This window comes from Epinephelus lanceolatus, chromosome 21, assembly GCF_041903045.1.
Source record: "Epinephelus lanceolatus isolate andai-2023 chromosome 21, ASM4190304v1, whole genome shotgun sequence".
NCBI classification, from domain to species: Eukaryota; Metazoa; Chordata; class Actinopteri; order Perciformes; family Serranidae; genus Epinephelus; species Epinephelus lanceolatus.
Window position 1 is genome coordinate 27,244,151 of NC_135754.1, and position 123,591 is coordinate 27,367,741.

At 43.1% G+C, this 123,591-nt stretch overlaps 1 protein-coding gene across 19 annotated transcripts; it reads left to right on the plus strand.

The window, feature by feature from the left end:
- Positions 1-27,768: 27,768 nt before the first annotated feature.
- Positions 27,769-111,428, plus strand: nrxn1a (neurexin 1a). Of its 19 annotated transcripts, XM_033611348.2 has the most exons (25): positions 27,769-28,115; positions 29,238-30,685; positions 36,234-36,251; positions 36,987-37,016; positions 55,767-56,068; positions 59,073-59,096; positions 61,109-61,270; positions 63,878-63,949; positions 64,283-64,507; positions 66,534-66,681; positions 67,564-67,694; positions 70,452-70,704; positions 78,390-78,593; positions 81,194-81,220; positions 84,112-84,234; positions 85,816-86,197; positions 86,602-86,792; positions 88,844-89,017; positions 90,258-90,377; positions 93,021-93,202; positions 96,541-96,712; positions 97,675-97,764; positions 98,873-99,183; positions 107,034-107,112; positions 108,731-111,428. In XM_033611348.2, exons 2-25 carry the CDS (start codon positions 29,953-29,955, stop codon positions 109,030-109,032), a joined length of 4,455 nt encoding a protein of 1,484 aa, XP_033467239.1. In that variant the 5' UTR covers positions 27,769-28,115; positions 29,238-29,952; the 3' UTR covers positions 109,033-111,428. The 19 variants fall into 19 exon arrangements, with proteins under 19 accessions (XP_033467239.1, XP_033467246.1, XP_033467242.1 ...); XM_033611355.2 differs by lacking the exon at positions 97,675-97,764; XM_033611351.2 differs by lacking the exon at positions 81,194-81,220.
- The last annotated feature ends 12,163 nt before the right edge of the window (positions 111,429-123,591 follow it).

A 123,591-nucleotide genomic window follows, 5' to 3' on the forward strand; every position in this document is an offset into this window, starting at 1 on the left:
CCGGATGTTGGGGCTATAAGTCAAATTTAATGCAAATAAATCTGTTTTGCTTTGTTTGTATTTTATATTGTATAATTGCGTATATTTTTTTGTTTTGTTGTATTTATGTATTTTTTTATAATATAATTTATATAATTTTATCTTTGTTTGCTCAACCTGATAAGTTATTTGATGAACAAGGCTCAAAACGTGTCTTGTTCGTTTAAACTTATAAAGTCCTCTGTAAAGAAAAAAAAAAACAAAAAAACTGACACTCATTTCCACACACTAAAAGTTTTCTCCACCCACTACGGATATACCTTTTTATGCCTTTTTTCAAATTAGCAAATTGCCATAACCTCCTTGGGTAAAACCATAGAAGGCTGTATAAATAATTGTTTTTATGTTGCCTATACTTCATTTTAAATACACGGCAGTAAAATATAGTTGTTTATATATGGATTTTAAAATGACCTATTTAAGTTTCTGTTAAAACCAGACAATTGCCAGCAATTAAAAGTTGTTTTCCAACTAGTATTGCCTGCATTTTAGGGAGTTTTTTATCTGCTGCAAGGGTCCAAAAACAGAAGGATGTCTTATTATGTAAAGCCTTCTGACTCTGAGGCAAATTGCTATTTTTGATATCAGACTTTTTATATAAAATTTAAAATGAAATCAAAATTTTTACCTGTACAGCAGTTTGAGGCATGCTTTGTAAAACTGGGATTTAATAAACTTTGACTTGAGGTTTTAGACAGTAACACATTAAGAAAATAACAACATTAATAAATAAAAATGTGAAAGGAAAAGGGTTCATTCAAGTCTCAGAAACAATGTTGAGGACTTTATTTACTGATCTGAATGACCTATTGATTGACATGTCCTAAGCTCCTATACGTGCGACCATTAATTGGTTTTTAATGAATGTCCGCTTGTGCCTTTGCATTTGTTAAAACATGAACTGGGACAAATAACTCAGGAAATCTGGGCTTCAGTACCAACACCAGGGGGTGCTGAGTTTCTATTTCCCTCAGTGTTTCATTGTGTGTTCTCCCAAAAATAACATGCTCTTCATGTATGCCGTGTGAGCACTGATTCAGAACCAAACAAAGTGGACAGCCACAGTCTGGCCTGTAATGTCAGCTCCATGAACAGCAGCCGTGCTCATTCTTCTGCCTCTGAGAGAGGCTAGTCAGCAAACCTTTTATGTAACTCACCAGCCTCAAATTCGGAGAGGCAGATCTGTGCTTGAAATCCACAGCTCAACTGGAAAATGCAGCTGACGAAACATCTGCCGTGAAGATATCCTTGTTAAAGACACCAAAACCAAACCTGATGGTGCAGTGGAGCTGGTCACTGAGGGTCAGCTCTCAGGTGGGAAAGTGAGTAAATAGTATAAAATTAGTATAAAAATAATGTCATGGCATTTTCTGTTATTTTAAAGCAGGTAAATGAAGCAGTTTCAAATAGTTCATCTTCCCTGCTGGGAAAGATGATGAGTTATTTATTCTACACTATTCTATAAACCTCTACAGAGCTGCACAGAAGTGTACTTACAGGCTAAATCCCACTCCAAATATCTTAAACCGCATGTACACATAATTGTTATCTCATTCATTTGTGGATCATAAGGTGGCACTGAGCGCTCAATGCATTGCAAATTAAGAAAACACTTGCAGTACACACAATAATGAAGAAACATTCGCACCAGTTTGACAACACATGTGCAGCTTTAGGAAAAGTGCTGCAAAGAGAAAAAATGCACTGCAGAGATTTTACATCACAACAGATAATGTTTCCAGGGGACACTAAAATGCAACGCACATGGCTGCTTTGTGGCCACAGATGTATTGTCATGACTGGACTGGGGGGGACTGGACCCCAAGATGGCACCTATTTAACTGCTTGCATGACGCACACAACTAAAACGTTTCTAGCTACTGGGTTTACTTCCAGAGTATGCAACCCACTGAATAAGCATGGCCAATAGACTTTACATTGTGATGACATCACAGATTTTTAAACCACTTTTCTTGACTCGAGGGAAGATTTAGAGATATTAAGCCTCCATGGATCAAAAATCCACAATAGAATGAGTCATAATTGATTGTGTTTGCAGTTCAAGGTGTCCAGTTAACAGTTTTACAGACGTCTGTTTTATAATGGTGGTGGTGGAGGGGAATTTGTTTTTCCTTTGCCCACTAAGTGCGGTTTGTTTTGGCAGGTGTGAACACAGCCATTGCGCTCGGATGAGCAGCAAATTAACCAGACCGAGACCTTCTTGAAGAAGTGGTCTCGGTCCGTTTACAAATGAACTCTAGTGCGGTTCGTTTGTGGTGAGAATGTGTTCCGACCTGGATGTGAACCAACTGCAGTCACATGACACATTGTTTGTGTTAAACATGAGCATGTTACAGTCCTGGAGGATTATTAATGTGCACCTCCTCCTGTACTGCCTTAATATGCACATTCAGCACATCCAATGCATCAAAACATTGTTTTCTAGTTGGAGCCGCGCCTCGTTTTCAAACTGTATGGTTTGACTAAAATGAACAATGACAGCAATATAGTCCACGATGAGCAGCGCTAAAATCAACCTGCGTAGTTGTCCCTCCATTGTGACATTAGAAAGTGTCACATTTATCTTGCAAGTGTACTTTTCTTCAACGTTTTGTTTACTTCCTGGATTTTTCCTGCATGGAAATTCTGACCAATCAAGAGAAGCTTTCTCACACAAGGCATTTTATCTGGTCCGCTTGTAAATGCTGCCGTGAGAACATGAACCAACTCTAGGCAATTATACAGCTTTGAAACAAAACTAGTCCCTGATTCAGACCAAAGAAAGACAACTCTAGATCTGGAGGCTCCCGCAGATATCATTGTCGATATCTGCTGTTAACCTAGTGTTAGCCTTTTGCCTATTATTATGCATCACTTTTTAGTGTCCCCTGAGAACAGCTTCCCTCACTGATGTAAGCTTCTTGCAGCATGTTTTTCTTTTTGCAGCTTTTTTCTAAATGCAGCAAATGTAGAGTTAAATTTCTGTTTTACAAGTGCTGTGCATGTGCTGAGCAAATTGGCAGAGATGTTCTTTATTTGTCTATTTGCACGTGTTCTCTTCATTTGCAGGGCCTTGAGCTCTCAGGGCCACTGTGCGGTCATTCATCCATTTATTATCCATGACTACTTATCCTGGTTCAGGGTCATGAGTGTGCTGGAGCCTATCCTAGATGGACCGGGCGACAGACAGTGTACACCCTGGACAGGCTGTCAGACTATCACAGGCCTGACTCACGGAGACAGGCAACCGTTCATGCTCACATTCACACCTATGTACAATTTAGAGTTACCAATGAACCTGCATGTCTTTGGACTGTGGGAGGAAGCCGGAGAACCTGGAGAAAACCCACGCTGAGTCGAGGGGAACATGCAAACTCCACACAGAAGGGCCTCAGCCAGCTGGCAGGTTCAAAGCTGGAACCGTCTTGCTGTGAGGCGACAGCGCTAACCACTGCACTGTTGATCCCACCGTCCCCGGGCGGCACGGTGGGATCAACACCACAAAATGTTTACAGACTGTCCTGCGGGCTCACCTTTTGTGCAGCATTTGTATTTTATGGGGACACATTTGCAGGGGAAAATATTTTATTTAGTCTTTTTCTGGCATGCATTTTAACATGATGACAAACAACACAGAAATGGAATTTCAGGATGAGGAATATATTTTGTATGCTCTGTTGATGAAACAGGCAGTTGAGCCTTCACTAGGCATATCTGACAAATTTGTTAGCTCTTGTTTGGAAGATGGAAAACAAAGATGTTGCAGTAAATATGCAGACGACTCGGAATCCATGTAAATAGAATTGAAAATAGAGTAAGAGTAAGAAAAACTTTCTTTAACACTAGTCTGAAGCTTTCGATTCTTTTCAGTTCTAATATTGACGACACACAATTTCTTTCTTAGAATGTATATAAATAAAGACAGACAACATGTCTCCATTTCCATTAAGATTTAACAGACGTCTTTGGTGCTTGGGAGATATTTTGTGATCGAGGGGCATCTGAGCAGCATAAATCCCCCCATGGAGTCCAGACACTGGTGGTGTTGGTGGTGGCTGATGACTCTGAGGCTGCTGACTGCTGAGGCGTATGCGGCTGATGAATCCATAAAGACTATGTAGTGATGGGGAGGTGGAGGGCGCGCAAGATGGCTGTGTTAATTTTTCCGATAAGCTTGGTTTTCATTAGTTACTTGATGCTATAAAAAAGGGAGGGTGATGTCATGATTGGCAGCTGTGTGTCAATCAGTGTGCCGGCGATCAACGGCGTTGCTCAGGATTGGGTCAGATAGGTGTATGAGCTCGATACTGCAACCTTACTTCCTGTATATTTTGGCTCCATTTTTACAAATCATCTGATAATCTGTACACTCATATTCTGTATTAAACATTATCTGTACTTTCTGCACAAATTGGTGCATGAACATTCACCAGAATGCAGGAAATTAAATGTCTGACACTTCAAAATTTCTGCCAGAAGACCCCCAAACCCCACGTTTCAAATGTGTTTCATATGTCTCCCAAAGTGTTGCCACAAAACCTCCACCCTTGAGACCAAACAGTCACAATTCAAATCTGTTTTGACCACTTTTATCATCTGTTTTTTGCAAGTCACCCAGCCTTATGGAAGTTCAGCACTAAGTTGCAGCAGTGTCCCTTTAATAAAGGTTATACGCTCCCCATTGTCTGTTTTCTTGTGGTGTCTGTGCTCTGAGTAGGTTTTCTTGTTGTAATTCATGCCATGGCCTTATCCTCTTTAACCCACTTCCATTGTGCATTGCCGAATGGAGCTGTCAACATCCAGAACATCTTTTGAGTTTGTTTGTTCCCACCAAGGCTGAAGGCTACGTGAGAGGCTCTGTTCAATGCCGGCCAGCTTAATCAATTCATTCCTTGTTACTGAACATAGTGAGTAAACATGTGCCACCCATGTTGCTCACTGTAAGCCCGTCCTTGTAGAAAGTCCACATGGTCTCTGTCTCTTTAACCTGCTCTTTCCTCTCTGCTTTGAAAAGAGACTTTCTTCGGTTCGAAGAACTCTTTTTTTCCGCCATCCACCTGCAGGATCGTCTAACTAACCTCCAATATTTAGTTGTTCTCCTGCAGCGATTGAGGTCTACAAAACCCATCCAAAGGTCTCCTCCATACTGACTCACTCCAGCAGCAGTGGTTGCACACACAAAAAACAGCTCTTGAACCTCTGACTCCATCTCAGCAGCCATAGTGAGGAATTGGCCAGTGGAGCCATAAAAGTCCACTATATGTAGAGAGTAGAGTTGAGTGGGCCATTTTGGGCTCTGAGGGCCTCAGACTGTTTGATCCTGAACTGCTCATATGACTCCTGAGAGTTCCCTCACAGGCTCAAATACAGGCTTGCTGAATGCAGCCACATCTGTCAGCACTGTTGTACTTGCCCGAGAGTATGATTCTATTCTGGGTATAACAACTAATAATGATGATGTGGAGGACTGTAAGATAAGAAAGTCATTATTAGCAAGTCAATATTATCTATTTTGACTCAGTTTTTACACTGAGACGGCGAAAACCTCATTTGTAAAAATCTCGGACCAGCACGAGCATCAGCTAATTAGAATAATAGAATTAGAATCATGTTCACATTGGCATGACTGATATTGTCCCTGTCTTCAAACAAGATGTAATAATAGAAACAGTGATAAAATAGTAGGTTTCATAGATAAACGCTGTGTTCTGGTTCATCTTAGCAGCAACAAAAGCCAAACATTTGAAGTCCATGTGATGAGAGAGGCTTCTGTTTAATCATATATTCAGAATTTAATTTGATTTGAGCCATCACTTGTCTTGGGAAAGGTATTTTGACTGAGATGGTGACAATAAAGTAAAGCAAAGGCGATGGGACTCTTCTATATTTGGTTTCCTGCACCACCACGAAGTGAGCAATATCCATGTTATTCATTTTCTTTAAAAAGGCAGGCTTTTTTTTTTACACGTAAATTAGATTACTGCTGATCTTAATTTGTTTTATAATAATGAACCACGGGCTACTTTTCCTCATTGACTGATATTAAATAGCAAAACCTCTGCCAGCAATGCAGTTAAACATTGCTCTCTTTTCCTCATTTAATTTTTTAAAGTTAGATAAATTAAATTGGGGTCATTGTAACCTTTGAAAATTTTTGTTCAATCATCCAACTCATATTTTTATTCTTCCTGCATTTGGTGAGCAGCTACAAAGATATATTCCCCACTTGGAAGTGACATCCCTGAAGGGATGTGAGATATTTTCCCCCAAAATTGGTATAAATAAGGCTTAAGTCCAGACGCTGCAATGGAAACTAATGCTCTAAAGCTTCCTCAAGCTTAACCAAAGTCTATAACTTTATCAGTATGTTTGAGTGAGAACCATGAAGTGTTATAGGAGACTGATCAGAGGGGACTTCCTTTGGTTTTTTTGGCTGCAGGATTGTCCAGTTTAAAATGACTGTCGGCAACAGTTGAATATGTGGCACAATTTGTGACTGACAGGATGTGTGGGATGTAAAAATGTAAATCTTAAAGGAGCAGTGTGTAGGATGTAGTGGCATCTAGTGGCAATCTCTCTGAAACAAACAGATGCGCAAACACACAGAATAAAGCATTTTCACTTTGCAGTGATGTTTGACTCGTCGCAGATGGGCTGCGGGTCCAAGACCTGCTACTGTGTGCTCACCTTTTTTCCTCTTATAACGTAAGATTCAGACGTTCAGGGGCTTTAACCAGAAGCTGAATTATCCACAGAGGTTTCTTTCTTTCCAAAACCAACTGACATGATGATTCAAAACACTGATTAAAGCAGTTTCACATTAAAAATCAGTGCATTGAGAGACGCAAAGACACAAAAACATGAATGTTCCTCTAGAGCCAGTGTTTGGTTTGTCTGCTCTGGGCTACTGTAGAAACATGACAGTAAAACATGTCAATCTCCATGGATGAGTACTCATTGCCTCATTCCAAGGATGCTTTCACACCTGCCCAGTTTGGTTCGATTCAATCAAACCCGAGTTTGTTTGCCCCCTAAGTGCGGTTCATTTGGGCAGGTGTGAACACAGCAATCGGGTGTGCAACCCGGAGTGAGACCTTCTTGAAGAGGTGTTCTCGGTACAGTTACAAACGAACTCTGGTGCAGTGAGAACGTGTTCGGACCTGGATCTGAAATAACTGCAGTCACATGACACACTGTTTGGGTTAAACATCAGCATGTTACAGTCCTGGAGGATTATTAATGTGCGCCTCCTCCTGTACTGCCTTAATATGCACATTCAGCACATCCACATCGTTTTCTAGTTGGAGCCGCGCCTCGTTTTCAAACTGTATGGTTTGACTAAAATGAACAATGACAGCAATATAGTCCACGATGAGCAGCGCTAAAATCAACCTGTGTAGTTGTCCCTCCATTGAGACATTAGAAAGTGTCACATTTATCTTGCAAGTGTACTCTTCTTCAACGTTTGGTTTATTTCCTGGATTTTTCCCACATGGAAATTCTGACCAATCAAGAGCAGCTTTCTCGCACAAGGCATTTTATCTGGTCTGCTTGTAAATGCTGCCGTGAGAACACGGACCAACTCTTTGCAATTATACAACTTTGTAACAAAATTAGTCCCTGATTCAGACCAAAGCAAGACAACTCTAGGTCTGAGAGCACCCTAAGGTAAAGAAAACACAGCAATTGTTATTTCTAGGTGATTACACTACTAATGAAAACATAGTCCACTTATTACATCTCATTCCTACCAATATATGCCCCTAAATCCTGCATAATGGACTTTTAAATGCAAGAAAAATTAAGAAAAAACTGCAAAAAAGAAGCACAAGTTATGACACAGATCTGCGTTCGTACAACTTTGCCATTAGTAAAACCACTGAGAAAAAAAACTCAAATACTTTGTGGAAATGTGTCAAGAATGTCTTTTCGCCCATTCAAAAGCATGAATGGTTAAGATGTTGTGTTTTTGACACAAGAGAATAAACCAGTTTTTGCTTTGCTCAGAACGTACGAAACTATGTACCTGTGCCGACTTGTTAGTCGGTGTACTTGACATTCAGTTTGCCTTACGTCAACTGAAGTTGGTGCTACAATGTAATTTAAGTGATTGCAATCCTCAAGCAGCAATGAAAAGTATTTCCTGTCTCAATGCTAACATGCTAATGTTACGCACATATAACGATGGCCGTGTTCCAAAGTCATGAAGATACGTCAGCTAGAACTCATGAATATCTGTACAAAGTTTCTTGGGAATCCTTTATATGGTTGTTAAGATGTTTCAGTGGTTGTTTACCGATTGACTGACACGCTCACATTGCCATACATAGAGCTATGCTGCTAGGGTGGCTAAAAATTGACCCTGCTTGGAATAGGCTGCATCAGTGTTGACTATTCAGGCAGAACTTTGAGTAGAAAATAAAGTCTTACCACTGTGCTGGCATAGTTTTTAGATTGGAAATAGAACAGGCTTGGGTCTAAGGTTTAAGAGCAGAGATGAGTCAAAGCCAGAGCTGGTGGACAGCTGGCTCAGAGTCAAAATGGAGTCAGGGCCAAAGTGGAGTCATAGCTGTATCAGAGCAGAGCCGGTGTTGGCGCCAATCTGGCCGAAGAGCCACGGAGGAGATGGAGCCGAGATTGAGCGAGTGCCAGAGAAAAAAATTTTGAGCAGAGCTGGAGCTGATTCCCATCCTGGAGATGAGTAGGAGTTGATGTCAGCGAGGGAGTCTCGCTTTTACCGAGGAAGCAGGAGCTGATGACGAAGAAGACGATGAGTGGAGTCTGAGTTGCGTCAGAGTGGAACCAACCAGATAATTGCTGGAGAAGAGCCAGCATAAAGCTGCTGGAGTCTGTACTGAAGTCGAGAGAGAACTGGAGTGGGGGGAGGAGAACTGAGATGAAGAGGTGTAACAGACTGGGGGATTCATGAAAGTTTTCTTTCTTTCTTACTCCATTTTATTCCTTTTCTGATCTTAACGATGTGTTGAATTTAGAAGCAGAGAACAGTATGAAGCTGACGAAGAAAAATTGTGCTGTCAGTGAATATGTTGAGCTTGGCAGGTGAAGAGGACTGATTTGATATGATGAAAGGGAGTCTGTCACTCTGGCGAGAGACAGAACATTTTGCTCTGGACACTTGACAGACTCGCTGCTGGTAGCCACAGAAAAGAACATTTTCTTTCTCCTCTCTGTAAATATTGTCATCTGCCGTTCTTATTCTGACCTTAAACCACGCTAGTATTTGAGAGCTCAAAATCAAATCTGTCATTAATATAATTTTCAAATGGAGTAATTTACTGTAGTAGATGGCCTGCAGAAGCCTCTTGAATGACAATTGTGTCCTTTTGTCCTGCTACAACAAAGTCTATCCTCTTGTTTTCCCCCTCAATGTTCAATTTAAGTCATTTATTTCCTTATTTCCATCCATTGCTCTCTCTGTAGGTGCATTTCCATCCACCTGTTTTCTGCACATTTTCAGTTTGTGAATTAAAAACCTGAGTGGAGACGCCAAAAATGTAAAAGAAATCTCAAATCATCCTTTCGGAGAGGTAAAAAAGTTAGTGTTAGTTTATTTGACAGTAATCGGTATGTAGTTCCTGACATGTTGAGGCAGAGGGTACTTGCTGTAGCTCTGGTTGAGAGTGAGAGGCTGTCAGTAAATAGTTTGTTGGGCACAGGGAAACAGAGATCTGTGTGGGTACATGAGACCCTAAAAAAGAGGGTGGATCATGGGGAATACCACCAGTTGGTCCAGGAGCTTCTCCTCCATGATGGATGTTTCCAGGCATATTTTAAGATGACTCAGGGGCAGTTTGACAACCTGCTGTCTATCGTCAGGCCGTATAGCTCTGGGTATCCAGCAACCGCTACCACCAGTTTCTCCTCCATTGTTTACCAACTGTAAACTTGTTGTCGTGACCACCACAGAAGACCTCTCAAATCATCCAATTGGACAATGGGAAACAAGAAGAAAGAGATGACGTGGGGCGTTTTTCCGCTTTTAGGCTAGTTGAAGTTTTTCAACTCGAGGAGTTCAGAGCACTCCTGCCAAAACGTCACATGATCAGAACGCAGAAACATGCAAATACCGCAAGGAAAAAGCTTCATTCTCATTAAAAACAATTACAAAAAGGCACCTTCAGCCGGCCTACAGCATTGTAAGCATTTTATTCTTGTGTATGTCTGTCTAATGTGTCTGCATTGCTCTGCGATCAAACCTCCAAAGCGATAGTTGGTGGTGGGATTTCTTTGCTAATGTGCTGAGTTTCTTTGATTCAAAACACACCCAAAAAACCCATAAAACATGGCTTAATGGCAACAATATTAAACAAAAGTAGGAAATTCAGCTCCATTATAACTCACAAGGTTCACAGACAAAACAACTTTCTTTAGCTAGACACATTTTCCCCACAAATACAACATGCTAACGTTATTAGCATAAGCATATGACATTTCACATTGTATAAATTAGCCTAGTGGCTAGCAGACTTTTCCTCTATTCATATGCAACCTGGAACAACAGCAACGTTTAACAAAGGTAATGCAACAAAATTTAGGTCCATTATAACTTGCAAGGTTTACTGACAAAAAAAAAAAAAGTATTTCGCTAAACACATTTCCTCACAAATACAGCATGCTAACATCATTATCATAAGCCTATAACATTTTACCTTGCATAAAGTAGCCTAGGGACTAGAAGTGTTTTTCTATACTCATGAAGCTATGAACAACAGCAACATTTAACAAAGGTAATGTAAAAGAAATTCAGCTCCATTATAAATCACAAGGTTCACCGACAAAACATTTGTCTGTTACTAGACACGTTCCCCCCACAAATATAACATGCTAACGTTATTAGCATCAGCCTAAGGCATTTTACATTAATTCAGCCTTTGTGAGTGAAATTTATTCTACTTAGGACCTAAAAAAGCTATTCTGAAGGCCCTTTGTTGTCTCATTGTTTCTTATCTGTGAGTCAAAAGTAAAAAAAAAGTCGTTTCCTCTGAGGAAAATGGTTTTTCAGCTTACAAAAATAAAAAGGAGGTCTGTGTCGCTGCAATGTAGTTTTCTAGGGAGGTGGACATCAAGTTCTATGCTGTAGACACCACTGATACAGACATTCATGGTCCCCAGAGGATCGATTCTTATGATTTTGGTATTCCTCTGAGTTTCCTTTTATGCCACCAGGAGTTCAAAACTTTGACTTATCCTGTAAAACATCTCAATGTATACTGACAGGGTCGGTACAAACTTTGGCACAGATATTCATGTCCCCCTGAGGATGAACTATAATCACTTTGATGCCCCCACTGTTCATACAAAGCACCAACATGTGATCAAAATATGAATTTGTCCATGCAGACTTTTTCATTCTTACCTCCTGCTTTAAGTCTTTTTACTGATGCACCTCCAAGGTCTTTATCTCAATGACCCGTTCCTCTCTCTCTGCCTCAGCCTTGTGGAGAGTCTGATTTTATTCTCCACTTTTTCTCAACTACAGGTCTGAGAGTAAATGTCTGACATAGTAGATCAAAAAATGGTGCATCTAGTCAGCGTACAACTGATGACTCTATATCTTCGAGCGTATTGTAATGAACACATGACACAACATTGATAGAGCACTGAAAGGAAAGAAAGGATGCAGCTCAGAGTTCATGGTAGGTCACTCAGACATGTGTCATCTCCATACATTTGATAGAGACTAAATCAGAGCCCATTCAACATGGGGTATGGCAGGCTGAGCACAGGAAGTCTTGTTGATTTATGAAGGCTTTTGATTTATGTTCTTTTAAAATTAGTAATCAGTGACTATAATGATGAGAAACGGATCCATGTCCCCTTTTCGCTGATCTAACTAGTGAATGTCTTCCCAGTGGTTTGAAGTGTTGACCATGTGATCTACGCTCAGCTGATTATACCAGAATTTTGTAACACTTACACAGGGCTGCTGATTGAATGTCCTGAGAATCTGAGAGACAACAGAAAAAGTTTGACATTTTATGAAATACACTAATTCACTTTTCTTGCTGAGAGGTAGATGAGAAGATCAACACCACTCTTGTATCTGTATGTTAAATTTGAAGTGAGTGCCAACAGCTGATTAGCTTAGCATAAAGACAAGAATTGAGTCAAAACCGCTAACCTGTCTCAGTCCAAAGGTAAAAAAGTCAATCTTTCAGCACATCAAAAGCCCAAACGCTGATACAGTACACTTACATGCACATACAGCCAGACCATCAACCACAGCATCGGACAAAGAAGCATGGGGTGTTTATAAATTCAGTCTGAATTCATACACCATTAAGTTAATCACAAATTCACAAACCTCCCTCCAATTCAATTCGCTTGGTGCTCTGAGAGTGTGGTGTTCTGAATAACTGAACAGTACTTTCTAACAGCACTCCAAATTTACAAACGGCCCAGTTTGTGCCAGAGTGTTCGGCACTTGAAACAAACGAGTATAGAAGCATATCAAGAAAGACATACACCTCTCTCCACCTGAAAGGCAGACAACACTCAAACAGTAAAACTAAGCACTGCCGATCAAAAATGAACCATGATTCTGTTACTGCTTTGCCTATTTCTGGCCTAATGTTTCAGAAATATATTTTGGCTTACTTCTTAACTGTAAGTCAAGATCATAGCTTACCAGTTGGCTGCGATATTGTTTCCTGTAGAAAAACGCCAAAGCTCACATTACAGGTGCATCCGTAATTCCAGTCTGACGCTTTATGCTTAAATGAGGGCACTTTTTTTCAAAGAAACAGAGCATTGTATTATTACAGGAATTGACCCTTTGCTAACTCCAGCCCCCGGACGCAGACTGGCCGGCTCAGACCAGGGTCCAGCAACAACACAGCTGTGCTCCATTCGTTTCAGATTTTCTTCATTTTCAGGTTGGTTTTGTGGATTTGGAGCTAAATGTTGTGCCTGGGGCACGTCGTGTATTAATGATACTCGTTACCTAGAGAGGTTGGAAAAAGATATACATTTCTTTCCTGTTCCAAAACCAAAATCAAACTCTGAAAAGTGTAGGGTTAGCTAGCTAGCTACTGAAGATATAGCCTACTGAATGTATACACACACTGCTTTTGCTTTTTTTACCCTGCTGTACAGGAACCAGTGAAGGGAAGCAGGGAAACTTTGCTCATATTCAACCAGCTGTGTGGCATCGCATGAACGTTGTTTGACTCCCCCGGAGATCCCTGCCCGTCCGGTGGCAGAGGTCCAGGTGCTGGGGTGAAGCCAAACACCATTCATCTGCACACGCTGTGATGCCACACAGCTGGTTCAATATCAGCAAAGTTTCCCTTTATATTCATTGTCTTCTGTGGCGATCAGCAGTGATGTGGTGGTTCACTTTTACACTGTGAACTGTAGCCTATAGTTCGGCTTTAGCTTCTAACTATCTTTGTCTTTTTAACCTGTTGTTGCTGCTGAGTCAGTTTGACATCCTGGATATATCCTTCAAACACAGACTGTAGACCCCTCTGTCTGCTTCTCTCTGGAATCACTCTTTCATTGTTCCCAAAAATATGATAATATTTCTTCAGAGAGTGCAGTTAGATACAGTGTGGGCTCCATGCTTACTCCGACAGCTTGTTGGGCCATCACAAAGGGGGCGGGGCTTAGCGAAAGGTCAATTAACAAACCAAAAAGTTAATCACACATTCACTCCACTTGGCATCAACGCTGCGATTATATGAATGGTCCAGTTTGTGCACTTAGAGTGAGTATTGCTGAACTGACCCTAGGTGACTGACCAGCAGGGTTTTCTATCTCTTGAACAAAAGCAAATGCCACAGCCCTCTTCCTCTGTTTTCTTTGGTCACGTAGCACCAATTTCAAAAGTATTTGGGTCTTTCTTCTGCATAGACAGCCAAGTGTAATGAAAAGACGTTCTTTCCAGCAGTGAAATACTTCTTTAACAACAGGGTCTGAAAAGTAAAAGCATATCAGTACAAACAAGCTTTGATGGAGGCAGCAGGAAAGACAGCAAAAATTCCTTTGCAGTGTTATCCCAGTGTCTTGTATACATTTGTGGGCTTGTGAAAATCCAAACAGTCAAAGTATTGCTAAACAAAGCAGTTACGTCCTCCTGTGAAGGAATTTGTTGTGCAACTGACGGCCCGCCTACGGTACAATTTCCTGGAAAGGGCCTTATCCAAACTGCTCCCACAAAGTTGGACGCACTCAGCTGTCATCATCATAGCATCAGGATTTACCTTAATGAAATACAACCCCAGACCAGAAGCACACAAAACATCGTTTGCATTGATTTTACACATGCAGAGCCCCATTTGTGTGTCTGCACGTGCAGGAGCTTCAAGGTGCAAGTATGTGCACTCAGGCCACGATGGCAGAGAGGGGTAGCATGAATTAGGAAGTGCGAGCAGGGAGAGGAGGGTTACTATGACAACGGGGGAGAATGTTCCAGGTGACAGTGAGATCGTTGAGATGCTAATTGTCCATTTTCAATCCTCCATAAAGTTTAACAGCCACTCTGCCTCCACATGTTATTCTAACTCAGTCACAGAGTATACCTCTGGGATGTACAGCTATTCCTCTGTCTCTCCATCCCTCCCTCCTTTTTTTTCTCCCTCGTTTATAATGACACCCCATCCTCCCTTCACACCCCTCCATCTCCTCCTCCTTCCTCCTGGCAGAGAGAGGGAGACTGTGTAAATATCATAGGCGATCTGGAGCATATGTGCGCATCTCTCACGAGGCCAACCAACACCTGATCATCAGACTCTCTTTCCATCCATCTCTCTTTCGCTCTCGTTTCATCCCCCTTCGTCCTTGCTCTCCACCCCTCTCCTTCTTTACCCCCGTCTCCTCATTTCCTCCTGTCCAAATTCATCTCCCTCCGAGTTCCCTCTCCATTTTTACCCCCCCTCCTCCTCCTCCTCCTCCCGCTCATTCCCCGCTGTTTATCTCTACCGCCGCTCCCTCCCAATGCAGTGCGTTTAACCACTTTGTTCCCCTTTAAGATAAAGATAATTAAATCAGCAGCTAAATGAGAGAGAGAGTGTGCTGCTGGCATCACCATGGCAGCGCTTTGATGTTCTATTTCAGCGCGATAGTATCAACATCAACTCATCAGTCCCAAAACTACTGTTGCACACACATATGCACAATCCATGCATTCACGCGCCCCACGTCCCACCTACCACCTCCCTCCTCCTCACCCTCCTCTTACAGTACACACACAAAGACGGATTCGACACGCTAAGCTCCACTGTCTTATTTCCTGTCATCCAACCACAGCATTCTTTACTGTTGATCTCACCCACTTCTCTCCCTTCTTCCCTTCCCTCTCCAGACCTCTCTTTTCTAATCTTATGCCGCTCTCCCTCTCTCTCCCCCGCCTCCTTCCTCCCGATCAGCAGGTTGCTAGGCAACTGCGCTCCATTGATCTAGAGGAGCACGATGACAAGCTCCCATAACTGTCATGAAAACATACACACACACGCGCGGGCACACACATGAACACACACGTCGTTACTGGAGATGTCTAGTAGCACCTTTAGAAAGAAGGCATCCTCGCTTATCTGATAAGGACAAGGAACGGGAGGAGAGAAGGAGGAGGGACAGAGTGATACAAATGACAGGAGAAGAGGAGGAGGAGGAGAGAATGGCTCTTTATGTTGCTTACCCTCCCTCTCCAGTCTCCATTCCCTCTTTCTTCCTGTAGATTTTCCCATGTAACCCTTGCCATCCCTGGAAAACAATTACCTTCCCTGGTGGCCTGGCCAAATTTCCAATCTGACCCATCACACAGTCACGGCCACCTCATCACCGCAAGCCGCAAACCGGTTTCCTCCCATTTGTGCCTCCACTTCAACGCTTATAACGCACGCTGTCACAATAAAGTGAAACAAAAGAGGAGATTCATGGTGGGTGAGAGAGAAGGAGTCTGTAAGTGGTAATGGTGTTGTAAAATGGATGCATTTTCCTTTACAAATGATGAAAATGTCAATAGTGTCTAAATACTTTAGAGTGAAAAATTACATGGCAGGTTTACTAATGTGTATATGAATCATTAAAAGGTCCAGTGTGAAGGATTTAGGGGCATCTATTGGCAGAAATGGTGTATAATATTTATAACTGTGTTTTCATTAGTATATAATCACCTGAAAATGAGAATCGTCTTGTTTTCGTTACCTTAGTATGAACCAAAAGCTTATGTATCTACATACGGAGCAGGTTCTCTTAAGTGCTGCAGGCAAAGGCACCATTAATTCAAGATGCTCAGTGGCGCATGAAACTAAAAAAAAAAGCTTAATTTCCACATTTTAAATAAACAACACATTCTCACTCCGACCTCGTCACATACAGACATTTGCTCATGGACTTTCCACGTCCAGATACAACGTGAAACGTACCCTGGGTGTGTTGATGTTCTGGGAAGTTCTGCCTGTTACATGCATTGTCTTCTTTCAAGATACTCTTCCGTTTTCACAGGAAGTTTACTGTTTACATACAGTCTCTTTAAAAATAAAATGCACTATATCAGAACAACACAGAATTGATTTTTTTTCCCTTACCACAAACACATGTGATTGGGTTTAAAATTGATGGACCCATCCACCACAGCTCCCACCTAGCCAACTCGGACTTTCACCACCTTAACTTTTGTCCTTGTCCAGCCACGTTTCCTCAGACAGTGCCAAGTGCCGTTAAATTATGACAGCGACCAGCCACGTATCATGCCAACGTCAAAAGACAGCCTTTTTCATCAGTGGCTGATGCTGCAAGTCACTGCCCAAGCACCAGATTTCAATGACTTCGGAATGAGACCAGTTGACATAAAATCACTCAGATCTACCACCCATAGGCCCATAGAGGAAGTGCACTAGCGACTTATGGCAGCAGAGCGCAGCTGAGTGGCTACCTTCCAGTTTAACAGTTTAACTTGAATGGGGATAAAAGCAATTCAATCATGCAGCTGTTCTAGACTTTCTAAATGTTGGCGGACTGAATGGATTAAACTTTAGGAGGGTTGTGGCGCTCAAAAGAATGTATCTCTTCTACAATATAGCCTAAGGCTACGGGGAAAAAAGTTTACTTGTGTCTCATGGCTTCATAATTCCACATTAGGCCACTATGTAAAATTAACAAAGTGGAAGTCGTTTTTAATTCTGCCATTCACTTCACAGTAGTAGGAGTAGTCAACATTTCAACTAGCTAGCTATACTAGTGCTAGCTAGCATCTGCGCATCAACTCCCTGACCATAATGGAGTATAAACTTCAACCACTGCTCATTTTAGAAGGACCACCGTGAGAAAATGTGTTCTTTGTTTAAATTATAGCGCAATTAACGACCAATGAATCATAGTTGTTTGTTTCTGGCTGCCAGCATTAGCTAAGGCAGCTAGCTTGCTAGCTAAGTTAGCTGAGTTGTCTATTTCCACTTCAAAATGATAATCTGAACAAAGAAGACGTTTCCTTGGAGTGGTCCCCCTAAAATTAACTGTGGGGAAAGTTGCTATATTCTCTACTGATCCATGATTGAGGAGCTGCTAAGCAGACAGCGTTAGCTAGCGCGCTAGGTAGTAGAAAGGTTTTCTATTTCTTCTTTCAACAGGCATTTATGAAGCCAAGGCCAAAGTTATTTTTACAACAACAATCTAAAATATGTATTTAGCAAATTCCGTCCATACAACATACAACTGAGAGTCTGGTACTTGCGCATGCGCACATCTAAAATGGTGGCTCTGAAATTCACACATGCGCAGGTCTAAAATGGTGGTGGCTCTCCGGCTCTGCAGGGGGATGTTTCTCGTGCCCTCAGGCAGATTCATGAGTCTCTGGTGATTGGTTAAGGAAAATCAAATCCTGCTCCCTCACGGAAATCAATTAGAGTGGACGCAATGTCAGATTGAAGATGGAAACAGAGTGTAACGAGTTGACACTTCTGTCTGATATCAGGCAAACTATGCTCGGTTGAAGTATGAAGTACCATGACATTTCCACCATAAAATGTTGCCAAAACGGCACAAACTGGTGCATAAACATTCACCCACCCTCACTGATTTAACTTATACTGGGTAGATGATTTTGGTGCTCTCTAAACTCAGCTCAAAATGTGACATTTTTATTATGTTTTGTACATTGACTGTATTTAAAGACACAAATACAGTCAGTGGTATTGTAAATAAAGAGACAAAGATATTAAAACTGTATGTTTTATATTTGTTTATTAATCATGGGTCATATCGTCATCACAACATTTAACAACATTATCACATATCACTGTTTCCCTGATATCATGCAGCCCTATTGTGTGTTTACTACAGAGTATGTGTGGTCAGGAATGCAGGTGTATCCACTTTATTTGATCCCCTCCTTTGCTCTGTGAGGTCCGTGTAGCTCCAGGCATTAGGGTGCTGCAGTGTTCTCCGCGTGTGCTGCGCAGTTATTGTGACATTTTTGAGGCCACGAGGTCAGAGGTGAAAGGTGACAGGCGACGATGTGTTCCTTGTTACTGGTTTCTCTGTTCATTATCCGCTCTTAAAGTCTGTCCCGCTGCACAAACTGCTCTGACCCTCAACCCCTTACTGTAGGGCATGCGGTGCCGCGGGCTGAGTGCGGCTGCATCGCCATGACAACCAGTAGGTCAAGATTTATGGTCATTCTGATGCGCGCACAAAGCTCTGCACACATGCACACACATAAACGTAAATCAGTGGTGCAAGGGCTAATGAACTATGGATCTTGAGGGTTTTTTTTTTTTTTCGCCCGTTTGGACACACATTTAAGCAACCCTTCACACACACCTTCTATCTTTCATTCAACCTCTTCACCCACCCACACACACACACAAACACACACACACACACACACACACATACACACAGTCTGATGGGCTTTGTTTGGCTCTTGTCGGTCACTCTCCATCTGCTGTTCAGATGATCAATGCTAATGCCTGTTGAGAGTCCTAATGACACACAGATCCATACGCAGATGGACTGCGTGTTTGCACTTGTGCTTGCTTGCGTGCTTGTGCACCTGTGCACGTGTGTGGGCGTCCATGTGTGCATGTTTGTGCACACGAGCTAATGTTATTTGTGTTTAGAAATTGCAATCCTTTGATGAGGACAGGTCAGCGCTATTGTTATAAATGAGAGTAAGATTGCAGGGAGGTGACCTCTCCTACCTCGCACACACACACACACACGCACGCAAACACACCAACACACACGTACACACATGCGCACGTGACTGTTTGCACTATTGGCAAGTGGAATTAGTAAATGTATGAGCTACACAGAAACTCATTACAACACGATTAGAGACAAACCTCCCATTTAATCTCATTTAGAAAAGGGTGGTTGCCTGTCAAACACACTCACACACACATATACACACACTTATGCACAGATACACACATTTGTACTTACACAAAGCCCACCCTCTCTGTATGAATGACATCAGGGGTTTCTGACTGACTCATAAAATGATTCCCTCATAATCATACGCTCACACTACTGTGTAAGCACGGTGTTTTAAATGACACGGTGAGTCTTCTACATGCATATAATCCCACTGTTTATACATTTCACCATTAAAATATAGAGATTTCTCTAAATGTGGCACTTCGACTCCTCCCTTCCTCACCTCCCTCTGTGCCGTTTGTCACTATTCACAGCGCAAACTAGGTAAACCTCACTGTCTCAAGCTCAGCTCCAAACACTGTAGCACAAACTGATATAAATGCAAGCACAAAACACGGGCACACAAACACACACATACCCGCTAGATGCTGACAGATGAGTTTTTATTTTTGGCTGTATATTCTCTCTGCTGGCAGTTCAGACACACACGCACTCATATATAAAGAAAATATGTATACACACTCCAGACACACACACATATACAGTGACCTTCTCTCTGCTGAGTAGGCAAAGAGTCAGGGGTCACTGCTTGCTGTCAGCCTGTCAGGGAGAGAGGAAGGGAGAAGGGGAAGTGAGAAGAGGCAGAGGAAGAGCAAACGTGGTTGGAGGAATGTACAGAATGGAGCTCCTCCGCCTCATCATTCAATAAGGACTAATGCAATCAGAGGCGGCCCATATCTGTCACAGTTAATGTTGGCTGATAGAGTCGCAGCAATTTAAAATGCTCATGCTATAATGCATTTCCCTGTGCCTCTTACAGACTGATGATGCATCACATCACGCCCTGATGGCTCTTGTAGAAACAGATAACCTGCTCTGCAGCATGCTGAATGAGGCCTCCATTATGCCTGACCATTTCCGCACGTTTTTATCTTAATCGGCTACAAAGAAGTTTCATCCCGAAATCCATTAAAAATACAAAAGTTACCTGAAGTTCACTGCCCAATCTCTCAGAATTATTGCAGATAATTATATCCTCTGTTAAGATTCCTTCAAGCAAAAGAAATGCTCCTACAAAGGCTACAAAGGATATCTGTCACTTTAGCAATCATTCTCTCAGAATGGATTTTTTTTTTCAAATGTGAATGTATTTTTGAGAAAATGCTGCAAAAATCTCCACATGAAGCCTTATTGAGCCTGTTTACACATGGTGTTAACGTGTTTTGGCAGCACTGTCTCCTAGAAATTACGTAAAAGTACGTTTTCGAGGAAAACATAATGCCAAACGAATAATTTCTAACACAATGAGGAAATGTTGCTAATTAATGTACCTGGGAAATCGCAAAAACATATCAGCAAAATGTTCACTGACAAAGTATTTCAGTTGTTTTCCACCCAGATTCTTACGATACAGCATCCACTCGCAGTCCAACACTCTGACTTCTTCACATATTGACATTTTGGTCATGGACTTTCCACATCCACATATGACGTGCAAGGTACCCTGGGTGCATTGGTTGTTGATGTTCTGGGATGCTGTGTCAAGTTTCCTTCTTTCTAGATAAATTTACACAGGAAATTTAGCATTTACATACAGTCTCTTTCAAAATAAACGTCGGTACAACACTGTGAATTGACCTTTTTTTTCCCTCCAACAGCTAATGCACATGGTTGGCTTTAGGCGACAAAAACATGTAGTTGGGTTTAGGAAAAAGAACAAGGGTTTGGCTTTAAAGTCTTACAGGATGGGAATACCGCTCTCTTGGGTGAAAGTCTGTGTTTTTTGAACCCATCCACCACCTCCTTTGCTTTCGTCCTTGTCCCAGCGTGTTTCCCCCTGACACCACTGGGCACCATTAAACTGTAACAGCAACCAGCCGCGTATCATGCCGACATTAAAGGACGCCTTTTATCATTGGTTTCTGACGCCGCAAGTCACTTCCCAAGCGCCAGATTTCGACGACTTCAGAGTGAGACCGGGTTCCTCACAGTGACCACAACATTATTTGTTTTATTATTAGCTTTTGTATTAACACTAAACTGAAAGCCAATCTTTCCCTAATGTTGCGAGGACAAGGAGGGCGCGTAATTCCTTGTCTCCCCAGTTGCTCATCTTTACAGTGTCTGTCAGGTTTGTGTTTCCTTCTTGCTACTAGCTGTTCGCTAATTCCTGCTATCAACTGTTTCCTATTTATCCACTGCCAATGGCTTGCACGTGTGGAGTCATCAACAGCTCCTCCCACAAGTCATCAACAGCCCCTCCCATTGCGGAAGGCCACCTCGGTCTTTTTAAACTAAAAGGGTTCCGCCAATATGACTACCCTACGAGGCGGAAAATTGGGCACCTCGGATCAACTCGCCAATCCGGCTCTGTGTGTCTAAACGCTCGCAGCTTGCCGGCAAAACGGCCCAACATTCACGGAAAATCTGGCAGTGTAAAAGGGGCTACAGTCTCTTTTGTTGTCCTCCCCATCCACCTCCTTGCCAAATCGACGGGGTACATTACCTGAGGAAAACATTTCTGAACATAATCCAGGCAGCGATGAATAACGTAACTAAGAAAACAGTTTAGCAACATACAAGCGCAATTTCTAGGAGACAGGGTTGGTCGCAGTGATCCAAACACAAGTAAAAGGCCGAGATACATCGCCATTCTATGTGTTCGACCCAATCACCAGTGAAAAGGCTGGCATTGTACATTTCTGCACACCAGGACCAGGTTACATTTGCACGTTATTATGAAGCGGATATGTTAAAATTATGTTTAACAGCTGCTTGAAGAAACAGAGCGTTATATATCTATAAGAATTAATAAACGGTTAAGTTAATCACACATTCACACCGCTCAGTGCTCTGCTGCTTCGTCTCCTCAGACAGAATGCCTGGAGTGTGCTCTGCCACATTACCATGGTCTGGATAACCGAACAGTACATTAAGGGCGCATTCACACCAGGATAGTCTGGGGGACCCGGTTCGATTGGGCGGGGAATGCCAAAAAATTTCACTCCTTCATTTGGTTCGGTTCACTTTCACACTGCACTTTTTAAAGCGGACCAAACCGCCTGGACAACATCACGCAGTTACAACAGCTGCTTGTCTGGAGGCAGTATTGCCCGAAACAAGCAAGAAACAAGACAACAGCTAGCTAGCTAGCTAGCTAATGTCTGTGGAGAACTGTTTTGCCTCCAGCTAAGCCCCGCCCACCAAAAAATGTCATACTGTTTACTAACAGTAAAAGGGTCTATACCACTTGATTTTTATTTACACTTGTATTTAGCACTGCCCAGTTGTGATCAGATCACCAAAGGCGAATGTTAATACAAGGTGTAAACAGGCTAATTATTGAGTCATGAAAACCAAAATAAGTCCATTTCTGTCAAGAATTTTCCAGAACCAGAATTTCATTTTTTATGGCTCTAGCGCAGTGGTGTCCTTAATTCTGTCTTTCTTAAGATACTGACATGCATTACTTGAAAATCCTTGAAACAAGTGTGTTTGTATTGGACAGAGGTTGAAATAATCCGACTGCACTGCCACATTTTTCATCTATTTTAAGCAAACACGTTTATGGTTCAATTGACAAAAGTTACTTAATAAGATTTAAGGTTTTTTATAATATCTTTATTAGATGTGAATTATTTGATCAATACTTTGTGTTAAAGCCTTACTTAAAATTTTCCCTTTGCATGTTTCTCTACACTGAAAACCTTACTACCAGTGTTAGCCATGTTTTTTTCCTTGCACAGGGAAGAGATGGAAGAATGTTATTATTTGATAATGCCATTTGGTCCAAAAGGTCAGCCTGGCCCAGGGATGGGGGAGAGGGGAGCAAAGGGGGAGGAGGGAGTGCCGGAGTAAGCGGGTTTGAGGAGCGATGGTGGTGGTGGTCAGTCCAATTGGAAACCAGGTGCTGATGTTGAGATAGTTTCCATAGTAACTCCTCCTCCTCCTCCTCCTCCTCCTCCTTCTCCCAGTCTCATTCCCCCCACTTCCCTCTCTAACACCCCCCTCGCACATAATAGCACACACGACAACATGTGCACAACTGCATGCTTATCCCAGCGCTGCTCTCTGTGGTCAGCCCTTTTCGCTGTAATATCTGTTGCTCAAATCAATTTCAGCCCTCACGTTCCAGTTGTGTGGTCACATGTTCCAGCTGTGTGGTCATACAATATATACCGTGGTAAAACCATTAAAGCTGCCTATCTGAAAGTCGCCTGCCTTCGCCTGAGCAAATATCTTATAGCACCAAACAGCTGGTACAGACTGCACAATCCACTGCAAGCAGATAGAGATGACAACTACTGTATAAAAACAGGAGTGATGTATGTGTGTTGAGCCGCGCGGCGTTATGTGCTGAATGCTGCTCCATTCATCGTTTCTGTGGAGTGCATCTTGAATCAGCATCTGCGATCAGGTCAGGGCTGTTCTTTTTACAGGAGGCCCCAGCCTTCGGTTGTCAATTTCATAGCTTTACTACTCCTCCTTCTTCAGCTCCAGCACTCGATGAAGGTGAGAGTTAAAGCAGAGTAAAAGGCGTACAGCAGATGTGGCGCCTCGTCAGATAAACATGTACAGATCGAGGGAGAGGGAGAGAAAAAAGAGCAGCAGCAGCAGCTGGCTGACTGAGCCCAGGGAGAGCACCTCTGAGCTGGGCTCGACACAGCTGGAGTCCCTCCCTGGGACTGGCTGGAAAAAATCCCTGTGTGTCTGTGTGTCTGTGTGTGTGTGTGTGTGTGTGCTTGCTGATGATCTTGCACAGCATTGTGTGTATTTTTAAGAATATTTGTACATGTAGCATGAATGTAAATAAACTATATGCCCTCAATGTGTGACAATGTAACATTACATTGTCCTGCTGCCTGAAGGGACATAAACCTCACATGAATCAAAAACACACACTGCACAGTAAACACATGAATCACGTGTTAACTTCAGAGGGATCTTATACATTATATGGCCAAAAGTATGTGGACACTTGACCTTCCACCCAGATTGTTAGATATCTTGTTCTAACACCATGGGTATTAATATGCTGCTCTAACAGCCTCTACCAGTGGTAGATTTTATACATGAGGGCATAGTCGTGCTGAGGCAGACAGAAACTTCCTCAAAATGTTGGAACAAAGGGGTCTTACCCAGTGGTGTAGTTGAGGGTATACGCAAGTATACAGGCTACACTCATCTCTTTTTCTGGTACAGCATACCCACTTACCAGCAAAAAAGCCACTGGAATATACACTCACTGGCTCCTTGATAGGTACATCTGTTCAACTGCTCATTAACGCAAATAGCTAATCAGCCAATCACGTGGCAGCAACTCAACGCATTTAGGCATGTAGACATGGTCAAGATGATCTGCTGACTTTCAAACTGAGCATCAGAATGAGGAAGAAAGGTGATTTAAGTGTCTTTGAACGTGGCATGGTTGTTGGTGCTGGACGGGCTGGTCTGAGTATTTACTGGGATTTTCACACACAACCATCTCTAGGGTTTACAGAGGATGACCTGAAAAAGAGGAAATATCCAGTAAGCAGCAGTTCTCTGGGTGAAAATGCCTTGTTGATGCCAGAGGTCAGAGGAGAATGGCCAGACTGGTTCAAGATAATAGAAAGGCAACAGCAACTCAAATAACCACTGGTTACAACCAAGGTCTGCAGAAGACCATCTCTGAACCAACAACACGTCCAACCTTGAAGCGAATGGGCTACAGCAGCAGAAGACCACACCAGGTGCCACTCCTGTCAGCTAACAACAGGAAACTGAGGCTACAGTTCACACAGGCTCACCAAAACTGGACAATAGAAGATTGGAAAAACGTTGCCTGGTCTGATGAGTCTGGATTTCTGCTGCCACATTCAGATGGTAGGGTCAGAATTGGTGTAAACAGCATGAAAGCATGGATCCATCCTGCCTTGTATCAACGGTTCAGGCTGGTGGTGGTGTAACGGTGTGGGGGATATTTTCTTGGCACACTTTGGGCCCCTTAGTACCAACTGAGCATGGTTTAAACACCACAGCCTACCTGAGTATTGTTGCTGACCGTGTCCATCCCTTTATGACCACAGTGTACCCATCTTCTGATGGCTACTTCCAGCAGGATAACGCACCATGTCACAAAGCTCAAATCATCTCAAACTGGTTTCTTGAACATGACAATGACTTCACTGTACTCCAATGGCCTCCACAGTCACCAGATCTCAGTCCAATAGAGCACCTTTGGGATGTGGTGGAACGGGAGATTCTCATCAAGGATGTGCAGCCGACAAATCTGCAGCAACTGTGTGATGTCATCATGTCAATATGGAGCAAGATCTCTGAGGAATGTTTCAGCACCTTGTTGAATCTATGACACCAAGACTTAAGGCGGTTCTTAAGGCAAAAGGGGTCCAACCTGGTACTAGCAAGGTGTACCTAATAAAGTGGCCAGTGAGTGTGTGAAAGAGTATACACACTTCCTCTTTGGTAATCAACCCATCTGACTATATGTAACCGGTGGACTCTAGTGATGTCTGCTTTGTGTCTATATAAAGAGGCCCAGACCAAGGCGATCTCTATTTCTGACAGCAAGTAGCAAAAACAAAATCCTCCGTCAAACACAACCATACAAACTCGAGCCCCTACACAAATTAAGTGACACAAGATAATGTTAGCATAAAATGAACTTATAAACCTAGCTTAACAGTGCTAAAACACAGAAATTACTATGACAGCAACATCGCTTACTGCTGCCATGGAACACAACAGCAAGGGGGAGACACCTCTTTATATGTGGGGTGAATGTAGGGGTACAGAAACTGAGTATCAAACGTTCCACATATTGAATACGGAGGCCAAAGGCGGCATGTATACTTCTGCGTAGAATTGATGCCCACCTACAGCGTAGGCTCTGCGTCGATGTAGATCCTACACCATAGCCTGACGTGCACCTCCCAAGAAATGTAACTACACATCGCGGCGACACAGACCTCCTGTCTGTTTCTGTAAGCTGAAACCATTTCCCTCAGTGGAAACAAAGCTTTTATTTACTTTAATTTCACAGATAAGAAACAATAAATTGTGAAGACAATAAAGCCTCCACAAAAACAGCATTTTAAGTCTTGTGTGTGATTTATCCTGGCTTCATATGAGCAGAGGAAATCTCCGCTCACTGCTAGGCTAATTTATACAATGTAAAATGCCATAGGCTTGTGCTAATAACGTTAGCATGTTGTATTTGTTTGGAAAATGTGTTTAGTACAAAGCACTATTTGGACAGGATTAGTGTTACATGGGCACGTGGGGTAATGTCACTTTACCACAGGACATCGGTAATATTAATGGCCAATTCGCACAGGATAAGAAATATCAGTAAAACTACCACAAGTGGGAGGGGTAAATCCATTCACGCACCGCCGTCCGCTAGCAATCTAGGCTAATTTATACAATGTAAAATGTCATAGGCTTGTGCTAATAACATTAGCATGTTGTATTTGTGGGGAAAATGTGTCCAGATAAAGACAAGTGTTTGTCTGTGAATGCTGCGAGTTATAGTGAAGCTGATTTGTGTACTTGTGTTTGACATTGTCTCTATTAAGCCATGTTTAATGTGTGTTTTTAACTGATTAAACTTCACAGCACATCAAAGAAAGACATGCTGCTGACTAGTGTTGTGGAGGTGTAACTGCAGAGTGACACAGACACACGACCACACAGGTATGAATGCTCACAATGGCGTCAACCATCTGCCGCACAAGTATAAATCCCCCTTTAGTGTGTCAGGTAACAACAACTGAAACAGATTTTGTGTAATTATAATACTTAACACTACAACTGTACATCTGACCTTGCTACACACATCACTGCTGCACACCTGACCCTGTCACATATTGCAAACCCTCCTCATCAGCTACCACTGTACCCCTGAACAAGCCATGAGAAGTAGCACAGTGTCCAAATACATTTGGCCATGAAGTGCATTCTTCCATCCAGACCCGTGTGTGTGTCCAGGTGAATTAAGTGTGTGTTCTGTATGTGTGTGTGTCAGAGAGAAACAGATTGAGACAGATTTGTAAATTGAGACGGCCTTTCTCTGTTTCCTTTTCATTTCGTCCTCTCTCTCTCTCCCCCTTTAAAAAACACTTCACTGAATCGCTGACTTCCTCACACTCGCGCCTGTGAGCACGAGAGAGGTAAAGGCCGTCGTCACTGTCACTCGCGGATTTAATCACTCGGATCTACCCCGGTTCTCGCCTTATTTTCTGCCTCCGGTAATTGCGTTTCTATTTCGTGCGGGCGGTGAGTGCGCGCTGTCCAAGGTGCTGCAGCAGCGCGCGGCCCCGCCCATCCCCTCTACCTCACACATATACACACACACACACACACACTTTCGCTCTCGCGCGACCACGTGACTTTCCCTCTGCCGAGTCTCGCGGAGAGCATCAGACTGCACCTTTTCCTCCTCAAGAGGACGGAGAGAGAGAAGAGAGAGAGAGACATTGAGTCAGACAGAGAGAAGGAAGGAGCGCGAGAGAGGGAGAGCGCGCGCGCAAAAAAGGGGGAGAGCAATAGCACCTTGTCGCCTGGAGGCGAGCCTGTGATAATTCTGTCCCTGTCCGGTAGACCGGCTCTTTCTACCGCCAGGCGCGCGGGTGCTCTCCCCTCTCTCCCGGCTTTGAGGTTCTCCTCAAATGGGGAAGGGAAATCGATGAGTCGCGCGCCGCACTGTTGCCACGGAACCACAGGATGCGCGTGAGGTAGGTCTGTTTCTACTCTGTGTGTGTGCCTGCATTGAGGGGGAACCGCTGCTGGGTTGTTTTTTATTTACCGGGGCGAGGCTGGCACGGCACCGCTGCAGCTTTTGGTGCCAATTAACATAGTAAAAAAAAAAAAAAAGAAGAAAGTAATTACAGTGTTACCGGTAAGCGTTAGGTAAGTGCCAGGGCGCAGGTGATGGTGAGGCTGAACCCCCGGTGTAGCTGTGTAGTCAAGTAGCGGAATAGCAGGGGGGAAAATGGAGAGGAGGTATGGCCGCAAATCGAGAATCGATAATTCAACCGCATTCATTCACCCCGTCTATCAATAACTGTGATGTCGCCTTTCAAAGATGCGCTCAGAAGAAACTATGTGACGCTTACTGTGTATGTGTGTGCGCGTGTTTGGTTGTGTGTATGTGTGCGTTTTCAGTAGTGTGTGAATGTTAGAAATGGAGCTCCGGAGCCGTTAATTCGATAAAGCGAGGCGGTTTGAGTCATCCGCCGCAGCGCGCGCGGTGCTGCTCCCGCTCTTTGTGATGTAGCTAACAGAATCCTTGACGGTGGCGCGAGGTGGCCACCACCAACCGTTATTAATCCATAGCCTATACAATAATAAACTAAAATAATCTAGTTTTTCGTTTATTGACGTCATATTACTGTTAATAAGTCTCAGAAGTGGTTACAAAAAAAAATATGCTTTGTGACGTTAAGGCAGTCGCAGGTATGCCACCTTATAAAAATCTCCTGCGGCATGATGGGAGCTCTACTAAGGAGGTGCTGTTTAAGTGTGTGTACGTACGTGTGCGCGTGCCCACAGTGTCATTAGTGTTGTGGGCTATGTGGAAATAAAAATCTAGATATTACTGTGTATGTTCAGTGTCTTCATAAACAGATTTGGGCCTGTTAAATGTGTAATGTGACAATGTGTGTGTGTGTGTGTGTGTGTGTGTGTGTGTGTGCTGAAAATGCATGAGAGGGAGTAATTTGAGAATAATAGCAGGCTCGGCTTGTGTATGCTGTGTGTGTGTGTGTGTGTGTGTGTGAGAGAGAGAGAGAAAGAGAGTTTGTGTGTTTATGTGTGTGTGACCCTGGTTGATTGTGCCGTCTCTGTTCTCTCTGTAGGTCGCTGGAGAGAGTGATGACGTGGCAGTGAAAGACACACATACCTCACTCACACACACTCACACACACATATAGGCTACACACACACACAAACACACACACTAACACACACATATTTGCCCACACACATTTTAAGTCTTGCCCTACTAAGACAGGGAGGAGGGAGAGAGAAAATTCTGCTATGACGGTGTCATTTCTCTCCATTACCAATGTGTGAGCCACACACCCACACACACACTCATACTCCGTGGGGAGTTGCCTTCATGGGGGATAAGGCCCTATCTAGGGCACAAAGATGGAGTTCACATCCTATTCGTCACTTATCTAACACTCACACAGATGTACACACAAATACACACACCTGGAATCTCATATGTCAGGAGTGAAGAATGAAAGACTGAATGGCGAGAGGACATTGAGCATATCAAGAGAAGACACAAACACCAGGCCAAGGCGAGAGAAGATTCCCCAAGCGTGCTGAGAGGACGGAGGGAGCTGCTGTTTGACCCCCTCCCCTACTGGAGCTGTGTCGTGTAGGGGCCTTGACGTATAAAGAGCACTGCCAAGAGAGCAGGGCGCACCTGAGACACATAGAAAGTGTACTTTGAAGGGCCCTACAGTTGTCACCATGAGCGGTAGGCTAGAGGGAACACCCCAGCTCTAGCCTCTATCTCCTCCCGTGTGTGTGTGTGTGAGTGTGAGCGCGAGTGTGTGTATGAGTGTGATGGCGGTGTGTGTTTGGGCAGCAGCCCCCCTGCTCTTCCTGGGGCTGTGCCTTTGCAGCGTGGGGGGCCAGGCCCAAGGGGAGGTCCTGGAGTTTGGAGGTGTGTCCAGCCAGTGGGGGCGGTTCCCAGTGTGGAACGCCTGCTGCGAAAGTGTGCTGAGCTTCAGCCTGCGGACTCACAGCCAGGAGGGCCTGCTGCTCTACCTGGACGACGAGGGCTTCTGCGACTTCCTCGAGCTGCTGCTTCTCCACGGCCACCTCCGCCTGCGCTTCTCCATCTTCTGCGCTGAGCCAGCAGAGCTGCAATCAGGTGTGGCGGTGAGTGACGGGCGCTGGCACGCAGTGCGTGTCAAGCGGGACTGGAGGAACACCTCATTGGAGGTGGACGGGCGACTGGAAGGATGGGCGGAAGTTAAGAGCAAGAGAAGAGACATGACAGTATTCAGCCACACCTACATGGGCGGGGTGACGGCAGAGCTCCACTCCTCGCCCCTACGCCTCACGTCTCCTTCGGTACGGGAACACCCCGCCTTCCGTGGCTGGATCACGGCGGTGAGCATCAACGGCTCACTGGCGACGTTGGACAGCTCAGAGGGCGTCACAGTAACAGCCGGCTGTGGGCCGGATCACCAGTGCCAGAACGGAGGGGTGTGCAGCGTGGTCAACGACCAGGCCGTCTGCGACTGCTCCGACACCGGTTACCAAGGCAACGACTGCAGCGAAGGTAAGGCCCAGAACCATGCTGACCCATCATATACATCTCATCCTTTACATACACACACACACCTGAATACACACATGCACACACAGTTACTGTTGTGGATCCAGTTCTCCAAATTACCTCCGACTGCAAACTCCAGGTCCTCCAGTGTAGACATCTATTTTTCATTCACACCTTCACAGCTGCCTTCAGTTGGGAGGCAGCTGTATGGACCAGCAGCCTTCACAAACAGTGCAAGACGTGCATACTGATTATGTTTGATATTGATTTTTTTTATGGCTGCCAATGACTCCTAATTTAGTATGTACCTCCCAAGAAGTGCAGTCAGTTTAGTGAAGCCGGAGCTGAGAGCTGAGAACAGCTGTTCTGAGCTGCAGTCAGACCGAGAAGACTTGAGACGAATTCCTGAAAGCGTTACCTGGCTGGAAGCGTTACAGCCTTGATGGGCTCTGTTGGTGTGTTTGGCAAAACACAATCACCATATAGATCCAGTATGGATGTGGCTGTTGGCTCGTGTTGAGAGAGTTTAATTGGAACTAGGCTAAGAGGCTGGAAATCAGTGGTTGTTACATGGCTGACACCTGGCTGCCTGTGTTAATGGATTTGCATTGATTCTAGATGGCCTTCACTGGTACAATACATCGGTTGTTGAAATGAAGTGTGTACAATCTCTCGCCTGCCATTAATTTGAGCAGCTTGCTGCCTGTTAAGATGCTCTGTTTGTGTGTGTGTTTGTGTGTCGTATGTGTTCGTATGCATTATAAAGGAGGAAATAGTGTCCTGTCAGTGGTACTTTATAAACATAAAGAACTGTGACAATAAACAGCCCGATATAAAAATAAAAATTTTATGTGCAAGAGGCAAAAGAAAAATGCTGTTTCTCAAATGATTTAATATCTGGACTCCACGAGAGCACCCTCCCTTAATACTGTCAAACAAGCCTTTGGTCAATAAGTGCCAGTATACAGGGCACTGTAATGATGGCCATTACAAAAACGAAACAGCTGCTTAATGAACTCGGCTACCTTGTTATGGCCAGTACTGCAAATGCTTTCATTTCCCTCTGCTCAGTTGTGTGTGTCGCCAGATTTGCTTCAGTTCATTCAAGAGCAAATCTGCATTCTTAATCAATAGCGCTCTCAACTCCTGTGCGGGCTTTTTTGTGTGTGTGTGTCTTTATGATGCCACGGATACCTCTCAGCCTTGCCTCAGCGATTGATATTTTAATGACACAAATGCATCTGCCAAAAACGGCAAAGTGGCCTCGCCATGCCTCCGTTTGTCACCGACCTGACCTCACACCCCACCCAGCACCACTGTCAGCATCACACCTCCCTTTAGCCACCCACCATATCACACCCTAGCATTTAGTGGGCAGTGGGATGGCCTAGGTTACCATGGAGACAGGACTAATAGGGAGACCTCATGCCAGGAGTGTTCCTCCGTCCTTGCTCTTCCGCCCTTCTTCCCCAACCCCCCATTCCTCCAGACTCCTCGCAGCTGCCTCAGCTCGTAGTGACTTCGGGCGTCACGTCTGACACACAGATCTACTGTATTTACATGTTTGTGGTGGTTGAGTGTGTGTGTGTATGTTTATGTAAAGCAGGCATCCTTAAGGCGATAATGACCAGTGGTCTTAATTTTCCGAGCAGGTGGGGAGGGTAGCTGGTGCTCACTAGGTCCGTCAGTTGGCAGAGAAATTAATGATTTAAGTGGAGCTGCAACGAGTAATCGATAAGTTGCTCAAGAGAAAAATATAATTGATTACCTGCTAGTACCAGCTTCTCAAATGTGTGAATCTGATGCTTTTCTTCATCATATATGAAAGTTAATTGTTTTTGTTTTATTAAATTTGGACTGCTAAACAACACAGATGATCTGAATAAAGGCTGCAGGATATGCCAAACAAATCATAATGCTATTATTTTGACAGATTATATGACATGAATCAGGATTTTAGTGAAAAAAAAATTTAAAAAATGATGATGATGTGATTTTCAAGCATGTTCCCCTACATCTGGACTATGATTTTTAGGCTGGGGCATCTCCGTAGCACCACTATACTTTAATTATAATGGTATTTGTGACACATTTACCTTCATCAAAAACATGCAGCTCCTGCGATTTTGATAATGCACTTGGTCACATTGCAATTTCGACAACAGATTAAACGATTAATCAAGTAAGTCTGCAGATTATGAAAATAACAGTTAGTTGCAGCTTCACATTTAAGTTTCTCAAAAAGCAAAAATGCCAAACATTCTCGTTTCAGCTTCTAAAATATGAGGAGTTGTGGCTTTTCTCTTTTTTTTTGTATTATTGTAAATTAAATCACTTTGGTTTTTGGACAGTTGGTCAGACAAAACAGCGATTTGACTACCTCACCTTGTGCACAGAAATGGCTGGGCCCCTGAAAAGGTCCAGTGAACAGGCCCTCCCCAAACCTGCTTTACTTTGCTTATATCAAAGGTGAACATGATTATCGCTGGGCCCTCCTGGCAGCTGGGCCCCTGAAAGCTTTCCCCCTTTTTCCCCCTTTATGGGCGGCCCTGCTGGGAAATAGTACCAGGCATTTGTCACACTTTATCTTGGCATTTTACAGACTGCATAAGTAATTGATAAATCACAATTATTGACAGATTAATTGATTATGAAAACAATTGTTATTCGCAGCCCTCTGCCTGTGGGGTGTCCATACATTCAGGAAGTGACAGGTGACACTGCAATCAGCTCTCTGCAGAAACTCGGTGCTGCATTAAGTATTACGTGTGATCCGAGCCAGCCTAATCCAGTCTGCTGTTTTTCACTGCTGGTTAGGGCACACTGGGAGACACAGACAGACATAAACCTGCACAAACACGTGTGGCATACAGACACATGGGGAAACACATTCTCGCAGTGCTTCAGCACCACCATTAGTCACATCACCACCTAACAGCAGTGTAGCTCTACAGGCTGAATGGGAGGTGCAGACATTTTACATAAAGGCTCTCACTAGATACAATACCTGCTTTGGACCGGCACTTTGTCGCTCAACAAGAGGCTACTTAAACCTTTTAAGGGGCTGTTTTATATTCCTAGAGATGGACTCACATTTCAGTTGTGAGTGATGCCAAGTGTTGCTGTGTGGAACGAGCGCTAAAATCCCTTTTCTCTTGGCAGTAGTGGCCGGTGTTAGTAATAGTAGTCTCATAAGATGGTTCCAGTTAGGAGGTCTGCTGGAGCAGTAGTGGGTTTGGTTGTAGTTATTCGCTATTATGTGAAATCATGTAGCATTTCCAGAATACATTCTGCTTTAATTCTGCATTGGTGCCTCAGATTCACATTTCAGACTTAAGGTAGAAATCGCTGCAGGGTTTATGATGGTTAGATGATGGTGGAAATTGAGAGCAGCTTAATGGCTGGTTATAAAGGGTTACTTTTATGTCTTTTCTTCAGTTACTCACTGGTGGTGATATTACGCTAATTCATGGACATTAGCTCGGGAAAGTGGTTCAAGCTATTCCGGTGAACCAGCAGCTTTTCAGACAGAAATAAACAGCAGCAAATGGGGCCAGTTAACAAAAACATAAACCACGGACAACAGAGTGCAACAACATCTTAGGAGTATTTTCCGATGCCTGGTTCTTATCTCAGACCTCTCTGAATCACGGAGCTCGCTCTCTGGAAATAGTTCAGAGATACAGAGAGGTCTGAGAGGGGAATTGAGCAGATGATGTATTCTTTGTGGATGTTTTTTTTAAATCTGGCCCCATGTACTGCTGTTCATTTCTGTCCGACAATATGCCGGCACAGTGACCACAGGATCTGCAGGATGAGCTAATATCCATGCATCAATATCACTACCAGCGAGTAACTCATACCAGCTTATAGTATGTCAAAAGAAATCTCAGTTCAGGTGCCCTCTGGAGAAGAGAATTCAAAGGTTGTGTCTGAGAGAAATTAAGTGGATGGCGAAGGGAGCAGGGAATAAAAGCTCAGGTCGAAATCCCTCCTTGAATGAAGAAAAAAATATTATGTTAACAGCATCTCAGGTTTTGTAAAATGTTGATTGTATACAGTGGAAGCATGGCTGTCTCTGTGGAAATGGGGATCATCTATCCATGAGTCCAGGCTGTGTAGTTGTTTCGCAAGAGTCAGGCAGAGTTGGTGTAAAGGTTTATCTCTTATATATGGTACCTTGAAATTATTGTGCTATTTTGAACCCAGCGACCTCACCGAGGCTGCACAATAAAGCTTTGAGATGAAATTATAACCCTCCGAAAATTAGGGAGAAAAAAGAGTCTGTTATGAATCTTTAATACAGAATGAGTATGCTCTGCTAGAGGAAAAAAAGGATCCTTAGGACTGTGTTTGAAGCCAGAAATAAGTAATTTGAATGTGGCACTGCTGGTTTCCGTACACGTTCACAATTACACGAAATCTTCAAGGCTCTTTAATGATCCTCTTTTATTCACACGCATATTTTTGCAGATTTGTGACCAGCTTAGAAACATTTGCAATATAGTAATATAGTATTATTATATACTGTGAGCATTTTTTTACATCTTCCATAGCAGTGAGAGGAAAGGGTTTTGTTCCAAATCACAACAATGTGTCAGGTCTGGAGAAAATAAATAAGCATTTGAGATATCGTGAGGAGAGTTTGAGCAGGGCCATGCATAAATGTAATTACTGTCGAAGCCATTCTGCCCTCCAGTGAAGGCAGAGTGAACCTGGCTTGTTAGGCCTGGCCTGGCTTGCATTGTCCTTGAGGGCAAATTGCTGTTAGCATGCTAATGGCTCCACCTGTTTCTGCCATGCTACTAGCACAAGGGCAGAGGAAACACTCAGATGAGCACACATCTCACAACACACACACAAAACACACACACACACAAACACACACACTCTGTCCCAGTATTGAACCATGCATGCCCCTCGTCTTCCTGCACTGCTAATCCATCCCTACATATTTTATATTCTCCTGCTATTTCACGTCATTATTACCGCCACATTCAATGTTAGCGTGTCCGTATGTATGGAAAGACGGAGAGTGAGGGAGAGGTTGCGAGAGTGTGTGTGTGTGTGTTGCATGCTATCTGTCGGGGGGCTCTGGGGAGAGGAAGCGGCTGCAAGGTAAGTTCTGGGGTAAACGGCTCTTGAATCCAAATCATACAGGTAGGAAAGTATATGTTCGCCCACACCCTCCCCCCCCCCTCCACCCTCTGTATCTACAAGTGTGGGTGGGTATGTGTGTGTGCCCTTATGTAAGTGTATTTGTACACATGTGGAGTCATACAGAGAGATTGTGCTTTTTTTCCCCCTTCTTTAATTTATTTAAATGCGGCTGTGAGCGTATATTTATATATGTAGACAAACCTCAGTTTTGGCTACCAGTGCAGCATGGTATCCATTGTGACGTTTGCGTGGACTTTGCATGTGTGTTACCACGGTAACCCTGGACGGGTGTGCATGTACAGTAAGTAGCCATGGTAACCCAAGGGCTTAGCATGCATGTTAATGAATGTCTGTCTCTCTCTTTCCTCGCCCGGCCGCGACACCTTTCCAGAGCACAGCTACACCCCAGGTAGGTCGCACTTCTATCTATCTATCTATCTATCTATCTATCTATCTATCTATCAGTCTATCCCTCAGTTCCCTCTATGTCTGTCTGTATTTAAGTTTACCTTCCTGCTCTTTACTCAAACATCTTCTCTATCTGATTCCCTCTTTTCCATGATCTTAAATTTACTCTTAAACCCACTCTGTCTTCTTATGTTTGCCATTCTCCGCCACTCTCTCCCAGTTATATATATATTACGTTAGCTGTGTCGTTCACATTTTTCTTTTTGGGTCGTCTTCTATTGTGGAAATACAGTTTGAGGTAGCCAGCGTTAATGTGTGTTGGTCTGTATGGGTATGTAGGGGTTGGTTGCTGACATCTGGTAAGTTCCACATCCCATGTGCAATCATCTGAAGTGGCTCTTGCCTCAAGGTTACAGAGACATACCATAGGCACACACAAGTACTGCACTGTATACGACCCAGCTCATGGCGGGTGTGCAGACGTCTGTGTTGTGTACCTGTTTGTGCGTAGGATCGCAGCCTAGGATGAGTAAGTGTCTTCAAAGCGAGTTTTTCTTTTAGACATTTTGAATAATTTAGAGGACTCGTACACACGCACACTTTTACACAGGGAACGCTAGCCTTCAGCAGCATGTCACTGACAAACTCCTGTATCACAAAGACACATATATGCACACACACACTTCACGCCCCATGATCCTTTGCTGTGCTGACTGTGCTCTTGTCTTCCTTTAAGGTCTGGCACACCTGATGATTGGCGACCAAGGTATGGCCTCCTCTTTCCTCACTTCCTGTTGTCCTCTGCTATACCATCACCCCCCCCCCCCACCTCCTCACCCCCACACTCACAACTCCCTGTATCCCTCCCTCACTTCACCGCCACGTGGCGCGGGAGGAAGTTGTCTCTCTAGGCACTGAACTAAGGTCAGTTTTTTTTATTTTATCTCCCCTGTAATTGAGATTTCTACATTTTAAAACGGTCCCATTTGGTCTCATCAAGAATTTCACTTTTAATTTAAACTGAAATGGGCATTTGCAGTGGAGCAATTACGTAATAATAAATGAAATATGGCCGTAAAGATAATTTTTTGGGTTTGATTCTTGAAAGATGAGCCTGAGAGCAACTTCTGCTGGGATATAAAGTATAATCATGGCTGCTGATGTGGGAGTGGGTAATGGGAGGGTTAAGACGGCTGCGGCTTGACGGCGCTTGGCTGGGTTAGACTTGGCAGGGCTCCAGGTCACGGAAATGGAGCCGACTGACCGACTGCCTCTGTGGATGGTTTGAATTGGTCTTTACTCTTCCACCTCATTTCATTTTCTCTCATCTGTGTGTAAGAGTGTGATTGAGAGGGGATAGGAGCGTCGAGTGAGTGCGCGTGCATGATCTATACATATGTATGCATGCGTGCTTTTACATCACGGTTTGCATCGACTACTGTGGCAGTTTTCACAGGAACACTCCACATTTATCCATGGCTTTTTTATCCGCTTCTAGCATGTCCCGCTCTGCCGTCACTGCTCCTCACATGGGCTGCTGCTCATACGTTGGCGAGCACATGTGATTCTGAACAGATGTTCAAGTTTATCAAAGCAATGCTGTTACCTTAACCCCCCCGAGTTGTCCAGTGTTTTTGATCAAAGCCCCAAAAACAAGTGCCACTGTTCTGCCTTTTGAAACTCACTCACAATCTCACCACCTCTCTCTTCTTGCCCTCTTTCTCCTTTTATTTTTTCCTCTTTGTTTCTGCCCTCTCTCTCACTGTTTGGGACAACACCCTCTGTGAATTTAGGAAAACTCAGAGGTACCCCCCCGCCCCCCTGATTATTTTTATGTGTTTGGCTAATGGGCTGGTGGTTTTGGAGTTGAATGTATTGACAGGCTCTTGTATGTATGGTAACGTACTGTAGACCTTTAGAGCCATCCGACTTCAAGTTCTCATTTTGCCATTAAATTGGAATGTTTCATTTTTGGTCAGGTAAGCTGTTTGATGCATGTGTGTGCGAGCGTGCTCCTAAAAGGTGTGCGTGCATGCGTGCGAATGAATCGGAGCTCCAGCCTACGGTGCCTTTTGAGAAATCTGAAGGTAGGTGCTGCTGGATCGGCCGGCTCTGCATGACGCTGATGAATACACTGATTGACCCACATAAAGACAGGCCTAACCGTGACAGGCTGATCCGCGTCTATTGTGCTCTTTGATTGGATGAGAGAGGACATGATGGCGGCTGTCTCCCATTGTGACGGGGCCGCCGTGTATTCGGTGCTATTTAATGAAATGTTCATCCAAGCTGGTGGATAGAAATATCTTGAATAGAGCACAAATGATGTCTTCAACCATCTATCACAGCGAGACATCTCTATTCTGACACGTATATTTCTATCTGAGCGTTTCTGCTATGTTTTGATTGCTCCTAGTGCTGGAGTTTCTGCCTTAAAATGTCTGGCATGAATCATCCAGGTGGCAGTGAAAATTTAATTGCTTCATCTGGCTTATGCTCAGCATTTTAAATCACCTACTTAAGGACTGACTTGTATTAACATATGTTTCCAGCATTATTACACAATGTATTCAGTGTATTTGTGTATAGTGGATGCCCTCACTATTACGGATGTTTGGATTGTGATCGGCTGAATGTGGAACTGTGGCTGATTCTTTTATTTCTTAAAAAACCTTTGAAGTCTCTTTCAGAAACTGTACACATGAAAAAGCTGTGTGTGTGTGTGTGTGTGTGTGTGTGTGTGTGTGTGTGTGTGTGTGTGTGTTTTTGCTCTGCATACTGAGGAGTAAAGGCTGTCAAATGGTGCAGACGAAGCCTAGCTTAGGTTAGCTCAGCGTAAAGAGGCTTTTTGAGGAGCCCGCAAAGCTGAAATGAGTTTCTTTGAGGGGGCGGATTGGGTGCGGGGAAGGGGGGGTGCCTTAGAAAGATATATAGCATGTGTGTCTGCTTGTGTGTGTGTGTGTGTGCGTGCCGGAGAAATGGAGAAAAAGCGACTGTGCCTGTGAGAGAGGAGCTAAAGGAATGAATGATAGAGGGAGAAGAGAGGGAAAGAGGAAGCGAGGGAGAGATAAAGTGAGTCGTCTTCTCTCCTGTGATGAAGAGCAACTGCCTGTATCTGCAAAGGGACAGCGGTGCTCCTGTCTGCCCTCCCAGCCCAGTCATTCTGCAAAGGGACATCAGCCCTGATGGGGAGCCCTGGACCTTTCCCCTCCTCCATAAAACACAGCTATCATTCTCCCTGGAAACGATACCCACAGATCACTAATCACTTTGAGTGGGTGAAAATGCACGAATTGTGGAGGGAAGAAAGAAAAGAGGGAGCCAAATTGGATTTTCATAAGTATCGAGCAGCCAAAGGAAGAGGGGGAAATGGATTTTTTTTTTCTTTTTTTGAAAAGTATTGAGCAGCAATAATCTGGATGGAAAATGTGCTTAAAGCCAAGTAGCAGATTTTGCCCTTTCTCTTCTCTCTGTCTGGCCAAGAAAAGACCGTGAAGGGTCCTGGGTGAATGAGTGATCGTAGGTTCTGAATAGGATTGAGGAGTGGCTCTTGGACGTAATTGGCAGCAATGCTCATTTATGATATTTATTTATTTTCAGCCTTGAAGCAGGTTATGCACTTAATGACGGTTTGTCCAAGTGTTGTCGATATCTATCCAACAATCTGTGCACGGCGTAGACAAGTGGTCGGCCTCGCTTGGAGTGACCTTTACACGCGCGCTTATGTGAACGGACGGACAAACAGACGCACATACTCACACACAGTAACCTTTAGAGAGTGCCCGCTGAGTAGGTGAGTGAGTGTGTGTTCAGTGTAAATATGCATGAGTAAGGCTGCCTGCACATATTCTTCACGGTCAGTGGATGAAGGCAGGACAGAGAGCGAGGTGTGTGTGTGTGTGTGTGTGTGTGTGTGTGTGTGTGTGTGCGTCCGTATGTTTGTGTGTGCGCATGTCTTGTGTGAGTGCATGAGTGCGTGTTCAGGGGAGGTGGATTGTGAGTCATCACTTGTGACTCATAAAGCGTCGGCAATCAAAGCGGCTCATTTTAACACATTGTCTTATGGCAAAAACACACAGATGGACGCACACTCCCCTACACAAACACACACATGTTCTGTGTCATACTCTTTGCGTTTCTCTCTTTAAATCGCTCCCTTTTGTTTTTTGTCCCCTCCACCTCGCTCTCGTTTTTCTCCCGGATATACACATGTGCCTGCTTTTCTCACAAAAGCACACACGCATGCACGCACGCAGAGGACGGGCTCCGTGCTGACTCCACCATATGTGGGGTTGGGAGTGGTAGCAGACGCCAAGACAAGAGGAACCAGTCAGTACCAGCAAAGTACAGCATGTCTCCTACCTCTTACTCATCATCATCATCTAACGGTCCTAATAATAAATCACACAAGGACTGATTATGCTTTAATAAAATACAGGGAAAGGAGCTGAAATGAAAGACAGATTATTATTTGAAAAAAAATATTATTTTTTATTAATTATATTAATATTTATTATAATATAATATCTCACCTTCTCTCTCTCTCTGATAAGCTTTTTTAGATAGTACATTTTAAATATTTTAAACTAGGTGATCATTTAAAAATGAACAAAATAAATATATGATAAATTATTTGAGTTACTACTATTAAAGGGTGACATTGCTATTTTTCAACCTGAACTCCATTTTCCCTTTTTTGTGTGTGTCTAAGTGACTTATGGGAACAGCAATCCTTTAAACTGGTTCAGAAGTGAAAGAGACACTGCAGCCAGCAGAAGTGAAACATGCGGCAATGTAATCAGTAGGGGCAATTGAGCATCGTCAATTTACATCCACTGTAAGTGCTTATTTTGCCACTGACAGGCTCAGATTGTTATTACAAGTGTCTGACAACATTATGGAAAGGATCCCCACAGAGATAGACCTCTTTGTTAAAGAGTAAGATCCTTTATGTTTCACCAGAAACAGAAATTGCAATTGTCACTCCCACCAGACTCCTTTTATATAAACAGTAATGTTATCATCGTAAAGCACACTTCATTTAAAGTCGACAGAAAGAAAATAAAACACACAATACTGTTTTGGTTCTTCTCTGCATTGTTTCAACAATTACCAGCTCTGATTTGGTCAAAATAAACCCTTAATTCACCCAGTTAGATGTGAAAATATGCTGGCTCTATACATGCTTAAATTACTGTTTATTTAAATGACACAAAAAACATATTAGAAAATACTGAAGTTACGCTTTGAACAAAAATGCCAAACACTCTCTAATTCCATCCTCTCAAATGTGAGGATTTCCTGCTTTGTTTATTTCATATGATTCAGGGCTGCGGTTAATGTTTATTTCCACTGTCAGTTTATCTGCTAATTATTTTCTTGATCAATCATTTTATTTATTAAATGTCAAAAGAAATGGTGAAAAATGCCTGTTATAACTTTCCACAGTCCAATTTGATGTCTTCAAATGTCTTGTTTGTGCAACCACCAGTTAAAAACACCAAAATATTCCATTTGCAATCCATTTTATTTGACAAAGAAAAGCATCAAAACCCTCATGTTTGAGAAATGGAAAACAGCAAGTGGCTTTTTTTTAATGACTAAAATGGCTGCACAGTAAACAAAATAGTTGCTGATTTATGTTCTGTCTACTGATTAAATGATTCATAGACTAATCGTGTTAGTTAGTTGTAAATAACATGTTTTTAAGGCGTAGTTCTCAGCCCATTTAAAGTCCTATAGATAAACTAAGGGTATAGGAACTCTCACTTAAAATGTATCATGGTTCTTTCTTGTGACATCTGTTTAGGCTGTTGCTTCAGTTTCACATTTTTAGGGCTGTTTTAGGAGGTTGCTCTGCTATTGACATGAATAGAGCCTGCTTGTGGTGGGTATTTTTCACCATATTTGACATTTTATAGACTAAACAGTTAATCAGTTAATTGAAAAATCTATCTCAACAGTGGAGATAGTCATTACTTGCAGCCCCAGAAGACAGCAATAAAGAGAGTTACCTTGTGTTTGTACCTGTAGGTATGGTGAATCAACTCTCTATGTGCACAGCGTTATGACATAATTTAGTTTGATTTATTCAATGGGATCTTTCAGGTGTATTGCAGAAATGTTACCCCAAATAGTTAGCTTGCATTTGCCAAATTTCTGCACCTGCTAGTCAAATCTGCAAAATCATCTAAGCCTTGAAGTAAACACTATTAAACCCTTTCTTTAAAAAAAACAAATTAGTTGTGTATGCAGGTTTTTTAACCACAGGAAAACATGTCAAAAATAGGCAACAGTCCAGAGTCGTGTACACACTTTTGCAGTCGATGATTTTTGTTAGTTTTTTTTCTGCTATGTCATGTTCGACATCATGGACGAGCCAAAAACAGGTTAGCAAACAGTAGAAAGCAGCAGGAAGGCCAGTGAAAACGTTACCATGGTTGCGTCTTTTTTATATCTGTCACTTATTTAGTCTCTCAACTTGGTGCTGACTAAATTCTGAATGATATTCGATAGCTGCTAGGACGGAGACGGACGATATTCTGTGGCAAAGGGGCTAAAATTAGCTCCATCACTCCAATCGGAGCTGAAGCCAATAAATACTCGTGACTACTGCAGAGTCATTCGTCCCTAGAGTGAATGCCGATTGTAACCTTGTAACCTAAGCCGAATGTTGGTGGGTGTTAGTGGGGCTTTTTCTTCGTATACTGTATATTTGTCAATTGAGGATATTTGCTACTGTAGTTGTAATGTTTACATAATTTAGCAAGACGGGCAAGTGAGCAGCACTCAGCTTGAGGTGAGAGAGAGCCGCTTGGTGTTAAGAGGCAAGTGTCTGGTGATTGGCTGCCTGCCCGACTGACTGGCATGAATTTGGCTCCTGATGGCCACATCTTGAGTTGCAAATAAAAAGAAAAACTGTTAAAACTAAGTTGTGCCCCCTCTGGCCATCAGCAGTGATAAAGCAATTGCAACAAAGTTCTTGCTGCAAAATGCACAATTTTTCTAGATATACCCTTTCCACTAATGGGACTAATTCTGCCTCTACTCTCTGCTACTAACAACCATTACAGTTCTGTACTACAACACTCATTAATGCTTAACACCCATGCAGCTCTTGTAATGAAAGTCACAGCACCACATACAGAGCTCTACCCCCACATTATGAGGAAGATGCACAGTTACAGAATTCACCATGGGAAATGTGAAGCAATCCCACTAGTAAATGTATACATTTACTGGTAATTGTATGCAATTACCATCCTGTTAGCAAGCACACATTAACATATTCGCACATCCACCGCGACGCTAATAGGAAACACACAAAGCCGATGCACCCTGTAATCGCCTAAAAATAAAGACATCAAACGGACTCCCCATTTACAGAGGATGAAGGGAAAAGATAGAGCGGAGGCTGGCTGTGAGCGTGTAAGGGAGGGCGGGAGGAGGGGTGGGCAGGAGAGGGTGAAGGAGTGTAGAAAAGTGATGGTGAGGAAAGATAGGAGCGCATTCAGAAAGTGGGAAAAGAGAGGTGGAAAGAGAAGGTCGGAGACGCAGAGGGAGACAGGAAGGGAGATAAGACTGCAGCGTTTCTCAGCAGGGGCGCTGCATCTCTCCTTGGGCTCCCAACTTGACACAGTCTCGCGTCAGCCAGGATGGTATTCATCAGTGATGCAGATACACACACACACACACACACACACACACACTCCCTTTTTTTTAGAGAGAAACAGAAAGAAACAGGCAAGTCGGTGCTCCAATTGTCTCCTACCTGTTCTAGCAATTTCCATTGTGTCTGCGTGGGAGCTGAGGGTAGTGGCCCAATTGGCGATTCACTCCAGTACCCCATCTGGCATTTGAAGTTCATTTCTTTGCTGTTTGCCAAAACAAGAACAAACACATGAACAAGCCCACACACTCACACACTTGCACTCGCAGGCGTCGCACACACACACAAACACTCATTTATTTGTGGCGCTTTTCTGTGACAACTGAAATAGCCACAGTATTCATTAAAAAGCCATTACATTACCTTTATGAAAAGAGGTCTTTATGCACTTATGTGTTAACAACCTGCTGTAAGGGGTTTCATAAGGGGTGTTAGTGTAACTGTGTGGTACGTGTGTGGATCTACATGCATGCAAATCACAACGTCTGTGTGGGTATATTTAACTGCCTGTATGCACAATTTTGCAGATTTATTCCTACTGTGTGTGTTTTTCAGCGCTCTGTTGCCTTCTCTGTGCATATGTGCCATGATGTATGCGCTAGTGTGCACACCCGTGTGTGTGTGTGTGTGTGTGTGTGTGTGTGTGTGTGTGTGTGTCTACCACGAAACATGAAACTGACTCTGATCTTATCCAGCTTAAGACAAATACACTGTTCTGCCTGCAGACATTGTCATGGAAACAAGCCGGTTTCCCTGGGTACCAGAGAGAAGGCCAAATTCAAGCTACAGACAGAGAGAGGGAGATGAGCACAGATAAAAGAGACAAAAAGGGACAAGACATAAAAGATTGAACATAATGGCAGGAAGTGTGCTGTTCATTGTCTTTCTGTAAAATGAAATTCAAAGGGATTACCACTAAAATATATTATTAAGTTATTATCTATTTGTGTCTCAGTAAAATTCACTCTGGAATTCACCATTGTCTGCTCAAAAACTATTTTAATATACATTACTATTTATCAAGTAAAGATGCTCGTCCTGACTGTTTTTTATCACTGTGAACTGAAGAGATTTGGGTTTTGATGACATCACATTGAGCTCTTGGAAAATGTGACACCTATTTTCCAATATTTAATATTGCTTTATAGATTAAACGATTTTTTCAAAAGGGCTGCAACTAATGATTCTTTTCAGTACTGATTAATGTAGTAAAATACCCTAAAACTTCAATTAAATGCCCAGTCCCTTTACTACCTCAGTGTGGCTACACATTTTGACAAATAAAGGCCTGTCTCAATTAGACTCCTGGTTTGGTTGCCAGGCAGTTGATTTTTTCTAGGGAGTTCTTCAGATGTGTCAGGCGGGTTGTTGGCTACCTTAAATTATATGTCCATTCCTTGACTACCCTGTAAGTCCAAATTTATGCTGTACCCTACGCTGTAGCCTGACGTGCACCTCCCCAGAAATGTAACTACACGTCACAGTGACGCAGACCTCCTGTCTATTTCTGTAAGCTGAAACCATTTCCCTCAGTGGAAACAAATCTTTTATTTACTTTAATTTCACAGATAAGAAACTATTAATTGTGAAGACAATAAAGCCTCCACAAAAATAGCATTTTAAGTCTTGTGTGTGATTTATCCTGGCTTCATATGAGCAGAGGAAATCTTCGCTCCTCGCTAGGCTAATTTATACAATGTAAAATGCCATAGGCTTGTGCTAATAACATTAGCATGTTATATTTGCTTGGAGAACGTGTTTAGTATGAGACAGTTGTTTTGTCAGTGAACCTTGTGAGCTGTAATGGAGCCGAACTTTGTAATGTTACCTTTGTTAAATGTTGCTGTTGTCCCTGACTTCATATCAGTAGAGGAAAAGATCGCTACCTGCTAGGCTAATTTATACAATGTAAAATGCCATAGGCTTGTGCTAAAAACATTAGCATGTTATATTTGTGGGGAAAATGTGTCCAGATAAAGACAAGTGTTTGTCTGTGAATGCTGCGAGTTATAGTGAAGCTGATTTGTGGATTTGTGTTTGAAATTGTCTCTATTAAGCCATGTTTAATGTGTGTTTAATGTGTTTTTTGAATCAACTAAACTTTACAGCACTTCATAGAAACCCTGCTGCCGACTAGTGTTTTGGAGGTGTAACTGCAGAGTGACACAGACACACCACCAAGTACAAATGCTGACAACGTGCGTAGGATACGGCGTAGGGTCTGTCGCACAAATATAAATCCTGCTTAAGGAAATTATATTTCTTTAGTCTTTAAGGGTCTCAGATCAAAAAAGTCAAAAGGGTTTCATAAAAATTAATCTAAGTTATGAGTATTGTTTTAACAGGACTAAGTAGTGTCTGCATGTCGGAGCTAGATCAAATGAATGATTAATAATTATATATACTCTAAAGCCTAACTTTTAAACAAGTTATGTTCATACTTGTTTAAATAAATAATTTGACTGTAGCAACTGACTGTGAGCAACAGTTTTGTGTGAAAGGATTAAAAGGCCTCCCAGATATAAGCCTGTTGATTTCAGTGATTTAAGCAAATAATAGCCTGGGCTATTAATTAAGGTTTGATTTAAACTGCAACAATTAATCAATCGATTATCAACATAGAATGATCTATCTTGATAATCAATTAACTATTTGTCATTTTTAAGTAGAAATGCCCCAAAATTTGATGATCCCAGCTTCTTAATTGTTTTAATTGTACAGTAAGTTGCATATCTTTTGGGTCTGGACTATTTGTGAGCCAAAGAAGACATTTGATGACATCACCTTGGGCTCTGAGAAACTGTCATGTGCCTTTTGACACTGTCAACTGTTCTAAACATTTAATCAATTACCCAAGACAAAAATCTACAGATGACAGGGGAACGCCTCCTAAATTAAGAGTTCCGATATGTTGTTTCCATGGCCTAGGAAAGTTCAATCAATATTTGTGAACATGAGCTACTCTCTCTCTCTAAGCCAGAAACCAGAGAAGTAAGTCTCCAACTTGTGATGTCATGGAGTATAAGTCTGGAGCTGCTCTATAGACGATGAATGGGAGCCTGATTTTGTGGACCCACAGTTTCTTTGTTTCCGCTTTTTTCTTTAACCCAAGTGAACTTTATTCTATTGTATTGTTGTCAGTTCTTAAAACAGTAATTGTACCCATATACTCTGAACACTCCCCTGGGTGCTCTCAGTGTCATCTATAACATCTTTACCTATTCGTTGTCTATGGAGCAGCTTCAGACTTTACACCTTGTGACATCACAATTAGTGCTCTAGCTTTTGGATTTGGGAGTGAGAGTTGTTTGTGTTTACTAATATTTGTGGACTGGAATCTTTACTAGGTTATAAAAATAATTACCAAAGCTGTGTTGTTAGCCAACTTGTGCCCAAAGACTATACTTAGTAGGATGAGGAAAAATGCAGCACTTGTTCTACTTGATGGACACACTTTAGATAGGTATCTAACACATTAAGTATCACGTGAAAGTCACACCTTGATCAATAGTTAAACTCAGGATTTTGAGAAATTTGGATAAACACTAGATTTGTGTGTATTAAAGGTATACTATGCAGGATTGTCAGTTACTGTTTGTGAACACTGTTGCCAGTGACAGTGAAAGCCAACCCCAGATTCACTCTCATTTGGTGTTTCGCCTCGCTATATTGTATTTTTGCATAGCTTTGTCTCTTGGATGCCTGCTGCTTACGTTCTGGCAGCTCATCGCTACCTTTTTCTAAAGTCCCGATCTCGCCTGAGCACCGTAAAGGTACATACCCAAAAACATCCCGAACACAGAAAATTAGAAGACAATAGAGAATACAGGTATCGCAGAAAAATACACTGCCACCATGATTTGTGGACTCCTGTTTTGAACCCTAAAGTTCTGCATTTCAGTTGTCGCCATCTTGGTTTTCTGGAGCCAGAAGTGACCATATTTAGACAAGAGGGTGAAGCTGTGGAAGAATGAGGGGTGGATCCGAGTCATTAGCCCTTTTTATACAGAGTTCGTGCTATAGGCTCCCTAAGAAGTCTCATCTTTATGTCGCCTTTGCATTTTTACACAGAGATCAACGGCAGCATCATGCCACTCCAATGTGTCATCTTAGACAGCATGCCGGCAACGTGGAAGCAAAAGAGGCATGACAGGCGTAAGCTGTAACACAACAGTGTCCACCTGTAGTGTCACACATAAAATATGCCTCAGCATTGCTCTATAAATGGTAACAACAGCATAACGTAGCAATAACAGTAATTTGCCGTTACATGGCGGCTGATCTGGTCCTCTGCTTGGAGGGTAATCAGCCCCAGTTTGTGGAATCTGTCAGTTGCCATTCTTCTTTAAATTAGCAGCTAACTGCTAACAGCTACTTTTTAAACCTTGGGTTACACATACATAACACGGTGTTAAACTGTCACACCGGTGCCACCCATGGTCCCTGTTTTAATACCTCCGAAGGTGACTGAAAGGCGAGGCAACTCTGTCCGCCCATTCTGCAATTGTACCTTTTATACAGAAAGGTGAGGCAGTGTAAAAAAGGCTATAGACTGTAGCAACGCCTCACAGACAGCCTCTCACTGAAGCGGCCCTGCCCTTAAATACCTTTAAAACCTTAACCCCGTACAGTCGTCACGAAACTGTTTTTTGTACCAGGCTGTAAACATGTTTATTTCTACTGTTAAGTAGGGCATTTCAACACGGGGTGTCATTTAAGGTTGACTCGCTTCTGGAGCCGGCCTCAAGTGGCCATTCAAGGAACTGCGGTTTTCTGCTCTTCCATGTTGGCTTCATTTTGAGCAACCGATCCTGTTAGGTTTAAGCTGGTGTTTTAAGCCAAAGCATGATGTTTTCCTAATCACAACCAAGTGGTTTTTGTGCCTACACATCACCACTCCTTCAGCAACCAACAGTGTTGTTAAGAAATGTTAATTATAACTGCTACAAAAATAATTTACAAATGTGGTCGCTCAATACACTGCAGTTTTTGGCACTTAAAAGCTGGCTTCATTTTGCAGCCCCAGAGGTTTTCACTCTATCACCACTCACTTCTAGTGGGTCTTAAGTGATGACTGAGGGGGAATACTTTTGTATTAGTCTATATATTGTTTTGTTTTTTTTAGAAAAAAATCTGTGTGGTGTATCTTTAAATGTACATGAGATTTTGTTTTTTTACATATGTGTTTGAATATCAAATACACGATTGTGCTTCTTGTAGTTTCTGAAATACAGCCATTTTTTGTCATGCCACATTTAGTCTTTTGGAACATGACTATTGTATTCTCCTGAAATATAATGGAATATCTTCGAAAAAACATTTGTCTCATGTGCCCAGACGCTAAACATATCATGATAACTCACTTTTCAGGCAAACAATTTGACCGATTTTGAAAATTTCCTCAGACTTGTGCAAGGCAAGCCCTGCAAACACTTCCACCGAAGGAAATTTCAGTTGCGAGCATGAATGGGACTGTATATCTCACGTTGGAAATGAATGCTTTCAATTTAACAACAGCAACAACAAAACAAGGAATAAGAGCTCAACGTCGCAGACAGCCAATCTGTCACTTGTGTCCTGACAGTAATATCCTCCTCTACAGTATTGCTCCCTTGGCTGTGATGTGATAGCCCAATCGCTTTCAAAGCCAGATGCTGTATATCACTGAATAGAGATGGAAGCGGCAGTCGTAGCCTTTAGTGAACTTGGCTTGTATGGATTTTCACACTTTAACTTAATATAGAGACTATGCATATGTTAGCATACATCTGCATATATTTCCTACAGTGGTCATCTATCTGTATACTGTACGAGTGCATAGTTAATCCACCTGTCTGTTATTAAGGAGGGATGCCTTCATGCAGGATGTTTGAGTTTATGCTGTGTGTGTGTGTGTGTGTGTGTGTGTGCATTTGCGTGTGTGGACAGTCTGAGAGGAGCTGATAGCAGAACTGCATGGTGGGCTAAAAACGAGGTGCAGGGGAATTGCAGTGTGCTATCTCCAGAATGACAGGGCTGCCATGATTGAGGCTTGCTACACTAGGATTTAGATACACCAGCATTTTTCTCTCTTTCGTTCTCTCTAGCCATCCATCCCTCGCTCCCTGCCACTCCCTTTCCTTGTCTCTCTTTCTACCCCTCTAACTCTTTCTCTTCCATTTTGTGTTACCCATCTCAATGAGTCTCTCCATCTCCCCCCTTCTTTTTTTATTCCTTCGTCTTTCAACCCCCCCCCATGCATCTTTCCCATTTTCTCTACCCTGCATCTTTTCCACCCTGCTCCCTCTATCAGGTGCTGTATAATGTAGGCTCCCCTGATGTGCTCCCAGCCCCCATCCGCCATTTTGATTCAGTACAGCTGTCCATGATAATGTACTGTTCACTCAATCACTCTTTCTCTCCCTCGCCCTCCTTCTCCATCCCTCTTCCTCTCTCCCTGAAACGCACATGCACGGACACATTTGCCGTAGCCCCTGTAACACAGGGTTGCCATGGAAATGACAAATTAGTGTGTGAGATGTTGAGGAGGAAACCCATGAGGAGACACAAAGCCATATGAGACGCACTCACACTCGCCATACGCACACAAACGCACAGAGAAATCCAAGTGATGTGTGTGTTTGATCGTCCGAGGGGCGGTGCAGTTGCAGCTGGTCCCAGTAGCAGCAACCATCAGATCAGTTATTCACTCTCTCTCTCCGTCTCCCTCCTGCCTCCCCACAGGCTGCTTTATTCATTAGAGTACTAGTTTAATGATAGCCTTCAAAATCGAATGCCAGTCATCCTCCATCCTCATTCCTGCTTGTTCCCCCTCCTTTGAGTTAATTTCTCTGTTTTCCCATAGTTCCTTGCACATGTGATTATTTCTTACACAACTGCCTACCTCCCTCCTTTCCTTCCATCCTTCATGCTCTCCTCTACTTCATTCCTTTCCTTCCTTTCCTTTAGTAACTTAATTTAATCATATTGTATCAGTGAGGTCAAGATCTGTGAGCCTGGTCTCACTTGGAAGTCGTTGACATCTGGCTTGTGGCGTCAGAAACCAACAAAAAAAGGCGTCCTTTCACATTGGCATGATATGCAGCAGGTTGACGTTATAGTTTAATGGTGCCCGGCAGCGGTGGGGGGAAATGCGGCAGGAAAAGGACACAAGTTAAGGTGGTGAAAGTCTGTTTGGGGCGGATGGGAGGGGTGGTGGACAGGTCCAACAAACACAGAGCGGTGTTCATGCCAAACCCTGTTCTTTTTTCCTAAACCTAACCACGAATTTCTGTTGTTGAAGGGAAAAAAAAACTGTATTGCGTTTATTTTGAAAGGTAAACGTTAAACTTCCTGTGAAAACTGAAGTGTATTTTGAAAGAAGACAATGCATGTAACAGGGAGAACTTGACATGGCATCACACAACATCAACAACCAACACCCAGGGTACTTTGCACGTCGCATGTGAGAAAAAGAAAAACATTCTCAGCCAGGTAAAGGGATTCACCTTTTTTTTTCCCCTTCATGCCTGGTCGGGCAAGTGGGTCAGAAATCTACTTGCCCTTGTCAGCTATTACTTGCCCCCGTACAAATTGTGTTATTAATTAGCGGCTATCCAAAAACAACAAAGACTAAAACTAATTTTTAAGAAAAATGACCCCTTGTTATCTGTCTGGCTCGCAGCAAACTGCCACATCCTCTCATGCAGGGATTCTCAACTTGCCACTTTTGCAAAACAATAGGAGACCAGGTTCCAGTCATGAATCCTCCCCTGGCACTAAACAAGTTCTATTTCGACACCTTTTTTCGCATTCTGTCACCTTATGTATGTTAAATGTACAAAAACAATTCCCAGTGTGAATCAATTCACACAATTTAAAAGAAAATGGCTGGGGGTCCATCCAGCACCTTATTGGGGACCAGATTCAGCCCCCAAGCTGCAAGCTGAGTATCACTGATCTAATGTCACTCAACTAAACTCCTGTTCCACTATAATTCAAAGGCTCACTTGAGCTTCAGCTTATAAATTTTGTCTAGTCTGGCATAACATTTTATTCGCCCCCGGCAATCAGGCAATCTTTATTGCTGAGCCCTGCATAAGGCTCCAATTAAAGTTTATCCTCAGTGTCGCGACTGGCCAGTAAATTGCTTAGTCTATGAAATGGCAAAAAATTATGAAAAAATGTATCTCAGAATATCCAAGAACCCCAAATTACCTCTTCAGGTTGATGTCCCGATGCGATCTCAAAGACAGGTATCAGGGGCCAATCAAGACATTTGTAACTGATCAGGATTGGCTACATTTAGCTGTAGAGCCCAATCCGATCCTTTGTTTTACCTCCGCTGTCACGCAAGCGTTTTAACTCACGAAGCAGCCAGCGTTAACTCTCCGTCTCTCCTCCATTCCGCAAACACACGCCACAAACAACAGCAAAATACAGTTTGAGACTGTTATGCATGTTATTGACCGAAGTTAGGAGCACTCGTTTCATTTCAGCTCAGTGTGACAGTGTTTTGCTGTCGTCTCTGACGCATGGTGCAACTTAGCAATGTAATCCGTGCAAAAGATGAACAGACGAAAAAGGAAACACGCAACAGAATACAGTTCATTCAGGTCTGGAGAATATTCTCTTAAAGGGACAGAGATATTTCCTCGAGACATCAACAAAGCCAAAAAGACTTTAAAAAAGGGGCTTAGTATCAGCAGATACTCAATACTAAATGACTCAGACTGGGATCAGGAATAAAAAAAGAAACAACCTGATGAGGACATCCCTTCTTCAGACTTCTTGTTTTGTCCAGCTAGTGGTCCAAAATCTTAAGATATTCCATTTACAAGACGCCATGTTTACCAGTTTGCTTGAGAAATGACTTGGAACCATCAATTGATTCTTAAGGTTGTCAATTTATCTTCTGTCAGATTACCGATCAATGAAATGACTAATCACTCCAGTACTGAAGTCAGACCTTAGATACAGCCACACGACCAGCGGTCACAATATAAAGTCAAACCACCATCAATCAGGTGATGTACAGTGAGGATCTTTTTCACTAAAGAAAACATTAACAGTCTGGCCTTGCATTAACCCACGTATTAAAGTAAGGGTTAGAGTTAAAGAAATATAGTCAGACAAAAAAAGGATAACGATAATAAACAAGATAGTAAATATCTTGAGAGATTCCTTATTCCTTTCCTTAGCTTTCTAACTGTTTTTAATCACATAGCATCGTTAAGATCAAGGTCTCTTCTGCAACGGAGTCCTGTGAGCAATCAAAAACATTTACAGTGCGACTTTACATTCCAGCACACGGCACAAGAACCCATTAGTTAAACAGCTAATTGAAAAAAAAAGACCAGAGACATATAAAACATAAGCTAATAGTGCTTGAAAATCTCCAAAGGAAATTAAATTTGAGCTCCTCTCCTCTCCTTCCCTGCTCCCTTTCTCTGTATTCCTTCGTCCTCCTGCTCGCCTGCTTTGATCGACAGTGCTCTCCACAGGATGAAGTGTGACATGTGGTGTGTATGTCAGTGTCTGTCTCACTGTTTACTCTGAGCTAATACTGACTCACTCCATTAATCTGAGCTACAACAGATCCACTCCAACCTGCCCGATTCGAGAGCGTGCATGTTTCTGCGTCTGTGCGTCCCAGGCACGTCTGTACACCGAACACATGCGTGCGCGACACATGTCCCTCGTCGCGTTTGTGTCATCCAATATGCATTTTTCCTGCCTGATTTGTGTGTGTGTGCCCGTTGTTGTTGGCGGGGCCAGGGCTTGCAGATCGATGCAGAGATGCTTTATGTGCTCCTGTCTGGTCTAATGACATGTCTGTAAATTAGCAGCAGAATGGTGGAGCACCACACTGAAACCTAATGGCACCTCTGTAAATTACCGCTAGAATGCTGCTGGACGGCTGCGTGTGTTCTCATTGTGAACAACTTGGCTCCCCCTCCTCACTCCGCCGCCTCATCTACATTTGTCTACGTGTCTGCTTGTGTGTGTCAGCGTGATTGTGCTAGCATTTGTGGCTGTTCCTTCTGTGTGTGTGTGTGTGTGTGTGTGTGTGTGTGTGTCTCCCTCCTCCCTGCTTTCGCTCCTCTCAGTAAAGACTAGCCCGAGGCCCTGAGTTGGTAATAGCTTTTCTGACAGCAATACACCAATATTTACAGAGACCAGCACCCACCCACACCCCCGCACATTTCATGCACACATAAAAAGCCTATACTCGTCCGCACACATTCACGTGCGCGGACACAAGTCGCGCGCGCTGTTTTTTTTTTTCTGTTTCGAAGCATGCACACACACACACTCTTAATTAACATGCTGGGAGGGAAGGAATCACACACTAGGGGGAACTCACACGCATGCTGGCATACAACTTGTTGTTTCTCACTCATATATTGGCATTCGCACTTTGGCTTTTTTTCCCCTCATGCAACAGAAGCAAAGAAAGACAATTTGCCAGAATTGCTCTGTGAATTGTGATATATTCTCACTTTTTCCTTCTCATTATTCTCCCCGTGTTATATTCACTCAAGTGCGGCCGATTCCATTTCAACACTCTTCTCTCTGCCTCTCACTACCTTAATAACCTATTACACTTCAGTCTATTCATTACGTGGCAATCCCCCCACCTCCCCTCCCTCCCCTCTCTCCTCTCCAGCGGTTCCTCACCAAGTGTCTGTCTTGCTCCAGCCTGACCTAGTGTGTGTGCTAAATTCCCCTCTGTTCTCCTCATTATCGTGAACTACAAGTTGGTGGTTATGCCAGAGGCTGCACAGAGCAGAGAAAAAGAGGCCAGCGAGATGTGCGGAGAGGAATGGTGGCGTGAAGCTTAAAGGGAGGTGTGAGAGATATAGGGACGCTGGTGAGGAGAGCGGATGCGGAGGAAGGGTGATGCTTTGGGGGGGGGGTGGGTGTGAAGGAGACAGATAATGTCGCCCCTGCTTGTGTATGCCAGCACAATAGTATGATCATTTTCTCACAGATGTGTGTGTAGGTGTGCATATTTGTTCCTCTGCTCGCTCGGGTATATGGCTGTGCACTTGCTGTGTGAGTAGGCGTGAGAGAGTAGATAAGAGAGTGTGAGCTTAAGGATGATGGATTGCAAAACCTCGTGTCTCGTGTCCTTGGGGGTCACTGAGGGTGTGCAAGGTAAGTTGCCATTGGCTGTCTGCTTGTTATTCTGAATTCTAATTGGCCAATCCTGCCTGCTTTGGCTGCCACGACGCTCAGAGGCTGCCGATCTCCATCTTCATCCTTTTTCAAAACCTCCCGAACCTGCACATACATACGCAGGCACATGCATTCTGGTTTTTGACGAACATCCCGAAATGAGCCATGTTGTCAAACAAGACCACATCGCTTCAGACTGCCAGCACAGCTGTTCTCTCAAAAGAGAGGATGGCAGGTTTCATAACGAGTTTGGAATGCTACAGACTCACGACTGTCTCTCTCACATCCACACTGTTTAATCTCCAACCCACATGAGTGATCAAAGCTTGTTTACCCACCACTCCATGTACGATTAGAGGTATGGAAGGAAGTGTTTCTTCCAAGTGCTGGCATCAGTGAGGCTTTGCTTGACAATAACAACATTTTCAGCATCTTGAACAATATGTTTTGTACTGCACATCCGAATCAAATTTAACCAGGCCCAGCAGAGCTTTGTTTTACTCGGCTGGCTCTGATGAACACCCACCATTTTATCATCTTTGAGCATATTGTGAAGAGCAGTGTGGGAAGAAGCAATGTAGCTTGGATATTGTAGTAATCATTATGATAATGTTCAACAAGAGTGTAATGGCTTCGCTCTTCTTTGTTCTTCCTCCTTCCTCTTCCACCTCTCCCTTTCTGTCTCAGCTCGCGAGGAGTATGTCGCCACCTTCAAGGGCTCTGAGTTCTTCTGCTACGACTTGTCGCCCAACCCCATCCAGTCTAGCAGCGATGAAATTACGCTCTCCTTCAAGACTCTGCAGCGCAACGGCCTGATGCTGCACACCGGCAAGTCAGCCGACTACGTCAACCTAGCGCTGAAGAACGGAGCTGTGTCGCTTGTCATCAACCTCGGCTCCGGGGCCTTCGAGGCCTTGGTGGAGCCCGTCAACGGCAAGTTCAACGACAACGCCTGGCACGACGTCAAGGTCACCCGCAACCTGAGACAGGTAACCAGACAACAGGAGGTGGAGGAGTGAGCGACCGAGCAAACAGGAGAAAAGAGGAGATATAAAATTAGTTGCACTATTGATAAGCCTTAAAGAAGGAAGATTTGAACAGTCATAGCGAGGGACCAAAAGATGGTGAGTGGTAGATTAAAAATGGACAGATATATGCTTGGATTTCAGATGATTTCAGTTAGTGATTGAATGTTTAGCTATCAACAGAAAATTAACTGACATCAGTTTTGATCACCACATTCAAAAATACATATTTTTCCTCTTAAGCCTGGTTCACACTTCATTCCAATGGTCACTGTGTCAGATTAGGCAATTGTGGAGTCATAAAATCGTGCCGTGACGTGGCCGACGGACATGACGGACTACATGTTTGTCCACGACCAATCATCCCTGGTCTTCTTTCACGACGTGTGTGATGTCATTGGGTTATTCTTGCTCTATTTTTATAATTATTACTATTATTTCAGTCACTGTGTCTGTCCACGTCCCAGCCGAACTTTTATTGTAGTAACGTAAAACCACCAGATGTCAGGAGCTTCATTTAAAGTACCGTACGCAAACTATGCAAGTCACTGAATCCTCCACAACAAGTTCCTGCAAATGTTTCACAATAAAAGCCTGTTTAGAAAATGAAGGAATTCTCTCAATCGAAGTTATAATGGGCTTTTAATTTTATGCAGATACAGGAAGTGTTTAGTTTGCATGCATTAACTTTAATAAGGCAAATGGATAAAAGTAAAAATATAAAAATACAGTAGTAATAATAATAATGTAGTCCGTTTCAAATGAAGCTGGTAGCCAGTTGTGGTGAGTAAAAGCCCCGCCACTATTTTTCTATTACTTTATGTCCTCATTATGAAGAGCTAGCTTGATGCTAATGGCAGTACTCACCGGGTTGATAAAGTGCCTCTGCTGTTTCACGCCATCAATTTTCTGTATAACATCCCCAGAGGAAATATCTAAAACCCTGGGGTGTTGTTGACATACAGTCGTCCACAGCAGCAGATCATTCTGTGTTCCTATTGGAAGTCATTCAAAAGACAAAAAGACAATCAAACATGCTAGACTTCTGTCGGGACGTCGTGAGGCGTCCCAGACGTGGCGTCAGTTGTCGTCTACTTTGACACACTACACGAGTTAAATAGATGGATTATCACGTACAACACTCATTGTCATTCACAGTCCGAGCCGACAACATACAACGCTGCGTCGGGCTATAATCAGGCTGACAGTGTAGTGTGAACCTGGCATTACCTGTAGTGCTGTTTATCAGTCTTGATTCTTTCGGTGCGAGGTGCTGGGCGTTGGGAATATCGGCCGTAGAGATGCCTGCCTTCGCTTCAATATATAACAAAACTATGTGGTGCTCAAAGCCTGACCTGGCTACTCAGATTGTGAGCAGTTTCATGTAGGAACAATTTTCTTTCAATTGTATCAACATGTACAAGGAAAGGTACATCTACACAAGGACGAGAGGCTTGTGCTCATGACAACACAAGATGTAATCATTAATGGTGTCGTCCTCCCGTGAACTGTAACGTTAGCTAGCTCGGTTGGCAGGTGTAGTTCAGTAGAGTTGCTCGTTCTGCTGTTGAGTTTTCAACTGTATTTTTTGGCACTTTGAGCACCACAGGGCGAATGCCATTTAGTTTTATTATATTCAAGAGAAGGCAGACATCTCCAACACTCGGCAACTCACACCAAAACAATCTAGACTGATAAACAGCACTACAGGTAAGAGGAAAAATATGTTTTTGACTTTTGGGTGAACTGTGCCTTTTGAAGTAATTAATCAAGCGAAAGTGTTTCACCTCATCAAATGTGAGGAATTCAGGCTTTCCTTGTTTTATGTAGTTAGTGTGAATGGTGAAAGGCCGACTACTCCTCCTGCATGCTTTGAGCTACATTTAAATTTAAAACATTAAGCTTTTTTCAACAGATTTTTACAATGTAAATCAGTGACTTCGTTGTGGAACCGATGGTCACTGGTTCGATACCCATCTTCTACTACTACTGCTGCTGCTACTACTGCTGATACCTTCCCTACTGCTACTACTATGCTGCTACAGCTGCTACTAGTACTACAACTACTACTACTACTTCTGCTACAGCTACTACTACTACTGTTGCTACTAGCACTACTACTTCTACTTCTGCTACGGCTACTGCAGCCTCCACTACTACAACTATTACTACTACAGCCTTTACTACTGCTTGTCACCATACTGTGCAGTGGATGCAGCACATGGCACATGACCATAGGGTTGGCGGTTCAAAAAAACAACAACCCTCAGCTAACTTTGATTGACGATGATTATACCTGCAGCAGTTTCTAATTGGTGCATTACCATAAAGATCTGTTAGGAACTCAGTCCTTTTTCAATTTGATTTCAAGCCTGCTGTGCTGCGCTGTGGCGGAGCGGGCAGAGCACAGAGCACATGCAGATGTTTCAGGCGGCAGTGGGCAGCAGAAAGCACCCTAGTCCGCAGCAAGAGCCTAATCAATGTAGACGCTACGGTCAGTGGTCTGTTGTCCATCTGCAGTGATGCTGTGGTAGGAAGAAAATACCTGAGGTTTTGGTCTTAGTTTACAGTGGGTTAACCACCAGACCAGCACTGCTCTCAGCTCTAGGTGAGTGCTTTTTCAATTGTGCGTATGACTGTGCGAGTGGGTGAATGAGGGAGAGAGAGTGAGCTAGAGAACACTGAGGGTCACTTGCACTCAGGTGCTTGTAACCCACCTGTGCCCTGCCTCTACCGTTTGCCTGTCTGTACTACTAACTTGACTACTAACTTTACTAACCTGCTAGTGAAACTAACCACCATCCATGGAATGATTCATACTACTAACCTAACCTGTGCCCTTCTCCTAGCGAAACCACTCCAACCAACCTACTAACCTCACCAGAGGCCTTCTAGCTTTCCTTTTTTTGTTCCCGAAGTTGTTCTGTTCACAGTTTTTTGCTTTCCTTTCTCCCCCTCTCCTACAAAGCACTCAGGCATTGGACACGCTATGGTAAACAAACTCCATTGTTCGGTAGATATCATTCTAATTGTTTCTTAGTTTGGGTTTGCCCCGTGTCTATTTCCTTTTGAACCATAGACTTCAAAACTAAACCAATAAAAGGATAAATGCGGTTGGTAATCTTTTACGCTTAAAAAGCCCCCGTCCCCCTCCTTGCCAACCACTTTTTTTCTTTAAATCCTTTACCAACCCTTTCTCTACCGTTTTTTTCACCCCATCACTCTGTGACTGACATGTAGGCGTGTACTGATTGGCTCATCCCTCACCTGCACGCAAATGGCGAGCCCCCCCTTCCTGCATGGCGTGACTCAGAAACCCTTCCCCTCTCTGATTGGTCCGTAAAATGGATAGAGAGGTCCCTCCTTACCCTCTTTTTTTTTTCTTTTTACTTCCTTGGATTTTTCGTCCTCCACTCTGCCACTGCATGTCCTCCATGGTGCCCCTGATTCATCCTGATTCATTTTCTTTTTAATCTGCTGTGTCCTCTTTGCCAGTGGTTGCATGCAGAGAGAGGAGCAGGCTGCATGTTTATATATTAATGTGCGTGTGTACGTGTGGAATGAGCTGTAACCCATCTAACACCTGTGCGTGTGTGTACATCAGTAAGTGTGTGTTCGTCCATGTGTCATATCATTCTGACTCGCTGATCTAACAAACCCCCCCACACCACAAACTAACTTACTAACTAACACCATCATCACAACTCACCCTAACAACACAGCAACATAACATCATCACAACTACTAACAGCATTGAAATCATTAACCCTAACCTCAGTAACCCAACACAGCTTGGCCTGACACAAGTAGCACTACTGTGGCTGCCAGCAGTGCAACAACTAACAACTACTAACAAGTAAATAGTACTAACACCTACTGTAATGCACGAAGAAGCCTGTGGAGACTTTACTAACACCTGCCTGGCTGGGCAAGTTTGCCTGGCGATGATAAGCACCATCAGTGAGAGGGAACTTACTGTAGTGGGGACGTAAAGAGCTCATGACCTTAATGGGCAGTCGAACATGGTCAGTAATGTACGGTAGAATATCTGGGGGGATTAAAATACCACTAACTTTGACTTATGTGGGACAGGGTTGGGAACCAGTGCAAGATAAAAGCCCCATACAGGCTATTATACAGCAGAATAGGCTGGTTAAATTATAGGAACACCACTGTCAGGTTCACTGCAGGTGGAGCATTAAGGAAAGTTGTTGTTGGTATATTAGGAAGTTATTCAGCATCTTGTACTTCTTGTTAAGCAGCTGTAGCAGAGACGTAAGGAGGATATTTAAAGTTTGAACTTGCACATAGAGGAAGAGGCTAGCCTGCACATGTTGGTTTAGTCAGTGCAATGCAGGGACAGATTAACAGACTGGTTTTGAAGGCTAGGGGTACAAAGTTAGCACTGTCCACATGCCAAATGCTGGTAAAATATGCTAGTACCTGGTAGACTGTCTTCACTCACCAGCCAAAAAATGGTAATCTGTTAACTGGCTGGTAAATTTGAACAATCACAAGCCATTTGGCCGGTAGACGAAAAGTTGAATTTGCACCCTGAGTCCACCAATAGTGGCCCTGAAGCTTTGGGTGAATCTTTAGGAATCACAAACAGGATCTAGTTGTCATTCTGTACCACAGACGTACAGCTGAGAACAGGCAGACTGAATCCAGTGAGAGTGCACAAGTGGTAGATGGGGCTGCAGAGTGTATTTCTAACTGTAGGCAGAGCGAGCAACATATTTATAATGTCAGTTTAACCAGCGAAGGCGAGAGGCAGCACTCCTCAGCTACACCACACGGTTAGCACAGACACACCAAAACAAAGTCCCAGTAGCACAACTAGCCAACTCCCCAAACCAATCAGGCCTTCTCCCCACCACAATGCATACACATTGGTTACCAGAGTAACGGGGGCTAATTTGGCTGGTCAGCGCCTAGCTAGCGCTTAGCGCTGCCTTTGGTGTGAGTATATAGCGTGTCCTTTCCCTGTGCTTTGTTGTGTAGGTGACCATCTCTGTGGACGGCATCCTGACCACTACGGGCTACACCCAGGAGGACTACACCATGCTGGGCTCTGACGACTTCTTCTACGTGGGAGGAAGCCCCAGCACCGCTGACCTGCCCGGTTCTCCAGTTAGCAATAACTTCATGGGCTGTCTCAAAGAGGTGGGATGTGTGCATGATATGTGTGTTACATTTTGGATGTACAAGTGCTGGGCAGTGTGGTTGGAAGAAATAGGTTGATATTAATACGATTATTTCTCAAGTATCCAGTGTGAGTGCAAAAACTTCTTTAAAGGTCCAGTGTGTACGATTTAGTGGGATATACTGGCAGAAGTGAAATAAAAATATAATAAGCATGTTTTCTTTCGTGTATAATCACCTGAAAATAAGAATCATTGTGTTTTCGTTACCTTAGAGGGAGCGGGATGTCATCCATGAAAACTGCCATGTTGCACTCCATGTTTCTAGAGTGGCCTAGAGGGGACAAACCAAACACTGAGTTTAGATAGGGTCAGTAGCATTTTCACATGAACCATAGTAGTTAGCTGCTCCTTAGCGACAAGTGTCAGAAAAATGCAGATTTTTTTTAATGTTCAAGTGCTTTATTCAGCATTTTTACCGGTTTAAATCACCTAGATTGTTTGTTTTGGAGAGAGAGAGAGACCTCTGCAGGTAATTTGGCTCCCAGAAAAAAACCTCCTGAACAATCAACAATGAAAGGAATTGCAACCAGGAGTTTCAGCTGCTTGCAGTCTGCAATGCTCACCACTAAACGCCACTAAATCCCCCTAAATCTTGCACACTGTTCCTTTAAATTACATACAACATGTCATTTTAAAAAGGCTTTTTTTAACCACTTTTATCCTGCACTTTGCACTGTGATGTTTTTAAATAATGACAAAAAATAAACTTGAACTTGATTGGGCAAAACATGTCAAACAAAGTGTTAAATAACTAATTTTGTTGGTTTTTAGCTGCAATTTGCTCAGAATTATTAATTTAGGCTGAATGAGCCACTGATTTAATCTCCACATGATTATTTCTTCACAATATGATTCCACTGAATAAAAATAAATAATAATTTCTGCCAAGTTCACACAGTCATGCTGCACAGATTTCTCTATACTCTCACGCTTTAAGAAACACCAGTCTTTTTTTTCTCACTTTCTTACTTTCTCTCTTCCTCGCTTCACTTTCTGTCACGCATCACGCAAACATTTTACACACATTATGTTATAAAGTGCACACACACACACACACATAGAAATGCTTCCATTTGGCAGGCTCACACAAGCAGTCCCAGACACACACACACACCCTCCCCAGCATCAGAGAGAATCAGTGATGAGTGTCGTTGAGGGAGTAGATACAGCGCTAAGCACTAACATGCTAATTAGCTACGCCACAGAGACGCTCCATCCATCCGCTGTGCTTGAAATGGGCCACAACACTGCAACAACAGAAACTCACATGACACGCTGATGAGAACACACCAATGCACTCACACGTGCACGCAAACGCAGCCTTAGCATGCATACACAGATGTGTGCACATGTGAAAATGCGCAAATACACCCACTGAAACACACGCGGCCAAAAATAGACGAGCGCAAATAAACACACATATGCATTCACAGCACCTGACACACAGCAAAGCTCCCAAATACATCCTCACACCCATTATAAACACACCCTGTCTGAGTCTCCCTTTCATTCACACAGACTCACACAGAGGCATAAACAAACAACCAAACAAGCCGACAGATGATGTGCCAAACAGAGAGCTATCTGTATCAGTGGTGAATGCGCTCTGTGTTGCTTCATTAAGACTGATGGCGTTTAAACGAGGCTGCCGCTGTCAAAGTGAACCCTCCACTGGCACATTTACATATTTAATACGATGATATGATAATCCGCGTGAGCAAATTAAGATGTATGCAGTGAATCACGCGCATGAACGATCACGGCTGTAACAATTTCTGCATTCAACACACACACACACACGCCAAACGCTAACACCATTTTGCACACTTGCAGCACTTATATTCAAGAATCGCCCTCATTGACCCACGCGCAGACACAAAAGCTCACAGGGTGCGAAAAATTCAAAACAGAGGTGAAAAGCCAACACAGAGAAGGAATTTTGTGATGTTGCCGAGTTGCTCACAGGTCATAGAAGGAGGTCTGGATTAATAAAGCGGAGCCTGTGTGTGCCCGTCTCTCTCGACATCAAAATGCTCAGCACAAACACACTCTTTACACTCATGCTGCTCAGTCAGAGAGCGTACTGTGTCAGGGAAAGAGAGAAACAGAAAAGGGAAGGAGAGAGAGAGAGAGAGAGAGAGAGTAAAAGCGATCATGCAAGTGGCAGGGACAAATAGGAGTTATCAAAAGATGAGGCTGGAGTGGCTCGCTGCTCTTAAGGTTGTCACTTTCATAAAAAAAAATACCAAAACACTTGAATAGAAAAAATATGTTTCCTGAGTTGAAAGATTAATGGATGTGTGGTCATATTTAAAGCGTCTTGTTCCCTCTTAATCTCTTCTTCTTTTCGTGTCCTCTGAGAAGGTTAATCAAAGCTTGTCGTATTCTTTTTGATTGCCTATTGTCGTGAAACACAAAGGTGAAATTGTAGTAAATTATAATTCTGTGCCACAATATTTATATAGGGAACATCTGTTGACCAAAAATGAAGAAAATGGCTCCTTTTTTTTAATCCAAAGGGGAATTAATGTGTCATTTTTCCCCCCTTCAATCCCGTCCTTTCAAGGTGGTGTACAAGAACAATGACGTGCGGTTGGAGCTGTCTAGACTGGCTAAACAGGGAGACCCAAAGATGAAGGTGTGTACTTTCAACATCATGTACAAGTTGAACTAGAAACATTATCCTCTTATACGCAGAACACAGACATCATTCTGTATCACAACCTCTGTCAGGCCCTGTGAGATTTATACTGTAGGAATTTTAAGTAAATGGGATTATATTCTTGAGAGGTAGCCACACGCTTTTGTCTGTTCGTCAGCTCACAGCTGGAAGCAGCTGGCTTTATTTCAATCCCACTACAAAGGAACCATTTTGGTCTTGATGTTCACTGGACATCAGTTAAACAACCCATTTTTTTTTTAAGATGCTTGAACCCCTAAGTGTTTCCTTTTCTTCCTCTGCCCGCCCTAGGTAAGTGGGGTGGTGTCCTTTAAGTGCGAGAGTGTTGCCACGCTGGACCCCGTGACCTTTGACACCCCAGAGTCTTTCGTGGCGCTGAGCAAGTGGTCAGCGAAGAAGGCGGGATCAATTTCGTTCGACTTCAGGACCACGGAGCCGAACGGGTTGATGCTTTTCAGCCATGGCAAACCCAGGCAGCTGCAACGCAAGGACCCACGCACGCCTCCCACAGTCAAGGTGAAAATATTGTACATTTATTTTTAAAAAGCACACAGGGAAACTTAATTTGAAACAATAAGAATAAGCTTAAACTCAGTTACACTCGGGCCTCCGTAGATGGCACACAAGCTATGAGGCGTGTATGCTCAATGTGATGTTCACTGCAAAATGCCAGGAGCGTGCAAACAAAATCCAAATTATTTTATTTGCTTTGTTCCCCTGAATTGTCACTCCTTCCATTAGACCGTTTTTTTGCTTTATTATCGAGCTCTGTGGCAAAACGCCTTGTCTTTCCTTAGTGTGTTGGGCTATTTCTGCTCAAGAATTTAAGGGCATTGGACTCTGCTTGTGGTCTCCTTATGACGAGTCATTATCAGAGATCATTAGAGATGTCCGTACAGGTGCACCTGCCTGGCCAAACTTCCCTCAGAGAAGTCCATGTTGAACTGAAAAGTGCAGTAGGCACCTGCCATAATGTCTTTGCGTCGAGCAAATGCTCCGAAAGTTGGTCATTCAGGGATGCATGACCAACTTTCGGAGCATTTGCTCAACACAAAGACATTATGGCGGCATTTTTTGACGTGCAAACCATGCACTGGGGACACTACAGCAACCTGAACCTAGCTTTAGACACAGCGATAAATCCTAAGGCTGATGGGAGTTTCATTAGTTTTGCTTAGTCTAGTTTTGGGGAAATTAAAACTTTGATTCTTGTGGTGATGGATGAGAAGTTCTGGGATCATAAAAGTCATTATGATAGTTGGTATGAAAACCATGGTATGATTGTTGTTGTTTTTCAACAGAAGTGAGTTCACCTACATCCTAGATGGCTGTCTTAAAGGGATAGTGCACCCAAACGTAGTGATCCAAGTGTCCTGAAGCCCAGACGTAAAAAGTTGTTTGGAAAAACATCATTTGAAATTTGTTTTTAGCCTCATTGTAGCCTGCAGCTCTAACTGCCTCTCTGTACACCGCGCTCAACTTTTTATGTTGGGGCTTCAGGACACTTGGATCACTACGGACGAGCAGTATGGAGATATTTTGTGGTTTCAATTATGTGTTTTTGGACGTTTGAATCTGGGGCACCGTAAGCCTCCATTAGGTGGAGCTGTGTTGCTACCTCCTCTCCTCTGGGATCTCCGCAAGGGATGTGAGGACTCTAAAACTTCACCTGAGCCTCCCTCGGCATATGGGTGAGTAGATAATGGCTGAATTTTCATGTTTGGGTGCACTATTTCTTTAAATGATGCCGATAATCCTCCTCTCCTATAAACCACAAAATTCCTATTTGTCACTTTAAAGTTGGGTGGGATTTCTAAAATCATGACTCTAAACGATCTACAAATCTCCATGTAGTAATCCACAATGTAGTTTTAGAAAATTTACAGGTTTTAGGGCTGAGATATTAATCAAATTTATCAATAATTGGAAGATCAGCGGTTCAATTCCCAGCTCCCCCAGTCTTTCACGCATGTCAAAGTATCCTTGAGCAAGATACTGAACCCCAAATTGCTCCCGATGGCTGTTCCAGTGGTGTGTGAGCGTGTTAAAAACCGAGTAGCAGGTGGCACCTTGTATGGTAGCCTTGGCCACCAGTGTGTGAATGTGTGTGTGTGACTGGGTGACTGTGACTCGAAGTCTAAAAAGCGCTTTGAGGTCCATTTACTTATCAAGATAAAACGATTGTGCTACATTTCCCTTTGCTCTTGTTTTGTCTCTCTAAAACCCGAACTCACTCTCAGCCAGGCTGTGGCATGTTTAGTACACCTCGAGCCAAGATGACGGAAAATGTTAAATAATCGTGAAATCAATAATGACCAAAATAATCCTGATGATGATTTTTGCCATAATCGAGCAGCCCTAATAGGTTTACCAGTCTCCACTAAAACTGAATGAGACTGCACAAAGAGCCTGATTATATATGGTTAGACCGGAGCCCAATCACCTTATTGTAACTTGCAGCTATAATTTGCATTTTTATTGCTAGCCATCAACGTCCCTGCTTTTTACAGAATACTAACGCTGTCCCTGTCTGACTCCCCAGGTGGACTTTTTTGCCATCGAGATGCTGGATGGACACCTGTACCTGCTGCTGGACATGGGCTCAGGAACCACCAAGACCAAGGCTATCGACAGAAAGGTCAATGACGGAGAGTGGTATCATGTGGACTTCCAGAGGGACGGGCGCTCAGGTACTCTCACAGTACGCTCTTTAAACTCTGACGCTAACCCTGACCACAGAGGGTGATGAGGAGGAGGTGGAGGATAATGAGCAGACGTGACCGTACTTCAACATTTTATAGTAAGCGCCAGCCGAGCAAGGCCGTTTGGCTGCTGCCATCCGTCTCCTGTCTGTGTTTAATTCAAACTGGGTTGCGAGGGTGCTGCGTAGACCAGTTTTAACACAATCAATATCCAGTAGCACTGTCAAATTTACTGTAATGTGTTGTAATTACCACAATACTGAAACTGTAATTAAAGCAATTGGTAGCCTCTTTGTGCAAGTGCAAGTTTTTTAAAGTTACAGCCACATTTACAGTATGTATTCCTTTTGCCGTCTTTTCTCAATATGTGTTTTATCCCTGCTCTTTGAACACATGAGCTCTATTACTGAAACTATATATTCAGTACAGTAGCAGGATTTTAAATGTTTTCAGCCTAATACCAATATAATTATAGTTTTCATGCCAGTATTAATTAGAGTGTGGAAACCCACAGTAGTGGCTGACAATCTTCTCAATGGGGATCTTGTTTCTTTACTGTAACTGTAGCACTGTCTAAAAATAAATGTTTTAATGATTTATCGGAGGTAGAACGTTGGACATAGCACTTTAAAACCAGCACGGACTCAAAAGAGCGAACCGATGACTATGGCCTGTGTAGTTTTGTATTCCTATTGCTTCTGATTATAGAAGTAATGAGTGGTGATAAAGGAGGAGAACAAAGACTGAGGGAAAGGATGATGATGATAAAGATGATGATGATAGTCATCATAGTGGTGGTGTGATGAGGGTGTTCACATTGAAGGTCGTAACGATTACTGAAGTTGTTTCGATGTCTCGTGGTGAATCCAGGAACCATCTCGGTGAACAGTGTGAGAACAGCGTACACGGCTCCGGGAGACAGTGAGATCTTGGACCTGGATGAGACTTTGTACCTCGGAGGACTGCCTGAGGACCGTGCCGGACTCATCTTCCCGACAGAGGTGTGTGTGCCGACGATGTGTGTCTATAGTACGACATACTCAGGTTGATATTAGAGCTGCAACAGTCTGTTTAATCGATCGGCAGAAAATGAATTGTCAACGGTTTTGATTATCAGTTATTTGTTCCAGCACATGCCAAACACTTAATGCTCCAAGCTTCTCAGAAGAAAGAATTCACTGTTTTTTTTTATCATAAAAATAATAATAATTAGATTAAATTAATATAAAAAAAAGCAGTTGCAGCCCTATTCGAAACAATATATTTAAAGATTTTTTTCAATAGTTAAAATAATAATAATTAGCTTAAAGTTATATTGAAAATAATAATAATAATAATAATTAGTTGCAGCTCTACTCGAAACAATATATTTTAAGATTTTTTTTCAATAGTAAAAATAATAATAATTAGATTAAAATAATATTTTAAAAAATTATAATAATAATTAGTTGCAGCCCTATTCAAAACAATATATTTTACATTTTTTTAATAGTAAAAATAATAATAATAAGATTAAAGTTATATTGAAAGAAATAAAAAAATAATAATAATTAGTTGCAGCTCTACTCGAAACAATATATTTTAAGATTTTTTTTCAATAGTAAAAATAATAATTAGATTAAAGTAATAAAAGAATAAAAAGAAATTTGTTGCAGCCCTATTCGAAACAATATATTTAAAGATTTTTTTTCAATAGTTAAAATAATAATAATTAGCTTAAAGTTATATTGAAAAAAAAAAAATAATAATAATTAGTTGCAGCTCTACTCGAAACAATATATTTTAAGATTTTTTTTCAATAGTAAAATAATAATTAGATTAAAGTAATAAAAAAAAATAAAAAGAAATTTGTTGCAGCCCTATTCAAAACAATATATATTTTACATTTTTTTAATAGTAAAATTATAATAATTCAAGTAATATTAAAAATAATAATAATAATGATAATAATTAGTTGCAGCCCTATTCGAAACAATATATTTTAAGATTTTTTTCAATAGTGAAATTAATAATAATTAGATTAAAGTAATATTTAAAAAGAATTAATAAATAAATAATAATTAGTTGCAGCCCTACTCGAAACAATATATTTTAAGATTTTTTTATCATAAAAATAATAATAATTAGTTTTAAATTAATATTAAAAAAAAATAATAATAATTAGTTGCAACCATATTCAAAACAATGTATTTTAAGATTTTTTTTCAATAGGAAAAATAATAATAATTAAAGTAATATTAAAAGACAATATTATAAGCACAATCTGGCTCCATATGCATTTCATTTATTTTGATGATGTGGTGGCCTTTGGTCCTTCTTCAAGATCAACAAGGATACTGAGACACAGGTACACTGATCTGTTATATGGGCCACGCCTTTGTCACACACCTGATGATGATTAGGTGATCATGCTACACAGTTAGGTCGAGCAAATCACAGTCACAGATCAGTGCACCTGTGTGACACTTGTTTCCTACAATCAAGAATTTTGTTTGTTTGTTTTTGAACTTCATGCATTCAGCACTAGCTTTCTTTCTCAGCATTTTACTGTTTGAGGAAGACCGTGATATGCAAACAAAGCTTTGAAAAGCCAGTAAGCGATTTAAGAGTCATTCTAGACTGAAGTCTGGACCCAAATTCGAATGAAACAACCAAACAACTAAAGGTTAAACACATTTTTACATGTTAGCAAATAAAAATGAATTCCTTTACCAGGCTGAAAAAGGGACAGTTCACCCCTAATTCACAAACACATATTTTTCCTCTTACCTGTAGTGCTGTTAATCAGTCTAGATAGGTTTGGTGTGAGTTGCTGAGTGTTGGAGATATCAGCCGTAGAGATGTCTGCTACCCTTGAATATAATGGAACTAGATGGCACTCGGCCTGTGGTGCTCAAAGCGCCAAAAAATACATTTGAAAAAACTCAACAGCAATGTCAAAAATCATGACCCAGTTACTCAAGATAATCCACAGACCTTGTTGTGAGCAGTTTCATGTAGGAACTACTTTCTTTCTACCAACGTACACCGGCCAGCCATATCACTGCGTAGAAGAAGGAAGTGTGCATCTACTCATGGACGAGAAGCTTGTAGTCGTGACAGCACGAGATAGAAACATTGATGGCGTCCTCCACTGCTTTGCTTTAATGTTAGAAAATAGTTGCTGCTGTATTTTTTGGCTCTTTGAGCACCAGAAGAGAAGGCAAACCTTTCTACGGCTGATATCTCCAACTCTTGGCAGCAATTCATTTATTTAACCTTTATTCAACCAGGAAGTCCCATTGAGACTGAAAATCTATTTTACAAGAGAGACCTGGCCGAGGTAGCAGCCAATCAGAGCACATTTAAAATGCAGCGAATACAATATATAATACAAAAACCCACAATAAAACAACACCTGTTCAAACATAGTGGCTGATGGATCGATTGTTATAAGTGTTTGTAATTTTAGATCTTTTTAAAGATCGTTCCATGTCCAAAATTTAGATTTATCAATAGCACTACAGGTAAGGGATAAGGGTTGAACTGTCCCTTTAACCATCTTTTGTATGGAATAAATACACAAAAATATATCCTAGTGAAGGAAAACAAAAATGTCTTTGCTTTCAAAGCCAAAAAATAGCCGTCAGCTCCAGCTTTTATCTGTGCCTTGAACAAGCAACCTAAAACACAGTGTAGTTTGACTTGTAGTTTGTCACCAAATGCTGCAATGTGTGGTTAAATTCCCTTACACTCAACACTGGTGACCTTCTCCTCAGGTGTGGACGGCTCTGTTGAACTACGGTTACGTGGGCTGCATCAGAGACCTGTTTGTGGACGGGCAGAGCAAAGACATCCGGCGCCTGGCCGAGGCCCAGAGGGCGGTGGGGGTGAAGCCTTCCTGCTCAAGAGAGCCGCCCAAACAGTGCCTGTCCAACCCCTGCCAGCACAGCGGCATCTGCAGGGAGGGCTGGAACCGCTACGTCTGCGACTGCTCGGGAACTGGATTCCTGGGACGCTCCTGCGAGAGAGGTGAGAATGACGTGGTGGGAGGGTGTAGAGGGAGAGGACCAGAATAACACTTTGGCAGCCTGTATAGTAATTTGGCATAAATGCTTAAGTCACATTTTCACAATAGAGATGAGTAAGCCGGCTAATTACAGTTACCAAACAGCAACATTTTGTGAAAAATTAATAATATGTCATGATGCGAAATACAGTCATACTGACAGCTTTGTCATTTGCTTTTTGGCTCGAGAACACTGAGTCATGCCAAAAGGATGAGCGACAGAAGACAGATGGTGTGGTATGGAAAGTTTTAATGTCAGAAATAACTCCATCGACTACTGAAAATATATTAAGATAATCAGCTATATTAGACGATAAAACTTTTATTCATTATACCTTTAAGTTATGCTTTTTTTTTTCCTCCTTTAAAAGGTCCATCCTAACAGATTACATCACCTCAGTAGTACTTAATCTGATGTGTGCTAAAAAGGTACCCTCATAAAGATTTATGGCAGATAAAAATGTGGCCAAACTATTCAAATAAAAAGGCTGGAGAATTAAGTTTAGGTGAGTTTACCTTCCACTTCGCCCCTGGTGGTGCTGGAGAATGGGAAGGTTGTAATACAACCCAATATTGAGTCCAAAATTAGCCCGATGCGATCAGTGGAAAAGGTGAATTCTCACTCATTAATTAAAAAATAGAACTGTTTCCCATGTCTGCACGTGGTTGTTTCCCATTCCCGGAAAATCTGGCAGTGTAAAAGGGGCTATAGAGACAGACAACCATTCACACTCACATTCACACCTGCGGACAATTTAGAGTCACCAATTAACCTGCATGTCTTTGGACTGTGGGAGGAAGCTGGAGTACTTGGAGAAAACCCTCTGTAAATCCCCCCCCACCCTGGGTTTGAACCAGAAGCCCTCTTGCTGTTAGGCAACAATGCTAACCACTGCACAGGTTTATTTGTTGAAGATTGTAAATGTGTGTAAGACTTGTTCGTGGGCAAACTATCAGTGAAGGTTTAATTTGTCATGCTTGCCTATCTTTGGTGCTAGCCGGGGTAAAGTTAACGGAGACAAGGGAGGGTCGAAAGTAACGTGGTGTTGCCGGTCGACAGGAACATGCATGGTTTGGAGATTTCAGTGAGCATCCCCCTCCCGATCAGATCTGCCTCCACCATTGACTCATTTAAGTCCAGGCTCAAAACCTACTTTTATTCATGAGTGTTTGAGTCCCCTTGATGTGGCTTTCCCTGACATGTGCCTGTGTGTGTTGTGTCTCTAAATGTGTGAGCTGTGCACCTGACATTTATGTCGCCTCTTATGTATGCGTTTTAGCATTTTGTTCCTTTTGTGCTTTATAAATAAATTTGAGTTGTGACGTTTTTAACTGGTTAGTTACTGGTTAATGGGTGTCAGGTGATTAAAAGCAAAATTAACGGAAACTGGCATCCCGTTTCACAATAAAAGATGGCTACTCTAAAAAAATACATCTCTGTGCAAAGTGGAAAATGATAAGAAGTTATACTTTCGCTCCCACCCTCCGCTACTGTAGAGGTAGGTGGAGATCAAAAATAAGGGCAAGGAGAAAATGAGGCTGCTTGCTCAACAATGAAATATAATGATAGTCCCGTCACTGGCTGCATCCTTTTCTTATTCAAATACACACGTTTTCTGAGAATGAGAGTAGTAAGATGGAGGAAGGGAAAAGGAGAGGATCAAAAAGGGGTGGGAGGAAGGCGAGCTGCAGACAGGACTATTGGACTGCTATGGATGTGGAGACTGGGAATCAATGGGAGAGGAAATGTGCAGAAAGCAGGGAGCAGGAGCTGTGACAGAGGAGGGTGGAGAACCACCGGGCCGGAACCACCATATGACAGCAGGTGAGGAGATGAGGAGGAATGGGAGATGGGAGTAGAAAATCTGACAGAGAGGGAGAGAGTTATGAGAAAAGGTATGAATTCAGGCCGGGAGAGAGAAATGGAAAGTAGGAGAGATTGGCAGAGGGACTGATACAGGCCTGTTGAAAGAGCCGAGATGGAGTCAGACAAGGAGAAGAGAAGAAATGTTGTTTGTGCCACAACTGCTGACGCGTCTCAAGTGATGATTGTACTATCATCTAACAGGAGATATGGACGCACACGTATGCACACACTCTCTGAAAGGTGTTGATATGAAAATGTTTTATTTCGGAGGACAAACATCCGCAGTGTATGTTTATCACAGCAATGCACCCTCTCCCTCCCTCCCTCCCTCCTTCCCTCCTTCTCTCCTTCTCTTAGCTCTGTCTTCCTTTCCTCTATGTCTTTCTTCATCCTCTCTGTGTGCATTGAGGGGTCACTAACTGGTGGTTCAGTGGATTAAAGGAAGCACAGATGGAGAAGCAGATGGAGAGAGTGATTGGCCATGTTTACGCCTTCTACCTGCGGTTTCTCCCTCCCTTTTTTCTCCTCCCTCATTCTCTCGCTCTCTCCTTTGTTCCCCCTCTCTTCTTCTTTAATGAACAAAGATGGTCGCCACGCTCTGGCTCCAAGATGAATTTCTTTCTTTCTTTTTTTTTTTTTTTAAAGAGTGGCCACACACACATATTTACAGCCACACATTTGCACATCTCTTAACACATTTTCGGCTCTTTCCTCCTGCTCACTTGCTGTTCACACTGGTGGGCTACATTTTTTTGTCTTGCTGTCCTGCTTTCTCTATGGAAGCCCACTCCTGCCAAGAAAAGAAAACAATGGATGAAATGTTCTATAACAATTCTTGAGTCTTTTAACCTAATTTTCACAACATATCCACCTTAATCCTGAGGGCACTACTGTAGAAATGATTATGGGTGCAACTTCCTGTGAGATAGCAGAAGTAGCAGTAAGCTAGTTAGTCCCATAGACTGTCTGTGGTTAGTCCCAGTGGCTGCTCTTGGTGGCTAACCGCCAACGCTGGTTCATTTCCAAAGTAATTTGCCTTCAGTTTAGCAAATACGGATTTATTTTTTTGAGAAATACTTAACTAATGTTCACTTAGCATTTTCTAAAATGTCTTTGCGGAGCTCTGGTACCTGTTGCACTGTCCATGTCTCTAACGACTAACAACCAGTCCAAGCTACATTTCTGTCTTCAGCAACTGTATGTTGAACATGTAACCAGAACAAAAAGGGATTGTTCCTGTTGCCAATGGTACCATTGATATGAGAAATAAAACCACAGGTGTTTTCACGAGACATCTTACTTCATTCTCAACCTACGTTAGAAAATAAACTCAGCAATAAACCTTGAAATATGTGTTTAGTCATTAGGGCTGAGAATGTGTTACTGATTTACCGTACTTCCTTTATATCATATAAAAAATGAACGCCAAAAGTTATTTCTTTTACTCCTACTTTATATGACTATTACTGAAGTCTGCTGCTAAATTCAGCTCCATGTTTCTCTCAGAACAGTTTTTAATAAATCAGAATTTAAAGAAATTACGCAGACGAGCGGAGGATTAGCGGGGAAACATCACATTTATTCACTTTACATGGAGCTAGAGTTAACACTGAATTATGTTAAATGTTTGCCGAATATGTTAGTATCTCTTAATAAGTCATCATAAGTCATCTTTAGAAGGAGCAGATGTTGACCTTAAGCTAGCTCGGGCTGTGTTAAAGTCGGAGCGAGGCAAGCTAATTGCTAGCATGCTCGGTTGAAAACGAAAAACAAACAATGCTTTGAGATGGCTGTCAGAGAAGACAGAGGTATGATCACATAATCCCATTTGAGCTATAACAGGTGTTGTGTTCCACGTATTATTTCCCAGTTGCTCTTGGAAAGAAGAATATAGAGTACTGTAAACAGCCGGAAGTTGCACCCATAATTCACGCAAGGGATCAAGGAGTCTAGGAATAAGGTGGATATATTCAAATCTCCATCTCCAAATACTTATAGATAACCCTAACTTATTTCCACCACAGTAAATAAAACTACAACTGACCCTAACACATTCCTATTTAAACTAAAGTTTATTTTACTCTCTATTAAGTCACATTTTTAAAGCTCAACATGGTTTAGTGCCGAGTTATATAGCTGAGCTTCTGACCACCTATGCTCCAAGTTGTGACCTGAGATCCTCAAGTGTACCATCACTAGTCATCCCTAGATCGAGGCGGGTAACTAGAGCTGACCGGGCTTTTGTCATCAAGGCCCCGAAGCTCTGGAATCATCTGCCTGAGGAGATGAGGCTGGCTAGCACATGAATCGTTTTTAAAATCATTGCTTGCTTTATTTTATTATTTATTAAGGGTCAACAAAAATAAAATTACTGACCATGAGTTAAAATAATGAAACAGAAAGTGAAAATTCCAAGATGCTAATAGGAAGTCAGTCAAGATTTGGAAGAAAAGAAAAGAATCGGAAAGTTACAAAGTAAAAAGTTGTCGCTTTCAGTCTTCTCACAGGATCATTAACAACAAAAATATAGATTAAATCTTATCCTTTAACCACGTCTCTGTTTGCATGGCGCATCTGGTGTGTGCTACAGGGGCCGACTGCACCGATGGGGCTTATGCCTGGTATTACAGTGGCTTTTCCTACCTTGTTTACTCAAGTTGCCAAACCAGAGTGGAGACGGAGGGGGAGTTCAGATGCAAATTTCTTGTTAAAGCAAATAAACTAATTCATTCATCATTTATAACAACAGAAATCTAGGCTAGGAACTACTGCCCAAAACAACAGCAATGAGCTTCGTAGCAGATGTGTGTAAGAACCAGTATAGATGTGTTTAAATCAATTACAGCCAAACAACTGTTTGCTGCCGTCCTCACTCTGGCTTCCACATCCTCTTTCACGTAGGCCTCACTTCCTTTTAATAAGGGCTCAGTACCCTGTGGGCGTGTAATGAGCAGCCTGACCACAATGCATGAATCAAAGTCTGCAAAAACACTAAATTGGCTCCAACACCTGATCTAAAAGCAAATTGTTTGTAACTTGGTGTTCTAAGTCTGACCTAAAAGCTAGTGCCGGTTGCACCATCTAAGCTTAAACAGGCGTAAATCGCACATCTTGACATCTTGTTTTTATCTATCTAACTTACAAACATGAACAGACGTCTTGACCTTCACCTCAGCTTGTTGAACAAAAGACTGAACAAACTCTAACTGGTGAAAGGTATCAGGCTAGATAGCTAGCTAATTAGCTGGTTAGTGACAGCACATTAAGCAGCAGCATCTAAACTTAATTGGCAAACGTAACTTGCGTCTGTTCACATCCAGACACATCCACAGCCAGGTTTATTAACTTTTTCTTGCCAGCTGCTGCCAGTTACACACAGGTGAAAAATACTTAAAAGCAGTTTGCACACTAGACTGTGCACCCATTCATTTTTAATTACCACCAGGGTGATGTTTGGAGCTTCACACTCTTCATCAGTCAAACAAAAAGTCAAAAGTCAAATGGACTAAACGAAAATTTTGATTAAGACTAGTCGACTAATCTAAAAAAGGGAAAACACTCAGAAAAAATTTTGCACAATTTATTGTTATAGTATTTGTGCATTAAGAGCCCTTTGAAGCCTTTAATCACAATCTTCAACTACCATGTCGGATTTTAAATGCCGCTGAAGTACGAGACACTTTGCGCCATGCGTAATGAAAGTGAACATGACGGCAACTCAAAAGTTAACCACTACAATAACATCTAAAATAAATAAACTGCCCCTGAAATGTGGAGCACATTGAACCTTGCAGATTATCCGACAAAAATGATAGTAATTCACTTTAAAGTTAATAAAACATCTAAATTATAATTAAATTCCAGCTGAAATGAGATGCATTTTGCTCTGTGCAGTATGAATATAAACCTGCACATTATCTGACAACAACTCACTTAAAGTTAACAAATAACTTCTGCCAAACCGTGCTGTTTTAAAACTCCAGTCTGCTCGAGCATTACCGCGGGGAGGGGGACTGCTGTCTGATGGCTCTGTAGCACCCACTGGTGGCAGGCGGCTGCATGACAGTTAAGCGGTCTTGTACATGAATAAAACACTGATTGTTTTAACCGACTAATATTTCTGGTGCCGACTAGCGAGGGAGCAGATGTTTAATCGTTTAGACGTCTAATCACGCATCCCTAGTTAGCCCTCCATCACGAGCCAAACAGCTTTTTGAAAACACAGATTTTTAGCATGAGATTATTACCGGTTCTAATCACCTTTTTTTGGAGAGTAATTCAGCTCCTGGTAAAAACCTCCTGAACAATGAACACTGAAGGAATCCTAACTGGGAGTTCACGCTTGGCACATGGAGGAAGTTTCAGCTGGTTGCAGTCTGTAATCCTCACAGAATCCTACAAAGGGCTCCTTGAAACTAGACGTTACTTTGGCCGGTGCAACCAGTGTGAAGTCCATTCTTTAAGACTGGACTTTGCTCGGTGTGACTGGCTCCAGGTGTTAAACTCTGCGATGGCATACAGCATCGCCTGTGTGCATTGCACTTTGTCAGTGTCTTTTTGGGTGTAAATGTGCTTCCATACTTCCTTCTCACCAGCCCTCCCTGCTCTGTTTGCCTGCTAGTGAGTCAGGTGCCGTGGGGAGGAAAATTTAGTCAGCTGTCTCCCTTATCAGAAATGTGTGCACGTGTGTGTGTGTGTGTGTGTGTGTGTGTGTGTGTGTGTTCGAGTGCGCTTGGGCGGGTGTATGTGTGGCTGTTAGTTATGTTATCTGTGATATAACAGGCCAACCACCTCCTTTTTTCCTCAAGTTAATGAGGGTTCATTTGCATTTTAGCCAAGAGCTTTTCTCCCTTGCCCCCCTCCTCCTCTCCCTCTGTCTTGCTCTGTCCCTATTTTCTCTCCCCCTGCTCTCACTTTACTAAACCCTCCTCTGTTCACACTTAAATTCACTCACTTATTCTGACATGCACGCACACACACACACACATACGCACACTATCTCTCTCTTTCCCTCCTTCTCAGCTCATCAGTATTCATGAGGCCTCCCTCTCTTCCTGTTCTCTTGTTTTTGCCTTGGCTCCGACCGTCTCCCACGGAAACAGGGAGAACGAAAGGGAGGGAAGGCGAAGGAGGAATGGAATAGAGAGATAGAAGAAGAAGGGGAGAAGGAAGAGAGATGAAGACAGAGACATGGAGAGTGTGTTTAGCTGTGTATGTAATTGGCCAATAAAAAACAGGGTTCTCGGAGGTAAACAGTTTAGCGGTTGGGGATTGGCCCCAGCAGGTAGCAGCAAGAGAAGATTATGAATATGTAAATGAGTATGCAAAAGACATTAAAGCGGGATCACCTGAGCTTGTTACATTATGACTCCAGGGTCTGGGATGTCAGCGACGGTGGCTAACACACTCACCGCCATGCATTCTGATTTAACCGGATAATAGGGCCAGCCAACCAGCTGCGGCTATTTTTACATGCTCTTTTGTGAGGGAGTGATGATGAATTAAGCGTGGAAAGTGATGGGGTAATTTCGTAGGAAGCAGGGTTTTGAGTTTCAACATGACGTGGCCGGGGGGAACGAGGAAGTGTAGCCAGGCTGCAACATACTTGTTCATGTTTAAATCTGAATCACACAAAGTCGAATTGTCTCTTCCCACCTCGTGTGTTTTTCTCCTTGTCAATCTTTTCTGTCTCCTTTTTTTTTCTATGTTTCCACCCACCTCAATCTCCTCCACCGTCATCTTCCACTTCTCCATCTCTCTCTCTCTGTGCGTCTTGTACAGATGCGACTATCCTGTCGTACGACGGCAGTAAGTTTATGAAGGTGCAGTTGCCTGTGGCGATGCACACCGAAGCGGAGGACGTCTCGCTGCGCTTTCGCTCCCAGCGGGCCTATGGCGTTCTCATGGCAACCACATCCCGTAACTCAGCAGACACCCTTCGTCTGGAGCTGGATGGGGGCCGCGTCCGACTCACTGTCAACCTAGGTACACACATGCACACAAACATATAGATTCTCCAGCGCTGTTTTAATTACCTGCCATGGGAATGCAGCTGATTCTGGCCTCTTGCCTATTTCTTGTAAAGGAATGTCATTAAATGTTGATTAATAATATATTATCCCTTTAATTCTACTGCATTGTTTATACTTATATATATATATTTAAGGTGTTTCACAGGTTTTGGCAGATACCTTTTAGCATTTTGATCCACTTCATGGTGCATATACAGCTCGTCTTTGACTAGGGACTGTTCGTTGTTTATCAGAGGACGGGGGTGGCTGGGGTGCGACTTCATTTCCCCAGAGCTACAAATATGTTTCCTTGAGCCTCCCTGAGGGACCAGAGGAAAATGGACGACCCTCCCTCCGACATATATAACAATGTTTTACATATTTCCACCAAATATGAAGTGAATGCAGTGAATTATCACCGAAACAAACAGCTAATTTCTGCAGCAAAATGCAAATCCTCCTTACAAATCGCATAATCACAAGCTGTGTGTGCACTTCAGCAGAGTATGGGTGCGTGACAGCCACACACAAAACCAACCAAATTTAATAAGCCTACACATCACCAACACACACACAAACATTACAGCGCACACACAGTCTGCATTAGCAGCACAAATAAAGCCTAACATACACAACAGTGGCAGCAGCAACTGGAATAATATCAGTAACTTGTCACGATAGCTGTTAAAAACGTACCCTTTGATGATCGAAAGCTAGTAGTAGTGCAGAATTATCTTTTACAGGATTTTATGTGGTTTATTCTTTGTGACATTTTAAATGAGACATGTGGAATAAAGTGAATGGGTGATGGCATTCATGGCACATGTGTTCAATTTGAACATCCAACAGTATCCAATAGTTTCTATTTTCACACTTTCTGGCGGTGATATATGCTGCACTTTTTGCTTTTATTTTGAAGAACATGTGCCTTTTATAGCCATCGGGGGGTTTGGGGTTCAAAGGGTATTTAAAATATGTAATAGATATTCAAAATAAATACAAAATACAACCATTTAAAGCTGTATGTCCCTCCCATAGATGCATAATAATACCTAGATGGCACTGATTGGGGCCTCCCTAGTGTAGTGGGGAGAGCACTCGGAAGGTCCAGGGTTTGAATCCTGCTGGGGTTGACGTCAGCAAAGGAGTGCGGTCGCAAGAGGTTCCCACCGCCGAATCAAACGGGATCAGATTCCTTGAGGAGGCTTCAAGTCCTCAACAAGGGTGCGTCTCAAGCCTGTTGTGGACGGGAGGTTCCAGACGTAAAAGCGGATTCATCTAGGTGGCACTGATTTGTTCCAATGAGAACTGCTCGCCTGGCGCATACGCCACAAAAAAAGTGTCTAGTTTCGGGATTTATTTCTGCTGTATGTGGCCCACTGAAATGTCGCAGCGGTGTTTCTCCCGCTGGCCCCGCCCACGAGATCCCACTTAGCTCATAGCTAGTTGTGATGACATCACAGATTTTAAAATCCCTTTTTTGGCTCTAATATAAAACCTTCATGGATCAAACGTTGTATAATGGTGGTCTATAGGGAAAGTGCTTTTTGGGCCGCAGGGGATTTGTTTTGGCTGCAATACCGTCAGTGACCACTGGGAAATACTGGCAGCAGCTTTCCTGCCTAGGGGCCTGGTCCCCTTCCCCTAAGCCAAAATAAAAAAAGTCCCTCCCTAGTGCTTCAAAAAATAATTTGACGTGCCTCCCCTGTTTTGCACCACCCCCTCCCCTCGTGTAAATAACGAACAGTCCTGTACACACACACAAACACACACAATTGAAGGTTAGAGGCATTGTTTTTGCGTTGAACAGAGGGTCAAGCCTCAAGCTGCATTCTCTGCTCACTCCCAGTGGACCTGTGCATCCCCACACCTCCAACGATCAATACAAAGACTCACATCATGGACAAACACTCCACACATAACTGCAACTCATTAAACACATATCCAGCCTCACAACTTCACATGCTAACACACACACATAGTCCAACAGAGGGGTGCATGTGTTGGTCTCTGGTTGTCTGCAGCCACGTCTCATCTGTGGTTGACGCCACACGACACACCAAGGCATCATGGGTATAAAAAAAAACAAACAAACAGTGTCTAATAATGGGACTAAATCTTCCGACCATTTGCGGAGATTTGTGCTCTGGATGGGCGACAAGAATTATGGGATGTGTTCGATGTCACCAGACAAACTGACACACATGACCCATCTCAGTCTCCTGGCGCTTTTGATTGGTGACTGAAACTGTCGCTCAGGCCAGAGCAGCCAGTGAGCGCACACTGCTCATGCCGGGACACACCGCTCTCCTTCACACTGTCGGCGTAAAGATCATGATCCAGATTTCAAACTTTAGTGGCAAGAATTTAAAGTCACAGAAGATGCTAATCACTGATGTAAGGAAATATGATCCAGGTTGAGGTCCTGCAGCAAAGGAGAGTGTGTGTTTTCTCAGCATGTGTGTGAGCGTGCTTGTGAAAATGCGTGCAGGGTGTGTCGATGTGTGCGTCCCCAGGGCGTGGAGAGTATGTGTATGTGTGCAGCATTAACCCTCTGCTCTGCTCTCCCTCCAGACTGTATCAGGATAAACTGTACAGCCAGTAAGTGATCCTCCATCTCACCTAACCCCTCCCCCCTTCCTCTTCCTCCTCAGTATGTGTGTGCGCTTGTGTGTGTGTGTGTTTTTGTTAATGTGTCTGACTATTTTTCACTCTCTCCGTCTCGTCAATCCATCTGATCCCATACTCCACATATCTTTGTACCATGTGTCTGTGTGCATATATGTGTGTTGGACAGGGGAGGTGCACATATGCGCGTTTGTGTCTGCATGTTCAGCGACACCACAGGAGCGGTGCGATTTTTTGCTGAGGGCCAGGGTTTTCCAGGTCGGCCATTTTAGCAAAGAAGGATAGACGGAAGAGAGGACGGTGGGGGTTGAAGGGAGTAGGAGGGGGAAAAAAAGGAAAAGAGAAGAAGAAGAAGGAGAGTGTGAGGTGTTGAGGTAAAATTAGGTGTGCTGGGAAGTGTAGCTGGTGGATGAATGCAACTTAGAGCTGCAGGGTAATTACTTCTCCTTCATGCTGGAGACAAAAGACGTGTTATCCCTCTGTTTCTCTCTGTCGCACCTTCATCCCAGCGTCTGTCTGGCTGCTTTCTTTGTTTGCTTGTTGTTTCTCTCTAAACTTACATGAGGGATTTTTTGGGTACTGTTTCATTTAGCCCATTTAATGTGTGCCTGTGCATTCTGTATTTCATTGCCCATCTATGTGTGTGTGTGTGTGTGTGTGTGTGTGTGTGTTTTCTGGGTGTGTTATCTCGTGTGTGTGTGTGTTTCTCTTCATGCTGCTGTGAGTGGAGCTGAATCCCTGATGAAGTTTAATTCCCTCACGTGGAGTTTCTCTCTGTCACGACCACAGAGGAAGCGAGAGTGAGCGAGGGAGACGAATGCTCTGTGACGGCAAAGAGGTGGTGAAATGGACGACTGCAGTTGCCATAGAAACCCTACTAGCCACACAGCGCTGTTGCTATCCCGCATGTCTGTCGGCCAATTTTAGACCGGTTGTCTCAATGAACATTTCAGTAGGCAGCCACTTTTCTGGCACACTGTGTGCATACGATAAATTATACATCTGATATTCGAGGGGGGAAGAAAAAAAATTTATTTAACAGCCAGGCGCCACTGAAATAGTCCACTCAGCAGTCAAATAAAAGCCTCAGCATGGGAGAGATTTGAGGCTTATCCGGCAGAAAAGCCATTTGTTATTTGGAGCTAATGAAATATGAAACGCTTTTTGTCATTTTGTTTTCATTATCCTGCTCTTATAATCTCCAGTAGCTTGTGTCATTTGATTTGAATTGTATTTCCAGCGCAACAAACAGTCCCTTTTGTCTCTCCGTTTGATTTGTCTCGCCTTGTTGTCTTTTGGTTTGGCAGCACAGAGCGCAGACTGTCTGCTGACCGCCACAGTAGCTCAACTTTAAACCAAGCTCACCATGCTGCTGAACACACTGCTAGCACTGACCCAAAATAGGTGGCTCATGTGTGTGTGTGTGTGTATGTGTGTGTGTGTGTGTGTGTCTCTTGTCTGTGTTTATTGGCGTGTATTTGTTCCCAGGTTGACACAGATCACTGCCTCACCCTCACCGCGCTCTGCTTGCTCTTTGAATATTTGGTTACATATGCAAAAACACACACTCGCAAACTCACACATACATGCACATATTCTCTCCTTCACTCAGCGTTAGGCAGTGATCCATGGTAACAGGATGAGATGCTCATGCCCAGAGCACAGCTGAGTCTCCTCAGGGGAACCCTGTGTCCTCTCTCAACGCACAACACACTCTTTTAGCCGAGCAAACACACAGACACACACACACACACGCATTTCACGCTGCCATATCCATTTTGATTGACTTCTCTTATTATGTTTGTGTGCCTCCCTCTATTTCTCTACCTGTGTGTGTGTGTGTGTGTGTGTGTGTGTGAGTGTGTGTGTGCGCCCGCCTGCGTGCCTCCATGAGTGATGTAGGCATGCTTGACATTTTCTGCAGTAGAATCCGTTCGGGTCAGTTTACTTCTCACCTCCCCCATCATTACCTCCTATAGGTCACTGTAAGCAGACTCACTCAAACCAACAGGGCTTGGAGGAGGAAGGGGAGTTGTGTGTGTGTCTGTGTGTCTGTCTGTCTGCGTGTGTGTGTGTGTGTTGGAGGATGGTGGGTGTTGTGTTCAAGGTTGGTGGGGTGCTTGTCGAGAGCGGGAGCAAGGGGACACTGAGGTTTTTGGGAACAGTCAGTCTGTCAAATGTGTGCAGTCAACTATGTGAAGATATGAGCTGGTAGATGGGCAGAGAGAGACATCATGAGAGGACAGCTCAGCTTCTTTCATTCTGCTGCACATCAGCACCTTGGAGAGCTCTTGGACACTCCGCTGTGTGTCTAGTGCCACCATGAGGCTTGTTGCAGTATTGCGCTCTCATGGAGGATAAGGAATCCTGCATGTGGACACAGGGTAATATATGTTATGTGTGCGGGGGCGGTTTAGGAGTCAAGGGGGTGCGAATGTGCTGTCTGTGCATGTGTGGGTAGTGGGTGGTCATCGCGGCAGTGTGATCTGTCCACAGATGGATTGTCTCACTGCGGGCCTGTTGTGACTCACAGTCTCCATCTTAGACGCCTGTGGCATCCATTTATGTTAATCTTTCTGTCTGTCTGTGTCACATCATCCGTCCCGCTGGCGTATCTGCAAAGTGACCTGTCTGTCTATCTGTGGAGAGAGTGTGTTGACACGGAGGTGTTTGTCTCCCCAGGATATGTATGGTCCCCCAGTCCTCTGCTATTTCCCTCCATTCCCTCACTTTCTGTCCTTATATTTTAATTCAACCTGCCTGGCTTCTTCTTCTTCTCTTTTTCTGTCTCTGTCTCTGGATCTCTATCTGTCTCTGTCCACCTCTCTGTGCATTGTGTTAATGGTGCTCTGGGCTATGTGTAGGTAAAGGCCCAGAGACCATCTTTGCGGGGTCGGGCCTCAATGATAATGAGTGGCACACGGTGAGGGTAGTCCGGCGTGGCAAGGGCCTCAAACTCACCGTGGACGACCTGCAGCCTGTTGAAGGTAACCACAGCACCTTTACCCTTTTTGTCTTTTCACCATAAAATGACTCTCTGATCTCGACCCAGGTCTTGTGTGATGATATCTGCTTGTATTCTGTGTGAAAGTGTTTTGGATGATAAATTGTGGGTTGACTCTTTTAGAACAACATTAAGGGGTTTTATTTCTTTTTTTAGAGAACATCTGTACCTGTGTAAGTCAAAATAATCACTCTGAATAATGACTGTGATCATAACTGTACACCACGACGCTACTATCAGTTATACAGCCCCTCCAGGATGTTGTGATCGCAACAGTTAACGCAAATCAAACCAATCCCCGTGGATTCTGCGCTGCCTTGAAGTTTTGTCCAATCACTTCAACTTTTCTACAAATGTGACCAATCATTGCAGCTTCCTGTGAGTTTCACCAATCATAGCAGTCCCCCGCATAGTGTGACTTGTTCCTGGCTGTGAAGATGCAGACATGTACGACACGAACGTCTCACATTCACTAGATGAAGCGTCACTTTCACGCCCCGGCTGTAATCAGCTGACAGCCTGCTGATTGAATCATCATTTCTGATCAGTCGTACACCAAACACGCTCTCACGAGGCGGTCCATTTAAATACGGCTTTCTACTTACTGATCCCTGCTACACCAATGCTGCCACGCACCGCTGCTGCTGGCAAAGCTTTGCCTCCACCTTCCTAATTCAGTCCTAACATGGCACAAAGGTCAAAATGGTATTTAATTTCTTGCTGTGGGCCCACTCTTGTGTACCCGAGTGGGTTTCTGCATTGTGCTCCTGAGCCTGTTTTGGCTTAGCATGCTGCCCGTCTGATCCAGGGAGCACCTTAAGAGCGCCAAGCATAACTGTATTTCCTTTTGTTGCAATAAATGATGAAATCTATAATGACAGTGTTCCTCACTGAACAAAAATTACTGCTAAAGACCGTTCAAGACAATTCTCTGGTGTTCAGCACAAAAGCCGGGGTGAGGTGTTTCTCTGTTAACTGTGTAAAGTGCATCACATGCAGCGCTGTGGTGGAACAAAAATACTTTTCTGCCACAAAACCAACCCACAGAATGGCTGAAACATGGGACAACAGACAAGACAAATCACCATGACAGAGACTGATGCATTCAGATCTATTGCAAATGCTAAAAGAATCAAGGTGAGTTAGACTTAATAGGTATGGTTAGTGGTAAGGTTAGCGCAGTATAAATCACATACTCAAAAACAGTGCAGTTTTATCCCCACCGGAAGAAGCTGTCTATGATTTTTAATGAATTATACAAAAATAATTGCAACTACTTTTTGCAATATTCACTTGCTCCCACAATTTAATTGCCGCATGCATCGCAATGTAGAAAAGCTGCTTTGAAGTGAGGCATTTCAGGCCGCAACAATCCCCAAAAAAGCCCGCAAAATCCTGGAGGGACTGGCTGTAGCATCAGTGTCTGTTACATCTGTCACTAACAGTCTGTCACTGTTAGTTCAAGTGTTGAAATAAGTATTAGGATTAGTTTTAGTATTGAACAGCTCCACTTGAAACCCGACTTCCCGTAGCCCTCACCTCTGAAGTTTACCCCCGCCACCAGGTCAGATGGCGGGCGACCACACCCAGTTGGAGTTCCACAATGTGGAGACGGGCATTGTGACGGAGAAGCGCTTCATGCCTGCCGTGCCCTCCAATTTCATCGGTCACCTTCAGGGCCTGACGCTGAACGGCATGCCCTACATCGACCTGTGCAAGAACGGTGACATCGACTACTGCGAACTCAACGCTGTTATTGGCTATAAGAGCATCGTGGCAGACCCCGTCACCTTCCGCTCGCGCTCCAGCTTCGTCACACTGCCCACGCTGCAGGCCTATTACTCCATGCATCTCTTCATGCAGTTCAAGACGACGTCCCCCGATGGCCTTATTCTCTTCAACAGGGGAGACGGCAATGACTTCATAGTGATAGAGCTGGTGAAAGGGTGAGCTGGACAAAGCGCAGTGTGTGGTATTTACATTACATGAGTTAGTGCAATGTCTTGCACCGGGAAATAAATTAATACGCAGATTAAATGTGTGTTTATGGTAATATCTGTCTTGCAGAAATGCATGTGCATGTTCAATTTTGCCTAGGATTTACAGTTAACATTGTCCTTGATGAATAAAAGAAGAAAATTCTTGGGGCTGAAATATCAAATATGAAAAATGCACAAGTCAAGCAGCTCTTTTTCTGCTCTTGTAATTACGTTTCTACAAGACAGATTAGAATGCCCTGAGGTGTATGACCCTGTGTTGTTTTTCATCATGAATACGATTCATTTGCCTTTTCTCTTCGTAACGTTTTAAACCCCTCCTCTCTCCTTTCCTTTCCTTGTTCCCTTTCTAGCTACCTACACTACATCTCTGACCTGGGCAATGGAGCACACCTGATCAAGGGAAACTCTAACAGTCCCCTAAATGACAACCACTGGCACAACGTGCACATTTCCAGAGACACTAACAATCTCCACACGGTCAAGATTGACACCAAAGTCACCACGCAGACCACCATGGGTGCCAAGAACCTCGACCTAAAGGGTATGCACAAAAATACACTCAGTGACACCTCAGTTACAGGAGCTTATATCATGGAAGGATGCACACACCTAGATAGTACATGAAATATTTGTTTTCCCAAAACGTAATTATGAACTGTCTCATGGGACGGTGATTTTGACAAAGTATGAACAGATATTGATCGATCCGATAAAGGTACAATTAGATGCAAGTGTGTTGTGATACCAGAATTTTGTAGCCGATACCAATATCAGCAAAATTACGCTATTCTAAACGCCCAATTCAATACCATGTGATCCTATGTACTTAAATATACACTACTTTATTAAAAACATTTACATTTATTTAACTTTGATTTTTTTTTTAACCCTGATGATCCTCCTCAAATGCAAAGTACTAGTCGATGTGGGTTCAAGGGATTATGTGGGCAAGGAAACCATTTCCCTCAGTGGTTACAAAGCTTTTATTTACTTCATTTCACAGATAAGAAACAATAAATTGTGAAGACAATAAAGCCTCCACAAAAATAGCATTTTAAGTCTTGTGTGTGATTTATCCTGGCTTCATATGAGCAGAGGAAATCTCTGCTCGTCGCTAGGCTAATTTATACAATGTAAAATGCCATAGGCTTGTGCTAGTAACGTTAGCATGTTGTATTTGTTTGGAAGGTGCCATGTCATAATTCCGACATCCCATTATTTCGAAAATTACCCACTGTTCCGAAATCTCAATTCTTCGACATCCCATTGGTCCGACCATATTAAATCCATTGTTCCGAAGTCCTGTTGTTCCGAAATCTCAATGTTGCAATGCAAAAAGTTGGAAAAAGCAAGCAGCAAGGGAAAGCAGCAAGAGACCGTGTTGTCGTGTTGTTTACCGTTGCCATGACAACAACGGTCGCCCTGTTTTGAGGAAGTAGAAATGATGTTGAAAGTTATAATTTTAACCTAAACCATGATCTTTTCCTAACCTTAACCAAGTAGTTCTTGTGCCTAAACCTAACCAGACCTTAACCATGAAACAGTTATTTTGTAACAGTGAAAAATTAGATTTTGGAACACTTCGTAAAAATAGGTTTAATATGGTCGGAACAATGGGATGTCGAAACATTGAGATGTCGGAATTATGAGCGGACCCCGTTTGGAAAACGTGTTTAGTATAAGACAGTTGTTTTGTCAGTGAACCTTGTGAGTTGTAATGGAGCCAAATTTTGTAACGTTACCTTTGCTAAATGTTGCTGTTGTCCCTGGTTTTATATGAGAAGAGGAAAAGGTCGCTAGCTGCTAGGCTAATTTATACAATGTAAAACGCCATAGGCTTGTGCTAATGACATTAGCATGTTATATTTGTGGGGAAAATGTGTCCAGATAAAGACAAGTGTTTGTCTGTGAATGCTGCGAGTTATAGTGAAGCTGATTTGTCTACTTGTGTTTGAAATTGTCTCTATTAAGCCATGTTTAATGTGTGTTTAACGTGTGTTTTGAATCAACTAAAGTTTACAGCACTTCACACAAACCTCCGCCGCCAACTAGTGTTTTAGAGGTGTAACTGCAGAGTGACACAGACACACCACCGCACAAGTATAAATGCTCACGACAGCGTAGGCTCTGCCGCACAACTATAAATCCCTCTTAAGCTAACCATCTCTTGACAGTACAGACGTGAGTGATATCAGTTTTCTAATCCAGCTCTCAGTAACAAAGCGAATAGGTGGATTTCCCTAAAGGTCCAACTGTTTCCTAGGCAACAATTTACATAGTACACATTAAAATAATAAAAAAAAAGAAAAGTCAATCAAATAGTGCAAACATGCAACAATTAGAAGAGCAGCTTGCATACCTGACACAAACAGTAAGTGGTGAATGAGTATATGAGGTAGTTTTGGTCCACTGTTTAAAGTGGCTGGTGAGTCTACGGGGGTGGGTAGGTGGGGGGTCAGGGCTGTGTTGTGTGTGTGTGTTTTGTGTGCTGCAATGCCTAACATTAATAAATTAATCGAACACTGGTACTGATGCAGTCAGTCTTTGTGATTGGTTCATGAAGCTGCCAATCATTGTGTTGCTCCCTGTCAGGTGACCTGTACATCGGGGGCGTCTCCAAAGAGATGTACCGAGACCTGCCTAAGCTGGTCCACTCCCGAGAGGGATTCCAGGGTTGCCTGGCAACAGTTGATCTAAATGGCCGTCTCCCTGACCTTTTGGCTGACGCGCTGGCAACCATGGGACAAGTGGAGAGAGGCTGTGAAGGTGAGGTGCAAACACGCAGACGGCACAGCAGCAGATGTGTCCCGGTCCCGTGTCCCTACTGCTTTTTCTTTGGGTTTTCATTTAACTCATGCTCTCTGTTATTAGGATAACCCACTAACCCAGCTTTTGGTCTATTAGATGTGAAATTTTACTCTCTTTTTCTTCATCTCTTCCTCAATCTCTCTGCACATTGTGTTCTCTCTCTCTGTTCCACTCTTTCAGCAGTTCACAGGCATCTGTGTGCATTGACTAACCATCTAACTTAATTTGCTTGTTTGCTTTTTTGTTTGGCTGACAAAAGTTACATTGATGAAAGCTGACTTGCAAGGTATATCGCTTTGTGTGAGCATGTGAGACACGTGTATGAGGGTGGGAACGTGTGTGTGTGAGTGTGAGTGTGTGCGTATGGGTGTGTGTGTGTATGCGTGTGTTGAAACTACCCAGTGGTGTCCAGTGTTGTGTGGATCCCAGTGATCCAGAGTCAAAGGTCAGAGGTGACCTGTCCTCTCCTAGCCACCATAGTGACTTCATCACAGTAGTGACATCACCACTGCTTGACTTGAGTTGACCACCAGCTCCACCACCCGGGTTGCCTAGCAGCATGCTCTCTAACCCCTCCTACTGACTCCCAACCTAAACTTCAATACTCCATTTGTGAATCATTTCACACCCTTTCCTCCACGCCTCGTGTTAGAAGTGCAGCGAAGGAGAGTTCAGAGCTTTGACATTCTCCTCCTGTGCGCTCTCAGCGGCACGAGGCAGGGAGTGAACGGCGACAGACTGCTGAAGAGAGAGTATTGAGATGAAGGCCTTTAAACATAACTCTGCCCTATTATGTTTAACCCCTCCTCCTGTCCTTCCCCCATTCATCTAGCCTCACCACCTGCATGCTCTCCACATTTGGCTCTTTTCACCGAGTAACACAGATTCCAGTTTAGCCTCAGCTCAGTTTATAATCATAATCTAGCCTCTTCTGTGTAAAGAATGGGAGCCTACCCACATTATCCTAGTCTCACAACGATTCTCTACTAATACGACTAATCATAACGTCATTGCAGCACAACAGTCTACCCGGCCATTTTCAAAATGTTTCAAGGAAATGCGGTCTAAAAATAACCACACTGTACCGGCATACTGTTGTGAAAACACTGGGCTCCAGACAAAATCAAACAACGTGTGTCTTCTGCTTATCTTCTCCTAACTTTTGCACCCTCCTACCCCGTCACCTCTCTCACTGCAGGTCCCAGCACGACATGTCAAGAAGACTCCTGCTCAAATCAGGGAGTTTGTTTGCAGCAGTGGGAGGGCTTCACCTGCGACTGCAGCATGACGTCATACGCCGGGCCGCTATGCAATGATGGTGAGCCTCTGCTGTTCATTCTCTCTCTCTCAGACTCAGACCTAAGCGTTGACAGCTACTGTAGGTGTAGACTAGAGTTGTTCCGATATCCACACGACTATCGGAAATGGCTCCAATATGACCTCAAATGCTGGATCAAGAGTACGCTAGTTTAAGCACTGATCAAAACCGGACAAAACAGCAGTTTTCCCAGAAATCAGTTCGATTTCGCTGCTTTAAAACAGCAGATTACACAGCAAGTTGCGCTGTACAGCCACTTGCTACTGTTTTATCAAGTCGAAAAAGAATTGACTTGCAGGGCTTCAGTTTCAGGGTTAGGAGTAAACAGCTGTGACATAATATTGGCTGATACACAAATTCAGGTATTGGAATCAGTATCTGGAAGGTAAAAATGGTGTCGGAACATTTCTAGTGTAGAGAGATATTGTGAGGGTGTAAAATGAGCTTATGTCGATATTCAAAGTAAATTCTATAGTAGTAGTATGTGTGACCCCTAAATCGTCGGTAGATACTTGTTTGGGTGTGTAGCTTTAAAGTGGAAACAGGCGTCTTTTCCCTTTCTGAGTGATATTATTATTGGCGCCGCTGTCACAAAGATAACTGGCTCGCCTTCTGTTTTCCTCTTTTTCTTTTGCCGAGTACGGTTTCCAAAATTACTTCAGTTGTTCCACCGTGCGCCGTACCTGCTACTGAAGATAGCGGCTGCATGGAACTTACACTCTTTTGTAATCGGGGATAGGTACCAGGGAAAACAAAAGTGCTATTCTCTTCCTGTTTTGGTTGCACAATGCTCGATGCACTTTCTTTGTGCCATAAATGGAACCTTAATTTTCCCTGGAGTTCGCACCCAGAGGCAGGGTCCTGCACGGGTCTGAGTTTTTTCCTGAACCAGAACCGCAACATGCAATACCACACCCACCCCACCACCTGCACATATGACCATTTCATTCCGTAATCCCACCTGACCCTTTTACACAAGATCCACAGCCTGACCTGAAACCACAAGTGTAAGCTGTTCAAATAAATTGGTTAGGCAGCACATTAAAATGATAATCTTGGACATATGATACATGTGAAACTAATATATTACATTTTAAAGCAAAGGTAACCCAGGAAATATGATTCAGATTAATATTTTTTGCTTACTGACATAATATTGAGCAGCACATCTCCACAGTTAGCGTGCCTGTTAGTAACGCACCTGATTGAAGCAGCTCTCATATTCCAGCTGGCGCAGGACACAGAGTCGACACGACGTCAGCAGTCAGAGGATTAAAATGAATAATGAATAAATAATTATTTTTGTAACATATATTATTCATCCAACACCCGTGATCCAACCTGCATGTCCTTTTTTTCACCCATAACTGAACCTGGAAGTAAAATGAAGACAAAATACTATCCACAAATTACCTTTGTTTGCAAGTCACCCACTGAGCACCCACCCTGATGCAGGACACTGCACTCTGTCAAACCTTAAATGTCTCTAAAACAGGGGTGTCAAACGTACAATCAGGGGCCAGAACCATCCCGCCAAAGAGTCCAATCCGGCCCTCTAGACGACTTAGCACACCTAATGTTGATGCACATGTGAAGGCTGTTTGGCTTTTCCACCCTGACCACAATACAGCTCTCTGAAATAACAATGAATACTTTCTGTGGTCATATTTGAAAATACTGGACATTGTGCAAAATATTGTCAACCAGCAGCTTCAGCACAAAAGAATCTGCGTCAGATTTATATCTTAAAACAGTATGGGTGTAGCCCTGCTGCTGAGGCACTGACACAACTTCAGATTGTAAATGGTTTGTGAGGAAGGAGATGACACAACCTGCTTCTTCAACAGCTTCCACTTTAGTGGGAAATTATGAAAACAAAGTCACATGTAATGACAGTGAGTAGCCGGCTGACTGAATGTGGAAAAACTGAGACACACTGTTGAATTTCCACATAATTTTTCTTTCTTCCTTGTTTGGTAAATGGATGAAAGTTTTAAGAATGAAAGAAAAATCTGAAGTGGTTGTGGTTTCACTGGTCCGGCCCACTTGAATTGGGCTGTATGTGGCCCCTAAATTAAATGCACCCCTACTCTAAAACTGTAGAAAACACACCCTGGTGTATGACTGCAGGTCTAAAACTGACACACATGGATGGTTATGTCTCAAACACTGACTCAAAGCATTCATGTGCATTTATCTGAGCCACCAGGTGAGGGCACTGTCAACATTCTGAAGTGGCACAAAAATACCACCTGCTCAATGTCTACTTTGGTTATTTGATATTCTCTTTAATAATGTCCTCTTTGCATCTTCAACAAATTCTCCTCAGCAGCCAAACACGTAAGATACTCTGTGATTACTCAGTCGTCCTGCAGCCGTTCCAACAGTTTGACGCTGTTATCTGTATGAGTCAGTTTTCAGTCAGCCTCCTGCAGTAATGTTTGGAAGAAGTTTGGGAAATACTTTTTTTTTCAGTGTGTAGGAGGAACAAGCAAAATGTGGAGGGCCAGTCAACTGTGACATTTAGAGTTTTTTAGATTGTTTTTCAATATGCCCCTGTACTAAGGAGCCTGTGATGATACATAGCACTGTTCACGGCACATAGACATGCTTGCAATCATTTTTTCTATCTGTGCGGGCCAGCTGGGACCACTTATATCTTTGGCCGTGATGGAGGCATGGTGGTTTACACGTGGCCCCCTAATGAACGTCCCAGCACCAGGGCAGACAGGCTTGCCCTCGGGTTCAGTACCCAACAGAAACACGCCATTCTGCTCCGGGTGGACAGCGCATCTGGCCTGGGAGACTACCTTCAGCTGCAGATAGTAAGTACACTTATTTCACATATTGCTCTTCCTTGAGGAGTCAGTTTCTTCAACGCAGATACTCATTATAGACGTGTCATTTTTTTACACTTAACCAGAATTTCATGAGATACATCAGGTCTGTATCAGGTAGTAGACAAGCGTGTCTCATGTCTGAAAAATGACAACATCCAACGCACTGAATCGACACTCACTAATACAGTGAACCAACAGTTCGCCGCAGTCTGTCCGGTGATTGGCAGTAATGCATGCAAACACGAGGAAGTTTATGACATGTTGAATTCATGACATGTTTGAACTGTTGAATATTCGTCACGTCCAGATATTACACAATCATGGCAGAACCTGCACAGACTGCAAGTGTGGGTGTTTGGACAGAGCCATTATCTTCTTTACAAGAGAGACCTGGCCAAAATGGCAGAAAAGAGATGTTAAAAGAGTTCTCCAGTGATTTAGTGTTGCATTCTTTTGCCACAATCAGACTCACCATGGACAGTTAAAAAAAAAAGGGAGATCAGAATCAATGCAGCAAAAGAGATATTTTCTTTTTAATTCCATGCATTCGTCTTTCTTATTAAAACCAGGCGTCTACATTACCCACACTGCAACTCAACCGCAGACAGCTCAGTTGAAGATTCCAGTGTGTTATGCGAGAGGAAGCATATGTAGCCTTGAGTCGGTAGTGATGAGCAAGGGGTTACAATCGCAGGATAATCTCACTTCTCTCACCCCATACCACGATTTCTTTGAAAAAAAGTTTGACTACTGTAACGCACTTTTTACTGGCCCCCCAAAAAACACCACTAAGAGACTTGAGCTCGTTCTAAACTCTGCAGCTCAGCTATGAACCAGAACCAAGAGGAAAGAGCACATCAGGCCAGTCTGAGCTGCTCTGCACTGACTTCCTGTTACATTTATAGTTGATTTTAAGCTCCTCCTCCTTGTATACAAAGCCCTAAATGGGCTGGAACCGAGCTACATTGCTAACTCCCTTATTAACTGTTTGCCTCCAAGAACACTGCGATCATCTGCTGCTGGTTTATTGGAGGTTCCCAGCAACAGTCAGAAGAAGATCAGGGATGCAGCCTTTGTCAGTTACGCCCCAAAGCTATGGAACACACTACCTACAAACATCAGGGAAGCTAGCTCGCTAAATATTTTTATAAGAAATCTAAAAGCACATCTGTTCACATTAGCGTTTAACGAGCTCTGACTTCCTCATACAGGTCTGAAACTCTTTCTATTTGCGCGTCACGCTGCTGCAACTCTTTTAAAATCTTTACAACTCTATGATTTTATGAATCAGTTCTGTTTTATGTTCGTTCTGTTTTCATGTGAAGCACTCAGTGCTCACACTGCCCTTATTGTAAAGCACTTTGCACTGAATTTCTTGCATGAAAGGTGCTATACGAATAAAGTTTCTTATTAAACGTGTAGTCTTCAGCCCCACCCAACGCTGACTCATCTTTTTTTTTTTTTAAAGATATTTTTTTGGGCATTTTTTGCCTTTAACTGACAGGACAGTGAAGTGCGAAATGGGTAGAGAGAGAGAGAGGGAGAGACATGCAGCAAAGGGCCACAGGCTGGAGTCGAACCCGGGCCGCTGCGGCAACAGCCTTGTACATGGGGTGCCTGCTCTACCACTAAGCCACTGACGCCCCGGCGCTGACTCATCTGATATCACTTGAGGCAGTTTATCCGATTTCACACAGCTCCCTATGAAGCAGGGCTCCCGACATTTGTTGCACTGGTGCACCTTACTTCTTCATTTAGGAGCAGCCGCACATAATTTAGCTGCACCAAAAATGTGTCATTACACCTTCCGGTACCACCGTAATACATTTTAAGTTTTACCATTTTTGTCAGTTCCCATAATCATTGATGATTTCTCAACTAGGGATGTAAGGGGACACAGAAGTCACAGTTTGGTTCATAAACCAGTTTAGGATTCACGGTTTGGTGTGACTTCAGTACAGTGAACAACGCCAACACAACATCCATGTCTCGTACACTGCTCTTTCTCTGTTGCTATTGTAGCTGACCAGGACCCGCAGGTGGGTCCTCCAGCTCTGGTGTTTCATTTGCACTCGCTATAGTGTGACTGGCTCGCACGCTGATCTTTTTGTTGTGCTAGCCTCAGCACATGTTGCTAACGGCATTGGGCTTTGGTAAACTTTGGTTTCGCATTATGTGCTTCAATGTCATAAATGTCAGGCACAATAGAGTGCTCCAGAGATGATGTTTATCTGTAGGGTAACACCATCAAGTTAGCATCACCCTGGTTCCCGCGTCAAAAAGCCTATGGGATTTTTCCACTGGATTTTGTATTATTGCTGAAAGTAAGCTCTGTGGTACACGTTAGGTTTAGCAAGATTATCTTTATAAATGTACGTCACTTTTATGATTTTTGAAGTCTAAGCGTAGAAGTAAAAAGCTAACATTAGGCTATAAAATAACTACACTATGGACACATATTAACGTTAGCCCCCGTAACGAGGCTGTAAAGCTGTGGTCGGTGTCATGGCGCTCTGTTCTGTAGTCTCAATTAGCCACTTGTTAGCAACTGCCTTTTTAAGACACATAGAAGCTTCAAAATTCACAAATGGGATATTTACTGACACGTTTTATGTTGTAGGACAAAACGTGAAAATCTCTGAAGCTTGTGTTTTCCACAGACCTTATTTCAGGCATCTAACCCATTAAAAAACCCACTGACTTTGAGACCAAGGAACCATGAGTGGTAAAATGCTAACTCATGTCCAGGTTTTAGGGCTTATTCTCGGGGCACTCTAGTGAGACCAATGAAAGTGTTTAGTCACACTTGACAGATTCTCGGTCTCATGTGCGACTGAAATGGTCACACACTGGAGCCACTTTTTTCACATATGCAGTATTGCTCCCCAACACTTGTGAGCTGAGTTTGATGTGGAAAATCGACGTAGGCAGTCACATGGGAATGTGAATTGTTAGATATACTTTGCAGGATTTTCCTAAAAAACAGACTCAGTACTCCTTCTCAATCATCACTTATGACCCACTAGAAGTGTGTGGCTGTGTATTTTTTTCTGCAGTTGGGGTCGTTTATGGGTGTGTACCCCCACAGCGTTCAGGTGAGGTCGGGGCTTTATAAACAGGTATCGACCAGGTGCCAGACTGTAAGCAGCTTACGTTGGCTTTTCTTTTTGCTATGGCTGGGGAGAAGGTTTATAAAGTGAACGGCTAATCCTACATTGAATACCTTTAAGGACCTGAAAAACAAAGACAGAAAAGATATCCTTGCCTTTTAAAAACAATTCAAATCCCTCATGAAGCATTTTCGTGTCTCTCCTCCTCCTCAGGACAAAGGCAACATTAGAGTAGTGTTTAATGTTGGCACTGATGACATCAACATCGAGGAGAGCTCCAAGTTTGTCAACGATGGAAAGTACCACATAATTCGGTTCACTCGCAGCGGAGGCAATGCAACCCTCCAACTGGACGACCTGCCGGTCATAGAGCGCTATCCCTCAGGTAGGCCCTGCCCCGCCCACATAAGCCCAACCCTCCGACCCACCACAGCACTGCCTGTCCTGGGACAGAGCTAATTCCACCTTAGTCCAAATCAACCCACCTCCTGATGGATGAATCACATCAGTGTTCCTATCAATGTTTATATTCAAACTCTGAGGTTGAGAAATATAATTGCAGCTTTGTTTTATGTTATTGTGTTTGAAATGAAACATGTGTGGTCTGATATGAAACATGACTTTTTAAACCATAAAAAGAGAGAGTTACTACAATAGCTTGTATATTAGCCAGCTATGTCATGTTAGGCCTGTTAAATAGTGTTAAAGGTAATTAATATATGAATATTCAATTCAGGTTGTTTTTCTCACCATAAAAGAAAATAATAACAGTTGGTGCATTTTTGGACAAACAATAATTTAAAAACATGTCATATTTTGAGTTAAATGTTTAACAAGAGTTAAAAGAAAAAATAAGAAAAAGAAAAAAGTGTATTTTGTTGAACATAGTTTTTGTTTTTATATTTGTTGGTTTTTATATTTAAAGTGGTAATCCTAGGTAGTAGTCTTTAACACAATGAGGCTTTAGGTAGCTGCTAGTTAAAATGCTAAATGCTAGTTGTTGTGAGGTGTGTGTGAGGGTTCTTCCTGTATGTAACTCTAAACTCAGTCAGTCATATAGACAGTATGTGGCAGCTGTAACATTATTTCCCTGTGCTCTTGCAGATGTTAACCCCTGAAATGTCTCTTTAAATTAAACCCAATGAACAGAGAGTAAGAGTCCGCTCACTGGAAACATAGTGAATTCAGCTCCTCTTCTCTTAGCACATCAAGCTTACCTTAACGCAGTGACATGCTAACAATGAGCAGACCATTACTTTCTTTTCATTGCTGTTCTTTTTGTATCCAGCTCCTGTACCACGTTTGGATGTGCGTAATTACTACTGTGTTTTCATCTCTAAATTAAAGGCAACATTGATAACGAGCGCCTGGCCATCGCCAGACAGCGAATCCCCTATCGGCTCGGTCGAGTAGTTGACGATTGGCTACTCGACAAAGGTAAAAACCCTGATTAAAATTCCTTAAAACTTTCAGCTTAAAAAATACAACTTGAAGGCAGTTGAATATACTATATTGTGCACCATCAACTAACATCTAAAAATAAATCCATAACTAAGTATTTAAAAGTTGGGCAGCTGTAGTGTGTAATACTGTGTAAACTGTAGTGCCTGTGAACGTATCTTGTTAGTGTGTATCTGATAATATCAGGTTAAAGGGACGATGGAGAGATTTAAATGTGAATAAATGAGAAAATAGAAAACAAGTACTGATAAAAGATGCTTTATTAAGACTGGTAAATAATTCTGTTTATCATCAAATTGTAAACAATAAAGCATTCATTAAATTATATGTTGAAAATACAATTTTGTAATCAAATTAAAGTACATGCAAAGTATTGTGCCATGTAAGAATTATGTAAATTTGAGATGACTAATAGAGCAATGCTTTTTGAAAAAATGTAAAAGTTTTCCTCCTAAACTTCAGCAGAGCTCCTTAAATTAGCCTCTAGTCCCTTTAACAGTGAGCAGTGCTAGAGCTTATAACCTGTGCATGCTTCATAGGGCTGTTACAACAGTACTCTAGATCTCTGTCTCTCTGTCTGCCTGTCTGTTGCTCCTTCAAATACAATGTCGTGCCGCACAGCCATCACCATAGCAACCATCTGTCAGCCCCGTCTTCTCAGGACCCTCTGACTCTTCTCATCTGCTGCCTCTTCCTCCTCCTTCTGTTCTTTGCCTCTTCATCCTCCTCCTCGACTTCTCAGTCTCTTCACCCCCCTCCCCTTCTCCCTCTTCTTCTTCTCTGTTTTCTGTTCCCACTCTTATCTCTCACAGTCTCAGCCCTCTCCACGGTTCTCCACGGCTTCGATTTGCTCTGCCATGCTTAATCTATCCCATCCTCTCACCATGGCTTGGGGGTGGTGGATTGTGTAACACTCAAACACTCTTGTGTGTGTATGTATGCACGTATGTGACCACTGGTATGTATGTGTGTGTGGCTGTATTCGCGTGTGTCTGTCCATCTTCCTTCCTGGTGTGCCTCTGTGTGTGTGTGTGTGTGTGTGTGTGTGTGTGGTGCGTGTTTGTGTGCATGTGTGTCCGTGTAGGTCGCCAGCTGACCATCTTCAACAGCCAGACGACAGTGCGTGTTGGTGGAGGTGAGCGAAGTGCGGGCATGTTCCAGGGCCAGCTGTCGGGACTCTACTACAACGGCCTCCGCATCCTCAACATGGCCGCCGAGGGGCACCCGCACATCAGGGTGGACGGCAGCGCACGACTGGTCGGCGACATGCCGTCATCCTCCATCACCCCACAGTCAAGTGCTGCAGCGGGAGGCAACCGCTCTGACTCCGCCCCCTCCATAAGTGACATCACAACCACCACGGCCACCAACAGAAAACAGGGCGCCACACAGCAGGTCAGAGCACGATCACATTTTTCCCATCTTGCGTATGACCAATTCCGTCTGTGTGTGGTCATACAAAGACGTATTCTGCACACAGACATGCTATCGCCCTGCTGCCATCATCCTGCGGTGTGACAATTGGTAATTAAAAGTGTTAATTTGCTTTGATAAGTTTCTTTGCGGACTCTGTAAGAGGATTAGCGAGCACACAGCCCACTAATCAAGGACTGGAGGATAGCAAGATATGTCAGGAGGAGTGGGATTGTTTTAAACTGCACCCAAGGCAAGGCCGGTTTATTTATATAGCACACTTCGTACACACAAAGGCAATTCAAAGTGTTTTACATAAGGCATTAAAGTTAAGAAGACATTAAAAACACAAAGGGGAATTATGGAAAAACATTTTAGATTGAAAACAGAGACATCTTTTGCCTTGACTCATCATTATCAAGTAATTGTTGATTGCAATAATGGGATGGCTATAGAATAATAACACAATCGTTGTTTAGATTGGTTTCCAACAAGCCTCGCTTCATGCAACTCTGTCTGCCGACGGGTGCGATCTCGAGGGGAACTGACGACTCATTTAACGGAACAAAGGTGTTAACCTTTGCACAACCAAAACAGGAAGACGATAGAGCTTTTTTACCCCATAGCCATCGGTAGCTATCCCAAAGTACCAAAAAGTACTAATGCCTATGTACAGGTCGTGTTAACAGCATATTCCATAGTATTTTCTGATGAAGACACGTGGGATATGCTGGTGTTATTTAGGTATTAGGGACATTCTTTGGACACCTATACAGCACATTAAAAATATATGTCTCACTGGGGGTTTTGGGACACACGGCTGCCAACAGTTTGCAAGGCTGTGTGGTAGAGATGCCTGCTTTCAAACACTATGAAAGACTTGGATATCGACAGGTTTTCAAGAGGGTGATTGAAGGGATGAAAGAGGGAGGCAACAGTTTTGATGCAAAGAATCAAAACGACAAGTGACTTCAGATGTCCCACCTCTCCATATTTCGACGTGACAGCATTCATTTTTCAATAGCCATGTGAAGAGTTTAGTGCGAATATTGTCTTTTTCCGAATAACTCTTGTGCATGTAAACGTAATCGATGCAAGATCTTTACAGTTACTGTTTTGTTAGCGAAGTGATGGCAGTGTAGAGCTTTTATTTTGAAAGAATGTGCGTAAGAATGAAAGGAGTGAAGCTGTTTTTGACGTTGACATTGTGGGAAGCTGAGTCTTGGTTCAGGCTTACAGAGCCTCCACATTATTATTTATTAGCAGAAATGGCAGCCGGTAGAACAACCGAAGTAACTTTGGAAAATAAAATGCAGTGTGTCCTGTGTTGTTGGTAGTTGCTCTGAACAAGAAGCGATCTGGTTTTCTTTGCGACAGCAGCGCCAATAGTGGAGAAAAAGTTGTCTGTTGCCACTTTAAAGAAATCATAAAGATGAATACAAGGTGCCTCGGGGTCTAAGCATGAGGTAGATAATGATAAATGCTCGAGATTCAGTCAAAGACAGAGGAGACCATAAAGGTTTCTTTGGGGTGTTTTAGCCTTTATTAGACAGTGCACGGTGCAAAGCTGACAGCAGATATGAAGAGATAGATAGGAGGCAGTGAAAAGAGGTGATGTCATGCATTAAAGCCAAACTCGAACTGTGGACAATGAGATTACATGGTCAGTGTCTCAGACCCCTGGGCCACCAGGGTGCTCAAACAAAGTTTCAAACCTTGATTTAAAAGTCGGACCGAGTTTTATATCATCTGTGAGTTTGTTCCAAGTCTTCGGAGCAGAGTAAAAACAGGGTTCCTACAGTTATGAAATTCCTGTTATGAAATTAGCAAAGTTGTTTTCCTGGCAGTTGAACTGGCAGATTGTTTTGGAAAAGTTGTGAATATACATTGTTTTGACTTGTTCCTTGTATTTCTAATTTAAAATCTAGTGCTGCGCTGTGTAACTGTTGAAGCATGACTTGTATGTTGTGATACATATTGGCGTATGCAGCTTGTTAGCAGTTTGCTTATTTACCAAATGCCCAGGAAGTGCATGTTTAATAATGTATGGCTTACAAAAGACAAGTATAACACATGTCTGGATTGAAGTTCTGCACCAGAACACTTGATTTTGGCAACACCGGAAAGCCGCTCTGGTCAGGCATGCTAAAGGTCAAAAGCAAAGAGACAACCAGAGTGCCAGAGTCACGCCTTCCACCACCACGGCAGGCATCGGTGTAGCTGCAAGACAACTACAGCTGATGATTAATGAATCCACTGCTGCATCTAAAGATCTACTATCAACTGAAGTAATGTGGGCACTGAAGACAATGGACTCACATGATTCACACAGCTCTCGTACAGAGCTGTGTTTCCTGGCCAGCAGTAGTTGTAGGGCAAAGAACGTGTGCGTACTTCTCCACATTTAGAATTGTGCAGTGCTTCAAATTGCTTGTTGCGAGAGAGATTTCCAGGCAGACTATTTTAAACCACCTACAGGAACAGTGTGTGAGATTTAGGGAGATTTAGTGGCATCTGTGCAACCAGTTGAAACTTCTCCTGATTAGAATTTCTTAAGTGTTCAGGAGTCGAATTATCCGCAGAGGTGTTTTCCTCTCCAAAACAAACAGACCAGGTGATTTAAACCGGTTAAGACGCTGAATGAAGCAGTTTATGTTAGAAATCAGTGTTTCTCTGATGCTGTTTGGCACGTTAGAGACAACACCTGCTAATGTGTGCTCACTTTTTTTCTCTGATAACTTGAGATCCTGACGTCCAGGTTTTTAGCAGGAGCCGAATTATCCGCAGAGGTCTCTTCCTCTCCTAAACAAACAGACACCATGTTTTAAACAGGTGAAAACACTGAGTGAAGCAGTTTCATGTTAGTGTTTTCTGACGCTGCTCATCGCCAACGCAAATGGCCCTATCTAGAGCCAGTGTTTGGTTTGTCCGTTCTGGGCTACTGTAGAAACATGGAGGTGTAATGTGTCAATCTTTACCTGCTCAATATGTAGATATAAATACCTCATTCTAAGGTAACGAAAACACGACAACTCTTGTTTTCAGGTGATTAAACAAATCAAAACATACTTATTATATTCCATTTCTGCCAGTATATCCCCCCAAATCCTACACACTGGACCTTTAAATACAGTCATGGAAATGGAGTCAAATATTATGGGTAAAAATGCGTGGGAACCCTGTGAATAATGCTTTAATCACTGATCTGCAAATCCATGAAATGTAACACCACATATCTATCTGGAAAGTTGACTTATCACTGTAATGAGATGCAAGGATGTCTCATCTCTCACAATCAAACATGAATAAAAAAACAAATATGCTGCTGTAAAAATGACTTTAACCTTCCTCTGTCGCAGGAACTGCAACATGTTTTCTTGTTTCTGATAAATGATTAATACAATTTTATTTGCTCGGTTACATCATCTGTAACAAAAGCCGCATGCAAATCAGTGTCCTTAAAAAAGATCAGAGCCCAAAATATTTTATCAATAAAAGGCTTACATACGCATTTAATTTTCCTGCTACAGCTCATTCATACGAGTAGATTTGATGGCAAGTCTCAGCTAAGTGGTCCCTACCCACTAAATTACAGGAGGAGAAATGTTTTGTGTTAATGTTGGCTGTAATAGCTTTTCCATAATACGCATCTAGTAAACTGATGCAAAAGGGACTCTACAATAGGAACACACGACTGTTGTGTGTGTGAGGTGTATTTATAGTGGATGCAACTGCGGAGTCGATGCTAATGTCAGAGGATACATTATCAGCAGGTACACCACAGACTCTTTTGTTCAGATCACTGGTGAGATGTTGTCGGGCTCTTTGTGGGCGTCTGTGTGTACTGCAGTTCTTCTTCTGTGTTATAAAACTGTGCCTGCCGCACTGAAAAAGATTTTTTTTTCCCTCTCCAATGATACAAGTTGCCATGGAGATAGTGAGCCCCACTACCCGCTGCTTGCTTTCTCTCTCCCATCCAGACTCCCATAGAGAATAGCTCCTCTGTGTATAAACCGCCAGCTGTTTCAGACATAAATAATAGAACGCAGAGGGCTGTGAGCTAAGCCTCAGGCATCAATAATGGATATGAGCGCTGGATGGATAGCGCTGCAGAGTGACAGCGTTGTCACAGGGGCTTGTCTTCACACTTTACCTCTCAATCTCTCCCCTGTTTATGTGTTTTAAACGAACTATTCCCGCTCTTGTGATATGCTGATGTTGGTGCTAAATCGGGGAGCTGTGCACCGGAGTCGATACCACTGTATGAGAACTAGGTCAGACCCGCTATATGCTCAATAGGATGCGGTGTGTGTGTGTGTGTGTGTTCATCTGTGCAAGTCAAACCTCTCCTGCTGGCCCTCAAACTCTGCGTTTGTGTGTTGGTCTTGTTTAAGAAGAATCTACAGCCTCTCCATTGAGGCTGCCTAGTGTTGCCTGGCAACCAACCTGGCCTTAACCAGCACACACTCGCGACGTGAACACAGAATGCACGCACACACACAAACACTCAGGTGGATTGAGAACAATAGGCTTGAATTGCAGCACATTGCATCAGAGGAGGGGCAGTGAGAGATGTCTTCCAAAGGTGCTTCGGGTCCTAGCAATTTATCGATTTCACACACACGTGCACGTGGCCCATATTTTGGAGTGTTTTGAAGTGCTTAAGTCGCCCCATGGGTTCAGTCTTACCATCAGTACTTTGTGCAGCAGGAGTGTGTTACGTGCCTCCTCCTGAAGCCTATGGTTTATTGAGTTTTTTTTTTTTTTGTTTTTGCATGTTGAAAAGTAGAAGGGATTAATAATGCATGACAGCTGAGCACCAGCAAGGAGAAGAGAGTGTGAGTGTGTGTGAGTGTTGATGCTGGAGGCTGCTCTGAGTCACAGAGCTCGAGTTTGGTTTTGATGTTTGGTGTCTGTCTGTGGACGTGTGTGTGTGTGTGTGTGTGTGTGTGTGTGTGTGTATGTGTGTGTGTACCTGTGTTTGATGGAAAGACTGATAGAAGAAAACCTGAGGCTCAGAGCGGCGCCCGATTGGCTATCAGGAATCAGCTGACCCAGACACTTCCATAAGCCCTCTGAACATCAATCTCCCATCCACCCTCCCTGTCTTTTTTCCTTGCTATTTCCTTCGCTCTGTCTTTCACATCTTTTTCTCCATCCTGCCTTTCTTTCACTCGCTATCCATCTTCTGGAGATACTTTCTCCCTCCTCCCTTGCTCACTTTCCTCTTTTCCTGTCTTCTAACTCTCCTTTGCTCTCTCTTCTTCCATAGCTTTCCATATTTACCCATCACCTCCTCCCCCCCCTTCCTCTCCTCTCCTCCCTCCCTCCCTCCCTCCCTCTCTCTCTGTGGTTGAGCTCCAGTGATAGGCTGTTAATGCAGGCGGTGTATGAGTCTATCTCACCATCTGCAGTAGTGGAGCTAGTTTCTCTCCTCTCTCGCCAGGATCTCTTCATCAGCCTGCCAACTTCAGCCTGATTTGGTGTGCCTGTGTAAATGTGTCTAAATAGCAGTAGGGAGATGGAGCGGTTATAGAGCTTGTGTACGTACATGTGTGCTTGATTTCCAGTTGTGAGAGCAGCAGACAAGCTGTTGAATCTTCTGCAAAAGAGTGTGTGTGTGTGAGGACAAAGTGCAGCTACTATGTGTGAACTAGGCAGTCAGGGAGGCATGGACGGTCGTTGGCACTGTTCGGCTGCTCAGGTAGAGATTTTGCTCTTTAAGCATGCATTGCTCTCTCACTTCCTGTCTCTTCTCTCCTGTGTCTCCTTTCCCCCCCCTCTTATCGTTGTGCATCTGTGTCCGTCATTATGTCAGCATGCTCTGTTGATAGACTATGAAAAGATGGGGACAAAGAGGGAGGGACAGAAGGAGGGGCGGAGGACATATCGCTTTCTTCTGCAAACTTCTGTGGTGTATTGATGTGATTTAAGTCTTGTTTGGCATGTCTCTAGTTCTCCTCTTGTTCATTGTCTCCCATGTGATAGGTAGATCAATAGTGCAATCGACACCTTGCCGCTTGAATGGGGCGGTCAGCTGATGGGGGTTGTTGGGGTGGGGTGTCACAGATCAGAGGGAGGGGTCTTTCTTACATTTACCTGTCTGCTTTTGTTTTAGCTGAAATTCAAAACCTGTCCCCGCAGAGGGCACATAGGTTTCTCGGGATCGATAATCAAGCATGGCGGCGCGACATTGATCAGTGACAGACAGGGGTGATGTGTTTCCGACTGGCTGATTGGTTCTTGTGCTATTTGGATCCTGGCAAAGGCACAGAGGTTTATTGACTGGCTGAATTCCAGAGGCTAAGCTCACCCGGGCAGCATTTGACAGCCCAGTGGGCAGAACTGATTGGAAAGGCAGCGGAGGAAAGAGACAGAGTCAAGCATCAATAACTTAATATATGTTTCAGGCCAAACTAAACCACAGTAGACTTGTCAGGACCAAGACCACACTGTGCAAGGCCAGTGCAGGCTTTTTTTTTTCTTTCAGATGAATAGTGGCTGCTTCTCTAACCTTATGTAATATATGTTCTTGCAAAGACAAAGAGGCGAGGGAATAGACAAAGCAAGGACAGAGAAAAAGCTTAATGAATTTCTGTTTGAAATAAAGCCTGTAGGTTTAAGCTCAGACATCATCGACCACTTAGTGCTTTGATTTGGTTCAGATTCTGTTCTGGTCTGGTTGTAATCTGCCTCTAGAGCTCTTCTCTTTTATAGCTCTGCCGCTGTCTCCTTTATTCTGTGGGTTACTAACATCTACTGCAATGCATCACAATCCAATTTTAATTTAGTGCTGGCACTGAGCGCCCAGTGTGGTAAAACACACACACACGCACACATTCACATCTCTCATGCCAAAGCGTCAAGGCGGGCGATGTTTAACAGTAGTTCATGAATATGCGGAGCACATTAGCACGGTGTTAAGTAAAGACCGCAGCACTTTGAAGTCCTCCTCCTCCTATCCCGTCTTCCTTTCTCTCTCGTTCTCCCCGATTCCCCCTAAAATTCCTTTTATCCATCCATCTGTCTCTCCCTCCTCCTCCCCCTTCTCGCTCCTCATACTCTGGCTGGAATGGCAAATCAATGCACAGGTCCCCACTGAGGGTGCTTTTTTTTCATTCTTTCTTTCGTTTTTATTCCCCATCATTTTTAACAGCCTGAACTTAGAGTTGCCATGGCAACAGGAGGAGCAAGGATGGAGAGGAAAAAGGGTGCCTTTTCCACAGAGATGGGAGCGAGGCACGGCGAGCGAGCAGTGGTTGAGATATTGCTCGGTTGATGTAGGTTAGAGGTTGAATGTAAGTGGGTTATTGACATGGCGCTTATGGAGAGGTGTTGAGTAAAGGAGATTTTAATGAACCATCAAGGGCTTAGCTGGAATATTTGAAATAAAAACTGGTTTTAGTCCTCTCTTTGGCTTCACACTGCGCATTCTCCAACACACATGAACACCAGCCAGTATCAGATGGAGAGAGCAGAACAGAGGGAAGGTGAGGAGGAGAAAAAGAAGAGGGGGAGGGTCAAGAGAGTAGGAGACGATAACTGACTGTCCCCTTGTGGTTTTAAACAGGATTCAATATTTCTCTTCTCCCTCCTCCTTTCTTCTTCACTCCTCAGCACTCCCATTCTGGCCACCTGCCATCGCCAGGGGCCAGAACAGGCAAAAGTGTTTGTGGCAAACTGGAAAACGGGTGGGCGATGGATTGATGCTGTGTGCTCACACATGTAGAAAATAAACAGAAGGGGTGTGGAGCGCAGGCTGTCTGTGGATACAGTGTCTATATACGTGTGTTTATGTTCCTCCTTTTTTTTCTCTCTCTCTCTCTCCATAGTCGGCAGACGACCTGCTGGTGGCGTCAGCTGAGTGTCCCAGCGATGATGAAGACATTGACCCCTGTGACCCCAGTTCAGGTGAGACTACCCTTCAACCTCAGGGTTTCATCTTAACTTTTTTTTATTTACTTGGGCAAGTGAGTCAGAAATCTAGTTGCCAGAAGTGAATTTTTACATGCCTCTATATATATTATTTTATTTGCAATTATCACACAAGACAGACTGAAGTTAATTGTCGTGAAGAACGACCCTAGATTACCCGCAGTGGCTCTCAAATTTGCGGCAAACTGCACAACACATAGTTTGAGTTTTGCCCTCATCCTCTAAAGGCCTGGCCACACCAACCCGACAGCAAGGAAGTAGTGGCGATGAGGGCCGACGTCGCTTTACATTGCCTGTGTCTTAGCCATAAAGTTACAGTAAGTACACTGCAAAGATGACAGCCAGCAGCCAACTAGCACGGAGAAGCAATACCTCTCTATACAAGCAGGCAGTGGTAGTTTAGACTTTAGCCTTTTTTACTTCCCTTACTTTGATTTCTCTTCTCATGCACTGCTCTGAACTGCCAATCAGAGCAATTTCATTCACCGGCTGGCTCCGAAATCACCAAATCAAGCCAACAAGGGTCGACTGTGCCGAGGGTGTGGGACATACTGCAAAAACTAGGACGACAGACTCTCCCCGACAGCCCATCATCGCCTCACAGCCGACTGTCAGCTTGGTTTCTCAGAGCCCTAACGCTACAAATCTAAACTCCTGTTTCAGCTCATAAACTTTGTCTTACCTGCCGCTAATTCTTCATGATGCTGAGATGAGAAGGAAGCAAGATGTCTCACTCCTACTTCCATCATCAGCTCCAGAAAAAAACAATCTGTTTAATTCTTTTTTTTACCTCTCGCCTGATCAGGCAAGTGAGTTGCTAGATTTAATAGCCTGACGTGGCGTTTTGCAGTCGGGCAATCATTACTGTTGAGCCCTGCTCCCACAAACACACACATCACACTGTCTCTTTGAGGTTTTCTTGTTCTCCGCGCTCACTATTGCTCAGTTTTTTCCTGCCGCTTGGTCGCTCGCCATGATGAATTTTTCATTTCCACTTAGGTTTTTGCCTCCAGGCATTACCTAACACTCTCCATCCACTCCCCAATCTTCATCTCCATCCCTTACTCTGCTTGTACTCCGTCCCCCCTCCTTCCCTTATCCCTTGTTATTCATACTTTCTTTTTATAGCAGTTTCTTCTGTTTCCCTTCCTTTAACTTTCCTTCTTGTCCTCCTCCCTCGCCTCCATCCAGTCGAAAGAATTCACATGCAACCAGCGATCATTTAATATGGTGTCATACTGTATATCACCACACTGCAGCCCTCGCTGCCTGTATACACCATAAAGTGTCAAATGTATGTAATAAAACTGATATAGTGTGCACCTGTGCGCTGGCCCTCCTCTCGACACGGTGTAATGTAATCTGTTTACACATTATGTGATAATATGCAAACAGCTTTGGCTCGAAGCTGCACCCTTCTCTTGCCAGCATGTAGCATTATGCAAAATGCACGTCGATTCATAATTCATCATGATGATGCATTATATCTTCGTGCTCCAGCCCTCCACCCATCGCCTTGACATGTAAAACAAATTAATAATGTTCGCCGTAAACTGTAATGTAACATCACGTGGCTCCCCCTCTCTCCTTACAGCCCGCCCTCCCCTCCCGGAGGTGAAAGTGTTCCCAGGTCCGTCTGAGGTGGTCCGAGAGAGCAGCAGCACCACAGGTATGGTGGTGGGCATTGTGGCAGCCGCAGCCCTCTGCATCCTCATCCTCCTCTACGCCATGTACAAGTACCGCAACCGCGACGAGGGCTCCTACCACGTGGACGAGAGCCGCAACTACATCAGTAACTCAGCCACACAGCCCAACGGTAGCGCCAAGGACAAGCCGCTGGGGATCGCCAAGATCTCCAAGAACAAGAAGAACAAAGACAAGGAGTACTACGTCTGAGGCGGAAGACGTCCGACACACAGACATATACGCATACACCTTTATATATAACGGTATATGTACATAAATAGATATATTCTCAAAAAAAAAAGATACACACGTACAATACACACCGACATAGACATGCTGATGTTAATGTTTACTCTCCAATAATCACATCTGCACACATGCTGGCAAGCACAAACATATACACACTCAAGCACACATACATTTAAGCACAAACATACACACACACATACAAACTGGCCCAAGGGCATGGACCCTTATTGTACAGTATTTACCAATGAGCAGAGCCTCTGAGAGAGGCTTGTTTTATGAACATAAACACCATTCCAAATGATTTAAAAAAGCACCAGTTCAACTCCCAGTTAAGAACCATTTTGGGGCCAGCCAGATAAAAAAAAAGACCCCTGCCACAGCGGGACCTCTCCTGTTGGACTCACAGAGGTCAAGGAAGGCTTTTAAGTGAAGCACGTGGCAGACTGAGTGTGTTGAGCGAGGGGGTAGAGCACCAGAACAAAGATGATGTAAAAGCACCAAGACAAGCACTAAGTGTCTCTTCCAAGCTTCTTTGGCCTTCCTCCCTGTTAGCAGACGGGACACGATGACGCACTGAGGATGCTGAAGAAACAAGCACACCCAACAGTCCAAGTGTGACGCCGAGCAACAGGACAGGAAATCAGGGTGTAGCCATAGAGACGGTGAATTACGAGTGAACAGGCAGAGGCAGGGCTGGTGCCGTTGATTTAACGGACGGGCTGCGGTGCTGACGTTTTACAGCACCCTGTAAATCACAAAGTTGGAATCAGCGGAGAGATATTTTCCTGGACAGGATACTTGAGACTTCAGATGCTACCTACAGACACCAGTCGCGCATAACTGTGGTGTCACACACACACACACACACACACACACACACACACAGCACACATGCACACACACAAAAATATAAACACATGCAGATATACACGTACCTGCAATGCTAAAGACCCACCATATCTTCATAACTGACACTGAAGACTATACAAGAAGACAATGGTGAAAACGACCATTATGATAATTGTTATGGCAATGATAATGATGAATATGAAGAACATTCGGGCAGTATAGACTCTTTGGGGAAGGGAGGGGGGGTCTTATTGCACGTGAATTATCTTACTCCGTGTGATTTATACCGCGTTGAAACTCCAGAGGTTACACCGTGACGCACCACCATCATAAACCTTGGCTTGAAGTATTCCCTAAGTACAAATGGTTTTTCAGTCTGTGGGATTCAACCATGATTTAATCTCTGAATCGACTCTCAGTTCAAATCCTCATTGACAAAAGTGTGACCATCTCGAGTGTGTGCTGCATGCCTGAGTCTCTGAGCTGTGCCGTGAAGTGGTGGCGTGTCCCACTAAGTCCAGAGGTGGTAGGGTTTGTTTGTGGGAGGAGGAAGAGGAGGAAGAGGAGGAGGAGGAGGAAGGGGGGTTGTTGCGGGTTGTAACTCCAGAGCAACGCCTGGATGTGTGCGCCCACCACAGGCCGCATCCTGTTTTCTAGCCTCATGTCTTATAGGCCACGCCCACTATACCTGCTCTAATCAACCACCTTTTTATAGCAAAAACCAGCCGAGGAAAAGAATCAAAAACAGAACAAAGTAAATGTTACCATGTGTTGCTAATAGATAGAAAAGTCCAGTTCATGATGCCATTGACTATATGACAACCTGAGTTGCTTTGATTTCATTGGCTCTCCTTTTTCTCTCTTTGCGTCCTTTTGTCTTCATGCTATTGGTTGACTGATTTATCAATGCTCATGACGTGACCAATACGCGACAGACAGATGGGTTTCCGATGGGTTACAGTATCTGTTTATGGACTTTCGCAGCCCTCTGCAGCTCAAGAATTGTAGCTCCATGATATATCAATACAAACAGTGCCATGACATGAACAAGCCCCTCCCAGTTCTTCCAACCAGTCAGATGCATGCAAAACGACCAGGGCAAGAAAGGACATGAAAAGGACTGTGTGAGATCTCAAAGTATAAAATTAACTTAACATTTTCCCTTATTCTCTCCATCCTTAACTGGCCTTGACCTCCTTTTCCTCCCTTCTCTTGTTTTCCCCTTGTTTAGTATGTTTCCCTCTCCGCCCTCCTCTGTGTCTATCGCTTTCTTTCCCCTCTCTCTCTCTCTCTCTGTTGTGTTGCCATCTGAAACAAAGGAGGTGTCTCAACCAATGGGATTCTACATCTAGGTGTTCATTAACCATGTTTATTTTCTATATGTACAATTTTTCTACAGTATTTACTTTTATTTTTATTGTTACGGTTCTTTGATGAACATAAAGTGGAAATTTATTATGAAAAATAGTTTTGAAGATTAATGAGTAAATAAAATATTACCCAAGTGAGCCTGGAGTGCGTTTGTTTGTTGGTTTTTGCGCCACATCGGCCACGAGAGCAGACCAGTGGCCAATTAGGACAAATTAAAAGTATCTCATAGTGTGTTAGGGGTCAAATGTTAAAGGGGCAGTTCATCCTAAAATCAAAAATACATATTTTCCCTCTTACCTGTAGTGTTAATTATCAGTTTGGATTGTTTTGGTGTGAGTTGCCGAGTGTTGGAGACATCAGCAATAGACATGTCCTGCTTTCTCTCCAACATAATGGAACTAGATGGCACTTGATTTGTGGTGCTCAAAGCGCAGAAAAAATACATTTGAAAAACTCAACAGCAATGTCTCTTTCCAGAAATCACGTTACTCAAGATAATCCACAGACCTTGTTCTGAGCAGTTTCATGTAGGGACTATTTTCTTTCTGATGAACTGCACCCGCTAACTGCATCGCCGCATCTACTCATGGATGAGAGACTCGTGCCTGTGATATCGTGAGATGTAAACATTAATGCGTCCTCCTCGGCTGAGCTGTAAGTGTTGCTAGGTGATGCACGCTTCCTTCTGCACAGTGATACAGTTTCACGAATACAGATTCCAGCTGGGGAGTTAAACGAGGAGATCGACAATGTTCTCGTGCCTGTTAACTCCAGTTCAGACCAAAGATTCGCTACGAGACAAGTTGAAACAGGCAACTACTTGCGATGTGCCATTTTAAACATTCTTAAAACCTGCTGGTTCACACCAATGCAACTAGATGAGACTGTGTATCATCTCTATGCAACAACTCTCTGTACCTCCGCTCTGTTTGAAGCTTTTCAAGCTTATTTTGTGGCTGAATATAATTTGTAGCTTCTTAAAATATGAATGAGGATAGTGATAGTGAAATACTGGCTACAGCTGCATTTGTAGTTGCGATGCAACAACAAAAAACAGAAATAAAGCGAGTATCAGATGGACTGTATTCATAATAAATACACCACAATCATATAAATAACCAGCGCCAATTAATCAGTCAGTGAGAACGTGTGTGTGTGTGAGGGGGCATAAGCACATGCAGCGAGCAGCAGCAGCAACCCAGCGTCCGACAATTGGACACCGTGAGGATGGAAACAGAGGGCATTACCGGCGGATTTCACTACAAGCCAGTTGGCTGCTGAAACAGGTGACGTGTTTTATGTTCTAAAACCAGCCGCCAGCGATTTGACCAGCGGAGTTGGAGGTGACACCATCAGCCGACTTGAGTCAAGCTCAGAGCGACTAGGTCACACCGCTGCAACTTTTCTTTGCGAGGTTCTAAAATGGTTTTGTGTCGTCACGAATCTTTGGTCTGAACTGGGCTTTAGATAGAGCGGCCAGTTAGCTTAGCTTAGCATAAAGACTGTAAATGAGGGAATGTAGCTTGGCTTTGTCGAAAGATTACAAACAAGTTTTACAGGAGTTCATATACCAGACTTTTTCTTTGGTGGTTGCCTGGAAACTCCTCAGAGCCAAGAAATGGTGAAAATGTAAAGTGCCAAGAACATGTGAAGTGTCGAATTACCATTTTTACCCTTATTTTGCACTCAAATTGACAAACATAATATGACATGAGATTTAAAGGTGCTGTTAGGTGAGTTCTGAACTTGACTAGAGCTGCGATGATGTTTAACCGATTAGTTGATCAAAATCATCAGCAACATCATTTAAGTAATTTTTCAACATGATTTTTTTGTCTGTGATTGTAAACTGAGTAGCCTCTGTCCTATTATTATGACTGAATGCAATCTGTTCCTCAGCATTTCCTTCCATTGGTCTAAAAAAACCACCCACTTTGAATGTTGTCACTCAATTAAATGGCCGTTATCGGTGGTTACCAGTCTCAACCTCTAGTTGCCGTAACAATTATGATGGGAGAGACAGCGGAAGTGAGTGTAATGTTAGTATAAGGAGTGTATAAATAAAGCGGCAGCCTGCAGGCCAGAAAATGAAACCAACGTGAAAGCGTCAGAAACTCCAGTTCCTCTAATGGCCACTTGAGGCTGGCTCCAGAAGTACATCAATCCTCATAGACCCCCATGATAAGATGGCCAACTTTACAGTGGAAATAAACAGCATGGTACAAATAAGAGTTTTGGTCTCCAAAGCTAATTTGACTGTACAGGGGGTGTATTTTTATATTAGTCATCTGTTTACATTTTATTAAGGCTTAAGTTATGCATGATTACTGGTGGGGCTGCTTCAGTGACAGCCTGTCTGTGAGTCAGATCCACCCTTCACTCCTCCACAGCTCCAACCTCTCATCCAAATATGGTCACCTCTGGCTCAAAAAAAAAACAAGATGGCGACAGACTAAATGCGAAACTCAAAAGAAGAAATGCCAAACTCTAGTTTTGTCCATTATTTTATACAATCTGTGAGGACAATCTGCGGGGGGAGGAGATGCTGATGTGGTGTATTTACTGTTACTGTTAGTAAACAGTATGACATTTTTTGGTGGATGGGGCTTAGCCGAGGCAAAACAGTTCTCCACAGACATAAGCTAGCGCTAGTTAGGAAGTTCTGTTGGCTTGTTTTGGAAGGAAGATGATGTGAGTGGTCCATTCAGAAATACTCATTCTGAGAGTCGGAGGACACTGTGGCACAAACTGGACCATTGGTAAATTCGGAGCACTATCAGAATTTACCGTTCAGTTATTCAGAGCACCACACTCTCGGAGTGGCAGAGCACACTCTGGGCACGCTGTCTGAGGAGACGGAGCAGCAGAGCACCGAGTGGAGTGAATGTGTGATAAACTTAAGGGTTTGTTAATTCATATAGAATATAAAGCTCAGTTTCTCTGACCAACAGGGCTCTCATTTTAGTGTAGAGAGTCAGACTGAATTTACAAACGCACCATGTCAGGTCACTAACTCTCCGGGACCACGAGTGTTACTTGAATAAGTAAACAATGACCAATGGGACCAGACTGGCTGACCCGTCTGCTCTCACTCAGTGGCTGGATGATGTCACAGGAAGCTTTGTGGTTGATTACCGTGCCAATCTTACAACAGAGGACGACACTTGAACGGTTTCCTCCAGTTTGTTTTGCTATCGAAGCTAACGTTTGCACGTCTTATCACTTTTAACCATGGTCGTCTTTGTTTTTGTTGACAGTCAGTGGCGGATGGTATGCTATAAAATTTAAGTTTTGAGCCATGACTCCTTCTATTCTGGCTCCCAATAACACAACAAGATGACATTTTAAGACTCCTATGTAGCCTACAGCCCTGTGGGGGCAATGGTATTTTGCCTCCAGCTAATGAAATGACATCATTGTGACGCTGGCCCTAAAAGGGTCTATTGGTCAAACAAACACAGGACTTTCACCCAGGAGATGAGGGTTCATGTCCAGTTTGAAACCAAAAGTCAACGTTGACTTGTTTTAACTGAGGTAAGTAAACTTGTCACGTCACAAATGTACATCTTTTAACCCAAACTATAATCTTTTTTATGACAAAATTGCTCCTGATGTCAAGTGATAGCGGCCATTTACTGGGCTGATAATGACCTTCTAAAGCTACTTGTAGGCATAGCAGGCCCCTTCTAACCCACACAAGGCTGATTACCATTGATAAGGCCATTTAACCGAGTGATAACATTTGAAATGGGTGCACCAAACTGCAACTTGTTCCTGAGGTTTACTTTCCATATTCTAAGACAAGCTGACATCCACTGCAGCAGTTGCTATTAGACATTGATACCTTTGTGACTTAAGTTTTTTTAATGATGATGACCTTCTCAGCACAGAAAAAACACAGGTCCCGTGAAAATTTACATCATCATAACACCCAAATCCATAAAATTCTGAATTTTTACAGTGATCACTCTTGTCTGTCCTGCCGTTATTACGGACATGTCTGAACTATCAGTGACCCCTTGAGTTGGTCATGGACTCACTAAGGAGCTGAGGGAAACAAAAATCCAATACGGTGCAGGTTTTCTATGATGCACATAATTGCACAATAAAATGCGAATAAAAAAGTATCACAAATATAATTCAATATTTGAATGCTCTCTTGGGTTCCATTAGAGGTTTAAATCATATGTAGCTTAATCGATAAAAAAAAAATAAAATAAAATAAAAGGTTTGCTGCAGAGCCAGGCTAACCGTTTTCCCTGTTAAGCTACGCTAACCATTTGCTGGCTGTAGCTTCACACTAACAGCCACATGAAAGCCGTATTGATCTTTACATCTGCCCCAGACAGCGAATCAGCGTATTTCCCAAAATGTGTCAATATGCCTTTAACTATCTGCTTCAAACAAACTATCTACACCTTGCAGGTTCCCACACATTTCCTCCTAATCCCTTCACCTCTTGCTTCATCAAAGAAAGGAAAGTAGCACCTTTTCTTCCAAGTCCCGCTGTGTCTAACTGGGACAGTAGACACACATAAATACCCCCTCGCACACACCACACAGGGCTTTGAAGTATGACTCAGTGCAGTGAGCGGTATAAGTCTCTGTAGAGTTGCTGTTTGCCGGATGAAAGATCCCCGAGACTGCAGGGTTGAGCTCGCATCCTCAGGTGAGAGAAGCTACGAGGACCTGCTATTTCAATAAACACCTCCCAAGTCTCGCTGTCGTGTTCTCTCACTGTTTGTCTTTCTTTTTTTTTCTTACTTTCTTTTTGTCTTTTGCTGAACAGTCTGTGCTCAGAAGTCTCGTGTTCAGCTGTAGCCATCTGCCAATGTTCTGTCCTTGACCACAGCCAGCTAAGATAAAAGACACTGCCCTGCTATATTCATGGGGTAAATAAGACACAACTTCAGAGCCAATCAGTTACCTCATGCCAACATACACCTCCAACATTCACTTTAACAGATTGAACACACCCTCACCAGCAGCCCAATAACACTGTAATGTTCACTGCATATCAGCAAACACAACTCTGCAAAACAGTGGTCATAAGTTAAGGTCAGACCTTCGGCAATTCTCTCGTAAGTCGGACCGTTCTTCACTGTTCTGTCATCTGACAGTTAATGGCCTCTTTGTTTGCGAGGACAAGGAGGGCGCGCAATTCTTTGTCTCCCCAGTTGCTCATCTTTACAGTGTCTGTCAGGTTTGCGTTTCCCTCTTGCTACTAGCTGCTCATTCCTGCTATCAGCTGTTTCCTGTTTATCCACCGCCAGTGGGTCGCACGTGCGGCGTCATCAACAGCTCCTCCCACAAGTCTTCAACAGCCCCTCCCGTTGGGGAAGGCCGCCTCAGTATTTTTAAACTAAAAGGGTTCCGCCAATATGACTACCCTACGAGGCGGAAAATTGGGCACCTCAGATCAACTCGCCAATCCGGCTCTGTGTGTCTAAATGCTCGCAGCTTGCTGACAAAACAGCCCAACATTTGCGGAAAATCTGGCAGTGTAAAAGGGGCTATAGAGACAGACAACCATTCACACTCACATTCACACCTACGGGTTATTCAGAGTCACCAATTAACCTTCATGTGTTTGGGAGGAAGCTGGAGTAGCCGGAGAAAACCCATGCTGACCCAGGGAGAACATGCAAACTCTAGTTCAAACCCCCACCCCAGTGTCCCTCTTCCTGTGAGGCGACAATGCTAACCACTGCACCACCATGCCGCCTTTGTAAACTGATATTTTGATGAACCTGGTTCACCTTAATTAGGCAGTGGTAGCTCAGGTTGTAGAGCCACTTATCTGAATAGTGGTCAAAGTGTCATTAAATTCATGAAGAATGTTGACCTTATTATTGGACGCTCCGCTCACCATGGAGTATCACAAATTGAAAGTCACACATGGTGAGTAACTGATATATAAATGGTCATTCTGCAGGTGAAGTATTCCTTTAACACAGTGGCCCAGTAAAGCCATCCCAGTGACTGAATATGCACATTGACACAAAACATCCAAGATAGCACCACAGATGGCAGCCACGGATCTGCGCTCCCTAGTTCTTTTTCTATGTAAATATCCACCGAGCATAATCCAACCCTGCTGTAGGCTATACGCTGTGTCATATCCACCTACCTCATGCATGTAGGCAACCTGTTACATTTATCATCCTATATTTATTCCAGCACCATGTGGATTCGAAACACTTTACACCCCCTAATGACGATGGCACTCCCTGATGGCAGTGGCACGTCCCACGGATGCTTGATCAGACTGGGATCTGGGGAGTTTGGAGGCTAGGTCGGCACCTTGAGCTCTTTGTCACATTCCTTGCGTGGCATGCGGTGTAGCATGGTGTACTGGGGGGGAGGGGGGTGCCATAGGGGAATGCCGTTGCCATGAGGGGGTGTACTTGGTCTGTAATGATGTTTGGGTGGGTGGCGCGTGTCAAGTGGCGTCCACATGAATGCAAAGCCCACAGCTTCCCAGCAGAACATTGCATTGTAGCATGGTGACTAATGTTATTTACTTTACCTGTCAAGTGTTTATGTTCACCTTCTTCTGCTTTGTTGTTCTTGTTTTTTGCTGTATGTCTATTCGTGTATGTAAAGTATATTTGATTCTTAAACACCAGGGTCAAATTCCTTGTGTGTGCACAAACACTGAGCCGATAAAGCTGATTCTAATTTCAATCACAAGCAGGGGCGTGGAGAGCGTGCATGGTCAATCATAATAGTTGACAAGTAAAACTATCCTGTGACATAAAGTCTATTGACGCTTTTATGCATCAATTTGCCGTCTGTTGGCAGAGTTAAAGACGACTCAAAATTTTCATCCTCACCTCCCCTGTACAGGTGCAGAACAATCAGCAAAAGATTATTCAACAAATTCATATCAAATACACACACATGCACACAGATGCCACGGATCTTCCTCTTCTTCAGTCCTTTGTTTTCACTCCTTTGTGCAGCTGCATTTGCCAGACTCTGACTATCTTCCCATCTTTCTCTCTCTCCTTCTGTTTCTGTCTTGCCTTGTGTATTACCAAAACTGTGGGAGAGTGTGTGTGTTTATGTGTGTGTGTGTGTGTGTGTGTGTGTGGTCATGTCAGGAGCTCAAGGCTGCATTTTTCTCCCTGCTTTGGAATAAATCATAAAGAGCTCTGTTTATCCACATGAACTGTATAACACACACAGCGGTGTTTCATACAAGAGAAAATGTGTTGAAAGTAGAAGCCGAACATGTATAAAGGGGAAAATGTAAAAAATAAAAGAGAAGAAGGATTTGTTTGTTACATAAGTGTGTGCGTGTGTGTGTGTGTGTGTGTGCGCGCACACGCAGAGAGAGCGTCCTTGCAAGCTGGCTGTCCTGCTGACGTGTGGGGAGTGCAGTAGAAAGGAATATTATGTCCATCGCTATCAACGTGTGCTCATCTTTCAACACCAATATGAGACAGGAGACAAAACAGATTCACACCTGTTCCACATAATTATCCTTTTTTTGGTCGTTTGTTGACATGACTTTGAAGCTAAAAAGAAGGCAGTCGGCCAGAAATAACACACTCCCTACTGTCTGTATTACTGACTCCAAAACTGTTATTAATACAGATTTACTTGCCATTATAAAAAAGACAGAAAGAAAGAAAACAAGAAAAACTGAAATGTAACTTTTCACTTCAAACCTACTGTAATTTTATGTTGGTCTTTGTACATCCCAAGCACCCTGAGACATCTGTACACTAAGCGGAACGAGGGAGGCCGAGGACTGGTGAGCATCAGAGCCACTGTCCAGGACGAAACAACCAAGATCCAGGAATACATCAGGAAGATGGCCCCCAGAGATGAGCTGCTGAGTGAACGCTTCAGGCAGCAGAAACCTGTGAATGCAGAAGAGGAGGATGAACCATCATGGAGGTACAAGCCCGTTCACGGCTTCAGTGGTTAGCATCAAGAAATCCTACCACTGGCTGAAAAAGGCCGGACTGAAAGGCAGCACAGAAGCCCTAATCATGGCAGCACAGGAGCAGGCACTTAGTACAAGATCAATAGAAGTAGGGGTCTGCCACAGCAGACAGGACCCCAGGTGCAGGCTGTGCAAAGATGCTCCTGAGACAGTTCAGCACATAATGACAGGGTGTAAGATGCAGGCAAAAAGAGCGTACATGGGACGCCATAACCAAGTGGCTGGCATAGTGTACAGGAGCATCTGCACTGAGTGTGGGCTGGAAGTCCCAAGGTCAGAATGGAAGACACCTCCTAAGGTGGTTGAGAGTGACCGAGCTAAGATCCTGTGGGACTTCAGATTCAGACTGACAAACTGGTGATGGCTGAGCAACTGGACATTGTGTTGATGGACAAACAACAGAAGAAGGCACTTGATAGATGCAGCAATCCAGAGTGACAGCAACATCAGGAAGAAGGAACATGAGAAGCTGGAAAAATACCAAGGGCTGCTAGTTACTAGCTGTGGGGCGCACACGCAACTGCTTGTACAAAAGCCAGATGAACATAATTTTTGTTGTATCGTCTTGTCAATGATCAAATAGAGACTTAATAGGCAACATTAACATACATGTTACCCAACAATCATCATGCATGCCTGTTTACGACAAAAAAATCAAAGAAAAATAATAAATTATTTAATTATGTAACACAGTGAGAGAGCTAAGATCTTTTATGGTGTTAGGGCATATCTCATCTAGGTTTCCACTCAGGAGCAAATTACACACGGCTAATAAGAGGTGAAAGAATACACATTTAACCCAACATGTCCCTACAGCACAGATGCTGTTTTCTCATTCATTGTTCGTCAGTCTGTTAAACAGTTCAGTCCTCCGCAGTTCACTTCAGTTATCCTCAGTTCAGGTGTGTGGTGTGTCAATGTTGTCGTTGCTACCCGGGTAGTGTGTTTGTTGAGATCTCACATGCTTATCTGTCCTGAAGTGAGGTTGGTATCACTCCTGGTATTGTGGCAAACTAGGCCGGATCCTCTTCTTGCATCCCTGGAACGGGTCCTGGCTCGCTGATCCTGGATCAAGTCTTCTCAGAAATAATCTCAGATTCAAAATAAAAACCAGCCTGCACACAGCGAGGGGAAATATCACGTTAGTATTGTACAACAATTTTATCATTAGTAACGACATTTCTTCTCACTCTATCTTCATCAGTGGCTTAATTCAGTTAGGTGGAATTTATATTTCTGCGTTGAATCGACACTGTAGGCTCTGCGTCAAAATGGAGCCTGTGCCGTAGCCTGACATGCACCTCCCCAGAAATGTAACTACAGACTGCAGCAACACAGACCTCCTGTCTATTTTTGTAAGCTGAAACCATTTCCCTCAGTGGAAACAAAGCTTTAATTTACTTTAATTTCACAGATAAGAAACAATAAATTGTGAAGACAATAAAGCAAAATAAATATAAAAATAGCATTTTAAGTCTTGTGTGTGATTTATCCTGGCTTCATATGAGCAGAGGAAATCTCCACTCGTCGCTAGGCTAATTTATACAATGTAAAATGCCATAGGTTTGTGCTAATAACATTAGCATGTTATATTTGTTTGGAAAACGTGTTTAGTATAAGACAGTTGTTTTGTCAGTGAACCTTGTGAGTTGTAATGGATTTTCGTAACGTTACCTTTGTTAAATGTTGCTGTTGTCCCTGGCTTCATATGAGAAGAAGAAATGTTAGCTGCTAGGCTAATTTATACAATGTAAAATGCCATAGGCTTGTGCTAATAATGTTAGCATGTTGTATTTGTGGGGAAAATGTGTCCAGATAAAGACAAGTGTTTGTCTGTGAATGCTGCGAGTTATAGTGAAGCTGATTTGTGTACTTGTGTTTGAAATTGTCTCTATTAAGCCATGTTTAATGTGTGTTTAATGTGTGTTTTGAATCAAATAAACTTTACAGCACTTCACAGAAACCTCCACCGCCGACTAGTGTTCTGGAGGTGTAACTGCAGAGTGACACAGACACATCACCACACCTGTATAAACGCTCACAGCGTAACGTTAGGCTCTGCCACACAAGTGACCGCTTGTGCTCACATTTTTTTCAAAACAAACAATGAAACTCAGAAAACTGTTTTAACACTACACTCACAGATATCTCTGATTGGTTCATGGTACTCTTAATGCAAAGAAACGTAACACAAAATAAAGCAGGGGTCTAAAAAATAACAGTAACGTTAGTGACATTTACACATGGCTAATAGCTAGCTTACCATGCTAACTCAGTACGACATCAACTCCACGGATATCCATAAATGAATCCCATAACAGGCGCAACGTCGTCAAAATCAGCCTCTGGTCTTACACCCAGTTACACGGTGAAAAGAAACTTCTACAGAGTGCCTTAGAGAACTTCTAACACAGCTCTCAGACACTTTTACTCTAGCAGCTCTTCTGCCCTGGCTCTTCCTTCTCTGCTAATTAACGCTATGCCATAGCCTGCTGCGCCGTTGTGAGCATTTATACAGGTGTGGTGGTGTGTCTGTGTCACTCTGCAGTTACACCTCCAGAACACTAGTCGGCGGTGGAGGTTTCTATAAGGTGCTGTAAAGTTTAGTTGATTCAAAACACACATTAAACACACATTAAACATGGCTTAATAGAGACAACACAAGTACACAAATCAGCTTCACTATGACTCGCAGCATTCACAGACAAACACTTGTCTTTATCTGGACACATTTTCCCCACAAATACAACATGCTAACATTATTAGCACAAGCCTATGGCATTTTACATTGTATAAATTAGCCTAGCAGCTAACATTTCCTCTTCTCATATGAAGTCAGGGACAACAGCAACATTTAACAAAGGTAACGTTACGAAAATCCATTACAACTCACAAGGTTCACTGACAAAACAACTGTCTTATACTAAACACGTTTTCCAAACAAATATAACATGCTAATGTTATTAGCACAAACCTATGGCATTTTACATTGTATAAATTAGCCTAGCGACGAGTGGAGATTTCCTCTGCTCATATGAAGCCAGGATAAATCACACACAAGACTTAAAATGCTATTTTTGTGGAGGCTTTATTGTCTTCACAATTTATTGTTTCTTATCTGTGAAATTAAAGTAAATTAAAGCTTTGTTTCCACTGAGGGAAATGGTTTCAGCTTACAGAAATAGACAGGAGGTCTGTGTTGCTGCAGTCTGTAGTTACATTTCTGGGGAGGTGCATGTCAGGCTACGGCACAGGCTCCATTTTGACGCAGAGCCTACAGTGTCGATATGTCGATATGAATGAGGTGTTAAATTGTATCTGTAGATGTGAGAATTCAAGATAGGCTATATTTAGATTTTGTGTCATTATAGGCCGGGAGCCAGGCCCAGCCATCAGGCTGTTTTTTGCTACCTTTATTTCACTATTATTTCTTGTTAGCCTTGGGCCATTACAAGTTGATAACAAGCATCCCCAACTCGGGGCGTTTGGTCTTAGGGGGCCTAAAACCCAATTTTTTCGATGTGTTTCCTCTGTAAACCCTAGAGATGGTTGTGTGTGAAAGTCCCAGTAAATACTCAGACCAGCCCGTCTGGCACCAACAACCATGCCACGTTTAAAGTCACTTAAATCACCTTTCTTTCACATTCTGATGCTCGGTTTGAACTTCAGCGGGTCGTCTTGACCATGTCTACATGTCTAAATGCATTGAGTTGCTGCCACGTGATTGGCTGACCAGCTATTTGCGTTAACAAGCAGTTGAACAGGTGTATCTAATAAAGTGGCCAGTGTTTAATTAGTGTCGCTGACTTGCAAAAAAAAACAACCCAGAAACTAGCCAATCGCAGCACAGTTGTAAAAGCCAATCACAGCACAGTAGGGCGGGACTTAAAACGAAGGGTAGGTAGAGTTCGTTAGCTAGCTAACGCCTCTCGGTCTGTTACAGAAACTAAAGATCCACAATGGAAACACAGTAAGTCTTCAATTTTAATATGTCATCCTTAATAGTTTGTATTTATATGTGTCTGATTTAATGTGTCCCTCCTACAATGTCAAATAAACTAAATATAAAACGTCTAAGCAGCTAGCTAACCTTGTTAGCATTAGCTTACTAAATTTCCTGTCAGTTTTTGACAGAGCTTCACAAAAAACAAAGTTAAAAATGATTTTTTTGCTAAATCAAATGATACAAACTCAACTAAAATGTGTGACTTCACCGCTGTCTGCTATTTCAGATTTTTAACTTCATTTGAGAATTAATTTTTTAGCTCCTTTCTCAGATAAAGACAACTTCAATAATCCCAATGGTTGCAACTTGTTTGAACAGCTTGCCTTGCACACATACT

Excerpts from the sequence above, each read along its gene's own strand:
- nrxn1a (XM_033611348.2), top strand. The coding sequence starts at position 29,953 with ATGAGTGTGATGGCGGTGTGTGTTTGGGCAGCAGCCCCCCTGCTCTTC. Across the intron at positions 64,508-66,533 it reads GCACGCCTCCCACAGTCAAG|GTGGACTTTTTTGCCATCGA; the intron begins GTGAAAATATTG and ends CTGACTCCCCAG. Across the intron at positions 86,793-88,843 it reads CAAGAACCTCGACCTAAAGG|GTGACCTGTACATCGGGGGC; the intron begins GTATGCACAAAA and ends GCTCCCTGTCAG.